The sequence below is a fragment of the Phocoena phocoena genome, chromosome 14 (genome assembly GCF_963924675.1).
Source record: "Phocoena phocoena chromosome 14, mPhoPho1.1, whole genome shotgun sequence".
NCBI lineage: Eukaryota > Metazoa > Chordata > Mammalia > Artiodactyla > Phocoenidae > Phocoena > Phocoena phocoena.
The window spans coordinates 64978999-65123177 of record NC_089232.1 but is presented as its reverse complement, the minus strand read 5'-3'; the positions used below and the strand labels follow the sequence as shown (position 1 = coordinate 65123177).

At 40.0% G+C, this 144179-nt stretch overlaps 1 protein-coding gene across 1 annotated transcript; it reads right to left on the bottom strand.

Annotated features, from left to right (window-relative positions):
* Positions 1–72009: 72009 nt before the first annotated feature.
* SRD5A2 (steroid 5 alpha-reductase 2) lies at positions 72010–143288 on the bottom strand. The gene is made up of 5 exons (XM_065891486.1): positions 143008–143288; positions 81679–81842; positions 77355–77456; positions 74832–74982; positions 72010–72076 (listed from the first exon to the last, which is right to left on the bottom strand). Exons 1-5 carry the CDS (start codon positions 143286–143288, stop codon positions 72010–72012), a joined length of 765 nt encoding a protein of 254 aa, XP_065747558.1.
* Positions 143289–144179: the final 891 nt, after the last annotated feature.

Below are 144179 nucleotides of genomic sequence, written 5' to 3'. Positions count from 1 at the left end.
TTTTAAAGTCTATTTTATCTGATATGAGTATTGCCACTCCAGCTTTCTTTTGATTTCCATTTGCATGGAATATCTTTTTCCATTCCCTCACTTTCAGCCTGTATGTGTCCCTACGTCTGAAGTGGGTCTCTTGTAGGCAGCATATATATGGGTTTTGTTTTTGTATCCATACAGCAAGCCTGTGTCTTTTGGTTGGAGCATTATTCCACTCACCTTTAAGGTAGTTATCAATATGTATGTTCCTATGACCATTTTCTTAATTGTTTTGGGTTTGTTTTTGTAGGTCCTTTTCTTCTCTTGTGTTTACCACTTAGAGAAGTTCCTTTAGCATTTGTTGTAGAGCTGGTTTGGTGGTGCTGATTTCTCTTCACTTGTGCTTTTCTGTAAAGTTTTGATTTCTCCATCGAATCTGAATGAGATCTTTCCGGGTAGTGTAGTCATGTTTGTAGGTTCTTCCCTTTCATCACTTTACGTATATCATGTCACTGCCTTCTAGCTTGTAGAGTTTCTGCTGAGAAATCAGCTGTTAACCTTATGGGAGTTCCCTTTTATGTTATTTGTCATTTTTCCCTTGCTGCTTTCAATAATTTTTCTTTGTCTTTAATTTTTGCCAATTTGATTACTATGTGTCTCAGCGTGTTTCTCCTCGGGTTTATCCTGTATGTTACTTGCTGTTCTTCCTGTACTTGGGTGGTTAATTCCTCTCCCATGTTAGGGAAATTTTCGACTATAATCTCTTCAAATATTTTCTAGGGTCCTTTCTCTCTCTATTCTCCTCTGGGACCCCTATAATGTGAATGTTTTTGCGTTTAATGTTGTCCCAGAGGTCTCTTAGGCTGTCTTCATTTCTTTTCATTCTTTTTTCTTTATTCTGTTCCACAGCAGTGAATGCCACCATTCTGTCTTCCAGGTCACTTATCTGTTCTTCTGCCCCAGTTATTCTGCTATTGATTCCTTCTAGTGTAGTTTTCATTTCAGTTATTGTATTGTTCATCTCTGTTTGTTTGTTCTTTAATTCTTCTAGGTCTGTGTTAAACATTTCTTGCATCTTCTCGATCTTTGCCTCCATTCTTTTTCCAAGGTCCTGGATCATCTTCACTATCATTATTCTGAATTCTTTTTCTGGAAGGTTGCCTATCCCCATTTCATTTAGTTGTTTTCCTGTGGTTTTATCTTGTTCCTTCATCTGGTACATAGCCCTCTGTCTTTTCATCTTGTCTATCTTTCTGTGAATGTCTGTAGGTGTTTCTAAAACTTTGCTTTGTTTCACTTTAAATATTCTATTCTTTTCTAAAATAGCTGTAGTTTCATACCTTCCAACTTTTGTAAGAACAATTGGTCAAAAACATGGCAATAAATGTGTCAGAACAACAGAACTGTTAAGAAAAGTGTTTGGTAGGTATGAAATATAAAATATATTGTATGCAAATTGCAAATGTTTATAAAACAGGAAGTATCTAGACCTCAAATCTTCACAAGGTAAAGACAGAAATGTTGACTTGCAAGGAAAGGGAAAATGACTCCCTTTTACCTGGAAAAAAAAAGGCATTTTTTTAAACAGGAAGGAACTTTTGCAATCTAATCCAAGCTCTTTATTTTAGAGATGGGGAATATGAAATCCAGGATGTGGAAATAATCTGCCCAAAATGCTGATTTGTGGGCATGAGATACACTGTGAAATAATGTTCCTGGACGGAGACGTAGGTCAAAATCCAAGCATAAAATAGTAACTGCAAAAGCAAGATCATGTCTTTCATTAGGTTCTCCATCCATACAGGCTTAATGACCACTTACATCAATCAGGGAAAAGGGAAACCCTTGGCAGATTAAAAAAAAAATGTTGGTTGTGGGACACTTACGGTCAACTGACTGATTTTTATTATATTTGCAAATCACATGCCTGCAATCCAGGTAGCTACCATCACAGTGACAGAGGTTGCCTCCATTATTGGCAAAATCCAAAAATCCTACTAGTTTTAAAGTAGGTGGGTCAGAAGACATATCCACTGAGAGCTTTTGATTTATGGTCTCTTTACTGAACTAACAAAACATAACAAATTAATCTCTAACTGCTAATCACAAAGTCCACCAGATATATTTATAAAGAACTCAGTTTCCAAAGAAAACAATCCATTACTTTCCAGACACATCCCCTCTACAGGTTGGAGCAAGATTTAAATTGTGCTTTCCAAAAATCAACTTATTTTGGGATTGGTTCAAGATGGCAGAGTAGAAGGACGTGCTCTCACTCCCTCTTGTCAGAGCACCAGAATCACAACTAACTGCTGAACAATCATCGACAGGAAGACACTGGAACTCACCAAAAAAGATACCCCACATCCAAAGACAAAGAAGCCACAATGAGAGGGTAGGAGGGGTGCAAACAAAATAAAATCAGGGGCTTCCCTGGTGGCGTAGTGGTTGAGAGTCCGCATGCCGATGCAGAGGACACAGGTTTGTGCCCCGGTCCAGGAAGATCCCACATGCCGTGGAGCAGCTGGGCCTGTGGGCCATGGCCGCTGAGCCTGCGCGTCCGGAGCCTGTGCTCTGCAACAGGAGAGGCCCGCGTAACGCAAAATACATAAATAAATAAATAAAAATAAAATAAAATAAAATCCCATAATGGCTGGGTGGGTGACTCACAAACTGGAGAACACTTATACCACAGAAGTCCACTCACTAGAGTGCAGGTACTGAGCCCCACGTCTGGCTTCCCAACCTGGGGGTCCAGCAACAGGAGGAGGAAATCCTAGAGAATCAGACTTTGAAGGCTAGAGTGGTTTGATTGCAGGACTTCAACAGGACTGGGGGAAACAGAGACTCCATTCCTGGAGGGCACACACAAAGTAGTGTGTATATCGGGACCCAGGGAAAGGAGCAGTGACCCCATAGGAGACTGAACCAGACCTACATGCTAGTGTTGGTGGGTCTCCTGCAGAGATTTGGGGTGGCTGTGGCTCACAGTAAGGACAAGGACACTGGCAACAGAAGTTCTGGGAAGTACTCCTTGGTGTGAGCGCTCCCAGACTTGCCATTAGCCCCAACAAAGAGCCCAGGTAGGCTCCAGAGTTGGGTCGCTCAGGCCAAACAACCAGCAGGGAGGGAACCCAGCCCCACCCATGAGCAGACAAGCGGATTAAAGTGTTACTGACCTCGGCTCACCAGAGCAACACCCAGCTCTACCCACCACCAGTCCCTCCCATCAGGAAGCATACACAAGCCTCTTTCATAGCCTCATCCACCAGAGGGTAGAGAGCAGAAGCAAGAACTACAATCCTGCAGCCTGTGGAACAAAAACAACATTCACAGAAATATAGACAAGATGAAAAGGCAGAGCGCTATGTACCAGATGAAGGAACAAGATAAAACCACAGGAAAACAACTAAATGAAGTGGGGATAGGCAATGTTCCAGAAAAAGAATTCAGAATAATGATAGTGAAGATGACCCAGGACCTCAGAGAAAGAATGGAAGCAAAGATCACGAAGATGCAAGAAATGTTTAACACAGACCTAGAAGAATTAAAGAACAAACAATCAGAGATGAACAATACAATAACTGAAATGAAAACTACACTAGAAGGAATCAATAGCAGAATAACTGAGGCAGAAGAACGGGTAAGAGTCCTGGAAGACAGAATGGTGGCATTCACTGCTGTGGAACAGAATAAAGAAAAAAGAATGAAAAGAAATGAAGACAGCCTAAGAGACCTCTGGGACAACATTAAACGCAAAAACATTCACATTATAGGGGTCCCAGAGGAGAATAGAGAGTGAAAGGACCTGAGAAAATATTTGAGGAGATTATATTGGAAAACTTCCCTAACATGGGAAAGGAAATAGCCACCCAAGCCCAGGAAGCGCAGAGAGTCCCATACTGGATAAACACAAGGAGAAACACGCAGAGATACATACTACACAATACATACACAATTTGAGACACGTACTTCTCAAATTGGCAAAAATTAAAGACAAAGAAAAATTATTGAAAGCAGCAAGGGAAAAACGACAAATAACATACAAGAAAACTCCCATAAGGTTAACAGCTGATTTCTCAGCAGAAACTCTACAAGCCAGATGGGAGTGGCATGATATATTTAAAGTGATGAAAGGTAAGAACCTACAACCAAGATTACTTTAGCCAGCAAGAATCTCATTCAGACTTGATGGAGAAATCAAAAGCTTTATAGACAAGCAAAAGCAAAGAGAAATCAGCACCACCAAACCAGCTCTACAACAAATACTAAAGGAACATCTCTAAGTGGGAAACACAAGAGAAGAAAAGGATGTACAAAAACAAACCCAAAGCAATTATGAAAATGGTAATAGGAACATACATATCGATAATTACCTTAAACGTGAATGGATTAAATGCTACGACCAAAAAGCACAGGCTCACTGAATGGATACAAAAACAAGACCCATATATATGCTGTCAACAAGAGACCCACTTCAGACCTAGGGACACATACAGATTGAAAGTGAGGGCATGGAAAAAGATATTCCATGCAAATGCAAATCAAAAGAAAGCTAGAGTAGCAATACTCATATCAGATAAAATAGACTTTAAAATAAAAAATGTTCCACGAGACAAGGAAGGACACTACATAATGATCAAGGGATCAATCCAAGGAGAAGATATAACAATTATAAATACATATGAACCCAACATAGGAGCACCTCAATACATAAGGCAACTGCTAACAGTTATAAAAGAGGAAATCAACAGTAACACAATAATAGTGGAGGACATTAACAACTCACTACACCAATGGACAGATCATCCAAACAAAAAATTACTAAGGAAACACAAGCTTTAAATGACAAAATAGACCAGACAGATTTAATTGATATTTATAGGACATTTCATCCCAAAACAGCAGATTACACTTTCTTCTCAAGTGCGTATGGAACATTCTCCAGGACAGATCACATCTTGGGTCACAAATCAAGCCTCAGTAAATTTAAGAAAAGTGAAATCATATCAAGTATCATTTCTGACCACAATGCTATGAGATTAGAAATGAATTACAGGGGGAAAAATGTAAAAAACACAAAAACATGGAGGCTAAACAATACGTTCTAAATAACCAAGAGATCACTGAAGAAGTCATAGAGGAAATAAAAACATACCTAGAGACAAATGACAATTAAAACATGATGATCCAAACCTATAGGATGCAGCAAAAGCACTTCTAATAGGGAAGTTTATAGCAATGCAAGCCTACCTCAAGAAACAAAAAAATCTCAAATAAACAATCTAAACTTACACCTAAAGGAACTAGAGAATGAAGAACAAATGAAATCCAAAGTTAGCAGAAGAAATCATAAGATCAGAGCAGAAATAAATGAAATAGAAACAATGAAAACAATAGCAAAGATGAATAAAACTAAAAGCTGGTTCTTTGAGAAGATAAACAAAATTGATAAACCATTAGCCAGACTCATCAAAAAAAAGAGAGAGAGGACTCAAATCAATAAAATTAGAAATGAAAAAGGAGAAGTTACGACACCGCAGAAATACAAAGCATCCTAAGTAACTACTACAAGCAACTCTATGCCAATAAAATGGACAACCTGAAAGATATGGAAAATTCTTAGAAAGGTATAACCTTCAACACTGAACCAGGAAGAAATAGAAAATATGAACAGACCAATCACAAATAATGAAATTGGAACTGTGATTAAAAATCTTCCAACAGGGCTTCCCTGGTGGTGCAGTGGTTGAGAGCCCACCTGCCGATTCAGGGGACACGGGTTCGTGCCCTGGTCTGGGAGGATCCCACATGCTGTGGAGCGGCTGGGCATGTGAGCCATGGCCGCTGAGCCTGCGCATCCGGAGCCTGTGCTCCGCAACGGGAGAGGCCACAACAGTGAGAGGCCCACGTACCGGAAAAAAAAAAAAAATCTTCCAACAAACAAAAGTCAAGGATCAGATGGCTTCACAGGTGAATTCTATCGAACGTTTAGAGAAGAGTTAACACCCATCCTTCTCAAACTCTTCCAAAAGATTGCAGAGGAAGGAACACTCTCAAACTAATTCTATGAGGTCTCCATCACCCTGATACCAAAACCAGACAAAGATGTCACAAAATAAGAAAACTACAGACCAATACCACTGATAAACATAGATGCAAAAATCCTCAACAAAATACTAGCAAACAGAATCCAACAGCACATTAAAAGGATCATACACCATGATCAAGTGAGGTTTATCCCAGGAATGTAAGGATTCTTCATTATACACAAATCAATCAGTGTGATAAACCATATTAACAACCTGAAGGATAAAAACCGTATGATAATCTCAATAGATGCAGAAAAAGCTTTTCACAAAATTTAACACCCATTTATGATTAAACTCTCCAGTAAGTGGGTATAGAGGGAACCTACCTCAACATAATAAAGACCATATACGACAAACCCACAGGCAACATTTTTCTCAATGGTGAAAAATTGAATGCATTTCCTCCAAGTTCAGGAATAAGACTACGATGCCCACTCTCACCACTATTATTCAACATAGTTTTGGAAGTTTTAGCCACAGCAATCAAAGAAGAAAAAGAAATGAAAGGAATCCAATTTGGAAAAAGAAGAAGTAAAGTTGTCACTGTTTGAGTAAGACATGATATTATACATAGAGAATCCTAAAGACGCTACCAGAAAAATACTAAAGCTAATCAATGAATTTGGTAGAGTAGCAGGATACAGAATTAATGTACAGAAATCTCTTGCATTCCTATACACTAATGATGAAAAATCTGAAAGAGAAATTAAGGAAACACTCCCATTTACCATTGCAACAAAAGGAATAAAATACCTGTGAATAAAGCTACCTAGGGAGACAAAAGACCTATATGCAGAAAAGTATAAGACACTGATGAAAGAAATTAAAGATGATACAAACAGATGGAAAGATATACCATGTTCTTGGATTGGAAGAATCAATATTTTGAAAATAACTAAACTACCCAAAGCAATCTACAGATTCAATGCAATCCCTATTAAATTGCCAATGGCATTTTTTCAGAACTAGAACAAAAATTCTTAAAATTTGCATGGAGACACAAAAGACCCCGAATAGCCAAAGCAGTCTTAAGGGAAAAAAAGGAGCTGGAGAAATCAGACTCCCTGACTTCAGACTACACGACGAAGCTACAGTAATCAAGGCAATATGGTACTAGAACAAAAACAGAAATAAAGATCAGTGGAACAGGATAAAAGCCCAGAGATAAACCCACACACCTATGGTCAACTAATCTATGGCAAAGGAGGCAAGGATATACAATGGAGAAAAGACAGTCTCTTCAACAAGTGGTGCTGGGAAAACCAGACAGCTACATCTAAAAGAATGAAATTAGAACACTCCCTAACACCATACACAAAAATAAACTCAAAATGGATTAGAGACCTAAATGTAAGACTGGACACTGTAAAACTCTTAGAGGAAAATATAGGAAGAACACCTTTTGACATAAATCACAGCAAGATCCTTTTTGTTCCACCTCCTAGAGTAATGGAAAAAAAAATTAAAAATGGGACCTAAGGAAACTTAAAATCTTTTGCAAAGCAAAGGAAACTACAAACAAGATGAAAAGACAACCCTCAGAATGGGAGAAAATATTTGCAAATGAATCCACAGACAAAGGATTAATCTCCAAAATACATAAACTGCTCATGCAGCTCAATATTAAAAAAACAAACAAGCCAATCCAAAAATGGGCAGAAGACCTAAATAGACGTTTCTCCAAAGAAGACATACAGAAGGCCAAGAAGCACATGAAAAGCTTTTCACCATCACTAATTATTAGAGAAATGCAAATCAAAACTACAATGAGGTATCACCTCTCACCAGTTAGAATTGGCATCATCAGAAAATTTACAAATAACAAATGCTAGAGAGGGTGTGGAGAAAAGGGAACCCTCTTGCACTGTCGGTGGGAATGTAAACTGATATAGCCACTATGGAGAACAGTATGGAAGTTCCTTAAAACACTAAAAATAGCATTACCATATGACCCCACAATCCTACTACTGGGCATATACCCAGAGAAAACCATAATTTAAAAAGACACCTGCACACCAATATTCACTGCAGCACCATTTACAATAGCCAGGTCATGGAAGCAACCTAAATGCACATCGACAGACAAATGGATAAAGAAGATGTGGTACATATATACAATGGAATATTACTCAGCCATAAAAAGGAACGAAATTGGCTCATTTGTAGAGATGTGGATGAATCTAGAGACTGTCATACAGAGTGAAGTAAGTCAGATAGAGAAAAACAAATATCGTACATTAACGCATATATGTGAAACCCAGAAAAATGGTACAGATGGACTGGTTTGCAGGGCAGAAATTGAGACACAGATGTAGTGGACAAACGTATGGACACCAAAGGGGGAAAGCGGTGGGGAGGTGGGGCATGGTGTGATCAATTGGGAGATTGGGATTGACATGTATACAATAATAAGTATAAAATGGATAACTAATAATAACCTGCTGTATGAAAAAATAAATAATATTTAAAAAATAAATAAATTGTACTTTCCAAGCTGATGTTTTATGGAATACCAGTTCTAACAGGTATTTAAGGGATCTCTGAGAAAAAGGTGTTCCGGGGTCAAATACACATGTGAAAAGCTGGCTTAAACAAAGCTTTAAAAATTTCAATGCTGGTCTTGTCAGCGACTTTTCTGTACTTAATGTGCTCTGTGTATGGAGAGTTCCCTAGCTGATTCAAACAACAGAATCTTTTTCTCATGAGTGCTTTCGTGGAACACACATGGAAAAATATGATTTAAAGAAATGCAAAATTTTGCAAACAGCACAATATCTTTCTCACTAAACTTTTTTTTATTGTGGTAGAATATACGTAACATAAATTTTATCATTTTTACCATTGTAACCATTTTTAAATATACAATTCAGTGGCATTAAGTATACTCACATAGTTGTGCAACCATCACCAACCTCCATCTCCAGATCTATTTTCATCTTTTCATACTGAAACTCTGCACCCATTAAATAATAGCTTCTCATTCTCCCCTCCCCCGAGATGCTGGCAGCCACCACTCTACTTTCTGTATCTGTGAATGTGACTACTCTAGGTGCCTCATGCATGTGGAATCATGCAGCATGCTTGTGACTGGTTATTTCACTTAGCATAATGTCTTCAAGTTTCATCCATGTTGTAGCCTGTATCAGAGTCTCCTTCCTTTGTAAGGCCAAATAATACTACGTTTGTTTATCCATGCATCTGTCGATGGACACTTAGGCTACTTCTGCCTTTTGGCTATTGTGAATAACACTGCTATAACTCATTAAGTTTTATTTACCTCAGATTTCACTCTGGTTCTATTTATGAAGTTGAAAAAACTTAGGCCAGAACATTCCTTTCACACACAAGATCCTTACTCATGAGTAAGGGTTTCTGGCCCTGACTAAGGCTCTTAAAAGCTTTGGGTAATCCGGTGTCAAAATGTCTCACAGACACTCTGTTCCACTCTTTCAGGGGAAGCATTTGGCAGCAGCATAGAACCTTCCAGAGAGCTCATGTTCCTACTCCTCCACTCAGCTTTGTCCCCTTCCATAACGAGAAGTCCCTTATACAAAGTGACTTCAAACCCAAATGCGAGTCCTTAGACGCCTCACGTGGGCGCCAGGCAGTGAGCTGTGTGACTTATCCTTGAGGATCAGTTGTTTCTAATTGGAAGAAGATATTTTCTTCTCAAGGGAAAGGGCCTTTCATCAAGTAGTTAAAACCCTGCAGTTAACATATTTAGTGGGACAGAATTTTACTGATCTCCATCAAAGGTCTTTTAAGACTTAGAGAACAAAGAGGAAGTACTATTTGGTGCTATGGGCTTTTTAAAGCCTGAGACGCATGAGTCAGTATGATCTCCTGTTGTGTATTAACACAGTGGGAAGAAAGTACAGGGATTATTTTAGGAATTAGCAGAAAACCGTGTTGGCCAGTCAGACAACATAGTGCAGGAGGAAACAAGTCTAGGAAGTACTAGAAGAAAAGCTTCCCTCTCTGGCTTCTGGAAAGTTAAGTTATTAACATCTTCCAAGAGGTCAAGGGGAACTGTAAGAAGTTGAAATATCTGTTCCAAAGGCAGGACACAAGGGTCTACTTATGCTGTCTTGTACTTGACACCCTCCTCTTCTTTAAGCCAAACCTTGTAGCTCCTGACTGCACTGACTCTGGGTGCCCTGTGCTCTCCATCCCACCCAGATTGCCAGTCCTTTGAGATTTAAATAAAAATGGGTTGAACTTGATCCTGCATAGTATGAACACACAGCACTCTCCTTCCACCATGATCACTGGAAATTCTTAGTGAGTTATATATTCCAGTCATTGTGATACTGAGCAGGACCCTGTGGGGCTCCTGGGTGCAAAAGCCTTTCTGTCTCTCCCATTTCTTGATTACAGGAAATAGGCTTCATTCAGCTTCCATGACCTTCCCTGAGTTCCAAGGGGCAGGTTCAAACAGTTGCTAATTTAGGAAGGGAGGGGATGTGGAGACAAGGGAGGAACAGTCAAAAGAAACAATAGTGCAGCCTTGGGGCAGGGTCCTGTTTCCCCCTCAAGGGACACACATAACAATATCTTTGAGATGTTTTGCAGATACTGAAACCCCCACCAGGTGGGAGAAATTAATGGTATGCTGCCCAGACCGGTTGGAACCTGAAGGTTAATGATGTTGACTCCCACTTACCTCACCACCAACCAATCAGAAGAATGTCCATGAGCTGATCACACCCTCTTTGAACCATTACTATAAAACTCCTCACTACCGCCTCCAGGTTGAGACACACAGTTTTGAGGGCATTTGCCCACTGTGTCCCGCCTTGGCCTGGCAAAGCAACAAGGCTATTCTTTTCTACTTTACCCAAAACTGTCTCTGAGATTTAGTTCGGTGTTGGGATACAGAGGCCAGATGTGGCTTCAACCGCTTAATCCACCGCCTCCTTTCACAGAATTCTCATACTCTCTGCCATCTTCCCTCATGGAGTGCTTTTTCTTCTCCATCTTGCAGCAACCCAAACCTAGAGCTCAGTCCCTTTCCCTTGTTTTTCCAAAGCAACACCACATAAGCAGTTATGAAGAGAAAGGTTTCATTAAGGATCTTGGGACACAGACGTGGAGGTCGCAGCCCCTACAAATTCCCCAAGGTTGGATACAGAACCTCTACATGCCTCTCCTCAGCTGTGTGCATATTGCTAAGTCCTCTCCCCAATACCCCATCTCCCTTTCCCTTTGATTATTCCTTGTGCCTTTGGTGGAAGGAGGAAAATGGGACGGGTCTGTCCTCACCTTTTTCCTTCTTAGGTTGCCCCTGGACACTCAAAATTCTGCTCTCATGATTTTTGCAGAAATGGATTTGTCTTCTTTGATTGATGCCAGCCAGTCCAGAAAATTCTTTGAGGGCTACTCTTTCATGTCAAAACATAGCTTACCAAGATGTTTTGCTAAATATAATCCTTTCTCTGAGAGTCTGAGTTTACTCTTCATTAATCAATATTAAGCCTACTCTTCCTGATGATAACTGACCTTTGCTCAGATCTTACATATTTTTCTAAAGATACTGGGAGTTAGACAGAAATTAGGGAAAAGTCCTGGTTGAGTCTTTTGCTGGCAGATTGCCTAGAGAGGTGCAATCTATGTTTACATTGCAATCTCCCCCTTGCCTACCTGCACCTCCAAGTCCAATTGTAAGGGAGCAGGACCCTATGGGGCCTTCCCAGGACAGGCTCTTCCCCCATATCCTCTGCCTTAGCTCCTCTCTGAAGTACCTAGATAACAGTATTTGATGCACATTTCCTGAGTTGTTTTACAGATGTGAACCCTCCTCCTAAGTGGAAGATGTTAACTACATAAGGACCCTGAGCACATAGCCCCCACACGTCCTGGAGCCTAAGGACTAATAATGCTAACCCCTGTGACACTACCCTGTTCCCTCACCATCAGCCAATCAGAGACTTGTGCACGAGCTGATCACGTACCCTGTGACCCCCATCCCTCACCTGGCTTTTAAAAATGCTTTGCCAAAATCGTTTGGGGAGCTCAAGGATTTTTAGGGCATGAGCCACCTGTCTCCTTGCGTGGTCCTGCAATAAAACTTTCTCTGCTCCAAAGTCCAACGTTTCGGTTTGTTTGGCCTCACTGTGCTTCAGGCACACGGACTTGCGCTAACATTGTCTCTGTGTCAACACTTCCTAGCCCCCTCTTGGAAGCCCAGTTACATTTTCTCATTGAGCATGGACTTCTAAGGGCTGCTGATTGAAGGCCTTCACCTCTGTACCCAAGGCAAAGTTAAGATGCCAGAAGAAGTGCCAATATTCATGTCTTCAAAATACATAAGGGTGACTTGAAGAAGAAGAGGTGCAGTTCCAAAAACCAAGTCTGGAAATTACAAAGAGACATTCTATTCTTTTGGTGGAGGCTGTAGGATTAAAATCCCACAGGGTAATTTCCAAAAGACTTTTCTTACTGACTCATCTGGGCTCCTCTCCCTGCTTTCTGCAGTTCTTTCATATTTATGATAAATTCCACCTGATTGGCAGGCAGTATGCAGCAGCAGAAAGAAAACAGCCTCTGCTCCAATAGGACTTCAGCTATACTTGTTAGCACTGACCTCTTGATTTCAGGATGCTTTTGGACTGACTTATGACACCTGCATGTACTTTTTGGTTGGCCTCCCTGTATTCATCCTGTCTAGAGCTCTCAAACTTACTGCTTCTTCTCCACCTAGAATTTCTCTCATCTGCCTAGAACCCATAGGCAATGCTTAGATGCTCACTCAGAGCTTTGACAGTTCTTATTTGATATGCAATTCTGACAAGGCTTAGTACCTGATGTGTAACCTACAGGTAGGTCATGGTTGATAAAGACAGGCAAATTGGCAGTACCTAGAAGTAACAAAGTACCAATTATCTCTAAAGGAGGCGACTATAAATCCTAAGTAGGAGACATGGAACAAGAAAAACAAAGGAAGGGAGAGCCATCTGACTTCAAAACAAGTTAACCTACATCCAAATGAACCCCAGAGAGTATCATTACATTAAAAGTAATGGCTGTTTATACTGATAACCAGAAGTCAATAAGAAAAAGCCAAGTTAAGTTTGGTATTCTTTCTTTAGGAAGGCAGATAAGTAAACAATGTACTCTCCAAAGATTTATATTAAGATGTTTAATATTATTAAAGTTATACTCAAATCTGGGAGAGGAAAAAAGGATCATAAAAAGAAAATTAATTTTATTAAATATGCAGCTATATGCCAGATATTACGGTAGGTATTTTGAATACATACACTGATTTTACTTAATTTAATCCTCACAACAACCTTGACAAGTATGTGCTTTGGGTAGTTTTTCTCTAAGACCTTGGAAATTGGAGAAGTAAGTTTATCTTATGAGATGTAAAACTGAGAATCCACTAATTATGAAACAGAATAGAGATATTCTTAGGCATTACCTAAGGAGCAGAATTCCTCCTAGGTCTTAGGATTTGTGATGTTTAGAATCAGAAGGAATTCTGGTCTGCCTTAAAAGCATGGAAAGGAGGACCTCAGGGGCACCATTTTGGAGAGTCCCCTCCAAGCACCGTCCAGGTGCCCGAGACCCATGGTTAGCCTGGCACAGGAGGCAACTCCATCTCCATGTGGCTCTTTCTTTGTTTCTATAGCCTGTTCACTGAGCAGCCGTTGATAATTTAAATTCCCATGTGGCTTGACCACAATTGACAGAGTTTCTAGTCAGGCTAAAACTTGCATCTGGTCTTCTTGGCAGTGCCTTTCTCATTATAAATGATTAAATCAGCGTTCTGATTTCATAAATTCTCATCTTGAGAGATTTGTTAGCATGAGTCAGTGTCCAAGCCCCATCAATTCTAATACATCATGTCCTAAGACGGTAAGCCAGAGGCCAGACCTGCACCTCAGTGTACTCTGCAAGGTAAATGCCATAGTATTTTGTGAGTCTTCTTCATGCTGAACTGGCCTTTCCCAGGCAACACCCCTCATGCCTTTCTAAGGGTCCCTTTCTCCAATTCAGGAAATAGAAACTACTTTGAGAATTTTAAGCAAGAAAGGATTTGGTTCCTAAGATTAGGCCTTTTTCAAAATCATCAGAAGGGCTTAAGGATCAGGTTCCAGACTGGTCCTCTTGAAATAATCCCCAGAAATGGAGAACTGATCCACCATGGGAGCTATTCCTCTGAGACTGTCACTGTAGCCATAGAAGCAAAAAGCCACTACCCTGCCAACTACTTCTTATGCTCAGAAAATTGGAGAATGGACAGGCCAATCTGTGATCAGGATTAGAAGTCATACCAAGAAGCTGTGGACACTACCGCTCTTTCTCTATCCCCAGGAAACTGGAGACTTGACCCTCGAACCATCTGTAGGGATGTCATGTGTTTCTACATATTTTTTTTCCCAGATAATGGCCTCCTTTTACCTCTAACTTTCTAAAAATCATATAAGTGTATCAAATTGGTAAAATCAAATTCATATTTTGAACTGAGAAATCTGAGAAATGTAGTTTTTAGTCTTCCAGCCTCTCCAGTGAGAAGAATGCTAAAATGGAGACTGGGTGACCCAATCCAGAGCATCCAGCACAGATGCTTTTATGCCCGTTTTACAGATGAATTTTCCAAAGAGGGAAAGTAACTTAAACAAGTCTAGTAAGTGGAAGAACTGGAACTTAAAAGCAGGTGTCTAATTCATATTCTTTTTACTCCACCGCTGTGATATTCACATATCTGGATAATTCACTTTTGCAAAGGCTTTATTCCCTGAATACAAGGTGACTGCTGCAGTTCAGTTACCACCCTCTAATGGAGTATTGCCCCTTGGTGGTACTACACTTGTGCAGGACCCAGGAATGCAGAGGAGGAATGAAGAGACTGACCTCAGTTGCTGTAACAATGCTGAGCCTCTTCATGGACTCACCCACCTAATGCTAAACCCCGTACGTGTGTCTCTGACTTCACCCTCTGATGTCTACTCTGCCCACCTCCTTCTGAGTCCCAACCCCTGGAAGTGTTCCCAGCCATCTCACTCCCTGCCTGTTCCCTCTCTCCTCCGTGAAATGTACATACTGATTTCAGCTATGTGTGTTATTTACATACCTCTCCTTAGAATGGCTGACCTCCCATGCTCATGAGAATCTGATTGGCCCCTGTTTTTCCCTGTCTGAGGGTCACATACTAGCCTGGATGATATCAGTAGTATCTGATAAATGAGGTCAGAGATTAGATTTACCTACTCTGTGGGCCACGGTAAGAAGTTACATTTTATTCTAAAATAAATTCTGTGTGTGTGTTTAGGGAAATACAAAAATTAAAACATGGAGACCAGTAAAAAAGCTATTGCACTGATCCTGGTAAGAAATAATTGTGTATATAGTGGTTTGAATGGCATCCTCCCACCCCCGCCAAAGATATGTCTACATTCTAACCCTTGGAACCTGTGAATGTGAACTTATTTGGGAAAAAAAAGATATTTGCACACATAATTAAGTGAAGAATCTCGAGATGAGATCATCTTGGATTATTCATATGGGCCTTAAATCTAATGACAAATGTTCTTATAAGAGACCGAAGAAAAGACATAGAGACAGAGAATACTGTCATGTGAAGATGGAGGCAGAGGTTGGAATGATGTAGCTACAAGCACCCTCCTTGAAACAGCCATGACTGAAGGAAAGAGAAAAGCTGCAAACACACAGGGACCACCTGAGACTAGGACTTTTCAAGACCCAGAGGGGGCTGATGAGAACTTAGGCTTGACTACTTCTCTAGGGAAATGTGGAATGTCTTATGGCAAAGGTATGTATATATGCAGGGTGTGTGCAAGTGTCATGTAAAAGGGATTAAGGGAAAGGGCAGCAAGAAATGGGAAGAGGAGAGTTAAGAACCCCCCCTCACATGGAACTCCACCACCCAATATATCATAGACCTGGCAAGTAAACTAACCTCTTGCTCAGGATAAAACAGGGAAGCATGAGAGCAGAACCCATGACACAGTGCCTGGTTTCCTGCCACCACCGCCAGCAGCCCCACCCTGTAAAACTTTACAGCACAGCCCTAAGCTTTTCTACAAAGATCTGCTCACTGCAGTATCAGGATCTACTGAAGAAAGATAGGTGAGAAAGACAGTGAAGTAGATCTTCTAAGTTTTCTGACCCCAGAGGGCTTGTGGAGGCTTGTTCTCTGTCAGAAAAATGAAGCCATTTACCCCATGAGTTACTCTGTTATTGCTTAATTATCTCTCCCCTCCCAGACTGTCAGCTCCAGGAGAGTAGGACTGCACCCGGTCAGCTCATCCCTGCCTCTCCAGCACCTCACAAGTGAATTGCAGAAAGGCAGCAGCCTCAGTCAGCCAGAGGCCTTTAACCTCACAGCAACGCTATGAGACAGGGACTGTAATTACTCCCATTTTACAGATGAATGAACTGAGGCACAGAGAGGTTAATTTTTCAATATTGGTTCAACTTCTTGAATGTTCCAGGAAAAAAAACATTAAAAGAGTGGTCAAAACCTATTTATAGGGGTGCACGTTCTTCCTGTGGGCCCGGGCACTGATGTGGCTCACCATGGTGCTGGCTTTGGCTAAGGAGGAAGAATGTGACTCTGCTCCAGGACCCCTGGAGCAGAGACAGAGGGAGACACTCAAGAGGTCCCCAAAGTCACAGTTACCTCTTCATACAGCACTGAGTAGAAGCAGAAGAGGAGAGGGAGAAAGAGATGAAAATTACAAGGTAACTGAATGGACTGGACACCAGAGGTGGAGAGGGTGTTTTTCAGGAGGCTGACAGTCCAGTGTTGGAAATGAGAGCAAGAGCCAGCAACGCCAGGTTTCACAGCGATGGGAGAATCAATTTTCCACATAGGACAGCAAGTAGGACAGGCCCACAACCACCTAGCCAGGGTCTGGTTTCCTGCCAAACGTAGGTGGTGTATTACCCTCAAAACAGATCATCTTCCTCTCAAATGTCCTGTTCTGCAGGTGGAAAAGGAACAGGAGGGTTTAGCCTCAGCAGCTTTTTCTCCCAACCCTTTCTTTGTCACTTTTTCTGCCTACAAATGTCCACCAGCCCCAGATTCCTTCTCCTCTTTCATCATAACTCTTCTCCAGCGTCCACATCCACATCTTTTATTCTATCCATGGGGAAAATGGCAATAGAGTGGGGTCCAGTGTATGCTCCCATTACTTAACCTTAATAAAAATGCCCTCCAACTGGATCCTTAAAATTAATTTCCTTCCCCATCCACCTCCCTGCGGCTGCCCTGCTAGCCGAAAAATTTCTCCAGGTGCGGAATTCCGGACTTGGCAACTACCAGCACAGACTGTGCTTGCCAGTCAGGAGCCAGCCTGCCTGATGGCTCGAAGCCTAGCACCTGGTAGGATCTCATTATTTGGTAGCTCTTACAGGACTTAGCATAGTTGCTTGCACACAGTGGATGCACATTCGAAGAGACAGTATGGCATAAGAGCAGCCTCTATGCAGACAGGGCAACTGATATGTCAGAAACTGAAGCAAGAAAGTACTCAGCAGAGGGTGGAGACAAGATGGCTGACTAGGAGGATGCAGAATTCCTGTCTCTGCACAACTACGGCACCTACCAGGCACCAGTGGGGGACGAGGGACCATGGACACCAAAAGGGACAGGAGGAACCCCAAGCCACCAATTTGTGGGATCTTGGTTCCCAGGCTGGAGTTCAGGCCTGAGTTCCTGTGGTGGGAGCTCTGAGTCCAAACCACTGGACTAACAGAGAACCTCAGACCCCAGGGGTCTGGAGGGAGGCCTCCTGGAGGTCCTAATCTCAGCACCAACACCAGGCTCTATCCAACTGGCTTCAAACTACAGTATTGCATGCCTCAAGCCAAACAACCAGTAAGACAGGAATACAGCCCCACCCAGCAAAAAAAAGAAACAACAAAAAAATATGTTACAGATGAAGGAGCAAGGTAAAAACCTACAAGACCAAATAAATGAAGATGAAATAGGCAACCTACCTCAAAAAGAATTCAGAGTAATGATAGTAAAGATGATCCAAAATCTTGGAAACAGAAAGGAGAAAATAAAAGAAACATTTAATAAGGATCTAGAAGGACTAAAGAGCAAACAAACAGTGATGAACAACACAACAACTGAAATTAAAAGTACTCTAGAAGGAATCAACAGCACAATAACTGAGGCAGAAGAACTGATAAGTGAGCTGGGAGATAAAATGGTGGAAATAACTGCTGGGGAGCAGAATAAAGAAAAAACAATGAAAAGAATTGAGGACAGTCTCAGAGACCTCGGGGACAACATCAAACGCACCAACATTCGAATTTTAGGGGTTCCAGAAGAAGAAGAAAAAAAGAAAGGGACTGAGAAAATATTTGAGGAGATTATAGTTGAAAACTTACCTAACATGGGAAAGGAAATAGTCAATCACGTCCAGGAACTGCAGAGGCTCCCATACAGGACAGACCCAAAGAAAAACATGCCAAGACACATATTAATCAAACTATCAAAAATTAAATACAAAGAAAAAATATTAAAAGTAGCAAGGGAAAAACAACAACTAATATACAAGGGAATTCCCATAAGGTTAAAAGCTGATCTTTCAGCAGAAACTCTGCAAGCCAGAAGGGAATGGCAGGACAAATTTAAAGTGATGAAAAGGAAAAACCTACAACCAAGATTACTCTACCAGGCTTCCCTGGTGGCACAGTGGTTGAGAGTCCGCCTGCCGATGCAGGGGACAGGGGTTCATGCCCCGGTCCAGGAAGATCCCACATGACGCGGAGCGGCTGGGCCCATGAGCCATGGCCACTGAACCTGCACGTCCAGAGCCTGTGCTCTGCAACAGGAGAGGCCACAGCAATGAGAGGACCACATACCGAAAAAAAAAAAAAAAATTCAACACCGATTTATGATAAAAAAACCTCTCTAGAAAGTAGGCACAGAGGGAACCTACTTCAACATAATAAAGGCCATATATGACAAACCCACAGCAAACACTGTTCTCAATGGTGAAAAATTGAAAGCATTTCCTCTAAGATCAAGAACAAAACAAGGATGCCCACTCTCATCATTATTATTCAACATACATTGGGAAGTTTTAGCCACAGCAATCAGAGAAGAAAAAGAAATAAAAGGAATTCAAATCAGAAAAGAAGAAGTAAAACTGTCATTGTTTACAGATGACATGATACTGTACATAGAGAATCCTAAAGATGCTACCAGAAAAATACTAGAGCTAATCAATGAATTTGGTAGCGTAGCAGGATACAAAATTAATGCACAGAAATCTCTTCCATTCCTATACACTAATGATGAAAAATCTGAAAGAGAAATTAAGGAAACACTCCCATTTACCGTTGCAACAAAAAGAATAAAATACCTAGGAATAAACCTACCTAAGGAGGCAAAAGACCTGCATGCAGAAAACTATAAGACACTGATGAAATAAATTAAAGATGATACAAATAGATGGAGAGATATACCAAGTTCTTAGATGAGAAGAATCAACATTGTGAAAATGACTCTACTACCCAAAGCAATCTACAGATTCAGTGCAATCCCTATCAAACTACCAATGGCATTTTTCACAGAACTAGAAAAAAATTTCACAATTGGTATGGAAACATAAAAGAACCCAAATAGACAAAGCAATATTGAGAAAGAAAAACGGAGCTGGAGGAATCAGACTCCCTGACTTCAGACTACACTACAAAGCTACAGTAATCAAGACAGTATGGTACTGGCACAAAAACAGAAATGTAGATCAATGGAACAGGATAGAAAGCCCAGAGATAAACCCATGCACATATGGTCACCTTGTGTTTGATAAAGGAGGCAAGAATACACAATGCAGAAAAAGACAGCCTCTTCAATAAGTGGGACTTAATAAACTGGACAGCTACATGTAAAAGAATGAAATTAGAACACTTCCTAACACCATACACAAAAATAAACTCAAAATGGATTAAAGACCTAAATGTAAGGCTAGACACTATAAAACCCTTAGAGGAAAACATAGACAAAACACTCTAGGACATTAATCACAGCAAGATCCATTTTGACCCACCTCCTAAAGAAATGGAAATAAAAATAAAAATAAATAAATGGGACCCAATGAAACAAATGTTTTTGCACAGCAAAGGAAACCATAAATAAGACAAAAAGACAACCCTCAGAATGGGAGAAAATATTTGCAAATGACACAACTGACAAAGGATTAATCGCCAAATATACAAGCTGCTTGTGCAGCTCGATATCAAAAAAACAAACAACCCCATCCCCAAATGGGCAGAAGACGTAAATAGACATTCCTCCAAAGAAGACACACAGATGGCCAAGAAGCACATGAACAGCTGTTCAACATCACTAATTATTAGAGAAATGCAAATCAAAACTACAATGAGGTATCACCTCACACCAGTTAGAATGGGCTTCATCAGAAAATTTACAAACAACAAATGCTGGAGAAGGTGTGGAGAAAAGGGAACCCTCTTGCACTGGTGGTGGGAATGTAAATTGATACGGCCACTATGGAGAACAGTACAGAGGTTCCTTAAAACACTAAAAATAGTACTACCATAGGACCCATCAATCCCACTGCTGGGCATATACCCTGGGAAAACCATAATTCAAAAAGAGTCATGTACCACAATGTTCATTGCAGCACTACTTACAATAGCCAAGACATGGAAACAACCTAAGTATCCATCGACAGATGAATGGATAAAGAAGATGTGGCACATATATACAATGGAATATTACTCAGCCATAAAAAGAAATAAAATTGAGTTATTTGTAGTGAGGTGGGTGGACCTAGAGTATGTCATACAGAGTGAAGTAAGTCAGAAAGAGGAAAACAAATAACGTATGCTAACATATATATACGGAAACTAAAAAAAGAAAAATGGTTCTGATGAACCTATGGGCAGGACAGGAATACAGATGCAGATGTAGAGAGTGGACTTGAGGACGTGGAGAGAGGGAAGGGTAAGCTGTGATGAAGTGAGAGAGTAGCAGTGACATACACACTACCAAATATGAAATAGATAGGTAGTGGGAAGCAGCCACATAGCACAGGGAGAATAGCTCAGTGCTTTGTGACCACCTAGAAGGGTGGGATAGGGAGGGTGGGAGGGAGACGCAAGAGGGAAGGGATATGGGGATATATGTTTGCATATGTCTGATTCACTTTGTTGATCAGCAGAAACTAGCACAACATTGTGAAGCAATTATACTCCAATAAAGATGTTAAAAAATAAATATATAAATAAAAGAATGACACTATTTTAAAAAAAAGAAAGTACTCCTCAGTCTATGTCAGTGTCAGTGATACTGTGACAATATGACTTACTGGGAAATTGAGGGGAAAACTAAAGGAAATGCTTTCTGAACAGAGCTACAAAAAAGATAACTGTTTTTCGATCCACAAAATAATCTGTCTTAAAAATGGGAAATGTAATATTTAAAGATTCTCTTGAAAGTTTGTGGATAAATATATATATATAGTAAAATTTGAAGGATATGGTAAGCATGCTTTTAGGAGTACTGTTTGTAATGAAGGAACTCAGCTACACTTTAAATAAACCTTTACATTATGAACACTTCTTTTCATTTTTTTATTAAAAGTACTATAAACCAGCATTCTTAATGCACATATAAAATGATGCCTTACACATCTGACATGGGACTTTTCTACACCTGCAGAGAGAAAGCACTATTTTTCCTAAACAGAAAGGCTGTTATTTACAGATCTACTCTACTGTTCTGAGTCATTGATGGTTACAGGCTTTTATATTTAACCTGAAATGAAAAGCATTTTTTCCCAAGGCCTAAAGTACAATCGTTTGGCAAAGTGCAAAAAAAAAAAAAAATTAATTTCCTAACCAAGACTTTCCATGTAGGCTTAGAAAAGCATTTGCATGGGAATGGCAAGTAGCAACTGTTACAGGTAATCTTCAGACTTCAAATTTAAAAATCAGACTCGTATACACTACCAAACGTAAAATAGATAGCTAGTGGGAAGCAGCCGCATAGCACAGGGAGATCAGCTCGGTGCTCTGTGACCACCTGGATGGGTGGGATAGGGAGGGTGGGAGGGAGGGAGACACAAGACGGAGGAGATATGGGAACATATGTATGTGTATAACTGATTCACTTTGTTATAAAGCAGAAACTAACACACCATTGTAAAGCAATTATACTCCAATAAAGATGTTAAAAAATAAGACTCATATTTGTAAAAACTGTCTGCAGGAAAAAAGGTGGTGAGTTTTTACCAGCTTGGGGCATTAACTACCACACCCTTAACACATTCATGTTTCCTTCCTACATAAATATAATCCAAGAATCCTCTGAGAATTTCCTTGAGGTCAACAGAGGAGGAGGCCCCAGAAAGGGGAGATAAGACCTCAGCAGGAGGGTGGGATTAGATTTTGCCATCATAAATTAGATAATTTCCAAATAAGCTATTTGAAATGGGTGCTGATAGCAAACATTCAAAAGAAGACATGTATTTGCCCAATAAATAATACACATCTATAAAGGTCTATGACATTTGTCCAAGGGAGTAAAGTATTGAAGCTCTATAAAAGAGTCAAAGTATTTTACCAGAAGAGTAAAATGGTGAAGATCTATATAAAAGTAAAAGCAACCAAGAGAATAAAACATTAAAGACGCTGTGGTGGTTGAGATTTTATCTTTTAGAATCAACTGGGACTGGCCTGGGCAGATTGGAATGGAAGGTCATGCTACACATATGCCACATTTAATTGCATTAGTTACTCTGACTCATTGAGAAACCCACAAGGTTGCCTCATTCAAATTCAGCCAAGAGCAAGAGAAGCCTCTGCAATTAGTCCGATTAATGAAAGCTGCTTGGCCACTTGGGCCTGGTAACCCAGAAGATCCTGCAATGATCACAGTGTCTGCAGCAGGTAAGGATACTGAATGGAATTTCTGTCCAGCCCCAGTAGAGGTACAGAACCCTAAGGTTTTGAAGCAAAGCCATGTCCTCCTCTTCAAATGTCTATTCGCCTTTGAGAAACAGCTTCTGGCTTACTACTGAGCCCTAGTTGAGACTGAATGCCTGACCATGGAGCTCAAGGTACAATTCCATCATGGCTATTCATTATGAGCTGGGTATTATCTTTTTATTTTTTTTAACATCTTTATTGGAGTATAATTGCTTTACAATGGTGTGTTTGTTTCTGCTTTATAACAAAGTGAATCAGCTATACATATACATACATCCCCATAGCTCCTCCCTCTTTCCTCTCCCTCCCACCTTCCCTATCCAACCCCTCTGGGTGGACACAAAGCAACAAGCTGATCGCCCTGTGCTATGTGGCTGCTTTCCACTAGCTATTTTACATTTAGTAGTGTATATATGTCCATGCCACGCTCTCACTACGTCCCAGCTTACCCTTCCCCCTCCCTGTGTCCTCAAGTCCATTTTCTATGTCTGCATCTTTATTCCTGTCCTGCCCCTAGGTTCTTCAAACCATTTTTTTTTTAGATTCCATATGTGCGTGTGTGTGTGTGTGTGTGTGTGTGTGTGTGTGTGTTAATATACAGTATTGGTTTTTCTCTTTCTGACATACTTCACTCTGTATGACGGTCTCTAGGTCCATCCACCCTCACTACAAATAACTCAATTTTGTTTCTTTTTATGGCTGAGTAATATTCAATTGTATATATGTGCCACATCTTCCTTATCCATCCATCTGTTAATGAACACTTAGGTTGCTTCCATGTCCTGGCTATTGTAAATAGAGCTGCAGTGAACATTGTGGTACATGATTCTTTTTGAATTATGGTTTTCTCAGGGTATATGTCCAGAAGTGGGATTGCTGGGTCGTATGGTAGTTCTATTTTTACTGTTTTTAGGAACCTCCATACTGTTCTCCATAGTGCCTGTATCAGTTTACATTCCCACCACCAGTGCAAGAGGATTCCCTTTTCTCCACACCTGCTCCAGCATTTGTTGTTTGTAGATTTTCTGATGAAGCCAATTCTGACTGGTGTGCGGTGATACCTCATTGTAGTTTTCATTTGCATTTCTCGACTGATTAGTGATGTTGAGCAGCTTTTCACACGCTTCTTGGCAATCTGTATGTCTTCTTTGGAGAAATGTCTATTTAGGTCTTCTGCCCATTTTTTGATTGGGTTGTTTGTTTTCTTAATATTGAGCTGCATGAGCTGTTTATATATTTTGGAGATTAATCCTTTGCCCGTTGATTCATTTGTAAATATTTTCTCCCATTCTGCGGGTTGTCTTTTCATCTTCTTTATGGCTTCCTTTGCTGTGCAAAAGCTTTTAAGTTTCATTAGGTCGCATTTGTTTATTTTTGTTTTTATTTCCATTACCCTAGGAGGTGGGCCAAAAAAGATCTTGCTGTGATTTATGTCAAAGAGTGCTCTTCCTATGTTTTCCTCTAAGAGTTTTATAGTGTCCAGTCTTACATTTAGGTCTCTAATCCATTTGAGTTTATTTTTGTGTAGGTGTTAGGGAGTGTTCTAATTTCACTCTTTTACATGTAGCTGTCCAGTTTTCCCAGCACCACTTATTGAAGAGACTGTCTTTTCTCCATTGTAAATTCTTGCCTCCTTTGTCATAGATTAGTTGACCATAGGTGTGTGGGTTTATCTCTGGGCTTTCTGTCTTGTTCCATTGATCTATGTTTCTGTTTTTGTGCCAGTACCATATTGTCTTGATTACTGTGGCTTCGTAGTATAGTCTGAAGTCAGGGAGTCTGATTCCTCCAGCTTCGTTTTTTTCCCTCAAGACTATCTTGGCTATTCGGGGTCTTTTGTGTCTCCATACAAATTTTAAGATTTTTTGTTCTAGCTCTGTAAAAAATGCCATTGGTATTTTGATAGGGAGTGCATTGAATCTGTAGATTGCTTTGGGTACTATAGTCATTTTCACAATATTGATTCTTCCAATCCAAGAACATGGTATATCTCTCCATCTGTTGGTATTATATTTAATTACTTTCTTCAGTATTTTATGGTTTTCTGCATACAGGTCTTTTATCTCCCTAGGTAGGTTTATTCCTAGGTATTCTATTCTTTTTGTTGCAGTGGTAAATGGGAGTGTTTCCTTAATTTCTCTTTCAGATATTTCATCATTAGTGTATAGGAATGCAAGAGATTTCTGTGCATTAACTTTGTATCCTGCAACTTTACCAAATTCATTGATTAGCTCTAGTAGTTTTCTGGTGGCATCTTTAGGATTCTCTAGGTATAGTATTATGTCATCTGCAAACAATGACAGTTTTACTTCTTCTTTTCCAATTTGTATTCCTTTCATATCTTTTTCTTCTCTTATTGCCGTGGCTACGACTTCCAAAACTATGTTGAATAATAGCGGTGAGAGTGGACATCCTTGTCTTGTTCCTGATCTTAGAGGAAATGCTTTCAGTTTTTCACCATTGAGAATGATGTTGCCTGTGGGTTTGTCGTATATGGTCTTTATTACGTTGAGGTAGGTTCCTCTCTGCCCACTTTCTGAAGAGTTTTTTTATCATAAATGGGTGTCGAATTTTGTCAAAAGCTTTTTCTGCATCTATTGAGATGATCATATGGTTCGCTTCTTCAATTTGTTAATATGGTATATCACATTGATTGATTTGTATATATTGAAGAATCCTTGCATCCCTGGGATAATTCCCACTTGATCATGGTGTATGATCCTTTTTAATGTGTTGTTGGATTCTGTTTGCTAGTATTTTGTTGAGGATTTTTGCATCCATATTCATCAGTGATATTGGCCTGTAATTTTCTTTTTTTATAGTATCTTTGTCTGGTTTTGGTGTCAGGGTGATGGTGGCCTCATAGAATGAGTTTGGGAGTATTCCTTTCTCCCCAATTTTTTGTAAAAGTTTGAGAAGGATGGGTGTTAGCTCTTCTCTAAATGTATGATAGAATTTACCTGTGAAGCCATCTAGCCCTGGACTTTTGTTTGTTGGAAGATTTTTAATCACAGTTTCAATTTCATTACTTGTGATTGGTGTGTTCATATTTTCTATTTCTTCTTGATTCAGTCTTGGAAGGTTATACCTTTCTAAGAATTTCTCCTTTTTTTTTTTTTTTTTTTTTTTGCGTCACACGGGCCTCTCACTGTTGTGGCCTCTCCTGTTGCGGAGCACAGGCTCCAGATGCACAGGCTCAGCGGCCATGGCTCACAGGCCCAGCTACTCTGTGGCATGTGGGATCTTCCCGGACCGGGGCACGAACCCGTGTCCCCTGCATCAGCAGGTGGACTCTCAAGCACTGCACCACCAGGGAGGCCCAGAATTTCTCCATTCCTTTCAAGTTTTCCATTTTATTGGCATAGAATTGCTTGTAGTTGTCTCTTAGGATGCTTTGTATTTCTGTGGTGTCTGTTGTAACTTCTTTTTCATTTCTAATTTTATTGATTTGAGTCCTCTCCCTCTTTTTCTTGATGAGCCTGGCTAATTGTTTATCAATTTTGTTTATCTTCTCAAAGAGCCAGCTTTTAGTTTTATTGATGTTTGCTATTGTTTTCTTTGTTTTTATATCATTTATTTCTGCTCTGATCTTTATGATTTCTTTCCTTCTGCTAACTTTGGTTTCTGTTTGTTCTTCTTTCTCTAGTTCCTTTAGATGTAAGGTTAGATTATTTATTTGAGATGTTTCTTGTTTCTTGAGATAGGCTTGTACAGCTATAAACTTCCCTTTAGAAGTGCTTTTGCTGCATCCCATAGGTTTTGGATTGTCATGATTTCATTGTCATTTGTCTCTAGGCATTTTTTGATTTCCTCTTTGATTTCTGTAGTGATCTCTTGGTTATTTAGTAACGTATTGCTTAGTCTCCATGTGTTTGTGTTTTTTTACATTTTTTCCCCTGTAATTCATTTCTAATCTTATAGCATTGTGGTCAGAAAAGATGCTTGATATGATTTCACTTTTCTTAAATTTACTGAGGCTATTTCGTGCCCGAAGATGTGATCAATCCTGGAGAATGTTCTGTGCGCAGTTAGAAGAAGGTGTAATCTGCTGTTTTTGGATAGAATGTCCTATAAATATCAATTAAATCTAACTGGTCTATTGTGTCATTTAAAGCTTCTGTTTCCTTATTTATTTTCATTTTGGATGATCTGTCCATTGGTGTAAGTGCGGTGTTAAAGTCCCCCACTATTATTGTGTTACTGTTGATTTCCTCTTTTACAGCTGTTAGCAGTTGCCTTATGTATTGAGGTGCTCCTATGCTGGATGCATCTATATTTATAATTGTTATATCTTCTCCTTGGATTGATCCCTTGATCATTATGTAGTGTCCTTCCCTGTCTCTTGTAATATTCTTTATTTTAAAGTCTATTTTATCTGATATGAGTATTGCTACTCCAGCTTTCTTTTGATTTGCATTTGCATGGAATATCTTTTTCCATCCCCTCACTTTCAGTCTATATGTGTTCCTAAGTCTGAAGTGGGTCTTTTGTAGACAGATTATATATGGGTCTTGTTTTTGTATCCATTCAGCAAGCCTGTGTCTTTTGGTTGGAGCACTATTCCATTGACGTTTAAGGTAATTATCGATATGTATGTTCCTATCACCATTTTCTTAATTGTTTTGGGTTTGTTTTTGTAGGTCCATTTCTTCTCTTGTGTTTCCCACTTAGAGAAGTTCCTTTAGCATTTGTTGTAGAGCTGGTTTGGTGGTGGTGAATTCTTTTAGTTTTTGCTTGCCTGTAAAGCTTTTGATTTCTCCATCAAATCTGAATGAGATGCTTGCCTGTTGAGTAATCTTGGTTGTAGGTTCTTCTCTTTCATAACTTTAAGTGCATCATGCCACTCCCTCTTGCTTGTAGAGTTTCTGCTGAGAAATCAGCTGTTAACCTTATGGGAGTTCCCTTGTATGTTGTCATTTTTCCCTTGCTTTCAATAATTTTTCTTTAATTTTTGCCAATTTGATTACTATGTGTCTCAGCGTGTTTCTCCTCGGGTTTATCATGTATGGTACTCGCTGTGCTTCCTGTACTTGGGTGCCTATTTCCTTTCCCATGTTAGGGAAGTTTTCCACTATAATCTCTTCAAATATTTTCTCAGGTCCTTTCACTCTCTCTTCTCCTTCTGGCTCCCCTATAATGCTAATGTTTTTGCATTTAATGTTGTCCCAGAAGTCTCTTAGGCGGTCTTCATTTCTTTTCATTCTTTTTTCTTTATTCTGTTCTGCAGCAGTGAATGCCACCATTCTGTCTTCCAGGTCACTTATCCGTTCTTCTACCTCAGTTATTCTGCTATTGATCCCTTCTAGTGTAGTTTTCATTTCAGGTATTTTATTGTTCATCTCTGTTTGTTTGTTTTTTAATTCTTCTAGGTCTTTGTTAAACATTTCTTGCATCTTCTCCATCTTTGCTTCTACTGTTTTTCCGAGGTCTTGGATCATCTTCACTATCATTATTCTGAATTCCTTTCTGGAAGGTTGCCTATCTCTACTTCATTTAGTTGTTTTTCTGGGGTTTTAGCTTGTTTCTTCATCTGGTATATAGCCCTCTGCATTTTCATCTTGTCTATATTTCTATGAATGTTGTTTTTGTTCCACAGGCTGCAGGATTGTAGTTCTTCTTGCTTCTTATGTCCGTCCTCTGGTGGATGAGGCTATCTAAGAGGCTTGTACAGGCTTCCTGATGGGTGGGACTGGTGGTGGGTACAGCTGACTGTTGCTCTGGTGGGCAGAGCTCAGGAAAACTTTAATCCGCTTGACTGCTGATGGGTTGGGCTGGGTTTCCTCCCTGTTGGTTGTTTGGCCTGAGGCAACCCAACACTGGAGCCTACCTGGGCTCTTTGGTGGGGCTAATGGCAGACTCTGGGAGTGCTCATGCCAAGGAGTACTTCCCAGAACTTCTGCTGCCAGTGCCCTTGTCCCCACGGTGAGCCACAGCCACCCCCTGCCTCTGCAAGAGACCCTCCAACACTAGCAGGTAGGTCTGGTTCAGTCTCCCCTGGGTTCACTGCTCTTTCCCCTGGGTCCCGATGCGCACATTACTTTGTGTGTGCCGTCCAGGAGCGGAGTCTCCATTTCTCCCAGTCCTGTAAAAATCCTGCAGTCAAATCTCACTAGCCTTCAAAGTCTGATTCTCTAGGAATTCCTTCTCCTGTTGCCAGACCCCCAGGTTGGGAAGCCTGACGTGGGGCTCAGAACCTTCACTCTAATGAGTGGACTTCTGTGGTATAAGTGTTCTCCAGTCTGTGAGTCACCCACCCAGCAATTATGGGATTTGTTTTTGCTGTGTTGCACCCCTCCTACCATCTCATTGTGGCTTCTCCTTTGTCTTTGGATGTGGGGTATCTTTTTTGGGGAGTTCCAGTGTCTTCCTGTTGATGATTGTCCAGCAGCTAGTTGTGATTCTGGTGTTCTCACAAGAGGGAGTGAAATCACATCCTTCTACCTCACCATCTTGGTTCAACCTCTCAAGAAGAACTGTCTTTTCATCTTGTTTATGGTTTCCTTTGATGTGCAAAAGCTTTTAAGTCTCATTAGGTCCCATTTGTTTATTTTTTTGCTCTTATTTCCATTTCTCTAGGAGGCGGGTCAAAAAGGATCTTGCTGTTATTTATGTCAAAGAGTGTTCTGCCTATGTTTTCCTCTAAGGGTTTTATAGTTTCTGGCCTTACATTTAGGTCTTTAATCCATTTTGAGTTTATTTTTGTGTATGGTTTTAGGGAGTGTTCTAATTTCATTTTTTTACATGTGAGCTGGGTATTATCTGAATCCCAGTTTATAGCATTGGGCATGCATGACACCAAGCTGTAACTGAGTAGAAATGGTTCTAAAACATAAGCAAGTTTGATGATGGGTGGCTCAGTCTTCCATGGCACCTACTCCAGCTGTATTGCTGCTACAATTGGAATTATATCTGATTAACTTTCCAAAAATGTACAGCCATTCTCCAAGATGCATCTGCCTTATGGCCAGACCAACAGGAAATTTAAGTAAGGATATGGATGGTATCATCATTTCTGCATCTTTCCAGCCTTTAATGGTAGTACCAACAACTGCAGTTCACCCAGGGATTAGTAGGGAGAGAAAGCCCTATCATCTTCTGCTTGGATCTCCCTACTTTAATAACCCTCAGCCCATAAGTGAAGGAACAAACTTGGTGATTCTGCCACTTACCAGTGTGTCTATTCCAATCATGCATTTGGGAACTTAGGAAATAATCTGAGGTAAATTCAGACTTTCTAGACCCACTGTGAGGTCAATTTAGACTAAAACTCCGCTTATCACCCAACCTCCACAGGCCCCCACTCTGGCAGACTACGGATGCATTTCAGTTCCCCAGGGATTAACATTCATTCCAAATTATTGTCTACAATTCCTAAAGATACTGTTATTTTTCTTTCCTCAATTCACTATCATCATGCTATATGGATGCAGGTCCTTTGGGGGAAATCTTGGAGGAATATTTACACTCTATAACTCTGGTCCTGTCACGGGCTCCTTCCTCAAGGAGACTCAGTCCCTTCTTCATTCAAGAGGCTACAAGTCACTGAACTGGCTCGAGTCTGGGATCAGGGTGAGAGCACACAGTTCTACAAGATCTGTGTCCAGGTCTCAAATGTTTCTGATTATATTTATTACTTTCGTTGAATGCCCATCTATCAGTCCTAAGGACACAGATCAAATTGTCACAATGGGTCACAATATTCACATTGCTGTCCCATCCCTACTGACAATTTCAGGACCCGGGCCCATGTTGTCTCAGGCAGTTAAGTGCTGGCACTTGGTCTCAGCCACTCTGGGGGTGTATTGTAAAGTGGCATCTATCACTTTCATGCCCAGGTAGCAAGAGACAGACAGTACAGAGCTTTACAAAATTATGGTGTTTCCCTCATCAATGCGTTTCTAAATGCTTTGGGTCTTCCTCGAGACACAGTAGAATATACGAGGTTCACACCTGAAAAATGTATTCCAACTTTCTTCTCCCTAAGCTTTAGGATTTCTTCCTTTCTGTTTCACCAAAGAAATTATAGCACCTCAGATTCATTGAATTAGGCCACTGTTGAGTCCAGGTTTCAGTCAACTAAACAAGCAAGCTGATAGCAATCACTCCAGCTGCTCACGGTAACACAGAGTTTTCAAAATCTCTGGCAATTGTATCTATATCAATAGATGCAGTTTGATCCAATATGAATGCCATCATCCTTGGTAGCAAATACTATGTCCATCAGGATTTATTCAGAAAAAAATGGAAATCACCTTAGGTGTTTTCAGCTCAATGGTATTTAATGCAGGAGATATTGCTTAAAAGTGTTAAAAAGGACGTAGAGAACCAAAGTGGGGAGAGTTGGGAAGAGGTTCTGTCACCCAGAGATCAGGCACTGCAAAAGTCACTACCATCTGTATTAGTCTGCTCCGGCTGCCATAATAAAGCTAGAAAGCTACTGTAATCATCAAGGGGAGTGATCTCGGCAGCTGTGATTGGGGTGATAGCTGTGGCAGTGGTTAGAACATGGATTTGTTGATGAATTGGATGTGGAGTTTATAAGAGAGAAAAGTTCTGGATAGCTCCAAGATGGCTCAGTGGCAATTTTTACAACAAAAGCCAGAGTGCCCTTGATCCACAGACCTCTTCTCTGACCCCTCTACACTCACGCCCATAGTGAGCACACCCAATCTCATGGATTTAAATGCCATATATTTCTGTATATACCTCCAGCTCTGATATCCAACTCATATACAGTATCTTCAGACGTGTGCATCCAACTGTCTTCCCAATAATTTCACTTGAATAACTACTAGATATATCAAAGTTATTCTACCCTAAACTGGACTCAATTCCTCTTCTACCTTTTTAAAAATGTTTCTCCTCAGATAGTCCCCCATCACAGTTTCAATCAGTTGCTCAGGTCAAAAAAACCCATAAACCTTAGCATTATCCTTAACTTCTCTATTTGTCTCACACATTATATCCAATCCATCAGCCATGATATTGGCTCTACCTTTAAAATATAATGTAAATCCAAGCACTCCTCACTCTCTCCGTCACTACCACTCTGGTTCTTGCCACCACCCTATCTCCCCTAGACAACTGCCCTAACGCCTGGCTGGTTTGCTTTGTTTTATATTTGAGTCCTTATTGTCTATTCTCCGAAAAGCAATCAGAGTCATTCTTTTAACACTTAAGTTTGCTCATGTCTGGCACCTGTCCACTTGAGCGCCTAAATGGATAGAACATACTGCATTCTCCATTGCTCACCATTCACCTGAGGCTAAGTCAAGGAACCACAAAATTCTTCCAAACACTTCCAAACCATCAAAAAGTAAGCCTAGGCATCAGGAGGTTTGCCAAATCTCCCTGTATTTGATTCTCAGCCTTTAAAATAAAATGATACTTCTTAGTCGTTCATCCTCACATTAGCCTTTTGAGCTCCACACCTCTCTTGCACCATCTTCTCAACAAATCCCTTAAGTGAATGGGTCATAATCCTTCTCACCTTTTATTATCCTCCAGGTAGTAACAGAAAGAATACAGGTTTGGTAGTTAGCCAGTCTTTCAAATCTCACATCTTTCATCAATATTATGGACATAATACCTACTTATCAGGGTTTTATGACATTAAATAGGATAAAATATACAAAATGCCTGGCTATAGTCAGTTCTCAATAAAGGTTTCCTTTCCCACTCCCTTCCCCCAATATCTACTTACTCTCCCTTTCTTCTTTTTTTATCCTGCTTTCTTCTTGAATTGAGTCAACTTTGTATACACTCAGCCAGAGGAGATCTGCCAAGATAAAAAGGAAACTGAAGCAGATGGCCAAGTTGCTTTATTCTCAAACCCTACTTTTAATGATGGGAAGTAAGACTCCCAGGTTAAAGCAGCAAATGGTGCCATTTGAGACTCACTTAATTCTTTGGCTTCACTTGATTTGAGGAGACCAGGTTTTACTCCCCAACCTGTTCAACCTGAATTACTGTAAAAATGACCAGTTTCTTCTGTTGCCAAAAGTAGTAAGATCTCAGAAATATGGTGGCTCAGAGAGGGGAAGTCAATGTGGAGTTGATTTCATTTGATAGGATACTTAAATCTCAATGCCTGCCAAGAAACTCTATTTTGTTGAAATATGAATGTATTTGGCTCACGCCATATTTTTATTTATATAATATAGCTTAGTATAGTGAAAAAGAGAAAAAGCTATTATAGGCACACCCTCTCATATAAACCTATTCTTAAAATGTCTCCCCCGTTTTATGACAGGAAATGGGGGAGCAGTATATATACTGCTGGAGGACCCTGAAAAAATTAGGTTCCTGAAGGTCTTTGTATGTGGAAAAAATACAATTGTAAATACAAACAGCAAACTGCAGGCAGATAAGGTGATTTGTGGCTCAGTTTAGCAGAGCAGAACCCTGATTACACCTGCAAAATGTTATCAGGGGACTGAAACAGATTAAACAGACCATCTACCACTTAGCAGCAGTTTTCTTTGTTTATAATCTATTCCTACATGTTACTTATCCCTGATTTAATAATATAATAAATTATTGTTTGGAGTTTTCAAAAGCATCATTTTCTGTTCCATTTATAAAGAAACAGTTGTTCAGGCTCAGGTGTGGGCCCTGGAAAACCCTGTTACATGGAGCTGAGGCTACTAACCCATAACCCAGTGTTTCCAAAGCCTGGCACAATCTCTTACCTGAAAGCACAGCTCAGGAAGGAGCTAAATCTCCAAAAAGTGTGAGCGACTGCCCCACTTCCTGGGCACTTGACTCCACACCCACTGGAATAAATCTGTGGTGTAAAAAAATGACACAGCTCTTATCAAAACAGATGACCTGGAGAGCTGTATTCAGCAACAACCCAAGCAACTCAAATAAGTGGGTCCAACTAAGAGAGCAGAAATCACTGAGCAAACTTGAGTGGCATTTTCATTGAGCTCAGGTGGGATCTTAACTACAGTCTTTGGACTAAGTATGCTCTAACACACAGCTTATTTGCCATGTTTAATGAACAACATAATTAAAAACAGCAGGGCAGAGAGCAGCTACCACAGATACTAAGAGGAACAAGTCTTCATTCATAGGAAACCTGGCTTCATTTTCCTTCATTTAGAGGTTGAGCTGGAGCAATGGTAAATCCCACATTTCCTATACTAGTGCAATAGTATCTATATTCTTTGCACATGCAGTGAAAAATTCTGCAAAAGCACCATCATGTTTCCACACAAATCTATGACACAACTTACTACAAGGTCTGTGCAAGTAATAATAATTTTAAAAAAGCAAAACATGTCAGGTATCTTGCTGGAGATCAATAGGCAGTACTGGGGACTATGACAAACTGCACAGCATATTGGACAGTGTGTACTTAGAATAAAGGGGATAGCTGCCAATCAGCTCCCACTTATTGTTGTCATGTGGAAATTCAGGTTTAAAGGGTAAATGAAAGTCTGGATTTTTGTGATTTTTCATTTATTGTAAACACTATTTAGTTTAAACAAACAAAATATTCCTGAGGCTCCATAATTTGCAACCTCTGATTCAGCCAATCACTCTGACTTTGCAGAGACCCCTGATGTTGGGGAGCAGTTGAGGTCCCAGACCAGTCACTGATGGTGACCACAGGAAGACAAGGTATGAAAGGAAGATTATGAGTTCAGTTTGGGGCCACCGAGTTTGGGAGAGGAAATTAGGGACCTGAGGGCATTTTCCTGGGAGGCCACCAAGACTTAGGAAGCAGGAGGAGGAGGAGGAATGTAGACTGAGAATTAACCACCCAAGAAGTGGAAAGAAAACCAAGGCAGGGGACAAACATCAAGAGAGAAGAGGAGGTTAAGGAGGGAATGGTCAGATGAGAGAAATCATATATGGGGTAGAATCCCTTATTTGGTATCTTACTCAGTTTGAGCTTCTGTAACAAAAATGTCATAGTCTTGGTGGCTTAAACAACAGAAATGTATTTCTCACAGTTCTGGAGACTAGGAAGTCCAAGATTAAAGTGCCAACCAATTCAGTTCCTGGTGAGAACACTCTTCCTGATTATGTCTTCATACGGCAGAGAGAGAGAGAGGAAGCAAGCTCTCTCACGTCTCTTCTTATAAGGGCACTAATTCCATCATGAGGGCTCCATCCTCACGATATATTTACCTCCCAAAGGTCCCACCTCCTAATATTATCACAATGGGGATTAGGGCTTCAACATATGAATTTTGGAAGGACACAAACATGCAGTCCATAGTACTTGAAAAGGATAGTTAAATGTCTGCTGTTTTGGGCCACTAAAAGGTCCTTAGTGGTGACCTTAGTGAATGTGGTGAACAGACTGAAAGATGGACCCACTGACCCCACCTGCTGGTATTCACACCCTGTGTGGTCCCTCTCACATTGTGCCAGGTTGGTCTGTGCGTCAGATGGAAGGATGAATTTCTGAGTGGATAAATGTATGTGTGGACTGACTGACAGAAAGGAACTCTGGAAATTTTGTCTATCCTTGGAGCACACCCATAAGTAGAATGTATCCCTTAGGATTATCTTACTTCATTTTTGCATATCTGTGGGGAACACATGAGACAATGGCATTAAAGATAATTTTCAGTCCTGACAGCTAGTTGTCACTCATTGGGAATTAGGTGAAGGTCATCCTGATAATAAGCATCTAATATCTCTGCAGTTCCAGCTCTTGGTTTCAGAGGCCCCCATGGCTGTGTGTTTTCCACTTCAAACCTGCCAAAATGAGAACAAGTCCCACAAATCGACTGCTGCAGAAGACGCAAGAATCTGTCAGCATTCAGAGAAGGCTTTCCTAGTCATCACAATTCGTTTTCATAGCTACTGTGTGAGATCAGTTAGGCAAGTGTTAATCCCATTACACAACAAAGCTTTGACTAAATTCCATTCTGCCAAAATTACAGTAAGTCCTCTACATATGAACCTTCAAGTTGCCAGCTTTCAAAGATGCGAACATGCCCTTGTATGCTAGCTGTTGTACTGTACCACTGTACTTTTCAAGGTACTGTACTGTAAGATTAAAAATGTTTTATTTTTTGTTTGTTTGTTTTTTATGTATTATTTGTGTGAAAAGTATTATAAATATATTACAGTACAGTACTATATAGCCGATTGTGTTAGTTGCATACCTAGGCTAACTTTGTTGGACTTAAGAACAAATTGGACTTAGAACGTGCTCTCCAAATGGAACTCGTCCGTATGCATGGGACTTACTGTAGGTATATTCATTATGTTAGTAGCCTTTCACTTTTTTCAGGGACACAGTCACATGTGCTTATGGTGTTATTCTTATTTGAGCAGAGTTCCGCTTCTCCCTGCTTTAAAGTTGGGGGAAAAGCAGGAGGTACATGGAAGGTCTCAGACAAAAAGGAAGGGAATGAAAATCTGCACTAATGTACATGAGCCTACAGTTTATAGAATGTCTACCGTGCCAGACACTTGATGTGTATGTCACTTTGACCCTCATAACAACCCTGAAGGGCAAATATTGTGATCCTTGCTTTACAAACATGAAAATTTAACCACATTGCTCAAGGTTACATAGTTTAAAAACAGCCCAGTTAGGATCTGAACCTGGGTGGTCTTTCTCCAAAGGTTTACCATTTGCCACTACATCAAGCTACTGTATTTCCAGTTCATGGGTGTAAATAGAACCCCCTTCCCTGTACTTTTATTACTTTGCAATATCTTCACCAAGTCTTTGAAATTTAGTCTTTTCAAAAACTGTCTCACACAATATAGTTTTCTCATTTACTTTTTATGATTCACGATGTTTAACATAGAGAAAACCATAGAGAATAACGCACAAGATTAACCTATGTACCCAATGACAACTTTTAACAAATTCTAACAATTTGCCATTTTTCCTCCCAATCTGTTTAAGAAAATAAAACATTAATAATACAGTTGAAGTCTCTAATATAACTCTTCCTAATCTCATTTTCCTCCTTCCAGTCCCAGAGGCAATAATTATTCTTAAATTGGTTTGTATAATTCCTGTGTTTTTATACTTTCACTGTATATGCATATTCATAAACAACATTTGTTATTTTTCTGTGGAGTTCTTAAAACATTAAATGAATGGTATAACACCTTATATAATATTCTATAACCTGTATTTTTTGCTTAAGGTACTCTGCATAATATTCCATAACACATGTTTCTGAGTTTTCTCCTTGCTTACATATGTAACTCTAATTTATTTATTTTAATTCTGTATAGAATTTCATTTCATGGGGACAAACTATTCATAGCCCTATTGATTAACATAGAGGTTGTTTCTAAATTTGTGACTGCAAACGATGCTGCTATAAGCGTTCTTATACCTGTCTTCTTGAGTAGATGTGTGAGAGTTTCCCTAGACCAGTGCTGTCTAGTAGAAATATAATGCAACACACACATGTAATTTAAAATATTCCAGTAGCCACATTTTAAAAATTAAAACTAATAGGTTGAATTTTAATTCTAATACTATATTTTATTTAACCAATATATCCAAAGTATTATCATTCCAATAAATAATCAATATAAAATTATGAATCAGATACTACACATTCTTTTTCTTATACTAAGGCTTTTCAGTCTGATGCTTATTTTACACTTATATTACATCTTAATTTTTCAAGTGCTCAAATAGCTACATGTGGCTAGAGATTACCGTAACAAAGAGTGCAGCTATAGGGCACATGCCTAAAAGTAGAATTGTCGAATTGTAATGTAAGCAAAGTGACCTTACCAAGTATTGCAAATTGCTCTTCAAAGCAACTGTCCCAGTTTCACTCTCAACAGGAATGTACGGAAGTTTCCGTTTCTCCACATCCCTGCCAACAATTTAGTATTGAAAGATTTTTTAATTTTGGGAAATTTGATAGGTGCAAAATATCTCATTTCTGTTTGTTTTTCCCTGATCAGTCATGAAGTTGAACTTCTAATCATATGTTAATTGTCAGTTCAGATCTCTTCCTCCATGAATTGCCTATTCAAGTTCTTTGCCACTGGAGGATTATTAATTTGTGAAAATTTTGTATACATTCTTGATTACTTTTCCTTATTGGATTTATTTATTGCTAATATGTTTTTTCAGGCTATGGTTTATCTTTTTACGTTCTCTATGGTATCTTTATTCCACAGAAGTTGTGGGGTTTTTTAAAAAGTTAAGATGTTATCAATTGTTTTCTTTCTTGCACTTTTTTTTGGTGATTTTTTTAAATAATTTCTTTTCTATTTCAAATTCATAAATATATCCTTTTATATTTTTTTAAAAAGTACTTTTCACACATTTAGACCTTTAATCTATCTGTAATTTTTTTTGTATGAAGTGAGTTAGGAAGCTAATTATTTTCCCAAATGAACAATTAGTCAATTATCCCAGAAAAGTATATAAAGAGCTCATCTTTCCCCCATTTATAGGAACTGCCATTTCTGATTTTATTTATATATATAAATATAAGTAAATAAATAAATATATAAAAAACACTCATCATCACCACCACCATCATCATCATCACCATCATCATCATCATCATTGTGAATTTATTTGTTTCAAGGTCCACATTCTATTCCAGTAGCCTAGTTGTTTCTCCCCAACTCTATTGAATGCTTACCTTAATATCTGTACCTTCAAAATAAGATAGTATCAGCTTTATCTGTAGTAGCCAAAATCCGGAAACAATCCAAATGTCCATCAACAAGTGAATGCACTATGGTGCATTCATTCAATAAAATGTTACTCAGTTAAGAAAAAACTATTGATATACACAACAGTATGGCTATAACTCAAGAACATCATGCTGATTGAAAAAGAGTAAATACTTTATGATTCTATTCATACGAAATTTTAGAAAAAACAAACTAATCAACAGTGACAAAAACACTTCTGCGGTTGTCTGAAGTTGAGGTAAGAGTGGGATCATTACTGACTAGAAAGGGGTACGAGAATGATGGAAACATACATATACATGAATATGTATATCAGTATATACACACACACACATATATATATCTTGGTTGTGGTGATAGTTATATAGGTGCATAAATTTTCAAAACTCATTGGCTATATACTTAAAACTATATTTTATTGTGTGTAAATATACTGTCATAAGCTTTTATTTTTTAAATACGATGAGATACCACTTCTAACCCACTGGAATGGCTACTATTAAAAAGATTTGAGAAAGTAGTGCTATGATGATGTGGAGCAATTAAAACTCCCATTAAATTAAATTTAAACAATTAAAACTCATTGTGTGAGTGTAAAATGGTCCAAACTCTTTGGTAGTTTCTAATAAAGATAAACATACACCCATCTTATCCAAACATTCCACGTCCATGTATATAGCTAGGAGAAATGCAAATATATGTCCACAAAAGGTCTTTTCCTAATAGCAGCTTTTTTCACAATAGCCAAAAATGGAAACAATCCCCATGTCCATCAATAAGTGAAATAAGAAAAATAAACTGCAGTATATTCATACCATAAAATAGTCATTAAAAATAATAAATTAATGATACACACGAAACTATAGGTGAATCTGCATATATAGCTGTATCCTATGCAAATCTGTGTCAGCAGGGTGTAAATGGTTGGCCACATGTTCACCAGCCTTGGATACCAACCTTCTATTTCTACGCATCTCTCTTGGGTTTTAGTATTCATTGTCTTGTGAGTGGTTTGGGCTGGTAAGATCACTCTGTTGTTTCCTCTTGTTTGGAAACCCCTTACTCTGTCCTCTGACCTGCTGGGAAATTTGGACACGAAGTAAGAAGGCACAAATAAACTGACTTAGGTGACCTCTGAACCAGACCTTAGCAGGAAAACCTCTTCCTCCTTTAGCCTTTAATGGGCTTTTCCTAGATTTTACATGTCTTAAACTTTCCTCACTGGGAAGACTGAGAATAGGGAATGTCCCAGGATAAGGGATCAAAAGACCCCCTTACCTGCTTTTGATGTCAGTGTTAACCCATTCTGAAGCTGAGTAGTCAGCCAGCTCACCACGTATTTGAGGGAAAAACTGCAATAAGACAGTGTTATTGCCTGGAGCTTTTCCTCTGTGTAGCTCCCTGGAGAACCTGTGCTGGCCACTGTGGCTAATCTTGGGGGATCCTGGGAGTTGGCAAACGGTCAGCTCAGTTAAACGAACAGCTACATAAGAATTAATTCTCATTCCCCAAACTCATGCTCATTTTTACAACAAAGTCACCATGTGGACAAAAACAGCATGGCAGAGGTTCCGGGAAGATGGTGGAAGAGTAAGACACGGAGATCAACTTCCTCCCCACAAACACACCAGAAATACATCTACACATGGAGCAACTCCTACAGAACACCTACTGAACGCCGGCAGAAGACCTTAGACCTCCCAAAAGGCAATAAACCCCCCACATACCTGGGTAGGGCAAAAGAAAAAACAGAAACAAAAGAATAGGGACGGGACCTGCACCAGTGGGAGGGAGCTGTGAAGGAGGAAATGTTTCCACACACTAGGAAACCCCTTCGCTGCGGGTGGTGGAGGGGGGAAGTTTCGGAGCCGCGGAGGAGAGCACAGCAGCAGGGGTGCAGAGGGCAAAGCGGAGAGATCCCCGCACAGAGGATCAGGGCAGACCAGCACTCACCAGCCCGAAAGTCTTGTCTGCTCACCCGCCAGGGCGGGCGGAGGATGGGAACTGCGGCCCGGTCTTCGGCCGGAGCGCCAGGAGAGGACTGGGGTTGGCGGCGTGAACACAGTCTGCAGGGGGTTAGTGCACCATGGCTGGCCAGGAGGGAGTCCAGGGAAAAGTCTGGACCTGCCGAAGAGGCAAGAGACTTTTTCTTGCCTCTTTGTTTCCTGGTGCGCGAGGGGAGGGGATTAAGAGCGCTGCTTAACGGAGCGCCACAGACGGGCACGAGCCGCGGCTAAAAGCGCGGACCCCAGAGACGGGCATGAGACGCTAAAGCTGCTGCTGCCGCCACCAAGAAGCCTGTGTGCGAGCACAGGTTACTATCCACACCCCGCTTCCGGGGAGCCTGTGCAGCCCGCCACTGCCAGGGTCCCAGGAATCAGGGACAACTCACACGGGAGAACGCACGGCGCGCCACAGGCTGGTGCAACGTCACGCCGTCCTCTGCCACCGCAGGCTCGCCCCGCACTCCGTGCCCCTCCCTCCCCGCAACCAGCGGCTCCTTTAACCCCATCCTGTCTGAGCGAAGAACAGACGCCCTCCGGCGACCTACATGCAGAGGCAGGGCCAAATCCAAAGCTGAGCCCCTGGGAGCTGTGAGAACAAAGAAGAGAAAGGGAAATCTCTCCCAGCAGCCTCAGAAGCAGCGGATTAAAGCTCCACATTCAACTTGATGTACCCTGCATCTGTGGAATACATGAATAGACAACGAATCATCCCAAATTAAGGAGGTAGACTTTGAGAGCAAGATTTATGATTTTTTCCCCTTTTCCTCTTTTTGTGAGTGTGTATGTGTATGCTTCTGTGTGAGATTTTGTCTGTATAGCTTTGCTTCCACCATTTGTCCTAGGGTTCTATCTGTACATTTTTCTTGTTGTTGTTTTTAATTGTTTTTCTTTTTTTCTCTTAATAATTATTTTTTATTTTAATAACTTTATATTTTACTTTATCTTCTTTCTCTCTTTTTTTCCTTCCTCCCCTCCTTCCTTCCTTCCTCCCTCCCTCCCTCCTTTCTTTCTTTTTTTCTTTCTTTCCACTTCTACTAATTTTTTCTTTCTACTTTTTCTCCCTTTTATTCTGAGCCGTGTGGATTAAAGGCTCTTGGTGCTGCAGCCAGGAGTCAGTGCTGTGCCTCTGAGGTGGGACAGCCAACTTCAGGACACTGGTCCACAACAGACCACCCACCTCCACATAATGTCAAATGGCGAAAATCTCCCAGAGATCTCCATCACACCACCAGCACCCAGCTTCACTCAACGGCCAGCAAGCTACAGTGCTGGACATCCTATGCCAAACAACTAGCAAGACAGGAACACAACCTCACCCATTAGCAGAGAGGCTGCCTAAAATCATAATAAGTCCACAGACACCCCAAAACACACCACTAGACGTGGACCTGCCCACCAGAAAGACAAGATCCAGCCTCATCCCCCAGAACACAGGCACTAGTCCCCTCCACCAGGAAGCCTACACAACCCACTAAACCAACCTTAGCCACTGGGGACAGACACCAAAAACAACAGGAACTACGAACCTGCAGCCTGCAAAAAGGAGACCCCAAACACAGTAAGATAAGCAAAATGAGAAGACAGAAAAACACACAGCAGAAGAAGGAGCAAGATAAAAACCCACCAGACCTAACAAATGAAGAGGAAATAGGCAGTCTACCTGAAAAAGAATTCAGAATAATGATAGTAAAGATGATCCAACATCTTGGAAATAGAATAGACAAAATGCAAGAAACATTTAACAAGGACCTAGAAGAACTAAAGATGAAACAAACAATGATGAACAACACAATAAATGAAACTAAAAATACTCTATGGGATCAATAACAGAATAACTGAGGCAGAAGAATGGATAAGTGACCTGGAAGATAAAATAGTGGAAATAACTACTGCAGAGCAGAATAAAGAAAAAAGAATGAAAAGAACTGAGGGCAGTCTCAGAGACCTCTAGGACAACATTAAATGCACCAACATTCGAATTATAGGGGTTCCAGAAGAAGAAGAGAAAAAGAAAGGGACTGAGAAAATATTTGAGGAGATTATAGTTGAAAAATTCCCTAATATGGGAGAGGAAATATTTAATCAAGTCCAGGAAGCACAGAGAGGCCCATACAGGATAAATCCAAGGAGAAATACGCCAAGACACATATTAATCAAACTGTCAAAAATTAAATACAAAGAAAACATATTAAAAGCAGCAAGGGAAAAACAACAAATAACACACAAGAGAATCCCCATAAGGTTAACAGCTGATCTCTCCACAGAAACTCTGCAAGCCAGAAGGGACTGGCAGGACATATTTAAAGTGATGAAGGAGAAAAACCTGCAACCAAGATTACTCTACCTAGCAAGGATCTCATTCAGATTTGATGGAGACATTAAAACCTTTACAGACAAGCAAAAGCTGAGAGAGTTCAGCACCACCAAACCAGCTCTACAACAACTGCTAAAGGAACTTCTGTAGGCAAGAACCACAAGAGAAGGAAAAGGCCTACAATAAGGAACCCAAAACAATTAAGAAAATGGGAATAGGAACATACATATCGATAATTACCTTAAATGTAAATGGACTAAATGCTCCCACCAAAAGACACAGATTGGCTGAATGGATACAAAAACAAGACCCTTATATATGCTGTCTACAAGAGACCCACTTCAGACCTAGAGACACATACAGACTGAAAGTAACGGGATGGAAAAAGATATTCCATGCAAATGGAAATCAAAAAAAAGCTGGACTAGCAATTCTCATATCAGACAAAATAGACTTTAAAATAAAGACTATTAGAAGAGACAAAGAAGGACACTACATAATGATCAAGGGATCAATCCAAGAAGAAGATATAACAATTGTGAATATTTATGCACCCAACATAGGAGCACCTCTATACATAAGACAAATACTAACAGCCATAAAAGGGGAAATATACAGCAACACATTCATAGTAGGGAACTTTAACATCCCACTTTCACCAATGGACGGATCATCCAAAATGAAAATAAATAAGGAAACACAAGCTTTAAATGATACATTAAACAAGATGGGCTTAATTGATATTTATAGGACATTCCATCCAAAAACAACAGAATACACATTTTTCTCAAGTGCTCATGGAACATTCTCCAGGATAGATCATATCTTGGGTCACAAATCATCCTTGGTAAATATAAGAAAATTGAAATTGTATCAAGTATCTTTTCCAACCACAACGCCATGAGACTACATATCAATTACAAGAAAAGATCTGTAAAAAATACAAACACATGGAGGCTAAACAATACACTACTTAATAACGAAGTGATCACTGAAGAAATCAAAGAGGAAATTAAAAAATACCTAGAAACAAATGACAATGGAGACACAACGACCCAAAACCTATGGGATGCAGCAAAAGCAGTTCTAAGGGGGAAGTTTATAGCAATACAAGCCCACCTTAAGAAGCAGGAAACATCTCGAATAAACAACCTAACCTTGCAACTCAAGCAATTAGAGAAAGAAGAACAAAAAAACCCCAAAGTTAGCAGAAGGAAAGAAATCATAAAAAATCAGATCAGAAATAAATGAAAAAGAAATGAAGGAAACAATAGCAAAGATCAATAAAACTAAAAGCTGGTTCTTTGAGAAGATAAACAAAATTGATAAACCATTAGCCAGACTCATCAAGAAAAAAAGGGAGAAGACTCAAATCAATAGAATTAGAAATGAAAAAGGAGAAGAAACAACTGACACTGCAGAAATACAAAAGATCATGAGAGATTACTACAAGCAACTCTACGCCAATAAAATGGACAATCTGGAAGAAATGGACAAATCCTTAGAAATGCACAACCTGCCAAGACTGAATCAGGAAGAAATAGAAAATATGAACAGACCAATCACAAGCACTGAAATTGAAACTGTGACTAAACATCTTCCAACAAACAAAAGCCCAGGACCAGATGGCTTCACAGGACAATTCTATCAAACATTTAGAGAAGAGCTAACACCTATCCTTCTCAAACTCTTCCAAAATATAGCAGAGGGAGGAACACTCCCAAATTCCTTCTACGAGGCCACCATCACCCTGATACCAAAACCAGACAAGGATGTCACAAAGAAAGAAAACTACAGGCCAACATCACTGATGAACATAGATGCAAAAATCCTGAACAAAATACTAGCAAACAGAATCCAACAGCACATTAAAAGGATCATACACCATGATCAAGTGGGGTTTATTCCAGGAATGCAACGATTCTTCAATATACGCAAATCTATCAATGTGATAAACCATATTAACAAATTGAAGGAGAAAAACCATATGATCATCTCAATAGATGCAGAGAAAGCTTTCGACCAAATTCAACACCCATTTATGATAAAAAACCCTGCAGAAAGTAGGCATAGAGGGAACTTTCCTCAACATAATAAAGCCCATATATGACAAGCTCACAGCCAACATCATCCTCAATAGAGAAAAACTGAAAGCATTTCCACTAAGATCAGGAACAAGACAAGGTTGCCCACTCTCACCACTCTTATTCAACATAGTTTTGGAAGTCTTAGCCACAGCAATCAGAGAAGAAAAGGAAATAAAAGGAATCCGAATTGGAAAAGAAGAAGTAAAGCTGTCACTGTTTGCAGATGACATGATACTATACATAGAGAATCCTAAAGAGGCTACCAGAAAACTACTAGACCTAATCAATGAATTTGGTAAAGTACCAGGATACAAAATTAATGCACAGAAATCTCTGGCATTCCTATATACTAATGATGAAAAATCTGAAAGTGAAATCAAGAAAACACTCCCATTTACCACTGCAACAAAAAGAATAAAATATCTAGGAATAAACCTACCTATGGAGACAAAAGACCTGCATGCAGAAAATTATAAGACACTGATGAAAGAAATTAAAGATGATACAAATAGATGGAGAGTTATACCATGTTCTTGAATTGGAAGAATCAACATTGTGAAAATGACTCTACTACCCAAAGCAATCCATAGATTCAATGCAATCCCTATCAAACTACCAGTGGCATTTTTCACAGAACTAGAACAAAATAATTCACAATTTGTATGGAAACACAAAAGACCCTGAATAGCCAAAGCAATCTTGAGAACGAAAAACAGAGCTGGAGGAATCAGGCTCCCTGACTTCAGACTATACTACAGAGCTACAGTAATCAAGACAGTATGGTACTGGCACAAAAACAGAAAGATATGTCAATGGAACAGGATAGAAAGCCCAGAGATAAACCCACGCACATATGGACACCTTTTCTTTGATAAAGTAGGCAAGAATATACAGTGGCGAAAAGACAGCCTCTTCAATAAGTGGTGCTGGGAAAACTGGACAGGTACATGTAAAAGTATGAGATTAGATCACTCCCTAACACCATATACAAAAATAAGCTCAAAATGGATTAAAGACCTAAATGTTAGGCCAGAAACTATCAAACTGTTAGAGGGAAACATAGGCAGAACACTCTATAACATAAATCACAGCAAGATCCTTTGTGACCCACCTCCTAGAGAAATGGAAATAAAAACAAAAATAAACAAATGGGACCTAATGAAACCTTAAAGCTTTTGCACAGCAAAGGAAACCATAAACAAGACCAGAAGACAACCCTCAGAATGGGAGAAAACATTTGCAAATGAAGCAACTGACAAAAGATTAATTTCCAAAATTTACAAGCAGCTCATGCAGATCAATAACAAAAAAACAAACAATCCAATCCAAAAATGGGCAGAAGACCTAAATAGACATTTCTCCAAAGAAGATATACAGACTGCCAACAAACACATGAAAGAATGCTCAACATCACTAATCATTAGAGAAATGCAAATCAAAACTACAATGAGATATCATCTCACAGCAGTCAGAATGGCCATCATCAAAAAATCTAGAAACAATAAATGCTGGAGAGGGTGTGGAGAAAAGGGAACACTCTTGCACTGCTGGTGGGAATATGAATTGCTTCAGCCACTATGGAGAACAGTATGGAGGTTCCTTAAAAAACTACAAATAGAACTACCATATGACCCAGCAATCCCACTACTGGGCATATACCCTGAGAAAACCAAAATTCAAAAAGAGTCATGTACCAAAATGTTCATTGCAGCTCTATTTACAATAGCCCGGAGATGGAAACAACCTAAGTACCCATCATCGGATGAATGGATAAAGAAGATGTGGCACATATATACAATGGAATATTACTCAGCCATAAAACGAAACGAAATTGAGCTATTTGTAATGAGATGGATAGACCCAGAGTCTGTCATACAGAGTGAAGTAAGTCAGAAAGAAAAAGACAAATACCGTATGCTAACACATATATATGGAATTTAAGAAAAAAAAATGTCATGAAGAACCTAGGGGTAAGACAGGAATAAAGACACAGACCTACTGGAGAACGGACTTGAGGATATGGGGAGGGGGAATGGTGAGCTGTGACAGGGCGAGAGAGAGGCATGGACGTATATACACTAACCAACGTAAGGTAGATAGCTAGTGGGAAGCAGCCGCATGGCACAGGGATATCGGCTTGGTGCTTTGTGACCGCCTGGAGGGTTGGGATAGGGAGGGTGGGAGGGAGGGAGACGCAAGAGGGGAGAGATATGGGAACATATGTATATATGTATAACTGATTCACTTTGTTATAAAGCAGAAACTAACACACCATTGTAAAGCAATTACACTCCAATAAAGATGTTTAAAAAAACAAATTGAAATATTAAATTTGATTTCATTAAAAATATTAGCCATTCCTTAAAAAAAAAAAAAGAAACAAGAAAAATCCCCAATAACCGATCTAACTTTACATCTAAAGGAACTAGAAAAAGAAGAACAAATGAAGCCTAAATTAGTAGAAGGAAGGAAATAATAAAGATCAGAGCAAGAATAAATGAGAGACAGAAAAAACTTTTTAAATCAATGAAACTAAGAGCTGGTTCTTTAAAAAGATAAACATAATCAACAAACCTTTGATTAACCAAGAAAAGAAAGAAAGGACTCAAATAAATAAAATCAGGGATGAAAGAGGAGAAGCAGCAACTGACAACACAGAAATACAAAGGATCATAAGAGATTATTATGAACAATTATATGCCAAAAAAATGGACTACCTGGAAGAAATGCATAAATTCCTAGAAACACAATCTTCCACGACTGAATCATGAAGAAACTGAAAATCTGAACAGACCAATTACTAGTAAGGACATTGAAACCATTACCAAAATCTGCCAATATACAAAAGCCCAGGACCAAATGGCTTCACTGGCAAATTCCACAAAACATTCAAAGAAGATTTAATACTTATCCTTCTCAAACTTTCCAAAAAAAGTGAAAGGAGGGAATCCTTCCAAACAGATTTTACAAAGCCAACATTACCCTGGAACCAAAACCAGACAAGTCAACACCACAAAAAAAGAAAGTTACAAGCCAATATCCTTGATGAACATAGGTACAAAATCTTTAACAAAATATTAGGAAACTAATAAAACAATGCATTAAAAGGATTATACATCACAATCACACTGGATTTATTTCAGGGATGTAAGGACTGTTCAACCCCCACAAATAAATCAACACGATACCTCACATTAACAACATGAAGGATAAATATCATATGATCATCTCAATAGATGCAGAAAAGCCTTTTGACAAAATTCAACATCTATGTATGATAAAACTTCTCAAAAAAGTGGGTCTAGAGGTACCTCAACATAATAAAGGCTATATATGACAAATCCACAGCTAACATTATACTCAAAGGTGAAAAGCTGAAAGTTTTTCCTTAAGATCAGGAACAAGGCAAGAAAGACCTCTCTCACCACTTTCATGCAACATAGTATTGGAAGTCCTAGCTAGACCAATTAGGCAGGAAAAATAATAAAAGGAATCCAAACTGGAAATGAAGAGGTAAAACTGTCACTATTTGCAGATGAGATGAAACTATATATAGAAAACTCTAAAGATTCCACCAGGGGCTTCCCTGGTGGTGCAGTGGTTGAGAGTCTGCCTACTAATGCAGGGGACACGGGTTCGTGCCCCGGTCTGGGAAGATCCCACATGCCGCGGAGCGGCTGGGCCTGTGAGCCATGGCCGCTGGGCCTGCGCATCCAGAGCCTGTGCTCCACAACGGGAGAGGCCACAACAGTGAGAGGCCCGTATAACACACACACACAAAAAAAGATTCCACCAAAAAACTCTTAGAACTAATAAATGAGTTCATTAAATTCCAGGATAAAAAATCAATATACAGAAATCTATGGTGTTTTTATACACTAATAATGAAGTATCAGAAAGAGAAAACAATCCCGTTTAAAATCACATCAAAAAGAATGAAATACCTATGGATAAAGTTAACCAAGGTGGTGAAAGACCTGTGTACTGAAAACTATAAGACACTGATGAAAAAAATAGAAGACACAAATAAATGGAAAGATATTCTGTGTTCATCAACTGGAATAATTAATATTATTAAAATATCCATATTACCCACAGCAACCTACAGATTCAGTGGAGTCCCTATCAAAATTACAATGGCATATTTCACAGAACTAGAACAAATAATTCTAAAATTTTATGGAATCACAAAAGATCACAAATAGCTGAAACAACCTTGAGAAAGAAGAAAAAATCTGGAGGTATCATTCCCTGATTTCAAACTATACTACAAACCTATAGTAATCAAAACAGTATTGTACTGGCACAAAAACAGATACACAGATCAGTGGAACAGAATTGAGAGCCCATAAATAAACCCATACATACATACAATTCATGTATGACAAAGGAGCAAAGAACATACAATGGAAAAAGGATAAACTCTTCAATAAATGGTGTTGAGAAAACTGGACAGCAACATGCAAAAGAATGAAAGAAGACAACTACATTACACTATACACAAAAATTAATCCAAAATGGATAATGAATCTAAGACCTGAAACTACAAATTCTCAAAAGAAAACATAAGCAGTGACATTGGTCCCAGTGATGCTTTTGTGGATCTGTCTTTAAAGGCAAGGAAAACAAAGCACAAATAAACAAATGGGACTACATCCAACTAAAAATTTCTGCACAGAGAAGGAAACCATTGTCAAAAAAAGAAAAGGTAACTTACTGAGTGGGAGAAGATACTTGCAAATCATATATCCAATAGGGGTTAATATTCAAAATATATAAAGAACTCAACAAGATAAAAACAAACAACCAGATTAAAAAATGAGCAGAGGATCTGAAGAGACACTTTTGCAAAGAAGACATACAGATGGCCAACAGGCACATGTTCAACATCACTAATTATTAGGGAAATACAAATCAAAACCACAATGATATGTGACCTCTCACTTGTCAGAGTAGCTATTATCAAAAACACAAGAAATAACATTGTTGGATAGGATACGGAGAAAAGAGACCCCTCATAAACTGTTGGTTGTACTGTAAATTGGTATACCCACTATGGAAAACAGTATGGAGGTTCCTCAAAAAATTAAGAATAGAGTTACCAGCTATTCCACTTCCAGGTATTTGTCTGAAGAACCAGTAATTTAAAGAGATATATGAACCTCTATGTTCACTGCAGCATTATTTACAGTAGCCAAGATATGGAAACAACCTTAAGTGTCCACCAACGAATGAACGGATAAAGAAAATGTGGTATAAATATACAATGGACTACCACTCAGCCATAAAAATGAAATTCTGCCATTTGCAACATGAATGGACCTTGAAAGTACAGTGCTCAGCAAAGTAAATCAGAGAAAGACAATACTGTGTGACTTCGCTCATATGTGGAATCTAAAACAAATAAGTGAACAAACAAAATAAAATGAAAACAAAGATATAGAGAACAGGTTAGTGGTTAGCAGGGGGTGCGGGGATTAGAGGGTGGGCAAAATGAATGAAGGGGGTCAACTGTATGGTGATAGATGGCAGCTAGGCTTGTGGTGGTGACCACTTTGTAGTATACACAGATGTCAAATTATAATGCTGTAACACCTGAAACTTAAAAAGAAAAAGAGAAGAGCAGAGAGGCAAGGGAAGAAGAGTGAGTTGAGGGAATTCTGAAGCAACCTATCAAATCAGCAGCAGTTACTGAGCCCTGTATGCCTTCACACAATGCTTTGTGCTAAAAGTACATTGAAGTGTGAGACATGTGCTCTAGAACTCAGAGGGGACTAGACATGGATCCATAAAACGATCGAGAAACCATCCTAGGCAGGATGTAAATCATGACCAAGTTGTGTGGGACCACTGGGAAATTCATGAACTACAAATCAGCAGAGGGAGGGCGTCTGGGGAACTTGAAAGAAGGGAGTGACACTTGAGCAGGATTCTGAAGAAGAATTTGAATTAGCTGAGGAGAAGAAATGCAGTGGGGGAGACATTACTAGTTTGGGTAGAAAAGGAACAAAAACTTGAAGGGGTAATTGAGTGCAGAATGTTCATGTGACAAGAAGGAAGTAAAGTATAGAAAGAGTGGATAAGGGATTCATAAGAGTCAAGCCATAGAAGATTTTGTAAGCTGATAGGTTCGTTTGATTTCATGTTTGGGGAAATACAAAGCCTTATTAGTAAATCTATCAATTTAGCTGCTATAAGGGCCAGGACTAGAATGAGGCAAGTGAGGTGAAAGGGGCACTTGCCTCTATTGCAAAATTTAAGAAGGCACAAAAAACTCAGTAATCAATATTCTAATGCAACATTTAAAAGACAAATCAATGTACAAAAAGTCCATGATAAGCAAAATATCTAGGGTTTTTTTGTTTTGTTTATTTACTTATTTATGGCTGTATTGGGTCTTCATTTCTGTGTGAGGGCTTTCTCTAGTTGTGGCGAGTGAGGGCCACTCTTCATTGCGGTGCGTGGGCCTCTCACTATTGCAGCCTCTCTTGTTGCGGAGCACAGGCTCCAGACGCGCAGGCTCACTAATTGTGGCTCACGGGCCCAGTTGTTCCGCGGCACGTGGGATCCTCCCAGACCAGGGCTCGAACCCGTGTCCCCTGCATTGGCAGGCAGATTCTCAACCACTGTGCCACCAGGGAAGCCCTCAAGGTTTTAAATAAAGGCAAAATCAGTAACAGTGGCACACTGAGCCACATTAAAGCCTGAGACAAAAGCAAAAATAAGTAATATCTTGTCCTCTTTTTGGAAACTCAGAACATGTATTAGCATATTAAAGGCTTTGAAAAATACTGCAGAAAAGAACCCTATTAAACTTTGCTTAATCCTACAGATTCCGAACATATTTAACCACCCAACAATTTTGCAAGCAACATCTCTTATCACTGTAGAATATTTTTCAGGGAAGGTCAGTATAGTCTAACTTTTTTTTAAACTGGTAATGAAACCGAGGCATTGAGAGTCGGCAAGATCTCTCTAGTTAACTAGGAGTAAATCAATGAAAAATGTTATAGATGTATGAGTTCTTTTCTTCATTAATAAGTGTGTTAATAATGAACAGTTTTAAATTTTTCTTTAATTATTTTTTACATACTTTAAGTCATTATACCTCTTGATTCATTGAGAACCATCTGTGAAATATGGCTGTATAAATCGTGAGTGGTTGGGTTAAACCCACGCTGACTCCAAGGTAAAATATTACCTTTAGTTTCTGCTTACTGTATTGGGAAATGAACACCTAAAAACCTGATCTTGCTGCAAGTAAGAGTTATAAAGTCTGGACAAAATATAAAAACAACTACCTGAGACTCTAGAGATGGAACAGAAGCAGGCAGTTTTTGGAGGAGAGTTGAAATCTGCTGCATGGAAAACAATAACATCCCCTTCTTGTGACTTTCTTCTGAAAGCAGTAACTTGAAGATGGATCAATAGGAAGTATACAGTCCAAACAACAGGAAAAAAAGTCAACACAACCTCTTAGATATATGGAACAATTTCCAAAGGTCTAACATATGTGTAAATGTAATTAAAGACAAAGAAGAGAGAGAAAAGGGAGCAGAAAAAACATTTGAAGAAATAATGTCCAAAAACTTCCAAAATTTGGTAAAGGATTTAAATTTACAAATTCTGTAGTTTCATGAACCCCAAACAGGATAAATTTGAAGAGGCACATGAGGTTCAAACAGTTGAAAAACAAAGATAAAGAGAAAATCATGAAGTATGATTTCCGAAAAAAAATGACACATAACGTTCAACAATTATTTGAATGATCACAACTTCTCATCGGAAACCAAGGAGGCCAGCATACAGTGAAACATCTTTACAGCACTGACAGGTTAAAAAAAAACTGTTGACTATGAATTTTGTATCCTACAAAAAATGCTTTTCAATAATGAAGGTGAAATAAAGATACTTTCAAATAGTGGAAAACTAAGGGTACTACCACACTTGCACTATAAGAAATGTTGCAGTGAGTTCTTTAGGCTGAAGGAAAATAATACCACAAGAAAAATCAGGAAAGAGTAAATATAGAGATGTAGGTACAAGACTATTTCTTCTCTTAAGTCCTTTATAATACAGATGGCTATTTAAAGAAAAAATTTTAACATTGCCTTACAGACTTTACTATGAATGTAGATGTAATACATATGACAACTACAACATAAAGCATGGTGGGGGCATAAATGAATGGACCTTTACAATTGCAAGGAATATAGATAGCTAGACGAAGTGATATAAGGTTAACTCTAAGTTACTAAGTCTAAGATTAATTCTAGGACCATAAAAAGCTAAGGAGGGATATGTAATCCCTAAAACATTAACTAAAAATATAACACAAAGAAATATAGCTAAAAATCCAATATATAACATTAAAATGGATTTCTAAAATGTATATAAACAAGGCAAAAATAGAATAATAGAGGAACAGTGAACAGAGGGAACAAATCAAATAAATTGGTAGACCTAAATCCAATCATCATAATAATTTCATTAAATGCTAATGGACTAAACATACCAAAAATTACCAGACTAGATTTTTTTAAAGGCAAGATTAAACCTATACTGCCTACAAGAGGCTTTTTTTTTTTTTTTTTGTGGTACGTGGTCCTCTCACTGTTGTGGCCTCTCCCGTTGCGGAGCACAGGCTCCGGACGCGCAGGCTCAGCGGCCATGGCTCACACGGGCCCAGCCGCTCCGCGGCACGTGGTATCTTCCCGGACCGGGGCACAAACCCGCGTCCCCTGCATCAGCAGGCGGACTCTCAACCACTGTGCAAGAGGCATATTTTAAATATAAAGACATAGAAAGACTGAAAGCAATACATGGGAAAAGATATAGCATGTAAAAGCCAGCTTAAGAAAGCTGGAATGGATATATTTAAATCAGATAAAACAGACTCTCAGATAAAGAGTAGAGTATTGTCAAATATAAAGAGATGCATTTCATCATGTTAATGTTATCTATTAGCTTTTTAGCTTAATTAATTGAGAAGATATAACAATAAAACATACATATGTATACACACACACACACACACACACACACACACACACACACACACAAAGTGCCTCAAAATACAAGAAGCAGAAACTGATGGACTTAGAAATAAACAACCTCATAATTATAAGAGGAGAATTTAACATTCTCTCAGTAATTTATGGAATCACTAGTCCAAAAAATCACTTTAAAAAGTAGAACCTGTTTCTGATCATTTTCGTTTAATTTGTACTTGTAAAACACTATAGCTGACAATGGCAGAATACACATTCTTTTCAAGTGCACATGATCGTTTACAAGCATAGAACATGTTAGGTCATAACAACAGTTTTAATAAATTTAAAAGGATTCAATCCATACAAAGTATGTTCTTACCACAATGGAAGCAAATTAGAAATCAATAACTAAATAAAACATTTCTAAGCAGTCCAAGGCCAAAGAAGAAAACATAAAGGAAATAAAATATTTGAACTGAATGACAATGGATATACAAGATACCAAAATTTGTGGGGATACAGTAAAGCAGTGCTTACAGGGAAATTTATAGCATCAAATACTTAGAAAATAAGAAATCTAAAATTCTACTTTTTAAAATTAGGAAAAGTAAATTAGAGTTCAAAACAGAATCCAGAATTTATAAAACTGCCATTTACAATAGCATCCAAAAATGGACTACTTTGATATAAATTCTACAAAATATGTACAGGATTTGTATGCAGGAAACTACAAAACACTGATAAAAGAAATCAAGTAAGATCTAAATCAATATTTATGGATTGGAAGACTCAATCTTATTAAGATATCAATTCTCTCCAGATTGAGCTCTAGTTACAGTGAAATACAAATAAAAATATAAAAAAGGGGTTTTTTGTAGAGAATAATCAGCTGATGCTAAAATTTATATGGAAAGGCAAGTGATTTACAATAGCCAGAATAATTTTGAAAAAGAAAACAAAGTTGGAGTATCCCACTGCTTGATATTGAAACTTATAAATCTGAAGTTATCAAGACATTGTGGTATTGGTAAAAAGATAGACACACAGAACAGTGAAACAGAATAGAAAGTGCAGAAATAGAACCCACAAATACAGTCAACAGGTTCTTGGCAAATATACAAAACAAATCAATGGAGAAGAGAGCCTTTTCAACAAATGGGGTCTGAGCAATTTGATATTCATATGTGAAAGAGTTCATCTCGACTCATATCTCACATCTTACAAAAAATTAACTCAGAATGGATTATAGACCTACATGAAAAACATAAAACTACAAAACGTCTAGAAAAAAAGTAATGATGCAGCCACTTTGGAAAAACAGTTTGACAGTTTCTTCTTTTTCTAAAAAATAAAACCGTTTAAACTAAAAAAAGAAAAACAAAAACCATTCACCCATTTCAGTTTCAGAAACAGTTTCCTGTAAACATATGCATATCATAATCCAACAATCCCTCTCCTATGAAGTTACCCAAGAGAAATTAAATTTTTGTTTGTACAAAAATCTATACATAAATGTTTATAACAGCTTTATTTATAATCGCCAAAAACTAGCAACCGTTCAAATATCCATCAACATATGAAAGGATAACTAAAATGTATATATTTTGGCAAATTTAATGCAATATTACTTCGCAGTAATAGGGAATGAACTACTGATCCACACAGTAACACAGATGAGTCTCATGACTGCTGTGTTATGCCCAGTGAAGGAACCAACACATACTAGAGTATACACTGTATGATTCCATTTAGGTAAAACACAAACTAACCTGTAATGAGGAAAATCACAACAGTGGTTGTCTGTGACTAGCGGTGAAGGGAAGAATGGACTGCAAAGAAGCATAAGGAATCTTTTATGAGGATGAGGAAATATTCTGTATCTTGATTACAGTTGTAGTTTCACTGATGTATATGACTGTCAAACTCATCATATATACACTTGAAACAGATGCAATCTGTTGTAAATCAATTATTTCTTATCAAGTTGATAAGGAAAAGATATCTCTACTATCATTTTGCTTTCTTATGTTCTTCTTTCTCCTAAAAATGAATGAAAAATGTTTGTCTAATAAAGTGATTTACATAATCAAGTCACTGATATATCATCTTTCTAGAGCCTCTTCTCCTCTGTCACAGTTTCTCCATCTTTTTTCCTTCACTAGTTCCCTTGAATGCAAGTAGTACAAGTGTTTTGGAGCATTAACCCCACTTCTGTAGACAGAAGTTCCATAGCTGTTGTCCAGAATCTGGTGCTCCAGGAGGTACAGCTTTCCCTGGAACTGAGCTAAGCCTCTTGAGTCCTGCATTTTTCCATCCACACACATCCAGGTGTTACTGGCTCAGACCCACAACCCGATGCAACTGAATTACTGATGCCTTGAGAGATCCTAGGTAGGGCTGGATTGATTTCCATAAAACAATTGGAACTGTAGGCCAGGTTGGCCCAGGAAAACTTGTCAACCAGGAATTTTGTCAATGCCTAGCGCTTAGAGTCAGAAACTTTGAAGGGCTTAGAGACCACTAGTCTAAACCCTGGCTTCCATTCAACCTGACCTTCCCCAAGTCGTCTTCCAGCCTCTTGTTTTTCTTTTTTTAATTTTTATTTATTTAACATCTTTATTGGAGTATAATTGCTTTACAATGGTGTGTTAGTTTCTGCTTTATAACAAAGTGAATCAGCTATACATATACATATACCCCCATATCTCCTCTCTCTTGCGTCTCCCTCCCACCTTCCCTATCCTATCCCTCTAGGTGGTCACAAAGCACCGAGCTGATCTCCCTGTGCTATGTGGCTGCTTCCCACTAGTTATCTATTTACATTTGGTAGTATATATAAGTACATGCCACTCTCTCACTTCGTCCCAGCTTACCCTTCCCCCTCCCCGTGCCCTCAAGTCCATTCTCCACATCAGCATCTTTATTCCTGTCCTGCCCCTAGGTTCTTCAGAACCATTTTTTTTTAGATTCCATGTATATGTGTTAGCATACGGTATTTATTTTTCTTTTTCTGACTTACTTCACTCTGTATGGCAGTCTCAGGTCCATCCACCTCACTACAAATAACTCAATTTCGTTTCTTTTTATGGCTGAGTAATATTCCATTGTATATATGTGCCACATCTTCTTTATCCATTCATCTGTCGATGGACACTTAGGTTGCTTCCATGTCCTGGCAATTGTAAATAGTGCTGCAATGAACACTGTGGTACATGAATCTTTTTGAATTATGGATTTCTCAGGGAATATGCCTAGTAGTGGGATTGCTGGGTCGTATGGTAGTTCTATTTGTAGTTTTCTAAGGAATTTCCATACTGTTCTCCATAGTCCATCCTCATCTTGAATGCTCCAGTGATGGGGAATTCACAGCCAGGTTCTTTGTCTTCCTTATAGCTAATCAAATCTCTCTCCCTTGAGGTTTACCCTTTGGTTCATTTCTGGCCTGTCTCCCCCAGTCCACGGGGTGCCCATAATCCTCATCCCAACCCCCAGTTGCCCACAACCCCTGCTGCACGTCTAAACAATCCCCACCAGAGGGCACTCCAAGCACTGCCCGGTCTCTCCCCTCTGTCGGCTCCTCCTCTGCTTCCATTTCTTTGACCTGCTGCAGGCTGACCATGTGACAAAAGGTCAACCAAAGTAACCCCTGCCAAGAGATATTTAACTGAGTGTCATTTCAGGTCACTTGGTGCTTTAACCCAACTAGAAGAAGGTAAATACCTAGACTTGCTGGGTTATAGGGTAACCTAAGTTTAACATTTTCAGGAACATTTCAGGAACTGCCAAACTGTTTTCCAAAGATGCTGCACCATTTTGTATCCCTACCAGCAATGTATAAGGGCTCTGATTTCTTCACATCCTCATCAACCCTCATTATTATCTGTCTTTTTGATTATAGCTGTTCTAGTGTGTGCGAAATGGCATCTAATTGTGGTTTTGATCTGCATTTCCCTAATGACTAATAATGTTCAGCACCTTTTTATGTCCTTATTGGACATTTGTATATCTTTTTTAAAGAAATGTTTATTCAAATCCTTTGTCCATTTTTAATTGGGTTATCTGTCTTTTTATTATTGAGTTGTAAGAGTTCTTTATATATTCTGGATATGTCTATTATCAGGTATGATTGGCAAATATTTTATCCCAGTCTGTGGGTTGCCTTTTTACTTCCTTGGTGGTGCCCTTTGAGGTACAAAAGGTTTTAATTTTGGGGCTTCCCTGGTGGCGCAGTGGTTGAGAGTCCTGCCGATGCAGGGGACGCAGGTTCGTGCCCCCGTCCGGGAGGATCCCACATGCCGCGGAGCGGCTGGGCCCGTGAGCCATGGCCGCTGAGCCTGCGCGTCCGGAGCCTGTGCTCCGCAACGGGAGAGGCCACAACAGTGAGAGGCCCTCGTACCGCAAAAAAAAAAAAAAAAAGGTTTTAATTTTGATAAAGTTCAACTTACCAATTTTCTCTTTTATTGCTTGTGCTTTTGGCATCATGTCTAAGAAATCATTGCCTAATCCAACATCATAAAGATTTATTCCTATGTTTGCTCCATTGGGTTTTATAATTTAAGCTCTTACATTTAGCTTTATGACTCACTGTGAGTTAATTTTTGTTCATTGTGTAAGATAGGGACTCAAATCCATTCTCCTGCATGTGGATATCCAATTATCTCAATATAACTTAGCTTAATGAATGAAAAATATGATATGACGTGTCTTCAGCAATCACCAGGCATCTGGGTTTTTCTTACAGTTCTTATAGGCTAAAGGAAAATGATGAATCTATCAAACTAGTACAGGGCAGAACAAATCTGCTTTTACCTAACATATTTCTATGCCTTTTAGGGTGGAGAGTGCATTAGAACTGTTGATAAAGTGTGGTGGTGTTTCAGCTACATGAGGCTCTGCTAATAATTCTGCTAGTTGCCAAGTGGGGGATGGAGAGGGTTAGAGCATTCCTAGCACCTATAAATTTGGGAAGAGTAATGCCTCATATGTCAGGGAAGAGTAGACTTCAGTTGCATTGAGAAGACCAGATAAGGATTAGATAGAGCCCCCAGAGTCCAAATGACTACTGTATAGAAGGCTACAAGGCTCATTTTCATCCCTTAAATTTTTCTATCTCAAATTTTCAATAAAATATATTGAGAGTTTTGTCCATATTTAAAATTCATCTCTAGTTTCATAATGGACATAATGAGGGCCCAGTATATGTGACTGACCCTGTGAACCCTTCCCAGACTCCTCACAAATACCATCTCACTATTTTCTATTCTCCCCTTCTGGGTTTTGTTTTGTTTTGTTTTTTAATTTCTTCTGCTTTTACTGCACTATTTTGGGATTGAGTAGTTTTTTGTGATTGTTTTTCTTTTCCACTATTAGTTTATTATTTATATCTCTTTTTTAAATTGTTGCCCTAGAGTTTGTACAACATATATATCTTTAACTTAACACAGTTTACATTTATATTTATACCTCTCTCTGGATAGTTAAAGAATCTTACATTATTGAAAATGAATTAATGCATTAATGAATTAACAAAATTTAATGGATTTTTATGGTATTTGCTTTCTAGTCAGTGCTGAAAAATGCACCCCAAAAGGATTCTCTTCTCTAAGGCCTCTGGAGTAACGGAAAACAAAGACCATTACAAGGGAAAACCCTGATGGATGCTGACTCCTCCGGCTGCTCTCCCTCCCCACTGGCCTCACGGAACTTGGATGCTGCCATACGCTTCTCAGAACAACTCCTTCACCTCTTTTTCACAAGTGTCACTTCTGCACAGACTTAAAACCATCTTTATGAGGTGAGCGGACAGAAATACAATAAAATTATTTATCGTGAGGCACAGCCATATGGCTTGTGTTTAAAGAAACTCAGCTTCTTCCCTTATAAAAAAGGAGCTCCAAGAAGAGCTTATTTTCTCTCTCAGAGGGATTTTTTTTCCCTGCGAGGATAAGGAAAGGATCTGGCTTATGCAGACCTGGACACAATGGAAAGAGAAGAAACCACTCTGTCACGAGAGGCCACCCTCTCCCAAGGCCCCTTGCCTCACTTCACTGCAGACCTTCTGCCACCGCAGCCCATTCCTCCCACATAAGTCCCCACCTTCCTCCACTTTCTCTGTTTCCCTCCTCCTCCCAGCCAGGCTGCCACGTGGGAGAGGATACCGGCATATCCTTCACTTAGACTCTGACTACAGTGAGCAAAGCCAAGCCCTGCACCCACAAAGGTTAGAACAAAAGGAACTAACACAGCTTAGTACATACTTTAACCTTCCCCCAAAACATATTTCACTCATCCAAATCCCAAGCTATGGTTAGTGGGAAGAAATAAGACACAGGTAACACAGAACCTTTTAAGATCAAGGCTCAGTGGACTTACAGAGAGAAAAAGCAAATCTCTTATTTAGAAATTAAATCCATTCAATGGCTATTAAATCATCCAAGCACCCACATTACCAAGTGGCACCATGCCTCTTTCTTTTATCATGAGACAGTATAGATGCTTTAAAACAATCAGCAGCCCTCTCTAGAAGGTTTTGCCTTACATTTATTGTTACCCTGCTTATTTGCCATGCCCGGACCTCAGCCCACAGCCTATTAAAGAATCAAAAAGGCAGGCAAAAATGGAAACGACTCTTCACAAGTCCATTCTTTCACATGCCAAGAGCTTTCTCTTGGTGAGACTAACATGAGGTTACCACAAAAAGTCAAGATGGCTATTGCGAGGGCTTCCGGGAAGATGGCGGAAGAGTAAGACGCGGAGATCACCTTCCTCCCCACAGATACACCAGAAATACTTCTACACGTGGAACAACTCCTACAGAACACTTACTGAACGCTGGCAGAAGACCTCAGACCTCCCAAAAGGCAAGAAACCCCCCACGTATCTGGGTAGGGCAAAAGAAAAAAGAAGAAACGGAGACAGAAGGATAGGGGCGTACCAGCACCAGTGGGAGGGAGCTGTGAAGGAGGAAAGGTTTCCAAATACTAGGAAGCCCCTTTGCGGGCAGAGACTTTGGGAGGCGGAGGGGGGAGCTTTGGAGCCGCGGAGGAGAGCACAGCAACAGGGGTGCGGAGGCCAAAGCGGAGAGATTCCCGCACAGAGGATCGGTGCCGACCAGTACTCACCAGCCCGAGAGGCTTGTCTGCTCACCCACCGCGGCGGGCAGGGCTGGGAGCTGAGGCTCGGGCTTCGGTCGGAGGCAGGGAGAGGGCTGGGGTTGGCGGCGTGAGCACAGCCTGCAGGGGGTTAGTGCGCCACGGCTAGCCGGGAGGGAGTCCGGGGAAAAGTCTGGACCTGCCGAAGAGGCAAGAGACTTTTTCTTGCCTCTTTGTTTCCTGGTGCGTGAGGAGAGGGGATTAAGAGCGCTGCTTAAAGGAGCTCCAGAGATGGGCGCGAGCCGCGGCTAACAGCGTGGACCTCACAGACTGGCATGAGACGCTAAGGCTGCTGCTGCCACCACCAAAAAGCCTGTGTGTGAGCACAGGTCACTATCCACACCCCCCTTCCAGGGAGCCTGTGCAGCCCACCACTGCCAGGGTCCCAGGATCCAGGGACAACTTCCCCGGGAGAACACACGACGCGCCTCAGGCTCGTGCAACGTCACGCCGTCCTCTGCCGCCGCACGCTCGCCCCGCCCTCCGTGCCCCTCCCTCCGCCCGGCCTGAGTGAGCCAGAGCCCCTGAATCAGCGGCTCCTTTAACCCCGTCCTGTCTGAGCAAAAAACAGACGCCCTCCAGCGACCTACACGCAGAGGCAGGGCCAAAACCAAAGCTGAGCCCCTGGGAGCTGTGAGAACAAAGAAGAGAAAGGGAAATCTCTCCCAGCAGCCTCAGAAGCAGCGGATTAAAGCTCCACAATCAAGTTGATGTACCCTGCATCTGTGGAATACATGAATAGACAAAGAATCATCCCAAATTAAGGAGGTGGACTTTGAGAGCAAGATTTATGATTTTTTTCCCCTTTTCCTTTTTTTGTGAGTGTGTATGTGTATGCTTCTGTGTGAGATTTTGTCTGTAGAGCTTTGCTTCCATTTGTCCTAGGGCTCTATCCGTCCGTTTTTTTTTTTTCTTTTCTCTTAATAATTATTTTTCTATTTTAATAACTTTATTATATTTTATCTTACTTCATTTTATTTTACTCTATTTCCTTTCTTTCTTTTTTCCTTCCTTTGCTCCACCCTCCCTTCCTTCCTCCCTCCCTCCCTCCTTTCTTTCTTTCTTTCTACTTCTACTAATTCTTTCTTTCTACATTTTCTCCCTTTTACTCTGAGCCGTGTGGATGAAAGGCTCTTGGTGCTGCAGCCAGGAGTCAGTGCTATACCTCTGAGGTGGGAGAGCCAACTTCAAGACACTGGTCCAGAAGAGACCTCCCAGCTCCACATAGTATCAAACGGCGATAATCTCCCAGAGATCTGCATCTCAACACCAGCACCCAGCTTCACTCAACGACCAGCAAGCTACAATGCTGAACATCCTATGCCAAACAACTAGCAAGACAAGAACACAATCCCACCCATTAGCAGAGAGGCTGCCTAAAATCATAAGTCCACAGACACCCCAAAACACAGCACCAGACGTGGACCTTCCCACCAGAAAGACAAGATCCAACTTCATCCACCAGAACACAGGCACTAGTCCCCTCCACCAGGAAGCCTACACAACCCACTGAACCAACCTTAGCCACTGGGGACAGACACCAAAAACAACGGGAACTACGAACCTGCAGCCTGCAAAGAGGAGACCCCAAACACAGTAAGATAAGCAAAATGAGAAGACAGAAAAACACACAGCAGATGAAGGAGCAAGATAAAAACCCACCAGACCTAACAAATGAAGAGGAAAGACAGTCTACTAGAAAAAGAATTCAGAATAATGATAGTAAAGATGATCCAAAATCTTGGAAGTAGAACAGACAAAATGCAAGAAACATTTAACAAGGACCTAGAAGAACTAAAGATGAAACAAACAATGATGAACAACACAATAAATGCAATGAAAAATACTCAGATGGGATCAATAGCAGAATAACTGAGGCAGAAGAACGGATAAGTGAACTGGAAGCTAAAATAGTGGAAATAACTACTGCAGAAGAGAATAAAGAAAAAAGAATGAAAAGAACTGAGGACAGTCTCAGAGACCTCTGGGACAACGTTAAACACACCAACATTCGAATTATAGGGGTTCCAGAAGAAGAAGAGAAAAAGAAAGGGACTGAGAAAATATTTGAAGAGATTATAGTTGAAAACTTCCCTAATATGGGAAAGGAAATATTTAATCAAGTCCAGGAAGCACAGAGAGGCCCATACAGGATAAATTCAAGGAGAAATACGCCAAGACACATATTAATCAAACTGTCAAAAATTAAATACAATGAAAACATACTAAAAGCAGCAAGGGAAAAACAGCAAATAACACACAAGGGAATCCCCTTAAGGTTAACACCTGATCTTGCAGCAGAAAGTCTGCAAGCTAGAAGGAACTTGCAGGACATATTTAAACTGATGAAGGAGAAAAACCGGCAACCAAGATTACTCTACCCAGCAAGGATCTCATTCAGATTTGATGGAGAAATTAAAACCTTTACAGAGAAGCAAAAGCTGAGAGAGTTCAGCACCACCAAACCAGCTCTACAACAACTGCTAAGGGAACTTCGCTAGGCAAGAAACACAAGAGGAGGAAAAGACCTACAATAACAAACCCCAAACAATTAAGAAAATGGGAATAGGAACATACATATTGATAATTACCTTAAATGTAAATGGACTAAATGCTCCCATCAAAAAATATAGACTGGCTGAATGGATACAAAAATAAGCCCCATATATTTGCTGTCTACAAGAGACCCACTTCAGACCTAGAGACACATACAGACTGAAAGTAAGGGGATGGAAAAAGATATTTCATGCAAATGGAAACCAAAAGAAAGCTGGAGTAGCAATTCTCATATCAGAAAAAATAGACTTTAAAATAAAGACTATTAGAAGCGACAAAGAAGGATACTACATAATGATCAAGGGATCGATCCAAGAAGAAGATATAACAATTGTGAATATTTATGCACCCAACATAGGAGCACCTCAATACATAAGACAAATACTAACAGCCATAAAAGGGGAAATCGACAGTAGCACATTCATAGTAGGGGACTTTAACACCCCACTTTCACCAATGTACAGATCATCCAAAATGAAAATAAATAAGGAAACACAAGCTTTAAATGATATATTAAACAAGATGGACTTAATTGATATTTATAGGACACTCCATCCAAAACCAACAGAATACACATTTTTCTCAAGTGCTCATGGAACATCCTCCAGGATAGATCATATCTTGGGTCACAAATCAAGCCTTGGTAAATTTAAGAAAATTGAAATTGTATCAAGTATCTTTTCCGACCACAACGCTATGAGACTATATATCAATTACAAGAAAAGATCTGGAAAAAATACAAACACATGGAGGCTAAACAATACACTACTTAATAACGAAGTAATCACTGAAGAAATCAGAGGAAATTTTAAAAATACCTAGAAACAAATGGCAATGGAGACACGACGACCCAAAATCTATGAGATGAAGCAAAAGCAGTTCTAAGAGGGAAGTTTATAGCAATACAATCCTACCTTAAGAAACAGGAAACATCTCGAATAAACAACCTAACTTTGCACCTAAAGCAATTAGAGAAAGAAGAACAAAAAAACCCCAAAGTTAGCAGAAGGAAAGAAATCATAATAATCAGATCAGAAATAAATGAAAAGGCAATGAAGGAAACAATAGCAAAGATCAATAAAACTAAAAGCTGGTTCTTTGAGATGATAAAGTTGATAAACCATTAACCAGACTTATCAAGAAAAAAAGGGAGAAGACTCAACTCAATAGAATTAGAAATGAAAAAGGAAAAGTAACAACTGACACTGCAGAACTACGAAAGATCATGAGAGATTACTACAAGCAACTCTATGACAATAGAATGGACAACCTGGAAGAAATGGACAAATTCTTAGAAATGCACAACTGCCAAGACTGAATCAGGAATAGAAAATATGAACAGACCAATCACAAGCACTGAAATTGAAAATGTGATTAAAAACCTTCCAACAAAGAAAAGCCCAGGATCAGATGGCTTCACAGGAGACTTCTATCAAACATTTAGAGAAGAGCTAACACCTATCCTTCTCAAACTCTTCCAAAATATAGCAGAGGGAGGAACACTCCCAAATTCCTTCTACGAGGCCACCATCACCCTGATACCAAAACCAGACAAGGATGTCACAAAGAAAGAAAACTACAGGCCAATATCACTGATGAACATAGATGCAAAAATCCTCAACAAAATACTAGCAAACAGAATCCAACAGCACATTAAACAGATCATACACCATGATCAAGTGGGATTTATTCCAGGAATGCAAGGATTCTTCAATATACGCAAATCAATCAACGTGATACACCATATTAACAAATTGAAGGAGAAAAACCATATAATCATCTCAATAGATGCAGAGAAAGCTTTCGACCAAATTCAACACCCATTTATGATAAAAACCCTGCAGAAAGTAGGCATACAGGGAACTTTCCTCAACATAATAAAGGCCATATAGGACAAACCCACAGCCAACATCGTCCTCAATGGTGAAAAACTGAAAGCATTTCCACTAAGATCAGGAACAAGACAAGGTTGCCCACTCTCACCACTCTTATTCAACATAGTTTTGGAAGTTTTAGCCACAGCAATCAGAGCAGAAAAGGAAATAAAAGGAATCCAAATCGGAAAAGAAGAAGTAAAGCTGTCACTATTTGCAGATGACATGATACTATACATAGAGAATCCTAAAGAGGCTACCAGAAATCTACTAGAGCTAATCAATGAATTTGGTAAAGTAGCAGGATACAAAATTAATGCACAGAAATCTCTTGCATTCCTATACACTAATGATGAAAAATCTGAAAGTGAAATCAAGAAAACACTCCCATTTATCATTGCAACAAAAAGAATAAAATATCTTGGAATAAACCTACCTAAGGAGACAAAAGACCTGTATGCAGAATATTATAAGACACTGATGAAAGAAATTAAAGATGATACAAATAGATGGAGAGATATACCATGTTCTTGGATTGGAAGAATCAACATTGTGAAAATGACTCTACTACCCAAAGCAATCTACAGATTCAATGCAATCCCTATCGAACTACCACTGGCATTTTTCACAGAACTAGAACAAAAAAATTCACAATTTGTATGGAAACACAAAAGACCCTGAATAGCCAAAGCAATCTTGAGAACGAAAAACGGAGCTGGAGGAATCAGGCTCCCTGACTTCAGACTATACTACAAAGCTGCAGTAATCAAGACAGTATGGTACTGGCACAAAAACAGAAATATAGATCAATGGAACAGGATAGAAAGCCCAGAGATAAACCTACGCACATATGGTCACCTTATCTTTGATAAAGGAGGCAGGAATGTACAGTGGAGAAAGGACAGCCTCTTCAATAAGTGGTGCTGGGAAAACTGGACAGGTACATGTAAAAGTATGAAATTAGATCACTCCCTAACACCATACACAAAAATAAGCTCAAAATGGATTAAAGACCTAAATGTAAGGCCAGAAACTATCAAACTCTTAGAGGGAAACATAGGCAGAACACTCTATGACATAAATCACAGCAAGATCATTTTGACCCACCTCCTAGAGAAATGGAAATAAAAACAAAAATAAACAAATGGGACCTAATGAAACTTCAAAGCTTTTGCACAGCAAAGGAAACCATAATCAAGACCAAAAGACAGCCCTCAGAATGGGAGAAAATATTTGCAAATGAAGCAACTGACAAAGGATTAATCTCCAATGTTTACAAGCAGCTCAATATCAAAAACACAACCCAATCCAAAAATGGGCAGAAGACCTAAACAGACATTTCTCCAAAGAAGATATACCAATTGCCAACAAACACATGAAAGGATGCTCAACATCACTAATCATTAGAGAAATGCAAATCAAAACTACAATGAGGTATCACCTCACACCAGTTAGAATGGGCATCATCAGAAAATCTATAAACAACAAATGCTGGAGCAGGTATGGAGAAAAGGGAACCCTCTTGCACTGTTGGTGGGAATGTAAATTGATACAGCTACTGTGGAGAACAGTATGGAGGTTCCTTAAAAAACTACAAATAGAACTACCATATGACCCAGCAATCCCACTACTGAGCATATACCCTGAGAAAACCATAATTCAAAAAGAGTCATGTACCAAAATGTTCATTGCAGCTCTATTTACACTAGGCCAGAGATGGAAACAACCTAAGTGTCCAACATTGGATGAATGGATAAAGAAGATGTGGCACATATATACAATGGAATATTACTCAGCCATAAAAAGAAACAAAATTGAGCTATTTGTAATGAGGTGGATAGACCTAGAGTCTGTCATACAGAGTGAAGTAAGTCAGAAAGAGAAAGACAAATACCGTATGCTAACACATATGTATGGAATTTAAGGGAAAAAATGTCATGAAGAACCTAGGGGTAAGACAGGAATAAAGACACAGACCTACTAGAGAATGCACTTGAGGAAATGGGGAGGGGGAAGGGTAAGCTGTGACAAAGCCTCAGAGAGAGGCATGGACATATATACACTACCAAACGTAAAATAGATAGCTAGTGGGAAGCAGTCGCATAGCACAGGGAGATCAGCTCGGTGCTTTGTGATCGCCTGGAGGGGTGGGATAGGGAGGGTGGGAGGGAGGGAGACGCAAGAGGGAAGAGATATGGGAACATATGTATACATATAACTGATTCATTTTGTTGTAAAGCAGAAACTAACACACCATTGTAAAGCAATTATACTCCAATAAAGATGTTTTTAAAAAAAGATGGATATTGCAAAACTACAGGACAGTAAAATCATAGGTTTATTTATTGGCTTTTGAAAGAGTTTAAACCACCTAAGTCACTATTTAATTGCAAATTTCTCATTAGCAGTCTTTTCTCCTTCTGAACATGACAGAACCAATGCTGCTCTGTATGAAGATACGTGTTTGGGATGAGGGGAAGTTGTGACTTAACATCTTTTCCATGTTGAACACAAATGTCATCTCTACCACACCTTCATTTTATCAAATAGGTTCAAGATAAGGGCATCAGCCAGATCCTCCCCCACAGAGTGAAAAAAACAGTTTCCACCCAATGCCCAGGACAGTCAGTGTGTATCTGAATTGTGACACAGCACATAAGCTCTGGCTATTTTTCTCCTGCAGGAGTTCTTCAGAAATCCAAATGGCAGCCCCTAAATGGCAAGAATCATGTCTAATTCAACAATATCCTCCTACCCCTTACCATTTTTCACATCATAAATACTCAAAAATGACTGCTGAGTGCATGATTATGTTCAGGCCTTAAATTCACACCTATCTGGGTAGGCTCTGCTGGGTCTCTCTTGTAGAAGTCTGCTGTGCTTTACAAAGAAAAAAAGACTTCTGATCCTTAAAGGGACAAGACCAGCTATGCAACACCTTGGGAGGCATTTAACACTGGGTCTTAGTGTCTGCATCTGTGATACAAAGGGGTGGACCTAGCTGATGTCTTTTTTTTTTAACTATTTTGTTTTGTTTTGATTGTTTTATTTTACTTTTTTTTTTTTGCCTGTTTTTGTCTTTTACTTTTTATAATTTTATTAATTTTTAAAAAATTTTTATTGGAGTATAGTTGATTTACAATGTTGTGTTAGTTTCAGGCCTACAGCAAAGTGAGTCAGTTATACACGTACATATATCCACTCTTTTTTAGATTCTTTTCCCATATAGGCCATTACAGAGTATTGAGTAGAGTTCCCTGTGCTATTCAGTAGGTCCTTATTCGTTATCTATTTTATATGTAGTAGTGTGTATATGTCAATCCCAATCTTAGCTGATGTCTTAAATGTGCTTTGGCTCTTTAATTCTGAAAACAAAACATTACAGCACCTCCTACAGGCCAGTAGGAAAACATTCCCACCAGGAAAAGCCACTGTCATATTTTAGCCCCTAATTTCAAAAACCAGTCCACAGAAGCCTAAATTAACCAAATTTTTGCTGCACTCCAGTTTTAGGAGAAAGGGGAAATACGTTTAGGGATGAGCAAGGCTCCAGACCTTTATTGTATTCCTTCTGCATACATATTCTAGACCTAAACAGAGAAATCGAGTTGAATAGCCCTACAGCAGAGAATACCTCAGTTATCAAGAAAATATTTAAAATTACATAAAAGTTATTCCACCCTATTTTTAAATTAAGGAGGTCCACGATCATGTTAACTTGAAATGACAGAATTTCTTAAATTTCCAGACTTGCGTTTCCTAAGTAAATCAGGGTTGGCCTAAATAAAATTCTAGACAGCACCCTCTAGTGGCAAAAGAATGCAATTGCTGAATAGCAGTTTCGTCCTGAGATTGCACACACCGGGCAAATAGTAGCTACCATTTGTTGAGCACTCATTACATTTCAAGGACTGGCCTGGATGTTTTACATGGTAATAAGAGAAAGGATTTAATAAAGGCACTTTTCAATGTCACGGAGAGAACAGGGAGTCTTATTTCACAGAGGCCAAGCTACACTTTAAGATTTATTTCACTGAGTGTGTTTCTCCCACTCCCCCGTGTATGCCTGAACACGAGGAGGGGCATCCAGCCTTAGCACATTCTCCTGTGCCTTTATTGCACCTGCTTGGAGTTCTTAGCTGTGTGACAAGCTCTATAAGTCGTATTTCTCTTTTATTTTCAGCTCAGAGCCCTGAATTTCAAGTTGGCAAAATGAAGAGAGAAGAGAAAAAAAGGAAGTAACACTTGGAGAAAAAAAAAAATAAAGGGGAAACAAACACAGCTCAACACTTTATGAAAATCGTCGTGAGTCTGGGGATCTTTTAATTCAAAAAAATTACTTAACATCCATGATTTGAGAGGCATTTAAACAGCAAAACATGTATATATATGATTATAATTTATATTTTTCAGTAATGTACATCATCTTCAGATCTTTTGAGTGTCCTGTGTGTTTTATCCTAGTGAATTTCTGCACTTAGCACTACATATGATAAAACTGGTGCCCATTCTCAAAGGGGTTTGCTAAATATTACCAATGCTGAGTACAAACCTAGACCTACATAGACAAGTATCATCATACATTCTAATTATGAATGTTCAGCCCCTTCCTTAAAGAGCCCAAAGTCTCAGCACCCATGCAAGGGTGACCCCTCCACGAGGTTGCAAATTCTGATGTCTCCCAGCTGATCAGTCCCAGCTCTTAGCTGGCTCCATGGGTCCAGATCCTCCAACTTTTTAAAGGACACTAGAGAATGCAGAAACCTCCTAATTTTTAAATTTTGGAAATTTTGTAAACAAAAAAAGAAAACCAGACTGGGGCTTCCCTGGTGGCGCAGTGGTTGAGAGTCCGCCTGCTGATGCAGGAGACACGGGTTCGTGCCCCGATCACGTGCAGCTGGGCCCGTGAGCCATGGCCGCTGAGCCTGCGCGTCCGGAGCCTGTGCTCCGCAACGGGAGAGGCCACAACAGTGAGGCCCGCATACCACAAAAAAAAGAAAAGAAAAGAAAACCAGACTATGTGAGAAACACTGTCAGAGCCAAACAAAGCAGGTTTTCTGCCTAAAGGCGTCCCTCCGGTTGCAATTTTCAGCCTCTGCTCCCAGGACTTTTGAGAACTGATGTTCAAGGCACCCCTAGGGAACGCCTTCTTGATCAGATCCTGAGGACTGTGATGCAGAAACTCCAGAAAGGAAGAGTTGTTGGGTGCTTCTGAGATGCTTTACCATCATTGTACATGTCTTGTCCAGGCAAACAACATGTGCTCTTATTCGGCGATTCCTTATCTGACACTCATTATTTGGATATTCCCACCAGTTTCTAAGAATATAAGAATTTGCGGTCTATTGTAAAACACTTTTCTGCTCTTTGTAGTCAACCAGAGTCATCTCTTCTTCTCTGTAGTCATTAAAATCTGACCTTCAATAAAGCCCACACCAGTTTTCTGGATTAGCCTATAATATCTCTAACAGGGATTGTGTACTCTTCAGGAAGACAGAGGCACTAAGACAATGCACAAATTTGAAATGGGGTCAATGCGTTGTTGCATTTTCAGCAATAGGAAGACAGAGCTCCCCTATTAAAAGTCTACGTAATCATTTCACATTTTTCACAGTTAACTAAGGAAAACCCACGTGAGTGGGTTTTCATTTGGAAGAAAAATTGCTCTGGGTCCGTGCAGCTTCAGAATTTAAATCGCTGCGGATATGTATGTGTCAAATGTGCACCTTTAATAAATTCTATAAGCACTGCCCTCAACTCAAAACTTTCTCAACTACCGAGCTGTCTTACACGGATACAGAGCAGGTATAAAGCCACCTGTACTTGGGTCTTTCAAAGAAAAAAATACATAGGGAACTTTGCACTTTCTAGGAGGAATAGCTAAGTAGATGTCTTTACGTAAAAACAAGGGCCTTGTTGAAGCTTCAGTAGGAGATCTGGACAGGGAGGATGGGAGGAAACACTAAGGGGGCCCATGCAGAATCCTCAGGCCAGCTGCCAGAACACCAGAGGCCTCCTATTACATATACACGATGAGACTAAAAAGTTATAGGTTCAGGGCTTCCCTGGTGGTGCAGTGGTTGAGAGTCCACCTGCCGATGCAGGGGACGCGGGTTCGTGCCCTGGTCTGAGAGGATCCCACACGCCGTGGAGCGGCTGGGCCCGTGAGCCATGGCTGCTGAGCCCACGCGTCTGGAGCCTGTGCTCCGCAACCGGAGAGGCCACAGCGGTGAGACGCCTGCGTACCGCAAAAAAAAACACAAAAAACACAAAAAAAAACCAACAAAAAAACTTATAGGTTCAGCAGCTTGATGGTTTTCAAAAGGATTGTGGGAGCTTTGTTCCCTTTTTATTTGGTTTCTTTAAAAGATGACTGGAATGAGGGCTTTCCGAGACTTGGGGTAGTCCTCAAACATCTTGAGGTAGAATCTAAAAGACAAGAGAGGAATAATTATAAATACAACCAAGCAGTGGTCAACGACTGAGGTTTGATCTGTTTGGAATCCCTGTTACAAACCAGCCTGCAGTTGTTCAGGGTCTGACTCTTCCAGATGGCCATCTATCTATCTTCTTCCTCCCTCCCGCATCCTATCTCTTGTAGATGTTGAAGCTTCTCAGGTTGAGAAATAAAAAGTAATAGCCAGAGGACAGCAGTGGTGGCTGCACGATACGATGGGTGTACCCGATGCCACTGGATTATACACTTAAAATCGTTAAAATGGTAGATTTTATGTTATGTATATTTTACCCAATAAAAAATACATCATAGCCAGAAAGAAGTACTCAGTGGATTCAACTGAGAAATACAGGGAACCAGAGACCCCAAAGAGCATAGGCAACATTAACCCTAGGGAACTGGTCATGTTCCCAGGAAAAATATCCCTTCGTGAGGCCTGGGAAACGCCAAGAAAATGTTACCTTGTATTATGGGTTGAATTGTGTTCCCCCCAAATATATACTGAAGTTCTAACCCCCAGTTCCTGAGAATGTGACCTTATTTTGGAAATAGGTTCACTGCAAATATAATTTATTAAGATGAGGTCATACTGGAGCAGGGTGGGCCCTTAATCCAGTATGACTGGTGTCCTCATGAGAAGGGGAAGAAGAGACACACACGCGGGAGAAGGCCACGTGAAGACAGAGGCAGGGATTAGAGTGAGGCCGCTATAAGCCATGAACACCAAAGACTGCCGGCCACTACCAGAAGCTAGGAAAAGACAAGGAAGGAGTCTTCCCTCGAGCCTCCAGAGAGAGCGTGGCCCTGCCCACACCTTGATTTCAGACTTCTGCCTTCAGAACTGTGAGAGAATAAATTTCTGTTCTTTAAGCCACTCGGTTTGTGGTCATCTGTTTCGGCAGCCCAGGGAGACTAATACATCTTGTAAAAAGGCTTTCCCTTTAAGTGACCAGGCTGTTCTCTTACCTAGTTGAAGCTGGCAGCTCTCAAGTTATAATTAAGATGATACACTCTGTTCAAGTACCATAGCTTGAACTGAGGGACAAATAGTATTAATATGACACAGGAGGTGGCTGGTTTTCCGTGCTGTGATTTGAGGTCTGCTGAGCTGCCTCTCACAAACCCCAGTAAGCCCTGTGAAAAGATGCCCTCCGCCCTTCCCTATTATGGGAAGGCTGACATAATAGGACAGGGCCTCAGTTTGGATTCTGCTGTTGTACTAGCTAGAACCCTCTGGTGGGATTGCTATCCCTCCCCTGACCAAGCCCAGCGCAGGCCACCCTTCTCAGGGCCCCTCCAACTGCTGGCTGATGCCCTGTCCTCTCCCCCGCCCCTCTGACTCTGGTGGGCAACAGGCCTACCTGAATGGGGAAGAACTATTACACTGACCCCCTTCCAGGCTGGGGACCCTCCGGCGCCCTTCCCCACCAAGCAAAGGAGGGGGTAAGAATAGATCATGAGGAGTTGCTGTTTCATTCATTTCTCGCAGGTCTCTGCATAAATTCCACTCCAAGGAAAAGAACACATTCTTATTTAAACTTTCAAAACTTTGAAATTAATCATTAGCGGGACTAAAACACCTATGCAGGAGTATAAAGGGTTCCTTCAGGGTCCTGGTTCCAAGGCCGTTCTCTCTTTGGGCTTCCATCCCCTCTGTCACCAGTAACCACAGGCTTTCTCTTTCCTCCAGCCCCATTTCAGTGAAGGGATCTGACATTTGCCTTTACAGCCTGATAGCAACTTAGTATGTAACCCTTTCCCTTCCACTGATACTTTTCCTTAACTCTTTTGTCCCCACCCCATCCCAGGCTCAGGGATTGGGAGGGAGGGAGGCGTTAGTAAAGCTTTAGGCTAGACCTACAGGGGAATGGGTCTAAACCCCTGCAATTCCCAGCATTCCCCAACAGATGGCACAGTCCTGAAACTGCACCACACAAGTACATAATTGTTGACCCTATCTTCCCAGGAAGCCAGCAATGACCTTGGTAATGATTTATGGAGGGTGGAGGTAGAGGAAGGAGGAGTACCAAAATAAGCCCTGGTGTTACACAGATTCCAAGAAAATAATCCTAGAGTTTCCAGGGCTCTGTGATTACCTGAACAGTTAGCACCAAACCTAGAATTAAAAATAGTAGGCACACTAGGTACAGGGCTAGTACTTTTCCCCAGTGGTTATCCATCCTGGCTGTACCTCAGAATTACCTGTGAAGCTTTGGAAAGTGCAACCTGGGCTCCCACCTATGGAACACACTTGGAGAGATGTGGCGGAAGTGAATTGAAGCACGGAAATGGAATCTACGTCTTGTACCTCCTCTTACCTGTAGCCCGCTGCCAAACAGCAGCCATTGCCAGATAAGCCTGATAGGAGGGCACAGAGCTGGGGTCAACTAACTCATGTGGACACTGAGTGCTTCTCTCTGGGAAGCCTTCTTCAACAAGGGGGCGTGTGGCTTCCCAAGTCACTTTGGTGCTCCTGTCTACCTGGGTTTGGTTTTGCTCATAGGAAGAAAAAAAAATGTTACTGTTACTGTCATCCAGCTAAATTTCAACTTCAGTGAAAATCCAAAAAGTCAGAATTCATCCGTCTGGATAATTGTATCAACCTTACCTTGTAAAAAAAAAAAAAAAAAATTCTCTTCCGTGTCTATATCTGACTCCATGTGTTAATAAAAGCCTATTGGGAGAAGAAAGCTCCATGGATGCTGCCACCTTGATTGAAAAGTTTACCTATGGTGGTGAAAAGCTCGCAGCCCAAGGAAACAAAGTGAGAAAAATGCAAATGCAAGTGCTGGGAGGGACCAAGTGGCCAGGGCATAGCCGATCCATTCAATGATCTCGCCAAGGAAATTGGCTCCAGAAACGTACGTGAACAAGCCACCTGCGTGCAGAAGAATCAACAAGTCAATCATCAGTCCTAGATCAGTGCCGCATTAAAACCCCTGTGCTTTGTTCCAAAATACATAAGGGAACCTAGGATGAATGTGGGGCTGGAGACTGCCTTCAGAGTCATGGGAGTTTGGTGGAATCCTCTTGGGGAGAAGGGAAAACAGCATCAGCATCCTGTAGCCCTCAGAACATCCTGGAATCGTGAGGAGTGGCCCCAACTGCTGGATGGGCTCCATCTAAATCTCCAACAACTGCTGGGCTACTGGCTCTGGACAGGACAAGGATGAGGTACAGGAGGTTGGGGATGGTTTCGTTCTATTAAGCAACATTTCCAGCTACCACTCACCTTCTCACTCCTTCCCTGGACACCCACACAGCACGTCCACCACACAAAAGTTAAAAGAACACACCACGTGAAAACAATAACAACCTGAACTGAGAATTAGTCAGATTCTCCTTTGGCATTTGCCCTCCCACTTCTGCAAAGCAGTACACTCGTTCGAGTTTAAAGTACAGAGTGGGAGCTGCAAGGGTTTTGCCCTACTGGAGGCTGGTGAAGTCTGTTTCTATTGATTTTAAAGATCTCCTTTTCTATCCAACCTCTATTTCTGACCTCAAAACTGTATCTAGAAATCAACACATTTATAATGTTAGGAAATATATCTACACTCAATATTTCTGCCCTACACTAAACTGGGAAAGTTTCACCCCAAACAATTTTTTCTTTCCATACTTATACAAAGAATATTTTGTTTTTAAGTCATTATCTAACTTAACAGTTGGAGACTAACCTTGGCAATTTCACTTTTAAGAGCTTTCTCTGCTCTTCTCTATTTGTCTAGTTACTGAATGAAGACTTAAAAAATCAAAGCCCCTTAAAGCTATCTTCCTGAAGGATGCTATTGCATCAGCAGCTCCTGACCTGTAACCCCCCAGGAGTTAACACGGGCCTACTGCAAAGGGTCAATAAATAGTCTGTGAATATAGCAAATGGTGTATCTCAACCTACAGTATTATTTTTGTTTGATGTAGGTACTGAAAGGATGTTAGCAACATTCAAATTCATTTAAGTGTTACCTAATTCAAAGTAGCTTTGTCATTATTTTTTTAATCAGTGGATATTAGTCTGTGCCAACATCATGTCATAATTCAGTAATTTTTAAATGTAAATAAAGAGTTGTATTTACATCAAAAAGGGTGAGAGCCATTGACCTACACAAATACCCACCTAAAAATGTTGAAGGATGACTTGGACGAATTCACTCCCACCTGCTTATACTTGTCAACCTCACACCTTTGTTACTTGGGAACAGTTAGGACTTCAAATATTCTGCACCTTTATCTCTGAAAATGCACTTGTACTTGTTAAACTTCCCATCCTAATTTTTGATTAAGTAAATATGGTTCCCTACACCTTTTAGAACATACAAGTGGCAGGAAATAAACAAATACTACCCCCTGACTACTCACTAGGTAAGTCTAGTGAGACTTATTGAAGGGGATCAATTTGTTGGTCATGCATGATTAGGCTTCATTTGCTAACCTAGGAAGCATCGACACTCCGTACATATGATTGTTAATTTTTTGTGTCAAGTTGACTGGCCATGGGGTGCCCAGATACTTGGTTGACCATTATTTCTGGGTGTGCCTGTGAGGGTGTTTCTGGATAAGATTAACAGCTGAATCAACAGAATGAGTAAAGCAGATTGTCCTCCCCAGGGTTGATGGGCATCCAATCCACTGGAGGCCTGAATAGAACAAAAAACAGGGTAAGGGAGAATTCACGCTCTATTTTTGAGCTGGGACATTGGTCTTCTCCTGCATTAGGACTGAAACTACACGGAAGCTCTCCCAGTTCTCAGGCCTTGGGACTCAGACTGGAAATTACACTGCCTACTCTCTGTGGGCTCCACCTTGTACATGGAAGATCATGGGATTTCTCAGCCTCCATAGTCATGTGAGCCAATTCCTCATAACAAATCTCTTTATTTATCAATGTCTAAATCTATATTCTATTGGTTCTGTTTCTCTGGAGAACCCCAGTACAGCACATAATAATCTTACCTACCGCAACTAAGAGGCAGCCTACTTTCACCCTACCCCAAACCCCTCCCTCCCCCCACCTGCAGGGTATTGTGATCATGAACCTTCCTGGGGGCTCTTCTCTTGAACTTCCAGGTTCCGATGAGGACTGCAAATGTGCTGTGGGGTAGGATGGGATGTGGAGGAGAAGTCAGGGACATATTGGGATATATTGTGTCATCTGGGCCCTCTCTGCCCCCTGTCCCTTTGTTACTCATAGTGTAATTCCTGAGACAGGCTCTCAAGGAGGAGTGGGAATCTGGAGGGCAGGGGAGACATTACCTTGTGGAATCCTATAGATGATTTCTCCAGGCTTCCTGAGCTGGCGCAATATATAGTCACTATGAATGTTGATTCCCATTCCCAAAATAAATAAGACGACACCTTGGCAAAGAAGAGAGGGAGAAGTTAAGAATATATCCTGTTTTTGGTGTTTTTCTCACAATCTAAAGTTTTTGTTGTTGCTATTGTTTTTCTAAAAATGAAGGGAAGGGCATTTGACTTCGAATTTTAAGAATGAAACTAAGGCAAAAAAGGGGGGGAGGGGGCAACTAACCCTGGTTCTAAACTTGAATAAAGGGGCTGTGCTGTTTCATAAACCAAAGGGCTGAAAATGCAGAGTGTCACGTGATAGAGGCAAGCGGGGGTGGGGGGGGGGAAGGAGAGAGGGAGGCCCTACCTTCGTGCAATACTTAAATAAGTAAATAAACAAATAAATGAATGAATAAATAGCAAGCTTTCAGCCCATTCACAGATAATCAAAACATGGTCGGCAAACTCAACAGCCAACTCTAATCCCTTCACCTTTGCCACCCCCACTACAGAGGCTGAGAGACAGTCTTGTGACCTAGTTCTGCCAAGAGGATGTAAAGGGAAGTCTTCTGGAGGTTTCCTTGGAAATCTTTTGCTTTTCTGAAAAAGGGGGCTAAATGGGACCAGTGTCTCTATGGCCTCCCTCTTCCTTTGTTGCCAGATGCGATACCTTGAGCTACAGGAAATGTCTTGCAACCATGATGTGACTGTGATGAGGACTAGAAGTAAATATTCTCACAACAGTGGAGCAGAAAGTGCCTGAGATCTTAATGACACCAGCAAGCAGCTGAAGGAATGCAGAAGCCACCTACCTTAGGACAATCTTGTTATGTAGGAAATATAAATTCTGAATTATTTCACTAAGAGTTGGGTTTCTGTGACTTATTGCTGAGAGCACTACTGATTGATATACCCACGCTCATGGAAGTAATTGGAGAGTTTGGCACCTAGCAAACTGGTTTCCACCACGGCCAGTTCACACGCACACTCCCCTTCCCCATTCACAGGTACAGAAAGGGCTCTGGTCTGAGATGAGGAGAGCTGGGGTCAGGGATGCTATGTATTATGTCCCAATGGGCCCAGAATCACACTGTTCCACACAGACGCCGAACCCCAGCTCTCAGCCAAGTGTATTTGTGCTGATCAAAATACATCAGGCAGGGGACTTCCCTGGTGGTGCAGTGGTTAAGAATCTGCCTGCTAGTGCAGGCGACATGGGTTTGATCCCTGGTCCGGGAAGATCCAACATGCTGCAGAGCAACTAAGCCCGCAAGCCACAACTACTGAGCCCGCTCACCACAACTACTGAAGCCTGTGTGCCCCAGAGCCCATGTGCCACAACTACTGAGCCCACATGCTGCAACTACTGAAGCCTGCGCACCTAGAGCCCGTGCTCTGCAACAAGATAAGCCAGCACAATGAGAAGCCCATGCACCGCAACAAAGAGTAGCCCCCGTTTGCCACAACTAGAAAAAGCACACACACAGCAACAAAGACCCAACGCAGCCAAAAATAAAAATATAATAAATTAAAAAAAAAACAAAATACATCAGGCAAAAAGCAAGAACAGTTGAATTAAAAACAGTCACATCTACTCTCACCTCATTTGCTATGATATGAAATAATGATTGTTGTCTTGTCAAAAGATTATTAGCCTGGAAGAAAGGAAACCTGGAAAGGGACACCAGTGGAGGGAGGACGAGGGTGTGAGAGAGGGAGGGGAGATAGCATGCACAGCAGTGGAAAAGCAGGCACCTTAGATTCGATGTCTGTGTGTCCTTGGACAAGTCACTTATCCTCTCTCAGCCTCACTTTTCTTATCTGTAACATGTAGATTCCAACAGTACCTATCTTAAAAGGATGGTATGAGACTCATTCATGTGTTGATTCTTTCATTCATTTATTCAGATAACAGGTGTTGAGGTCTTACTATGTACCAAGCACTGTCCTAAACACCAGGGATACAGTAGTGAAAAAAACAGTCAAGGTGTCTGTTCTCATAGAGCTTACATTTCAGTGGAGAAACACAGAAATGAATTAAAATAATGAAACATTTTAAATCACATAATATCACTACAAAGCAGAAAATCAAAGTAGGATAAGGAGATAAAAAAGAATGAATTGGGGTGGGGAGGAAGTGTCTCTACTTTAGATGAGGTCAATAGGGAAAGCTTTTCTGAAGATCTGGCATCTGTCCTATGATTTGAATAATGAGAATACAAAGATCTGAGGAAGAGCATTCTGGTAGAGGGACTAACAGATGCAAAGGTCCTGAGGCTAGTATAGGTTTAGCATGTCTAAGAAACAGAAGGAAGGTGCTACAGCTAATGCTTTAAGATAGATGGTGGGGGGCGGGGGTGGTGGTGGTAATGAGGAGATGAGAAGAGAATGGAACTTTCAAAATCCCATCAAGCTCTACAGGATATGGTGAGGAGTGTGGATTTGTAATTGCAACAGGAAGCCAATGGCAGGTTTTAAGCAGGGGAGAATAGGATCTGATGTTAGTTTATTATCATTACAAAAGAAGTATATATGTTTTGTGGAAGATGAAATGCTAATTAGCAGAAATAAGAAAACCAAGACACTTTGTTCCTACTACCCAAGAACTACCACCATTAAACACTTTGGTGCACGTCCTTCCAGATCTTCATCTTATGTAACATGTAGGCATATTCCAATTTCCTCAAATGTCCCCAGAATACCACTTCTAGCTGGTTCGTGTAAACCAAAGTCCAATATAGGACCACACCCGACATCTGGTCATTACATCCTTTAAGGCCATTTTCATCTAGCCCAGACCCCTGTCTTTTTTTTTTTTTTAGGACACTGACTTCTTAAAAAGACCAGACAGGTGTCCCTCAGAAAGCCCCCCTTTCTAGATAAGACTGGCTTACTTCCTCACGGTGGCATCTAACTGATTTGATTCTCTGTATTTCCTGTAAACTGGCATAAATCATTTTCTTGTGTGGTTATGGGATCAGTTTAATAACTATACAGTTAGGTACATTTATTTATCTGTTCTCAGTGTTGAGCAACTTTCATTTGGATTTTTAATTAAGTTATGAAGTTTCACGATTCAAAGGACAAAACTGTATTAAAAGAAAATTTCTGCCCACCATCCCATTCTCTTTACCCCAAACCCTACAGATACGCTTTTTAAAACGTTTCTCTTTTATCAATCCAAGAGGTCCTCCTCCAATTTTTTACACAAACAGCAGCACACTGTACACACTGTGCACACTTTATGTTTATTTAACCTCATGCTCTAGGGATGTCTCCAGACGAGCACAGAGACAGTCCTTGCTTTTGTTCTGCTTTGTTTTTGTGGCTCCAGAATACTCCACTGGGTGCGTGTACCAGCATTCGTACAACTAATCCTCCGGTCATTCGTGTGTTCAAATGTTCCCTCTGACCGCTGTGTGGAGAAGGAGCTACTGAGGGTCAGGACTGGAAGTAGGACGTTTTGCTTGAAGGTCACCATGGCAGTCCAGGCAAGAGGTCATCCTGGCTCAGACCAGGATGAAGTTAGCCAGTCATGGAGAGCTGAGCTCAGTCGGCACATGTTTTAGAACTAGAGGCAGCTGTACTAAGCTGATGGAGGGAACGTGATATGTGATGTAAGGAGAAGGATTAAGGATAATCTCTGCCTTTTTCCTTTGAGCCAAAAGAATGTACAAACAGTTGAACCTTTACTTTAGTAAAGAACTTTAGCTCCTCTTGCAGATAATGAAAAACATTCAATGATCAGTGTTTTCTACTATTTTGGATAGGTGGTCAGGAAAAGTCTCTCTGAGGAGGTGTGAATTAATAGAGACCTAAATAAAGGGAGGGAGCAAGCTCCCCAAGTATACAGGGACTGAGCATTCTACACAGAGGATGTAGTCTGTACGACAGCTCTGGAGCAGGACAAACTTGAGTATTCCAGGCCCAGCAGGAAAGCCACTGAGGCTACAGCACAGTGAGATGGATGGAGATAGGAAATGAAGTCAGGAAATGGGGCAGGACCAAGAACATCTGGGTTTCATAGGCAGTGGTAAGAAATTTGTATTTTATCCTGAGAGTAACAGAAATGCACTGGAGGGTTTTGAGATGGGTAATGACATGATGTTTTTCAAAGATCTCTCAGGCTGCTATACAGAGAAAAGACCAGGGTGGAGGCAGTCGTGGGGTGGGGGTGGGGGGAATGGAATCCTTGGAAGGTTATTGCAGTAGGATAGCGAAAGGTAATGGTGATTTAGCCTGTGGGAAGGGGTGCTAACTGGGGTATGGGTGAGAAGTAGTCAGATTCACTTACCCAAGCCAAACCGTATGTCTGTGTACCACTCAGCAGGGTATTCAGCACAGTAAACCAGATAGTAGCCTTGGAGGAGTCCATTTCCCATGCAGAAAACAAAGCCTCTGAAAAGGAATACAACTGGAAACGGCCTCCCTCTAGTGAGCAGTGAGTAAACAAATGTCCTAGGGTATATGGGGGAGAAAGGTCAGGATCCATTGTTAAAATCAATCACTGAGATGAAGTAACAGGCAATCACATCAAACCCATTTTGAAAAACCATTTCCCTTAACTGTATGCAATGAAAGGACATTATCTGGTTCTAGAGCAATCATTTAGGCTATTATTTGTCTTGTTTCATTAAAATACACAGTAGCCACCATGCCTTTCAAGCCACAACAGCCTTGAAAGGTAAATTTCATCCTTATAAATTAAGTTAATAAATTCAATCCTATAAACACAGGACTGGAGATCAGCTTTACATGGATCTAGAAGTGAAATCCAGATTATGCTGGAAGAAAGATAAAGCCAGGCTTATCCCATGTAGCAGTGGAATGGAATTGTGATAGGAGTCGTTCAGACATATGTGGCTTTCCATATGTCTCTCTAATATGATTTAATTACTGATATTGTAGCATTCCCTAGAAAGTGGGCTGCAGAACCCCTTGAGAAAAGTGAGAGATTCCTTTAAATGCTAGGAACTATGAATCTAGAGGAATCTAGGAAGACGTTAAAAAATATAAATAACGTCAAAATTAAAATTTGCCCAAGATATAATGCTAAATACTAGACAGCAAACTATGTCCTGTTTTTGATTTTTCTTCTTTTATGGTGCAATATAACCATCATACAGGAAAGCTCATAAACCTATGTGAATAGTTTAATGAATTACTATCAAATAAACACGCATAATGTCACTAACCCAAGTCAAGAAACGGAATATTGCCATCACCTGGAAGCCTCCTATGGGTCCCTCCTGTTCACAGTGCCACCATTACCCCAGAGGTCACCACCATCCTGATTCCTGTAATAATCATTTCCTTTTGCTTCTTTACAATTTTACCTCACTTGTATGCATCCCTAAAAACATAGTTTATTTTGCTCATATTTAATTCCATATGAAAGGAAACTCATCATGTTTCTAAGACTCAAGCATGTTGTTGTGGATAGCTATAGTTCATTTATTTTCATTGTTGTATATTATTTTCATGTATGAATATACCACATGTGCTTATCTATTTTACTTTGTTGAGTATTTGAGTTCCTTCCATAGTGTTTTACTTACTCAAAGATAATTTTCCCAACTCACACACAAATGGCCACCTTATTTTTGATAAAGGAGGCAAGAATATACAATGGAGAAAAGACACCCTTGCTGGGAAAACTGGACAGCTACATGTAAAAGAATGAAATTAGAACACTCTCTAACACCATACACAAAAATAAACTCAAAATGGATTAAAGACCTAAATGTAAGGCCAGAAACTATCAAATTCTTAGAGGAAAACATAGGCAGAACATTCTATGACAAAAATCACAGCAAGATCCTTTTTGACCCACCTCCTAGAGAAATGGAAATAAAAACAAAAATAAACAAATGGGACCTAATGAAACTTCAAAGCTTTTGCACAGCAAAGGAAACCATAAACAAGACCAAAAGACAACCCTCAGAATGGGAGAAAACATTTGCAAATGAAGCAACTGACAAAGGATTAATCTCCAAAATTTACAAGTAGCTCATGCAGCTCAGTATCAAAAAAACAAACAACCCAATCCAAAAATGGGCAGAAGACCTAAACAGACATTTCTCCAAAGAAGATATACAGACTGCCAACAAACACATGAAAGGATGCTCAACATCACTAATCATTAGAGAAATGCAAATCAAAACTACAGTGAGGTATCACCTCACACCAGTTAGAATGGGCATCATCAGAGAATCTACAAACAACAAATGCTGGAGAGGGTGTGGAGAAAAGGGAACCCTCTTGCACTGTTGGTGCGAATGTAAATTGGTACAGCCACTATGGAGAACAGTATGGAGGTTCCTTAAAAAACTAAAAATAAAACTACCATACGACCCAGCAATCCCACTACTGAGCATATACCCTGAGAAAACCATCATTCAAAAAGAGTCATGTACCACAATGTTCATTGCAGCTCTATTTACAACAGCCAGGACATGGAATCAACCTAAGTGTCCATCGACAGATGAGTGGATAAAGAAGATGTGGCACATATATACAATGGAATATTACTCAGCCATAAAAAGAAACAAAATTGAGTTATTTGTAGTGAGGTGGATGGACCTGAGGCTGTCATACAGCGTGAAGTAAGTCAGAAAGAGAAAAACAAATACCATATGCTAACACATATATATGGAATATAAAATATATATATATATATATATATATATATATATATATATATGGTTTTGATGAACCTAGGGGCAGGACAGGAATAAAGATGCAGTCTTAGAGAATGGGCTTGAGGACACGGGGAAGGGGAAGGGTAAGCTGGGACGAAGTGAGAGAGTGGCATGGACATATATACACTACCAAATGTAAAATAGATAGCTAGTGGGAAGCAGCCGCATAGCACAGGGAGATCAGCTCAGTGCTCTGTGACCACCTAGCGGGGTGGGATAGGGAGGCTGGGAGGGAGATGCAAGAGGGAGGAGATATGGGGATATATGTATATGTATAGCTGATTCACTTTGTTATAAAGCAGAAGCTAACACACTATCGTAAAGCAATTATACTCCAATAAAGATGTTAAAATAGGAAAGATTATTTTCCCATTATTTTAATGATTTTTCATTTTATGTTTTAACATTTATGTTTTAACATTTCATCTTATGTTTAACATTCCAAATGTTTATACATTTGGAATTCATTTTGTTGCAAGAAATTAGATAAGAATCCAACATAATTTTTTTCCTAATGTTAGTAAATTTACTAAATATCTCTTCCTCACTGACACGCATTGCCATTGATATTATACACTAAATTATCATACATATTGGTTTCTCTTCTAGACACTTGTTTCTGTTCCATTGATCTATTTATTCCCAGTACTATGTTATTTTGATAATTGTACTTTTAAAATATGTCTTAATACTAGGAGGGGCTGTTCTTATATCATTACTTTTTTTATGGATTTTCAAGTTACTCTTCACTGTTTTTCATGTGAACTTTAAAACTAACTTGTGAAACACCCACTCCCAAATCTCACTAATGTTAGAAATACCATTGACCCTTGAACAATGGGGGTTTGAACTGCCCAGGTAAACTTATCCATGAATTTTTTTCAATAGTAAATACTACAGTACTACACTATACAGGGTTGGTTGAATGCAGGGATACAGAACCTCAGATAAGGAGGAATGGCGTTTACTGAGGAACCACAGATATGGAGGACTGACTATGAGGTACACATGGATTTTTCAATTGCTTGGAGGGTCAGTTCCCCTAACACCCATATTGTTCAAGGGTCAACTGTACTCTTAAATTTAAAAATTAATTAGAAGAGTGAAACTGCAGAAGGAGAACCTCCAAGAGCACTCCTCCATAAAAAAAAAAACTGACAAAAAAAAATGTCAGACCTCTGGGAACCAACCAAGGCTTGCAGCAACCCAGGGAGCATTTAGGCAAGAAAAAGGCTAAATCTCAGGAAGGACAACAAGCTCTGTGGCATTTTCAACTAACCTTAATCCCATCTCCCACTTTCCAGTTCTGCACAGCGTTGAAAAGTAACAGCTTCCACTCCCAGGATTGGAGGGAGCAAAACAGGGCTTGAGCTCTTTCAAAGCCCCATTTCCAAAGAGAAGTCATTATTTTACCTGTCTGGTAGTTCCCTGAAAGACTCCACTCAAAAGGCTTGTCTTTAGTCCACCTCACTCAAACCTACCTAGTGCTAAAACTTTCTGGGGATGGGGGGATGTTTTTGAATGTTTTAGCAGCACAGTGCCCTGAGGTAATGGATAACAGGTGGGGCAAATGTTAGACTAATCAAAAAGCTTAAAAGGAAAGACTGAGGAATGAGATGCCCATAGGGGCTTTGAAAATCTCATACATATTTCTGGGAATCTAGACAGTCATGCACATGCATAGGGCCATGCACATACTCAAAAGAAGACCTGAAAATGTCCTAAGCTCTCACGTCTGATTGACCTTGAGGTCTGTGAAAGTAGCAAGTGAGGCCAAAGCAGAGTTGTAATCTACATGAGTGGTTGTTGAAGGACTTCTCTAAGATGCACACAGAGGCCCTTGGCAAAGACTGGGAGACTTATTGGTCCCAGGTGTTTAAGGAAATCTCTGTCTGATCATTAACTGGTCATTAAGAAAACCAAGTAGTGACTTCAGTGGCCACACAACCAAGAGGAAGGCTTCATAGAATGAGCTCAGAAAAGCTACTAGGCAAACAGCAACAACAAACCCTGGGAGGCAGAGAGAATCTGATTTCCAGAGTTGCTACACAGTATTATTTGAAATGCTTAGTTTTCAACAATAAAATATGGAACATGCAAAGAAACAAGAAACTATGACCCAAACATAGGGAAAAATGCAACCAATTGACACTGTCTCTGAGAAACCCAGACATTGGACTTCCTGGGCAAAAATTTTAAATTGACTATTTTAAATATGTTCAAAGGGCTAAGGAAACCATGTCTAAAGAACTAAATGAATGTATAAGAATGAGAGACTATCAAATAGAGAATATCAATAGAGATAAAAATTATAAAAAGGAACCAAATAAAAATCTGGAGTTGAAAAGTATAACAACTGAAATGAAATTTACACTAGAGGAACTTAGCAGTAGACCTGAGTAGGCAGAAGAAACAATCAATGAAATTGAAGATAGGTTAATTGAATTATTCTAGTCAGGAATAGAGAGAAAAAAGAATGGAGAAAAATAAACAGAGGTTCAGAAGTCTGTAGGACACAGAGATAATGACAAAGGGACAGAAGAATATGTGCAGAAATAATGTCCAAAAACTTCAGAACTTGATGACAAACATTAATCAACACATCCAAGAAGCTCAGTGAACTCCACATAGATAGACTCACAGATATCCAAATGTAGGTATATCATGATCAAACTGATGAAAGACAAAGAGTCTTGAAAACAGCAAAAGAGAAGCAACTCACCACATGCAATACAATACTAGCTGATTTCTCATCAGAAACCATGGAGGCAAGCAGGCAGTGGAATGACGTATTCAGTATGCTGACAAAAAAAAAAAGAAAAAACCTGCCAAACAATAATTTTTTATCTGGGAAAACGACCCTTCAAAAGCTAAGGAGGTGGGGAGTTTCAAGACGGTGAAAGAGTAGACGTGGAGATCACCTTCCTCCCCACAAATACATCAAAAATACATCTACATGTGGAACAACTCCTACAGAACACCCACTGAACGCTGTCAGAAGACCTCAGACCTCCCCAAAGGCAAGAAACTCCTCACGTCCCTGGGTAGGGCAAAAGAAAAAAGAAAAAACAGAGACAAAATAAAAGGGACGGGACCTGAACCAGTGGGAGGGAGATGTGAGGAGGAAAGATTTCCACACACTAGGAAGGCCCTTTGTGGGCGGAGACTGCGGGTGGCAGAGGCGGGAGCTTCGGAGCCACGGAGGAGAGCGCAGCAACAGGGGTGCGGAGGGCAAAGCGGAGCGATTCCCGCACAGAGGATCAGTGCTGGCCTGCACTCAGGAGCCCGGGAGGCTTGTCTGCTCACCAGCTGGGGCGGGTGGGGGCTGGGAGCTGGGGCTCGGGCTTCGTAGGTCGGATCCCAGGGAGAGGACTGGGGTTGGCTGCGTGAACACAGCCTGAAGGGGGCTGGTGCACCACAGCTAGCCGGGAGGGAGTCCGGGGAAAACTCTGAACCTGCTGATGAGGCAAGACACTTTCTTGCCTCTTTGTTTCCTGGTGCGCGAGGAGAGGGAATTCAGAGCACCGCTCAAAGGAGCTCCAGAGACGGGCGCAAGCGATGGCTATCAGCGGAGACCCCAGAGATGGGCATGAGACGCTAAGGCTGCTGCTGCCGACACCAAGAAGCCTGTGTGCAAGCAGAGGTCACTATCCACACCCCCCTTCCAGGGAGCCTGTGCAGCCCGCCGCAGCCAGGGTCCCAGGATCCACGAACAACCTCCCAGGGAGAACACACGATGTGTCTCAGGCTGCTACAACGTCATGCAGGCCTCTGCCGCCGCAGGCTCCGCACTCCGTACCCCTCCCTCCCCGCTGCCTCAGTGAGCCACAGCCCCTGAATCAGCTGCTCCTTTAACCCCGTCCTGTCTGAGCGAAGAGCAGACGCCCTCAGGCGACCTACACACAGAGGCGGGGCAAAATCCAAAGCTGAATCCCAGGAGCTGTGCGAACAAAGAAGAGAAACGGAAATTTCTCCCAGCAGCTTCAGGAGCAGTGGATTAAATCTCCACAATCAACTTGATGTACCCTGCATCTGTGGAATACCTGAATAGACAACGAATCATCCCAAATTGAGGAGGTGGACTTTGGGAGCAATGATATAAATATTTTTTCCCTTTTTTTCTTTTTGTGAGTGTGCATGTTTATGCTTCTGCGTGTGATTTTGTATTAATGGCTTTGCTTTTAAAATTTGTCCTAGGGGTCTGTCTGTCCGTTTTTTGGGTTTTTTTGTTTCTTTTGTTTTGTTTGTATACTTTTTAGCATTTGTTATCATTGGTGGATTTGTTTTTTGGTTTGGTTGCTCTCTTCTTTCATTTAAAAAATTTTTTTAATAATTATTTTTTATTTTAATAAGTTTTATTTTATTTTATCTTCTTCTTTCTTTCTTTTTCTCCCTTTTATTCTGAGCCATATGGATGACAGGCTCTTGGTGCTCCAGCCAGGTGTCAGGGCTGTGACTCTGAAGTGTGAGAGCCAAGTTCAGGACACTGATCCACAAGATACCCCGCAGCTCCACGTAATATCAAACAGTGAAAATCTCCCAGAGATCTCCATCTCAATGCCAAGACCCAGCTCCACTCAACGACCAGCAGGCTACAGTGCTAGACACGCTATGCCAAACAACTAACAAGACAGGAACACAACCCCACCCATTAGTAGAGAGGCTGCCTAAAATCATAATAAGACCACAGACACCCCAAAACACACCACCAGACATGGACCTGCAAAACAGACAAGATCCAGCCTCATCCACCAGAACACAGGCACTAGTCCCCTCCACCAGGAAGCCTACACAACCCACTAAACCAACCTTAGCCACTGGGGACAGACACCAAAAACAATGGGAACTACGAACTTGCAGGCTGTGAAAAGGAGACCCCAACCACAGTAAGATAAGCAAAATGAGAAGACAGAGAACCACACAGCAGATGAAGGAGCAAGGCTAAAACCCACCAGACCTAACAAATAAAGAGGAAATAGGCAGTCTACCTGAAAAATAATTCAGAATAATGACAGTAAACATAATCAAAATCATGGAAATAGAATGGAGAGAATACAAGAACCGTATAACAAGGACCTAGAAGAACTAAAGAGCAAACAGTGATGAACAACAGAATCAATGAAATTAAAAATTTTCTAAAAGGGATCAATAGCAGAGTAACTGAGGCAGAAACAGATAAGTAACGTGGAAGATAAAATAGTGGAAATAACTACTGCAGAGCAGAATAAAGAAAAAAGAATGAAAAGAATTGAGGACAGTCTCAGAGACCTCTGGGACAACATTAAACGCACCAACATTCGAATTATAGCAGTTGCAGAAGAAGAAGAGAAAAAGAAAGGAAATGAAAAAATATTTGAATAGATTACAATTGAAAACTTCCCTAATATGGGAAAGGAAATAGTTAATCAAGTCCAGGAAGCACTGAGAGTACCATACAGGATAAATCCAAGGAGAAACATGTCAAGACACATATTAATCAAACTATCAAAAATTAAATACAAACAAAAAATATTAAAAGCAGCAAGGGAAAAACAACAAATAACACACAAGGGAATACCCGTAACTTTAACAGCTGATCTTGCAGCAGAAATTCTGCAAGCCAGAAGTAAGTGGCAGGACATATTTAAAGTGATGAAGGAGAAAAACCAGCAACCAAGATTACTCTACCCAGCAAGGATCTCACTCAGATTTGATGGAGAAATTAAAATCTTCTCCAAGCAAAAGCTAAGAGAATTCAGCACCACCAAACCAGCTTTACAACAACTGCTAAAGGAACTTCTCTAGGCAGGAAACACAAGAGAAGGAAAAGACCTACGATAATAAACCCAAAACAATTAAGAAAATGGTAATAGGAACATACATATCGATAATTACCTTAATTGTAAATAGATTAAAGGCTCCAACCAAAAAATATAGACTGGCTGAATGGATACAAAAACAATACCCATATATATGCTGTCTACAAGAGACCCACTTCAGACCTAGGGATACATACAGACCGACAGTGAGGGAATGGAAAAAGATATTCCATGCAAATGGAAATCAAAAGAAAGTTGGAGTAGAAATTCTCATAAAAGACAAAATAGACTTTAAAACAAAGACTATTACAAGGGACAAAGAAGGACACTACATAATGATCAAGGGATCAAACCAAGAAGAAGATATAACAATTCTAAATATTTATGCACCCAAAATAGGAGCACCTCAATACATAAGGCAAATGCTAACAGCCATAAAATGAGAAATCAACAGTAACACAATCATAGTAGGGGACTTTAACACCCCACTTTCGCCAATGGACAGATCATCCAAAATGCAAATAAATAAGAAAACACAAGCTTTAAATGGTACATTAAACAAGATGGACTTAATTGATATTTATAGGACATTCCATCCAAAAACAACAAAATGCACATTCTTCTCAAGTGCTCATGGGACATTCTCCAGGATAGATCATATCTTGGGTCACAAATCAAGCTTTGGTAAATGTAAGAAAATTGAAATCATATCAAGTATCTTTTCCGACCACAATGATAAGAGCCTACATATCAATTACAGGAAAAAAATCTGTAAAAAAATACAAACACATGGAGGCTAAACAATACACCACTTAATAACCAAGAGATCACTGAAGAAATCAAAGAGGAAATCAAAAAATACCTAGAAACAAGTGACAATGAAAACATGATGACACAAAACCTATGGCATGCAGCAAAAGCAGTTCTAAGAGGGAAGTTTATAGCAATAAAATCCTACCTTATGAAACAAGAAACATCTCAAATAAACAACCTAACCTTAAACCTAAAGCAATTAGAGAAAGAAAACAAACTTAGCAAATGGAAAGAAATCATAAAGATCAGATCAGAAATAAATGAAAAACAAATGAAGGAAACGACGGCAAAGATCAACAAAACTAAAAGCTGGCTCTTTGAGAAGATAAACAAAATAGATAAACCATTAGCCAGATTCATCAAGAAAAAAACGGAGAAGACTCAAATCAATAGAATTAGAAATGAAAAAGGAGAAGTAACAACTGGCACTGCAGAAATACAAAGGATCATGAAAGATTACTACAAGCAATGCTATGCCAATAAAATGGACAACCTGGAAGAAATGGACAAATTCTTAGAAATGCACAACCTTCCAAGACTGAAGCAGGAAGAAATAGAAAATATGAACAGACTAATCACAAGCACTGAAATTGAAACTGTGATTTAAAATCTTCCAAAAAACAAAAGCCCAGGACCAGATGGCTTCACAGGCAAATTCTATCAAACATCTAGAGAAGAGCTAACACCTATCCTTCTCAAACTCTTCCAAAATATAGCTGAGGGAGGAACACTCCCAAACTCATTCTACGAGGCCACCATCACCCTGATACCAAAATCAGGCAAAGATATCACAAAGAAAGAAAACTACAGGCCAATATCACTGATGAACATAGATGCAAAAATCCTCAACAAAATACTAGCAAACAGAATCCAACAGCACATTAAAAGGATCATACACCATGATCAACTGGGGTTTATCCCAAGAATGCAAGGATTCTTCAATATGGGCAAATCAATCAATGTGATACACCATAGTAACAAACTGAAGGAGAAAAACCATATGATCATCTCAACAGATGCAGAGAAAGCATTTGAAAAAATTCAACACCCATTTATGATAAAAACCCTCCAGAAAGTTGGGATAGAGGGAACTTTCCTCAACATAATAAAGACCATATATGAAAAACCCACAGCCAACATCGTACTCAATGGTGAAAAACTGAAACCATTTCCACTACGATCAGGAACAAGACAAGGTTGCCCACTCTCACCACTCTTATTCAACATAGTTTTGGAAGTTTTAGCCACAGCAATTAGACAAGAAAAAAATAAAAGGGATCCAAATTGGAAAAGAAGAAGTAAAGCTGTCACTGCAGATGACATGATACTATACATAGAGAATTCTAAAGATGCTAGCAGAAAACTACTAGAGTTAATCAATGAATTTGGTGATGTAGCAGGATACAAAATTAATGCACAGAAATCTCTTGCATTCCTATACAGTTGTTATGAAAAATCTGAAAGTGAAATTAAGAAAACACTCCCATTTACCACTGCAACAAAAAGAATAAAATATCTAGGAATAAACCTACCTAAGGAGACAAAAGACCTGTATGCAGAAAACTATAAGACACTGATGAAAGAAATTAAAGATGATACAAATAGATGGAGAGATATACCATGTTCTTGGATTGGAAGAATCAACATTGTGAAAATGACTCTACTACCCAAAGCAATCTACAGATTCAATGCAATCCCTATCGAACTACCACTGGCATTTTTCACAGAACTAGAACAAAAAAATTCACAATTTGTATGGAAACACAAAAGACCCTGAATAGCCAAAGCAATCTTGAGAACGAAAAACGGAGCTGGAGGAATCAGGCTCCCTGACTTCAGACTATACTACAAAGCTACAGTAATCAAGACAGTATGGTACTGGCACAAAAACAGAAAGATAGATCAATGGAACAGGATAGAAAGCCCAGAGATAAACCCACGAACATATGGTCACCTTATCTTTGATAAAGTAGGCAAGAATATACAGTGGAGAAAAGACAGCCTCTTCAGTAAGTGGTGCTGAGAAAACTTGACAGCTACATGTAAAAGAATGCAATTAGCACACTCCCTAACACCATACACAAAAATAAACTCAAAGTGGATTAAAGATCTAAATGTAAGGCCAGACACTATCAGATTCTTAGATGAAAACATAGGCAGAACACTCTATGACATAAATCACAGCAAAATCCTTTTTGACCCAGCTCCTAGAGAAATGGAAATAAAAACAAAAATAAACAAATGGGACCTAATGAAACGTCAAAGCTTTTGCACAGCAAAGGAAACCATAAACAAGACCAAAAGGCAACCCTCAGAATGGGAGAAAATATTTGCAAATGAAACAACTGACAAAGGATTAATTTCCAAAATTTACAAGCAGCTCATGCAGCTCAATAACAAAAAAACAAACGACCCAATCCAAAAATGGGCAGAAGACCTAAATAGACATTTCTCCAAAGGAGATATACAGATTGCCAACAAACACATGAAAGGATGCACAACATCATTAATCATTAGAGAAATGCAAATCAAAACTACAATGAGATATCATCTCACACCAGTCAGAATGGCCATCATCAAAAAATCTAGAAACAATAAATGCTGGAGAGGGTGTGGAGAAAAGGGAACACTCTTGCACTGCTGGTGGGAATGTGAATTGGTACAGCCACTATGGAGAACAGTATGGAGGTTCCTTAAAAAACTACAAATAGAACTACCATATGACCCAGCAATCCCATTATTGGGCATATACCCTGAGAAAACCATAATTCAAAAAGAGTCATGTACCAAAATGTTCATTGCAGCTCTATTAACAACAGCCCGGAGATGGAAAAAACCTAAGTGTCCATCATCGGATGAACGAAGAAAGAAGATGTGGCACATATATACAATGGAATATTACTCAGCCATCAAAAGAATTGAAATTGAGCTATTTGTATTGAGGTGGATAGACCTAGAGTCTGTCATACAGAGTGAAGTAAGTCAGAAAGAGAAAGACAAATACCGTATGCTAACACATATATATGGAATTTAAGGGAAAAAAATGTCATGAAGAACCTAGGGGTAAGACAGGAATAAAGACACAGATCTACTAGAGAACGGACTTGAGGATACGGGCAGGGAGAAAGGTGAGCTCTGACAAAACAAGAGAGAGGCATGGACATATATACACTACCAAACGTAGGTAGATAGCTAGTGGGAAGCAGCCGCATAGCACAGGGAGATCAGCTTGGTGCTTTTTGACCACCTGGAGAGGTGGGATGGGGAGGGTGGGAGGGAGGGAGATGCAAGAGGGAAGAGATATGGGAACATATGTATATGTATAACTGATTCACTTCGTTATAAAGCAGAAACTAACACACCACTCTAAAGCAATTATACCCCAATAAAGATGTTAAAAAAAACAAAAAAAGGAAAAAAAAAAGAATGCTCAACATCATTAATCATTAGATAAACAGAAATCCAAGCTACAATGAGATATCATCTCACACCAGTTAGAATGGCCATTATCAAAAAATCTACAAACAATAAATGCTGCAGAAGGTGTGGAGAAAAGGGAACCCTCTTGCACTGTTGGTGTGTGGTGCACTATTGCACTGTAAATTGATACAGCCACTATGGAGTTTCTTTAAAGAGCAAAAAATAGAACTACCATACGACCCAGCAATCCCACTACTGGGCATATACCCCGAGAAAACCATAATTCGAAAAGAGTCATGTACCAAAATGTTCACTGCAGCTCTATTTACAATTCCAGGACATGGAAGCAACCTAAGTGCCCACCAGGAGATGAATGGATGAAGAAGATGTGGCACATATATACAATGGAATACTACTCAGCCATAAAAAGAAACAAAATTGAGTTATTTGTAGTAAGGTGGGTGGACCTAGAGTCTGTCATACATAGTGAAGTAAGTCAGAAAGAGAAAAATAAATACCATATGCTAACACACATATATGGAATCTAAGAAAAAAAATGGTCATGGAGAACCTAGTGACATGATGGGAATAAAGACATAGACGTACTAGAGAATGGACTTGAGGATACGGGGAGTGGGAAGGGTAAGCTGGGACAAATTGAGAGAATGGCATGGACATATATACACTGATAGCTAGTGGGAAGCAGCCACATAGCACAGGGAGATCAGCTCGGTACTCTGTGACTACCTAGAGGGGTGGTATAGGAAGTGCGGGTGGAGACACAGGAGGGAAGAGATACGGGGACATATGTATATGTATAACTGCTTTACTTTGTTATAAAGCAGAAACTAACACACCATTGTAAAGCAATTATACTACAATAAAGATGTTAAAAAACAAAAGCTAAGGAAGAATATAAACAGCTCATGCAGCTCAGTATTACAAAAACAAACAACCCAATCCAAAAATGGTCAGAAGACCTAAATAGACATTTCTCCAAAGAAGACATACAGATGGCCAGGAGGCATATGAAAAGCTTCTCAACGTCACTAATTATTAGAGAAATTCAAATGAAAACGACTATGAGGTATCACCCCACACCAGTTAGAATGGGCATCATCAGAAAATCTACAAACAACAAATGCTAGAGAGGGTGTGGAGAAAAGGGAACCCTCTTGCACTGTTGGTGGGAATGTAAATTGATACAGCCACTATGGAGAACAGTATAGAGGTTCCTTAGAAAACTAAAAATAGAACTAACATACGACCCAGCAATCCCACTACTTGGCATATACCCAGAGAAAACCATAATTCAAAAAGATACATGCACCCCAATGTTCATTGCAGCACTCTTTACAATAGCCAGGTCATGGAAACAACCTAAATGCCCATCGACCGACAAATACATAAAGAAGACGTGGTAAATATAAACAATGGAATATTACTCAGCCATAAAAAGGAATGAAATTGGGTCATTTGTAGAGATGTGGATGGACCTGAGACTGTCATACAGAGTGAAGTAAGTCAGAAAGAGAAAAACAAATACCGTATGCTAACTCATATATGTGGAATCCAGAAAAGTGGAACAGTTGAACTCGTTTGCAAGGCAGAAATAAAGACACAGATGTAGAGAACAAATGTATGGACACCAATGGGGAAAACGGGTGTGGGGGGGGTTTGTGTGGGATGAATTGGAAGTTTGGGATTGATATATATATACTAATATGGATAAAATAGATAACTAATAAGAACATGCTGTGTAAATTAAATAATAAATAAAATAAAATTCAAAAAAAGCTAAGGAGAAAAAATAGATATATTGGACTTCATCAAAATTAAGAACTTTTGTACAGCAAAGAACATTATTAAGAAAGTAAATTGACAATCTACAGAATGGGAGAAAATGTTTTCAAAGCTGTATCTGATTATGGTTTTATATCCAGATATATAAAGAACTACAACACAACAACAAAGACAAACAACTCAATTAAAAGGGCAACGGATATGAATAGACATTACTCCAAAAAAGATAAACAAATGTTCAATAAGCAAATGAAAGGATGCTCAACATCTTTAGAGATTAGGAAAATGTCAAACAAAACCATAATGATATACCACTTTAAGGCAACTAGGCAGGCTATAATTTAAAAAAAGAAAAGAACAAGTGTTGGTGAGGAGAAATTAGAACTACTATACATTGTTGGTGGGAATGTAAAATGGTGTAGCCACTTCAACAGAAACAGCCTGACAGTTCCTCATAAAGTTAAACAGAGTTACCATATGACCCAGAAATTCCACTCCTAGGTATCTACCCTAGATAAATGAAAATGTATGTTGATACAAAACTTGTACACAAATGTTCATAGCAGCATTATTCATAGTAGCCAAAAAAATAGAAACAATGTCCATCAACTGATGAATAGATAAACAAAAATGTTATAAAGCCATACTGATGGCATATTATTCAACTATAAACCACATGGATGAACCTTGAAAACAGTATCTTAGGTGAAAGAAGCTACATATTTTATGATTCCATTTACATGAAATATGCAGAATAGGCAAGTCCTTAGAGACAGAAAGTAGATTGAAGGTTGGCAGGGGATGGGGAATTAAGGAATGGGGAGTGACTGTTACCAGGTACAGGACTTCTTTTTGGGGTGATGAAAATATTCCGGAATTAGATAGTGGTAATGATTGCACAATTTTTTGGATATACTAAAAACCAGTGAATTGTACATTTAACATGGTGCATTTTATGATATGTGAGTTACATCTCCATTTTTTAGGTTAAGTAAGAGAAAATTCTGGCAGTGGAGCCCAGAGGTTAAATTGTAGGGCCTCTTCCACTTACCAGATGGATGACTCTGTCACTTAACTTCAGTACGTCTGTTTCTTCCTCTGCTCATTTCATAGCATTGTAAGGATTAAGTGAATTAACATACTCAAAGTGCTTAGAACAGGACAAATAATAAAAGCTGATTAAATATGTTATTCTTGTAAACATTATCTTTATTAGTTGTTGTTGACATTACTCTTCTATTCAGGTACAGGATGTTCCTTTCCACATATTTGGGTCTTTTTTTGTGCGTCCCTCAGTAGGTTTTAAAGTTTTTTCATATATATTTTGCACATTTTTAATGTTTAAACCCAAGGGTTTTTTAAAAGGGTTTTTAAAAGGTTTTTTTCTTTTTAAAATTGTGTTACTGTAAATAGGATTTTCCATTTACATCTATAACTGTTTTACATATACAAGAAGGCCTTTAACATTAATTTTGTTCCCAGCCACATCCTGAACTCCCTTATTATTTATAATACTTTTTCAGTATATTTTCCAGGTCTATCAGCATCTGCAAATAATGTTATGTTCTGCTCTTTAAAAAGAATCTGGAAGCGTTTGTTCTTTGACCATGCTCTGGAATGACATAAATAGCACCAGAATTACCCATATTTAAATATCTGGTAAAAGCCCTTTGTGAAATCTACCTTGGACTGTATTATTGGGAGGAGGAGTTGTTAATATTATTGATCATATTTCTATTTCTCTCATGGTAATCGGTTTGTTTAGATTAGCTATGCCTTCTGGGGCATCCTAATAAATTTTGGAAAATTTATATTTTCATAGAAAATCATGCATGTTATTCAAGTTTTTGAATGCATCTGTAAAAAACTAAGATAGTATTTTATGACACTTTTAAACTTCAGTATATTTGCTTATTACTCCATCACCACAAGGATTCTACATGCTGTCTTTTCATAGCCACAGATGTATGCCTACCCTATTCTGACCCCTGGTAACCACTAATCTGTTATCGCTTTCCATAGTTTTATCATTTCAAGAATATTACGTAAATGGACTCATACATATGTAACCTTTGAAATCAGCTTTCTTCACTCAGCATATCTCCCTCGAGATTCATCCAAGCACTAAGACACATTTTTTAGTGAAAAAAGAAAGCTATAAAATAGTATCTAAAATTTGGCCCCTTTTCATAATCAAGAAAGGGAAATAAGAATATATATACAGATTTGCTTATTTTTATAAAAGCTTTATTGAGATAAAATTAACATACCTAAAATTCACCCTTTTAAAGTACACAATTCAGTGTTTTTTAGTATATTCACAAAGCTGTGCAGCCATCACCACTAATTCCAGAACATCTTCATTACCACAAAAAGAGGCTCCATACCTAGTGGCAGTCAATCCCAATTTCCCCCACTCCCTAGCCCCTGGAAACCAGCAATCTATTGCTAATATCTGTCTGAAAGGATTAGCCTGTTCTGAATATTTCATATAAATGGAATTACATAATATGTGGTCTTTTGTGACTGACTTCTTTCATTTAGCATAATGTTTTCAAGGGTCATCCATGTTGTATCACTACTTAATTCCATTTTTATAGCCAAATAATAGTTAATTGTATGGATATATGACATTTTGTTTACCCATTTGTCAGCTGATAGAAATTTGGGTTGTTTCCACTTTTTTTAACATCTTTATTGGAGTATTATTGCTTTACAATGTTGTGTTACTTTCTGCTGTATAACAAAGTGAATCAGCTATATGTATACATATATCCCCATATCCCCTCCCTCTTGCATCTCCCTCCTACCCTCCCTATCCCACCCCTCTAGGTGGTCACAAAGCACAGAGCTGATCTCCCTGTGCTGTGCAGCTGCTTCCCACTAGCTATCTATTTTACATTTGGTAGTGTATATATGTCTATGCTACTCTCTCACTTTGTCCCAGGTTACCCTGCCCCCTCCCCGTGTCCTCAAGTGCATTCTCTACATTTGTGTCTTTATTCCTGTCCTGCCCCTAAGTTCATCAGAACCTTTTTCTTTTTCTTTTGGATTCCATATATATATATATGTTAGCATACGGTATTTGTTTTCTCTTTCTTATTTCACTTTGTATGACAGACTCTAGGTCCATCCACCTCACTACAAATAACTCAATTTCGTTTCTTTTTATGGTTTAGTAATATTCCATTGTGTATATATGTCACATCTCCTTTATCCATTCACCTGTCAATGGACACTTAGATTGATTCCATGTCCTGGCTACTGTAAATAGTGCTGCAGTGAACATTGTGGTACGTGTCTCTTTCTGAATTATGGTTTTCTCAGGGTATATGCCCAGAAGTGGAAATTTTTGATGATGGCCATTCGAACTGGTGTGAGGTGATACCTCATGGTAGTTTTGTTTTCTGTTTTTTTTTGCGATACGTGGGCCTCTCACTGTTGTGGCCTCTCCCGTTGCGGAGCACAGGCTCCGGACGCGCAGGCTCAGCGGCCATGGCTCCCGGGCCCAGCCGCTCTGCGGCATGTGGGATCTTCCCGGACTGGGGCACGAACCCATGTCCCCTGCATCAGCAGGCGGACTCTCAACCACTGCGCCACCAGGAAGCCCCTCATTGTAGTTTTGATTTGCATTTCTCTAATGATTACTGATGTTAAGCATCCTTTCATGTGTTTCCTGGCAATCTGTATATCTTCTTTGGAGAAATGACTTTTTAAGTCTTCTGCCCGTTTTCGGATTGGGTTGTTTGTTCTTTTGATATTGAGCTGCATGAGCTGCTTGTATATTTTGGAGATTAATCCTCTGTCAGGGCAAGAGAGAGTCATGGACATATACACACTAACAAACGTAGTAAAGTAGATAGCTAGTGGGAAGCAGCCACATGGCACAGGGATATTAGCTCGGTGCTTTGTGAAAGCCTGGAGAGGTGGGATAGGGAGAGTGGGAGGGAGGGAGACGCAAGAGGGAAGACATATAGGAACATATGTATATGTATAACTGATTCACTTTGTTATAAAGCAGAAACTATCACACAATTGTAAAGCAATTATACCCCAATAAAGATGTTAAAAAAATAAAAAATCTTCTGTCAGTTGCTCCGTTTGGAAATATTTTCTCCCATTCTGAGGGTTGTCTTTTCATCTTGTTTATGGTTTTCTTTGCTGTGCAAAAGCTTTTAAGTATCATTAGGTCCCATTTGTTTATTTTTGTTTTTATTTCCATTCCTCTAGGAGGTGGGTCAAAAAGTATCTTGCTGTCATTTATGTCATAGAGTGTTATACCTATGTATACCTCTAAGAGTTTTACAGTGTCTGGCCTTACATTAAAGTCTTTAATCCAATTTGAGTTTATTTTTGTCTATGGTGTTAGGAAGAGTTCTAATTTCATTCTTTTACATGTAGCTGTCCACTTTTCCCAGCACCACTTATTGAAGAGGCTGTCTTTTCTCCATTGTATATTCTTGCCTCCTTTATCAAAGATAAGGTAACCATATGTGCATGGGTTTATCTCTGGGATTTCTATCCTGTTCCATTGATCTATGTTTCTGTTTTTGTGCCAGTACCAAACTGTCTTGATTACTGTAGCTTTGTAGTATATTCTGAAGTCAGGGAGCCTGATTCCTCCAGCTCCGTTTTTCTTTCTCAAGATTGCTTTGGCTATTCGGGGTCTTTTGTGTTTCCATACAAATTGTGAAATTTTTGTTCTAGTTCTGTGAAAAATGCCAGTGGTAGTTCGATAGGGATTGCATTGAATCTGTAGATTGCTTTGGGTAGTAGAGTCATTTTCACAATGTTGATTCTTCCAAGCCAAGAACATGGTATATATCTCCATCAGTTTGTATCATCTTTAATTTCTTTCATCAGTGTCTTATAGTTTTCTGCATACAGGTCTTTTGTCTCCTTAGGCAGGTTTATTCCTAGGTATTTTATTCTTTTTGTTGCAATGATAAATGGGAATCTTTCCTTAATTTCTCTTTCAGATTTTTCATCATTAGTGTATAGGAATGCAAGGGATTTCTGTGCATTAATTTTGTATCCTGCTACTTTACCAAATTCATTTATTAGCTCAAGTAGTTATCTGGTAGCATTTTTAGGATTCTCTATGTATAGTATCATGTCATCTGCAAACAGGGACAGTTTTACTTCTTTTCTGATTTGGATTCCTTTTATTTCTTTTTCTTCTCTGATTGCTGTGGCTAAAACTTCCAAAATTATGCTGAATAATAGTAGTGAGAGTGTGCAACCTTGTCTTGTTCCTGTTCTTAGAGGAAATGGTTTCAATTTCTCACCACTGAGAACGACGTTGGCTGTGGGTTTGTCATATATGGCCTTTATGATGTTGAGGTACGTTCCCCCTATGCCTACTTTCTAGAGAGTTTTTATCATAAATGGGTGTTGAATTTTGTGGAAAACTTTTTCTGCATCTATTATATGGTTTTTATCCTTCAATATGTCAATATGTTGTATCACATTGATGATTTGTGTATACTGAAGAATCCTTGCATTCCTGGGATAAACCCCACTTGATCATGGTGTATGATCCTTTTAATGTGCTGTTGGATTCTGTTTGCTAAGATTTTGTTTAAGATTGTTGCATCTATGTTCATCAGTGATATTAGCCTGTACTTTTCTTTTTTGGGACATCTTTGTCTGGTTTTGGTATCAGGGTGATGGTGGCCTCGTAGAATGAGTTTGGGAGTGTTCCTCCCTCTGCTAATTTTGGAAGAGTTTGAGAAGAATAGGTGTTAGCTCTTCTCTAAATGTTTGATAGAATTCGCCCATGAAGTCATCTCGCCCTGGGCTTTTGCTTTTTGGAAGATTTTTTATTACAGTTTTAATTTTAGTGCTTCTGATTGGTCTGCTTATACTTTGTATTTCTTCCTGGTTCAGTCTGGGAAGGTTGTGCTTTTCTAAGAATTTGTCCATTTCTTCCAGGTTGTCCATTTTATTGGCATATAGTTGCTTATAGTAATCTCTCATGATCCTTTTATTTCTGCAGTGTCAGTTGCTACTTCTCCTTTTTCATTTCTAATTCTATTAAGTCTTCTCCTTTTTTTTCTTGATGAGTCTGGCCAATGGTTTATCAATTTTGTTTATCTTCTCAAATAACCAGCTTTTAGTTTTATTGATCTTTGTTATTGTTTCCTTCATTTCTTTTTCATTTATTTCTGATCTGATGTTTATGATTTCTTTCTTTCTGCTTATTTTGGGGGGTTTTTGTTCTTCTTCTCTAATTGCTTTAGGTCTAAGGTTGGGTTGTTTATTTGAGATGTTTCCTGTTCCTTGAGGTAGGATTGTATTGCTATAAAGTTCCCACTTAGAACTCCTTTTGCTACATCCCATTGGTTTTGGGTCATTGTGCTTTCATTGTCATTTGTTTCTAGGTATATTTTGATTTCCTCTTTGATTTTTTCAGTTATTTCTTAGTTATTTAGTAGCGTATTGTTTAGCCTTTCATGTGTGTGTGGTTCTTTTTTTACAGTTTTTTTCCTGTAATTGATATCTAGTGTCAAAGGGTTGTGGTCGGCAAAGATATCTGATACTATTTCAATTTTCTTAAATTTATCAAGGCTTGATTTGTGACCCAAGACATGACCTATCCTGGAGGATGTTCCATGAGCATTTGAGAAGAAAGTGTATTCTGTTGTTTTTGGATGGAATGTCCTACAAATATCAATTAAGTCCATCTTGTCTAATGTGTCATTTAAAGTTTGTGTTTCCTTATATATTTTCATTGTGGACAATCTTTTCATTGGTAAAAGTGGGGTATTAAAGTCCCCTACTATTATTGTGTTACTGTCGATTTCCCTTTTATGGCTGTTAGCATTTGCCTTATGTATTGACATGCCCTATGTTGGGTGCATAAATATTTACAATTGTTATATCTTCTTCTTGGATTGATCCCTTTATCATTATGTAGTGTCCTTCCTTGTCTCTTGTAACATCCTTTATTTTAAAGTCTATTTTATCTGATATGAGAATTACTACTCCAGCTTTCTTTTGATTTCCATTTGCATGGGATATCCTTTTTCAGTCCCCTCACTTTCAGTCTGTATGTGTCCCTAGGTGTGAAGTGGGTCTCTTTTAAACAGAGACAGCATACATACGGTCTTCTTTTTGTGTCCATTCAGCCAGTCTATGTCTCTTGGCAGGAGCATTTAATCCACTTACATTTAAGGTAACTATCGATATATATGTTCTTATTATCATTTTCTTAATTGTTTTGGGTTTGTTTCTGTATGTCTTTTCCTTCTCTTGTGTTTCCTGCCTAGAGAAGTTCCTTTAGCATTTGTTGTAAAACATGTTTGGTGGTGCTGATTTCTCTTAACGTTTGCTTGTCTGTAAAGTTTTTAATTTCTGCATTGAATCTGAATGAGATCCATGCTGGATAGAGTAATCTTGGTTGTAGGTTTTTCTCCTTCATCTCTTTAAATATGTCCTGCCACTCCCTTCTGGCTTGCAGAGTTTCTACTGAAAGATCAGCTGTTAACCTTATGGGGATCCTTTTGTATGTTATTTGTTGCTTTTCCCTTGCTTTTAATATTTTTTCTTTGTGTTTAATTTTTGATAGTTTGATTAATATGTGTCTTGGCATGTTTCTCCTTGAATTTATCCTGTATGGGAGTCTCTGCACTTCCTGGACTTGATTGACTATTTTCATTCCCATGTTAGGGAAGTTTTCAAGTATAATCTCTTCAAATATTTTCTCAGACTCTTTCTTTTCCTCTTCTTCTGGGACCCCTATAATTTGAATGTTGCTGCATTTAATGTTGTCCCAGAATTCTCTGAGACCGTCCTAAATTCTTTTGATTCTTTTTTCTTTATTCTTCTCTATGGTAGTTTATCCACTCTTTTATCTTCAAGGTCACTTACCCATTCTTCTGCCTCAGTTATTCTGTTATTGATTCCTTTCAGAGAATTTTTAATTTCATTTATTGTGTTGTTCATTATTGTTTGTTTGCTCTTTAATCCTTCTGGGTCCTTGTTAAATGTTTCTTGTATTTTCTCCATTCTGTTTCCGAGATTTTGGATCATCTTTACTATCATTACTCTGAATTGTTTTTCAGGTAGACTGCCTATTTCCTCTTAATTTGTTTGGTCTGGTGGGTGTTTATTTTGCTCCTTCATCTGCTGCATATTTCTCTGTCTTCTCATTTTCCTTAACTTACTGTGTTTGGCTGCAGGTTCATAGTTCCTGTTGTTTTTTGTGCCTACCCCCAGTGGGTAAGGTTGGTTCAGTGGCTTGTGTAGGCTTCCTGGTGGAAGGGATTGGTGCCTGTGGTCTGGTGGGTGGGGCTGGATCTTGTCTTTCTGTTGGACAGGGCCACATCCGGTGGTACGTTTTGGGATGTCTGTGAACTTAGTATCATTTTAGGAAGCCTCTCTGCTAATGGGTGAGGTTGTGTTTCTGTCTTGTTAGTTGTTTGGCATGCGGCATCCAGCACTGGAGCTTGCTGGCTGTTGGGCGAAGCTGGGTCTTAGCGTTTAGGTGGAGATCTCTGGGAGAGCACTTGCCAATTGATATTACATGGGGCTGGGAGGTCTCTGGTCGTCCAATGTCCTGAACTCAGCTCTCCCACCTCGGAGGCTCAGGCCTGACACCAGGCCAGAGCACCAAGACTCTGTCAGCCACATGGCTCAGAGGAAAGGGAGAAAAAAAAAAAAGGAAAAAAATAAAGTTACAAAAAATTTAAAATTATTAAAATAAAAAAAATAAATTAAAAAAACGGCAACCAAATGAAAAAACAAATCCACCAATGATAAAAAGCGCTAAAAAGTAAACTAAGATAAGCATAAAAATCAGAAACAAATCAGTAGCAGACAGCAAACCCTAAGTCTACAGTTGCTCCCAAAGTCCACCACATCAATTTTGGGACAATTCTTTGTCTATTCAGGTATTCCACAGATGCAGGGTTCATCAAGTTGATTGTGGGGATTTAATCCCTGTTCCTGAGGCTACACTGGGAACTTTCCCTTTCTCTTCTTTGTTCGCACAGCTCCTGGTGTTCAGTTTTGGTTTTGGTCCCACCTCTGCATGTAGGTTGCCCTCAGGCGTCTGTTCCCGCCCAGACAGGAGGGGGTTAAAGCAGCAGCTGATTGTGGCGCTCTTGCTCACTCAGGCCATGGAGAGGGAGGGGTATGGTAGTCTCAATTGGAATGTGGGGCAAGCCTGCAGCATCAGAGGCTGGCATGACGTTGCAACCGCCTGAGGCTTGCTGTGTGTTCTCCTGGGGTAGTTGTCTCTAGATCATGGGACCCTGGCAGTGGCGGGCTGCACAGGCTCCAAGGGGGTTTGGATAGTGACCTGTGCTTGCACACAGGATTCGTGGTGGCAGCGGCAGCAGCGTTAGTGTTTTGTGCCCGTCTCTGGGGTCCAAGCTGATAGCCACGGCTCACGCCCATCTCTGGAGCTCACTTAGGCAGTGCTCTGCCTTCTGTGGGCACATGGAGGAGGAATCCTCTCTCCTCATGCACCCCAAAAACATGGTCTCTTGCCTCTTTGGCAGGTCCAGACTTTTCCCCAGACTCCCTCCTGGCTAGCTGTGGTGCACTAGCCCCCTCAGGCTGTCTTCACACAGCCAACCCCAGTCCTCTCCCTGGAGTCTGATCTGCGAAGCCCAAGCCTCAGCTCCCAGCCTACACCCACCCCGAAGGGTAAGCAGACAAGCCTCTCGGGCTGGTGAGTGCTGGTTGGCACTGATCCTCTGTGCAGGAATCTCTCCGCTTTGCCCTCTGCACCCCTGTTGTTGCACTCTCCTCTGTGGCCCCAAAGCTTCCCCCTCCCACCCACCCCTCATCTCCGCCAGTGAAGGGGCTTCCTAGTGTGTGGAAACTTTTCCTCCTTCACAGCTCCCTCCCCAAGGTGCAGGTCCCTTCCCTATTCTTTTGTCTCTGTTTTTTCTTTTTTCTTTTGCCCTACCCAGGTACATGGGACATTTCTTGCCTTTTGGGAAGTCTGAGGTCTTCTGCCATTGTTCAGTAGGTGTTCTGTAGGAGTTGTTCCACATGTAAATGTATTTTTGATGTATTTGTGGGGAGGAAGGTGATCTCCACATCTTACTCCTCCAGTATCTTGAAGGTCCCTCCTTGTTTCCACTTCTTAACTACTATGAATAATGCTGCTATGAATATTCACATCTAAGTTTTATGTGTATGTATGTTTTCATTTTTCTCAGATAGATACCTAGGAGTGGAATTTTGGGGTCTTATGGTTAACATTTTGAGGAATTGACCGAATGTTTACCAAAGTGACCATATTTGCTTACTTCCCCCCCCCAAAAAAATAACCTTAAAAGGATAAATGGGAAAGTAATTTTAAAAGATACTTACCTATAAAGGGCAGAAGGATGGGAGGGGATAAAGAGTGGAAGGGATTGACATGAAGTGAAACATTGCTGAATTTACCTTCTTCATATAGTTTTGAACTTTTGACCATGTAAATGCCTTTAAATACAAAAAAAGACATCAAATATCAAAAAGTGAAGAAAGCAAATTGTAAAACTGAAAACAAACCAAAAAATCGATATGAACCCAATTGTATATAAAACCAGTAACACACACAAAAAAGAATAATTTCAAGTGACATTTGAACATAGTGCTCTGACCATATAGCCTTAGTGGGCTATATTCATTCTAAGCATGGAAAGAATGGTAAATATATAATAAATTTTAATTTATTCTATTTTTACCAATAATAATGGTATTGTAGCTTATAAATTATTTTATGAATATTGTCAGATAGAGAAATCAAGGAAATATGCTATGTAACTAAGAACTAAGATTTTCAGTGTAGAAGACACAAATATAAAATTAAATGAAAAGTTGTAATGTTAAATTTGAATTGAAAATATCAGTATGGATCCATGACTTTTAAAACTGGCCCACTCGAAGATCTAGGAGAAATGGCACACCAGCAACAAAAACACACTAAGCAACTGGGTCTTCATTTGTATATACCATTACCTAAAGGAAGCAGGGCACCACAGAGATGTAGCTCATTCTAGATCAAAGTCAGGAAAAGTACAAGGTTGAGTCAGAAATTTTTTGTGTGTTGGAAAATAAGGAAACAATTGAAGATTAAACAGGAGACAGGAGTTGTCAAAATTACATAGATGCCAACTGGAAAGGAATTCCATTGGCCAAATTTGTGACCAACTGGGTATTGAAAAGAATAATGACCATAGTTGATTATAAACATCTGTAAATGGAGGTTAATCATTACTACCTCACTGGATTCTTATAAAACTTAAATAAGATGGTGTAAGAAAAATTGCCTGACACAGGATAATTGCTAAACAATTTGTTTCTCCTCCTATTTATATAGGTTATGAAGCTTTGAGGGTGTGAAGGTGGCTTAAGTTCTTAGAGGGAAAGGGTTTTAGAAGGCTAAAGAAAGCCTATTAAAAGATAGCTGTTGGCCTCCCAATGTGGCCCTGTCAGTGCCAACAATGCCCTCAAAACAAGCCCAAAGGCAAAGTCCTTGCCTTTTGAAAATCCAGGACATAGTGCATGTAGCCATTTTCCAAATTAAATCATGTATCCATCCAACCTCTATCTTCTGGATGTTATATGTTTTTTTTTTGGTAATTCTTTTTTTTAATTAATTAATTAACTTTTTAAATAGAACTTTAGTTGCAGCATGTGGGATCTAGTTCCCTGACCAGGGATCAAACCCTGGCCCCCTGCATTTGGAGCACAGAGCCTTAGCCACTGGATGACGAGGAAAGTCCCCAGACTGTCTAAGTCTGAATGCAAAGTCAGTACTCAGTCACTTCTCATCCAAAGAGTATATTCATCAAGACAGGCTCGCTACTATAATAAACAACTCCAGAGAGTTTCCATGTAATAAAAGCTCATTTCTTGCTTGTGTCAAGAACAGCACAATGCTGTTCAGGGGTGATGCTCTGCTCTATAATCATTGAGGATCCAGGCTCTTTCCGTGCATCTTCCTCCTCTGGCCAACAGACAAAGACAGCATGGAGGATTGTGTAAAGGTTTTCTTAAGGGCCAGGCTGCGGACTAGAAGTAGCACATATAACTCCCACTTTCATTCCTTTGGTGCCACCCAACTGCAACAGCGACTGGGAAATGCAGCCTAGCTGAACAGGCAAAAGACTCTGGAAAGCCAGGAGTCCTGGAGAACAAATAAGATTCTTCTGATTGGAAAAACTTTGATATTGGAAAACTGAGAGCTGTTTAAAATAAGTGTTTCCGTGTAGAAAGTGATAAAAACAATGGAGAGGAAGGGGAGGAGAGTCCACCCAAGAGGCTAATAACCATTAGTGCTCGGGGCGTTGCAGGTGAGTTTCACCTTCAGATCCCAATATGGCCTGAGACTCAGTTTCCCTGGGGTTTGGAACAACTTCCCTTTAATTCCCTCCTACACGTCTAATGTACATTTTCATTCTTCTGTGTTTGTTCTGATACAGAGCCTGATAAGCACTATGTAACTATAAAGTTTTCTATCACAGCTAAGTAAATATTCATTTGGGGGGATGCTTATTGGAAAGGGTTAACTGAAATTGCAAATCCAAATTAAACTAAAGGAAAAACCTTTAAAATTACACATCTTGCAATAGACTATCTCATATTTAACTAAGTCTTCTTCAAATATAAATGCTACTGCTGAGATTATCAAGCCTATTGAAGACTTCTCACTATATTAAATTTTAGACTTCATTGTCAATCAAAATAAATTCAAGTTCTATATATAAATACAAGGCTTCCATGTATACATTTACTTGTTATGTATAGTAATAACTCCTTCCTCAACCCCATCTCCCCCTTCATCCACTACCTCATTTTTCTGCTTTCCTTTACAGCAGAACTCCTCCAAAGAGTTCTCTATAGTTTCCATCTGTGTCTTTTCCTCCTTATTTCCTCCCTCCCCCCCAATAGAAACTGATCTTGGCGAGACCACCACAGACCTCCACATTTCCAAATCCAAGAGCCAATTTTCAGCCCTCTTATTTGACAAGTTAATCACTCCATCCTTCTGGAAACACTGTCTTCACTCAGCTTCCAGCACACCATTTTCTCTTGATTCTTCTCCTTCCTCACTGATTTCTCTTCATTTTCGATTGCTGGTTTCTCGTCATCTCCTTGACCTCTAAATATGGGAGTACCCCAGGGCTCAGGACTCTTTCTTTCTTTATTTACAGCCATTGTAGATGTGATCACATCTAGTCTCATACCTTTTAATATCATCTGTAGAATGACAACTCCCAAATTTATGCCTCCAGGCAGGATGTCTGCTGTCCTTGAACTCAGACTCATGTAGCCAACTTCCTACTAGACATCTAATTTAAAGGACATCTCAGACTTAATACATCCAAACCCAAACCCCTGATTCCCTACTCTTCCCCAAACCTGCACCTCCCTGAGTCTGCCCCATCTCAGTTCATTCTTCTGCTTGCTCCGACTGAGGACTTGAACCCTCACTGACTTCTCCCTCTTCTCTCTTCTTCTTCTTCTCCTTTTCTCTCTCTCTCTCTCTCTCTCTCTCTCTCTCTCTCATAATCCACATAGAATCTGTTAGCAAATCCTGTCAGCTCTACCTTCAAAATATTTCCAGGATCTGGCCACCTCTCACCACATCAATCAAACAGAAAGATGATAAGAAAATCTCCAAAACTTGGAAACTTAACATCACACTTCCAAATAATTTACGTTTCAAAGAGGAAGCCTCAAGGGAAAATTTAAAACTATATTGAACGCAATGAAAATGAAAAATACAATATATCAAAATTCACGTGACACAGCTAAATCAGTGCTCATAGAAAATTTTGTAGCACTCAATACATACAATAGAAAATAGGAAGGGTCTCAAAACCTCTACCTTAAGAACCTAGAAAAAAAAAAAAGAATAATAAATCCAAAGGAGGCAATAAAAAAGATAAGAGCAAAAAATCAATAAAATTCCAAATAGTAAAACAGTAATAAAATTAATTCTTTGAAAAGATTAATAGAATTTACCTTTAATGAGACTAATAAAGAAAAAAGAGAAAACATAATCAGGAAAGAAACAGGGGATAACATTAGAGAACCAGCAAATAACAAAAGGATATTAATGAAATACTATGAACAACTATACATGCATAAATTTGACAGTTTAGATGAAATGGACTAATTCCTTGAAAAACACAAGCAATCATAACTCATCCTAATGAAACAGATTATTTGACTGGCCTTATAACTATTAAGGAAATTTAATTCATAATTTTAAAACTCCTCAAAAATGAAATCTCCAGGTCCGGATGGTTTCACTGGAGAATTCTACCTAACATTTAAAGAAGAAATAACACTAATTCTGCACAATCTCTTCACTTTATAAAGCTAATATTACTCTGACACAAAAACCAAACACAGTACAAAGAAAAAAAACTACAAGCCACTAATGCCAATGATTATAGACACAAAAATTTTTTTAACAAACTGTTAACAAATAGAATTTAGCAATATATAAAAAGAATTATACAGCATGACCAAGTGAGGTTTATTCCAGGGCTGCAAGACTGGTTCAATATTGAAAAATCAATCAATGCAACCCAACATTTTAACAGAATAAAAAAAGAAATATTATGATCATATCAATCATTGTAAAAAATATGATGAAATTCAACTCCTTTAATGATAAAAGTTCTGAGAAAACAGGAATAAAGGAAAACTTTCTGAACTTGATAAAGCACATCTACAGCTAACATTATACTTAATGGTCAATGACTGAATGTTTTCCCTCTAAGTTCATGAGCAAGACAAGATGTCTTTTCTCACCACTCTCACTTAACAAAGTGCTGGAAATTCTAGTCAGTGCAACAAGGCAAGAAAAAAATTAAAAGCATACAGATAAGAAATAAAACTGTTCCTGTTTGAAAATGACATGATTGTCTCTATAGAAAATCCCAAAGAACCATCCATAAAAGGAAAAATGCATAAATTGGACTTAACCAAAATTTTTTAAACTTTTGCTTTTTGTAAGACCCTGTTAAGAGAATGAAAAGACAAGCTACACATTGAGAAAAATATCTGCAAACCACATATCTTACAAAGAACTAGAAGTTTAGAATGCATAAAGAGCTCTCTTAACTCTCTCTTAGGCAGCATCTTTTCAAGGAAATCATATCAAAAAATATGTATTTTTTGGGCTTCCCTGGTGGCGCAGTGGTTGAGAGTCCGCCTGCCGATGCAGGGGACGCAGGTTCGTGCCCTGGTCTGGGAAGATCCCACATGCCGCGGAGCGGCTGGGCCCGTGAGCCATGGCCACTGAGCCTGCGCGTCCGGAGCCTGTGCTCCACAACGGGAGAGGCCACAACAGTGAGAGGCCCGCGTACCGCAAAAAAAAAAAAAAATATATATATATATATATATATATTTAACTATCACAATGACCTTGGCAACTTAACTCCTCTGAACCTCAGTTTTCCATTGGTAAAAGGAGGAGAATAATAACCAACCTCAGAGGTTGTTGAAAGAATTAAATGGCATTATTAATGTAACTGGCACATATTAAAACTTAATGACTAAGTGTTTCTTTCCCCAACCAAGGAAATATATCATTAGAGTTTCTCTGTATAAAGCCGAGGGTCAGCCTAAGACCAATGGTGAAAATGGTCTTTGTGCCCTAGTCTTTGGGTCTGCTCAGATCATATCCCCTGTGGGGCTCTCTCCCACTGCTTCCCTCTTTGCCCTAGGTTCTCAGGATTCCAGACATGCCTGACACAGACAAGCATGACTGTTCCCCAAAATGTTTATTTTTCCTGGAAATTTCCCAGTCTTCAAATCTTTTCTTTCCAGTTCCTTTATTGAAACCTACCATTCCTTTGTCCTAATCCCTCAGGATGCTCTACTTCCTATTATCTTCTAAGCAACACCTAAAACCTATGGGCAATAATCTCTCAGAAGTGGAGTTAGCACCTGCTATAAGCACATTTGTAACTGATCTTTGGCGACTAGGAAAGAGACCTAAGTATCCTTCTCAAAAACTCTTACACCAGGGCTTCCCTGGTGGCGCGGTGGTTAAGAATCTGCCTGCCAATGCAGGGGACATGGGTTCGAGCCCTGGTCCGGGAAGATCCCACATGCCGCGGAGCAACTAAGCCCGCGCACCACAACTACTGAGCCTGCACTCTAGAGCCTGTGAGCCACAACTACTGAAGCCCGCGCACCTGGAGCCCATGCTCTGCAACAAGAGAAGCCAGCACAATGAGAAGCTTGCTCGCCACAACAAAGAGTAGCCCCCACTCACTGCAACCAGAAAAAGCCCGCGCACAACAACGAAGACCCACGCAGCCAAAAATAAATAAATAAAATAAATTAATTTTTAAAAAAACCTCTTACGCCAAAATAGAAGATTGAAGATAAATATTGTTTATCCCCTGAAAGAAAGTTGAGCCTATCCCTCATTCATGCTTTGCATAAATACTTTAATCAAATAGTAATCAGATGGCACTCACCCTACCTAACATCAGTTCCAGTGTGAAAATGAGAATTGTGATTATGGAGAAGAGAGTCATCTCACAACTAGAGACACTTGGGGAAAGGAGAACACTACACAGAGTTTTTCCTTGTGGAGGTTCCCTATGGCTTTGGGTATCACTAGGGAACATGAAGGCCCTGCCTGAGTGAAAGGAGAAACAGTGAGAGAAGAATCCTAAAATAGATGAGGAAGGAATAGAAAGCATTTTTCTCCAGGTCTTAACTGTTGCCTTGCATGTGGCAATAAAAATCATCTCACAAGGTGACTTTCTCTGGTTCATCCCCTCCAAGACGGCAGATAAAGAGTAGTCAGTGATGCAAGATTTCCTGTTACCTCTCCTTGGGGGTTTTTTGCAGTTTTTACCTTGCTCCCTGGAGACACATTGCTTTAAACCAAAGAAAACACTTGAATGGTAGGAATTTCAGACATGTTTCAGGGCCACAGAAAAGAGTTGTAGGGGCAGATGGTTTTTTGGTACCGATCAGATTGTGTTCAGGTAGGCTTATTCTGTTTATGCACCCTGCTGTCCTGATAAGAAGGCATCTATCCTGAGTGTGTGTGTGTGTGCGCGCGTGTGTGTGTGTGTTACTACTACTGGGCCAGTGAAGAATATGAACTCACAGAGGTGTGGTAATTTTCCTAGGGCCACACAGCTACAAAGGGGCAGCAGAGATGAGATTTAAATGAGAGTCTTCTGCTTCAAAACAACTCACTCATTTCCAGTTGGAAAGGAAAATTCACATCAAAACATACAATTGGAAAAAAGAAAATCTCACATGCCCTTCAAAAGAATCCATGTTTGGTTTTCAGTCATTTTAGTCTAAGGATCTTGTTGTATCTCTGGTAGTCATTTGTTGTATTTGCTACCCAGCATTCATTCTTCCTTTTTATGCTAACTACCCTGGTTCTCCACTCCCTTTCCATCTTAGCCCATGAGAGGGTTCATCCTCAGTCAATCAGAACAGTGACAGCCCTATTACACTGGTTGTTCAGAGATGGGCATATGACCCAACAAACCCCTTATGTTTTTTTCTAGAACTGTTTTTTCCCACATGCCTTGGATCTGAGAGTACATATACTCTTAGATGTTACAGTTGTCTTGCCACCACCAAAGGACAGCCTTTCTGAAAACAGAGCCAGTAAAAGAAGTAGAGCCGGGCTTCCCTGGTGGCGCAGTGGTTGAGAGTCCGCCTGCCGATGCAGGGGACACGGGTTCTTGCCCCGGTCCGGGAAGATCCCACATGCCGTGGAGCGGCTGGGCCCGTGAGCCATGGCCGCTGAGCCTGCGCGTCCGGAGCCTGTGCTCCGCAATGGGAGAGGCCACAGCAGTGAGAGGCCCGCGTACCGCAAAACAAAACAAAACAAAACAAAACAAAACAAAACATTATTCTGTATGTATCTGTGAAGGTGCTTCTGGATGAGATTAACATTTGAATTGGTAGAATGAATAAAGCAGATTGCCCTCCCCAATGTAGGCGGATCCCATAAAATCAACTGAAGGCCTGAATAGAATGAAAAGGCTGACCCTCCCCTGAATAAGAGGGAACTTCTCTTTTAAAAAAAAAAAAAAAAAAAAAAAAAAGAAGTAGAGCCAAGAGCTGGAGAGAGAAACCAGGTCTTGATGGTATCTTTGGAACCACTACATCAATCTGGACCTTAAGTTAGAATTTTCCAGTCATGAGAGTTAACAAATTCAGGTTTTACTTAAACCTACTTGAATTTTCTGTCATTTGGAACTGAAAGAGTCCTGATTAATGAACCACCACACTGTTCTCTTTTGAAATAAGCATCAAACTTTTCCAAGTTTGAAACCAGACTTGGTGAAGGTTTTGAGTTGCATTTAATCATAAAACAGAGTTTCCCCAAAATTATTTTCTTGGAGCAGAACTCACCAAGAGGTCTTTCCTTGTTGGAGCCTCTATGTATGCCAAAGGGCATTAGGCCAACCCGTCCTCTGAGCCCTTGGCCCACTTCCCCAAGTCCTTCCCAAGAAATAACAAACAGTGACAATGAACAGTCATTTGTCTATATACTCAGATGATACCCGTCATTGTAAGTAATGGTTTTGGACATATTAGAAAGCGGGAAGTGCAGGCCAAATGCAAAGGTGACTAAATACAGAATGAGTCAGTGGTGCATCCCATCCAAGTTTATGTTTTACTATGGACCTTGTGTTGTGGTTTGAATGGTGGCCCCCAAAATATGTTTATGCCCTAATCCCCAGAACTTGTGAATACTACTTCATTATAACAAAAGAGCGAATATTCTTACATGGCAAAAGATGAGTTTAAATGAAGGATCTTCAGAAGATGGTGTTATCCTGGATAATCTGGATAGACCCTAAATGCAATCACATGTATCCTTATACAAGAAAGGAGCAGAAGAAAAGAAAGATACACAGAGAAAAAGGCAATGTGAAGACAGAGCATAGAGATGTAACCACAAGCCAAGGAATGCAAACAGCTACCAGAAGCTGGATGAGGCAAGGAACAGATCTTCCTTTAGAGCTTCCACAGGGAGCCCTGCTGGCACCTTCTGGCCTCCAGAATGACAAGAGAAAAAATTTCAGACTTCTGGTCTCCAGCATGATGAGAGAAAAAATTTCTGTAGTTTTAAGCCACCCCATTTGTGGTAATTTATTATAGCAGCTACAGGGAACAAATACACCTTGTTAGAGTAATATTAGGTCACTGAAATTAATTTCAGTTCAGACATCCGGTAAGGGAACTGCCAGCAAAGGACCACATACAGCTAATATTTATACGTTGCTTACTATGCTCCAGGTAATGTTCTAAGTGCTTTGCACATATTAACTCATTTAATCTTTATAGTAACCCTAGGAGATAGGTAATATTGTTATTATCCCCATTATACAGATAAGGAAACTGAGGCACAGTGAGATTAAATTAGCCCAAGTTGACACAGCTATGAAATGTCACAGCTGGGATCCAAGTCCAGGTGGAGCTGTTTCCAGAGTTTATGCTCTTGAGCACTTTGCTCTATTGCAGTCACTGTGTGAAAAACATCAGTTTCATGAGCATTTGTTTACATCAGAGGTTCTCACCTCTGGTTCTATATTCAAATCACCTAAGGGGCTTTAGGAACGCTAAAGGGGAAGAGGCACACTGAGGACAAATTAATCAGCATCTTAGGCAGAGGATCCTGAGCATCAGTAGCACTTATGAGTCCCCCCAGATGACTCTGATGTGCAGACAGGGTTAAAAACCACTAACAGCATAAACTTCAATGGCAAATTTAACTTTTTCAAATTGGAAGTGACCACATGGTTTGGTTTCTCCAAAGACTATGTACACAAAGAGAAATTAGACTGCCAAATCTAGTTTTTTTTTAAGGGACTCAATTCAATAAAACTACATTTCTTTTTCCTGCAATACAGTGGTTGATCATTTTCTACTAAGTGTGATACCATGGGAAAAATTCAGTACAAAGTTTTTCCCAAAGCTCCTGAGACTTCTTCTTATCTTGCTCTGATGCCCTGGAAGTGAGGACAGACAGGCCCCATTGTCAGCCCCTTGCAGATGTCATCCGGTGTGAACCACCTGGCGGTCATGATCCAGTAGATATATTAAAATTATGAAAAGCATTGAGATGATTAGCTCATGAAGACCTAAAATACAGTATACCATTTTTAAGTTTCCTGTTTATATTATTTCTTAATCTTTGTGTCCTGGTAGTATTGGGAGACCCTGGGACTGCTCACTCACTCAATTTTCCTCTTTCTTCCCACCTCTGCATCAAAGCAGAAGTTCAGTCTGAACATCCAATGAATTACTAAGGTTTTAAGAAACTTTGAGGATCTTCTGAATGATGGAAAGAGTAATCATCAAGGCTACAACCTCCTACAAGAGACAAGCTACAGACCACTGACCCTATTTATTTGTTTGTTTGCTTGCTTCCTTATTTATTTATACCCTAGAAGATCAAAATCTTAGTGTACAAATAGAACCAGATCAATCTCTCGGCCTGAGTAACTAATCAATTAATTTGAATAACTAGTTTACCTTTTCTTTTTCTTTAAGTTGATTGCTTTGGTGTGGGTTTTGACATGGTGTAGACACATCTCCTCAGCCACTCATGCTAACTGGTCATGACCAAGTTAATAAATTATAAATTGTGACATGGGGTGGTCTTCAGCTTGAAGTACAAAGTTCAGCAAGGCTACTAAGGTAAGATAAGGACAAGACACATTCACTGTTGGACACAAATACATAATTTCTCTAAGCTGTAATTTTGTCTCCTTTATTTTTCATTATTTGCAAAAACAATGCTGTGGTTTTCTAATTCTAGTTGTTTGACTTTATACTGCAGCCTAGCTTTAGAGGGATCCTGATGTCATTTGGAATGGGCCAGGAATAGAACCCATTCCCACCAGCCAGACTGAAAAACTCACAATACATGGGACATTGGGTAGAGTACTCAGAAAGGCCTTAGCTCAGAGGAGGGGATTAATTAGCCCTTGCACTAGCACTCTTCTAGAACCACCTAATAAACCACATTAAGACCTGAAAGGGCCAAATTACTTCCAAGTAATTTAACTGCACCCCAGAACAAAGCTCAAGAATATTTATAGGAATACAAAAATATCCAACAGCCAGCAAGGTACAATGTCTGACCAACCAATCAAAGATTACCAGGCAGGGCTTCCCTGGCGGCGCAGTGGTTGAGAGTCCGCCTGCCGATGCAGGGGACATGGGCTCGTGCCCCAGTCCGGGAAGGTCCCACGTGCTGCGGAGCGGCTGGGCCCGTGAGCCATGGTCACTAAGCCTGCGCGTCTGGAGCCTGTGCTCCGCAATGGGAGAGGCCACAACGGTGAGAGGTCCGCATACCGCAAAAAAAAATAAAAAATAAAAGCAGCCAGAGATCAAAGACATATGTACAGAGGAACAAAGATAAGGAGAACGACAGGTTTCTTTTTGGAAACAATGCAAGCTAGATAACAGTGGAGCAACACCTTTAAAGTACTGAAAGAAAATAACTGTCAATCTGAATGCTATAGCTAGAAATATATACCTTCAGAAACAAAGGAGACATAAAGACATTTTCAGATATTCAAAATACGAAAAAACTGTTCTAACAAAATTAATTTCTTCAGACAAAAGAAAGAATAATATCAGATAGAAGTATAGATCAACCTCCAAAAGTAAAGAGCATCAGAAATGGCAAATACATGTTTTTTATTATTTGAATCTCTATAAAAGATAATTATTTAAACAAAAATAACAGCAATAGGTTGAAGCTTCTTATGGCATGTGTATAAGTAAAACAAATAACAACAATAGCATAAAGGTCAAGAGGGAAGAAAGGGAAGTATATTATTTCACATTCCTACAGTACACATGAAGTGGTATGATATCACTTGAAAATAAATAGTGATAAATTTAAGATACATGCTTTAAAGCTTTAATCAAACTAAAAAAAGAAAGAGTTATAGCTAATAATCCAACAAAAGCTATAAAATGGAATAAAATAACACTCAATTCAAAAGATGGACGATAAAGGGAAAATGAACGCAAATAACTGAGAGACAAAAAGACACAAATAGCAATGTGATAGATTTAAACCAAACTACATAAATAATCCCATTAGCTATAAACATTCTAAAAGTCCCAATTAAAAAGCAGAGATTGTCAGTACTGAGCAAAAAGCAAGACTTGACCATATACTGCCTTCAAGATTAACATACAGTGAATTTAAACACAGAGACAGATTCAAAGTAAAATGTTGAAAAAATATGCCATGCCAACCCTCAGAAAAAGAAAACCATAGTGACTACATTAATATTAGATAAAAGTAGATTTCAGAGCAAAGAATATTATCAGGAATAAGGGTAATGATAATGAAGTAGTGATAATAAAGGAATAATGATAAAAAGGATCAATTCATCAAGGACATAGCAATCCTAAATGCTCATGCATCTAATAACAGAGCTTCAAAATACATGAAAAACACCTGACAGAACTTTGAGGAGAAATAGGGAAGTCCTATTTTAATCAGACATAAATCAATACTCCTCTCTCAGTACTCAGAGAAAAAGTAGACAGAAAATCAGCAGGATATAGAAGATCTGAAAAGCACTTTCAATCAAATTAACCTATGGACATTTTTAGAACACTCCTCCTTACAGCAGAATACCTATTCTTTTCAAGTTTAAAGAGCACATTTACCAAGACAGACCAAATTCTGGGCCATAAAACAAGTTTTAATTCAACAAGTAAAAGGCTTTAAGTCATATAAAGTATGTTCTGTGTCCATGATGAAATTATATTAGAAATTGATAACAGAATATATCTGGAAAATCCCTAACATTTGGAAACTAAATAGTACCGTTCCAAATAACCCATGGATCAGAGAAGAAATCAAAAGAGAAATATCAGTATTTTGAAATGAATTAGAAAAACAACATATTAGAATTTGTGAGGTGCCATAAGCAGTATTTTGTGATTTTCATAGCAATATATGCCAAATCAGAAAAAGGAGGTCTTAATGCATAACCTCAGCTTCTGCCTTAAAAAACTAGAAAAAGGAGAGCAAATTAAACCCAAAGTAGGAAATAATAAAGATCAAATCAGAAAACAAATAGGAAACATAAAAATCAATAGAGAAACTCAACGAAACCAAAATCTGGTTCCTTGAAAATATCAATAAAGTTGATAAAACTCTAGCTAGACAGAGTAGGGGAAAAAGTGAGAAGACATACATTACCATTATCAAGAATCAGACAGGTGACATCCCCATGTATTCTATACATATTAAAAGAATATTTGTGTATTGATACTTTACCAGGTAACATCTGCCTTTTAAGGGATCTTCAACATCCTAACTCAAAGGATCAATATGAAAGATGACAATTTCAGAAGTTAGTGATGTCACAGTGGCTTAGTGGGAGAGATCTTACACATTAATGGTGACTTTTCCCTCAAGGCAGTGCTTATTTGTAGAAATGTCTTGATCTCTATTGGCATTTAACTGCATGCTCAGTTTGCGAGGTAATTCTTAAAATCTTGTAATGTCAGTATTATTTCTTCTATTAGGTATAGTGGGAGTTATGCCATTAAACACTTTGAAAATATTACATAAAAATCTAGAAACCAGGGATTTCCCTGGTGGCACAGTGGTTAAGAATCCGCCTGCCAATGCAGGGGACATGGGTTCGAGCCCAGGTCCGGGAAGATCCTACATGCTGCAGAGCAACTAAGCCCGTGCACCACAACTACTGAGCCTGCGCTCTAGAGCCCATGAGCCACACTACTGAGCCCATGAGCCGCAACAACTGAAGCCCACATGCCTAGAGCCCGTGCTCTGCAACAAGAGAAGCCACTGCAATGAGAAGCAAGTGTACCACAGCGAAGAGTAGCCCCTGCTTGCTGCAGTAAGAAAAAGCTCGCTCACAGCAATGAAGACCCAACACAGACAAAAATTAATTTTAAAATTTATTTTTAAAAATCTATAAACCCAAAGTATCAGCTATTCACATCACTTTATATTCTAATCATTATCTATATTAATTCATATGTGTTGATGTGGACTTATTTAAAGCATACTCATTGTGTGCTATTTTTTCACTAAATGACTTTATATTCTTATTTCCATCACAGATATAGATACAAGAAGGTAATATTTTTGAATTATATGTAATATTCAATCATACTAATTACAATCAGCCCTTAATAGTAGAGCATTTAAGTAAGTTCCAGTGTTCTACAGTTGTGAATAGTAACACTATAACTTTGTGTAAATTGATTTCTTTCTTTTGGACTATTGCCCTTGAGTATTCTCCCTAAGTGAAATTCCTGGGGGAAAAAAGTGAACTGCTTTTCAGCTATTGTTAAACATTGCCAGATTAGCTTCACAGAAAGTTTGAACAATTCTCAGTGACACAGGGCCACACATACAACAATTTTTTCAAAGGCCTACCTATAGTTTTTTTTTTAATCTTTACTGAGGTATAATTAACAATCAACTGCATGTATTTAAAGTATGCAATTTGATAAATTTTAAAACCATCATGGTATCAAAATAATGAACATCTCCATCTCTACCAAAATTTTGCTCATACTCTTCATGATCTCATCCTTCTCTCTCTCCCTTTGTCCCCAGGAAACCCCTGATGTACTTCATGTACCATAGGTTAGTTTAAATTCCATAGAATTTTATACAAATGGAGTCATAAAGCATGTACTGGGCTTCCCTGGCGGCGCAGTGGTTAAGAATCTGCCTGTTAACACAGGGGACACCGGTTCGAGCCCTGGTCCGGGAAGATCCCAAGTGCTCCAGAGCAACTAAGCCCATGTGCCGCAACTACTGAGCCTGTGCTCTAGAGCCCACAAGCCACAACAACTGAAGCTGCCTGCCACAACTACTGAAGCCCACACGCCTAGAGCCCGTGCTCTGCAACGAGAAGCCACCACAATGGGAAGCCCACACACTGCAACGAAGAGTAGCCCCTGCTTGCCGCAACTAGAGAAAGCCCGTGCGCAGCAATGAAGACACAATGCAGCCAAAAATAAATAAATAAATTTATTAAAAAACAAAAACGCATGGACTATTTTTTTGGCTTGGCTTCTTTACCCAGAATAATTATTTTGACTTTCATCTTAGTGTAGTTCACATCAATAGTTCACTCATTTTTATTGCTGAGTAGTATTCTATTATATGGTTATACCACAATTTGTTTACTCATTCACTTTTTGATGGACATTTAGGTTGTTTCTGGTTTTTGGCGGCTACAAATAAACCTGCTAAAAACATCTGTATAGAAGTCTTTGCGTCGACGTGTGCTTTTTTTCTTTTTTTTTTTTTTTTTTGCGGTACGCGGGCCTCTCACTGTTGTGGCCTCTCCCATTGCGGAGCACGGGCTCCAGACGCACAGGTTCAGCGGCCATGGCTCACAGGCCTAGCCGCTCCGCGGCATGTGGGGTCTTCCCCGACCGGGGCATGAACCCATGTCCCCTGCATCGGCAGCCGGGCTCTCAACCACTGCGCCACCAGGGAAGCCCCAGACATGTGCTTTTATTTTGCTTGGAAAAGAGCTAGCAGTGGAATGGGTAGGTCACATGGTATGTTTTTTTTTTTTTTTTTTTAAACATCTTTATTGGGGTATAATTGCTTTACAATGGTGTGTTAGTTTCTGCTTTATAACAAAGTGAATCAGCTATACATATACATATGTTCCCATATGTCTTCCCTCTTGCGTCTCCCTCCCTCCCACTCTCCCCATCCCACCCTTCCAGGCTGTCACAAAGCACCGAGCTAATATCCCTGTGCCTTGCGGCTGCTTCCCCCCAGCTATCTACCTTACTACGTTTGTTAGTGTGTATATGTCCATGACTCTCTCTCGCCCTGTCAAAACTCACCCCTCCCCCTCCCCATACCCTCAAGTCCGTTCTCCAGTAGGTCTGCGTCTTTATTCCTATCTTACCCCTAGGTTCTTCATGACATTTTTTTCCCTTAAATTCCATATATATGTGTTAGCATACGGTATTTGTCTTTTTCTTTCTGACTTACTTCACTCTGTATGACAGACTCTAGGTCTATCCATCTCATTACAAATAGCTCAATTTCATTTCTTTTTAAGGCTGAGTAATATTCCATTGTGTATATGTGCCACATCTTCTTTATCCATTCATCCAATGATGGGCGCTTAGGTTGTTTCCATGTCCTGGCTATTGTAAATAGAGCTGCAATGAACATTTTGGTACATGACTCTTTTTGAATTTTGGTTTTCTCAGGGTATATGCCAAGTAGTGGGATTGCTGGGTCATATGGTAATTCTATTTGTAGTTTTTTAAGGAACCTCCATACTGTTCTCCACAGTGGCTGAACCAATTCACATTCCCACCAGCAGTACAAGAGTGTCCCCTTTTCTCCACACCCTCTCCAGCATTTATTGTTTCTAGATTTTTTGATGATGGCCATTCTGACTGGTGTGAGATGATATCTCATTGTAGTTTTGATTTGCATTTCTCTAATGATTAATGATGTTGAGCATTCTTTCATGTGTTTGTTGGCATTCTGTATATCTTCTTTGGAGAAATGTCTATTTAGGTCTGCCCATTTTTGGATGGGGTTGTTTGTTTTTTTGTTATTGAGCTGCATGAGCTGCTTGTAAATTTTGGAGATTAATCCTTTGTCAGTTGCTTCATTTACAAATGTTTTCTCCCATTCTGAGGGTTGTCTTTTGGTCTTGGTTATGGTTTCCTTTGCTGTGCAAAAGCTTTGAAGTTTCATTAGGTCCCATTTGTTTATTTTTGTTTTTATTTCCATTACTCTAGGAGGTGGGTCAGAAAGGATCTTGCTGTGATTTATGTCATAGAGTGTTCTTCCTATGTTTTCTTCTAAGAGTTTGATAGTTTCTGGCCTTACATTTAGGTCTTTAATCCATTTTGAGCTTATTTTTGTGTATGGTGTTAGGGAGTGATCTAATCTCATACTTTTACATGTACCTGTCCAGTTTTCCCAGCACCATTTATTGAAGAGGCTGTCCTTTCTCCACTGTACATTCCTGCCTCCTTTATCAAAGATAAGGTGTCCATATGTGTGTGGGTTTATCTCTGGGCTTTCTATCCTGTTCCACTGATCTTTCTGTTTTTGTGCCAGTACCATACTGTCTTGATTACTGTTGCTTTGTAATATAGTCTGAAGTCAGGGAGCCTTATTCCTCCAGCTCCTTTTTTCGTTCTCAAGATTGCTTTGGCTATTCGGGGTCTTTTGTGTTTCCATACAAATTGCGAAATTTTTTGTTCTAGTTCTGTGAAAAATGCCAGTGGTAGTTTGATAGGGATTGCATTGAATCTGTAGATTGCTTTGGGTAGTAGAGTCATTTTCACAATGTTGATTCTTCCCATCCAAGAACATGGTATATCTCTCCATCTATTTGTATCATCTTTAATTTCTTTCATCAGTGTCTTATAATTTTCTGCATACAGGTCTTTCGTATCCTTAGGTAGGTTTATTCCTAGATATTTTATTCTTTTTGTTGCAATGGTAAATGGGAGTGTTTTCTTGATTTCACTTTCAGATTTTTCATCATTAGTATATAGGAATGCCAGAGATTTCTGTGCATTAATTTTGTATCCTGCTACTTTACCAAATTCATTGATTAGCTCTAGTAGTTTTCTGGTAGCATCTTTAGGATTCTCTATGTATAGTATCATGTCATCTGCAAACAGTGACAGCTTTACTTCTTCTTTTCCAATTCGGATTCCTTTTATTTCCTTTTCTTCTCTGATTGCTGTGGCTAAGACTTCCAAAACTATGTTGAATAAGAGTGGTGAGAGTGGGCAACCTTGTCTTGTTCCTGATCTTAGTGGAAATGCTTTCAGTTTTTCACCATTGAGGATGATGTTTGCTGTGGGCTTGTCATATATGGCTTTTATTATGTTTAGGAAAGTTCCCTCTATGCCTACTTTCTGGAGGGTTTTTATCATAAATGGGTGTTGAATTTTGTCGAAAGCTTTCTCTGCATCTATTGAGATGATCATATGGTTTTTCTCCTTCAATTTGTTAATATGGTGTATCACATTGATAGATTTGCGTATATTGAAGAATCCTTGCATTCCTGGAATAAACCCCACTTGATCATGGTGTATGATCCTTTTAATGTGCTGTTGGATTCTGTTTGCTAGTATTTTGTTGAGGATTTTTGCATCTATGTTCATCAGTGATATTGGCCTGTAGTTTTCTTTCTTTGTGACATCCTTGTCTGGTTTTGGTATCAAGGTGATGGTGGCTTCGTAGAAGGAATTTGGGAGTGTTCCTCCCTCTGCTATATTTTGGAAGAGTTTGAGAAGGATAGGTGTTAGCTCTTCTCTAAACGTTTGATAGAATTCACCTGTGAAGCCATCTGGTCCTGGGCTTTTGTTTGTTGGAAGGTTTTTAATCACAGTTTCAATTTCAGTGCTTGTGATTGGTCTGTTCATATTTTCTATTTCTTCCTGATTCAGTCTTGGCAGGTTGTGCATTTCTAAGAATTTGTCCATTTCTTCCAGATTGTCCATTTTATTGGCATAGAGTTGCTTGTAGTAATCTCTCATGATTTTTTTTATTTCTGCAGTGTCAGTTGTTACTTCTCCTTTTTCATTTCTAATTCTATTGATTTGAGTCTTCTCCCTTTTTTTCTTGATGAGTCTGGCTAGTGGTTTATCTATTTTGTTTATCTTCTCAAAGAACCAGCTTTTAGTTTTATTGATCTTTGCTATTGTTTCCTTCATTTCTTTTTCATTTATTTCTGATCTGATTTTTATGATTTCTTTCCTTCTGCTAGCTTTGGGGTTTTTTTGTTCTTCTTTCTCTAATTGCTTGAGGTGCAAGGTTAGGTTGTTTATTCGAGATGTTTCCTGCTTCTTAAGGTGGGCTTGTATTGCTATAAACTTCCCCCTTAGAACTGCTTTTGCTGCATCCCATAGGTTTTGGGTCGTTGTGTCTCCATTGTCATTTGTTTCTAGGTATTTTTTTATTTCCTCTTTGATTTCTTCAGTGATCACTTCATTATTAAGTAGTGTATTGTTTAGCCTCCATGTGTTTGTATTTTTTACAGATCTTTTCCTGTAATTGATATCTAGTCTCATGGCGTTGTGGTCGGAAAAGATACTTGATACAATTTCAGTTTTCTTAAATTTACCAAGGCTTGATTTGTGACCCAAGATATGATCTATCCTGGAGAATGTTCCATGAGCACTTGAGAAAAATGTGTATTCTGTTGTTTTTGGATGGAGTGTCCTATAAATATCAATTAAGTCCATCTTGTTTAATGTATCATTTAAAGCTTGTGTTTCCTTATTTATTTTCATTTTGGATGATCTGTCCATGGGTGAAAGTGGGGTGTTAAAGTCCCCTACTATGAATGTGTTACTGTTGATCTCCCCTTTTATGGCTGTTAGTATTTGCCTTATGTATTGAGGTGCTCCTATGTTGGGTGCATAAATATTTACAATTGTTATATCTTCTTCTTGGATCGATCCCTTGATCATTATGTAGTGTCCTTCTTTGTCCCTTTTAATAGTCCTTATTTTAAAGTCTATTTTGTCTGATATGAGAATTGCTACTCCAGCTTTCTTTTGGTTTCCATTTGCATGGAATATCTTTTTCCATCCCCTTACTTTCAGTCTGTATGTGTCTCTAGTTCTGAAGTGGGTCTCTTGTAGACAGCATATATAAGGGTCTTGTTTTTGTATCCATTCAGCCAATCTGTGTCTCTTGGTGGGAGCATTTAGTCCATTTACATTTAAGGTAATTATCGATATGTATGTTCCTATTTCCATTTTATATATTGTTTTGGGTTCGCTACTATAGGTCATTTCCTTCTCTTGTGTTTCGTGTCTAGAGAAGTTCCTTTAGCATTTGTTGTAAAGCTGGTTTGGTGGTGCTGAACTCTCTCAGCTTTTGCTTGTCTGTAAAGGTTTTAATTTCTCCATCACATGTGAATGAGATCCTTGCTGGGTAGAGTAGTCTTGGTTGCAGGCTATTCTCCTTCATCACTTTCAGTATGTCCTGCCACTCCCTTCTGGCTTGTAGGGTTTCTGCTGAGAGATCAGCTGTTAACCTTATGGGGATTCCCTTGTGTGTTATTTGTTGTTTTTCCCTTGCTGCTTTTAATATGCTTTCTTTGTATTTAATTTTTGACAGTTTGATTAATATGTGTCTTGGCGTGTTTCTCCTTGTATTTATCCTGTATGGGACCCTCTGTGCTTCCTGGACTTGATTAACTATTTCCTTTCCCATATTAGGGAAGTTTTCAACTATAATCTCTTCAAATATTTTCTCAGTCCCTTTCTTTCTTTTTTCTTCTTCTGGAACCCCTATAATTCGAATGTTGGTGCGTTTCATGTTGTCCCAGAGGTCTCTGAGACTGTCCTCAGTTCTTTTCATTCTTTTTTCTTTATTATGCTCTGCAGTAGTTATTTCCACTACTTTATCTTCCAGGTCACTTATCCATTCTTCTGCCTCAGTTATTCTGCTATTGATCCTATCTAGAGTGATTTTAATTTCATTTATTGCATTGTTCATCGTTGCTTGTTTCATCTTTAGTTCTTGTAGGTCCTTGTTAACTGTTTCTTGCATTTTGTCCATTCTACTTCCAAGATTTCGGATCATCCTTACTATCATTATTCTGAATTCTTTTTCAGGTAGATTGCCTATTTCCTCTTCATTTGTTAGGTCTGGTGGGTTTTCATCTTGCTCCTTCATCTGCTGTGTGTTTTTCTGTCTTCTCATTTTGCTTATCTTACTGTGTTTGGGGTCTCCTTTTTGCAGGCTGCACTTTCGTAGTTCCCGTTGTTTTTGATGTCTGTCTCCAGTGGCTAAGGTTGTTTCAGTGGGTTGTGTAGGCTTCCTGGTGGAGGGGACTAGTGCCTGTGTTGTGCTGGATGAGGCTGGGTCTTGTCTCTCTAGTGGGCAGGTTCACGTCTGGTGGTGTGTTTTGGGGTGTCTGTGGCCTTATTATGATTTTAGGCAGCCTCTCTGCTAATGGGTGGGGTTGTGTTCCTGTTTTGCTAGTTGTTTGGCATAGGTTGTCCAGCACTGTGGCTTGCTGGTCGTTGAGTGAAGCTGGGTGCTGGTGTTAAGATGGAGGTCTCTGGGATATTTCCACCGTTTAATATTATGTGGAGCTGGGAGGTCTCTTGTTGACCAGTGTCCTGAAGTTGGCTCTCCTACCTCAGAGGCAGAGCCCTGACTCCTGGCTGGAGCACCAAGAGCCTTTCATCCACACAGCTCAGAATAAAAGGGAGAAAAAGTAGGGAGAATTAGTAGAAGTATGAGTAAAGAAAGAAGGAAAGGAGGAAAGGAAGGAAGGAAGAAGCAAAGAAGGAAAGAAAGGAGGGAGGGAGGGAGGGAGGGAGGAAGGAAGGAAGGAGGGAAAGAAGGAAAAAAGACAGAAAGAAAGATGATACAGTTAAAATAAAATAAAGTATAATATAGTTATTGAATTAAAAAATATTTAGAAAAAAAAAAAAGGGGACGGATAGAACCTTAGGACAAATGTTGGAAGCAAAGCTATACAGAGAAAATCTTACACAGAAGCATACACATACACCTTCACAAAAAGAGGTAAAGGGGGAAAAATCATAAATCCTGCTCCCTGAGACCACCTCCTCAATTTGGGGTGATTCGTTGTCTAAAGGAGGGAAGGAAGGAAGGAAAGAAAGAAAGAACGAAGGTAAAGTATAATAAAGTTATTACAATTAAACTTAATTATTAAGAAAAAGAATTTTTTAAAAAAAGTCATGGACGGATAGAGCCCTAGGACAAATGGTGGAAGCAAGAGTATACAGACCAGATCTCACACAGAAGCATACACGTACACATTCACAAAAAGAGGAAAAGGGAAAAAAATCATAGATCTCGCTCCTAAATTCCACCTCTTCAATTTGGGATCATTCCTTGTCTATTCAGGTATTCCACAGATGCAGGGTATATCAAGTTGATTGTGGAGCTTTAATCCGCTGCTTCTGTGGCTGCTGGGAGAGATTTCCCTTTCTCTTCTCTGTTCTCACAGCTCACAGGAGCTCAGCTTTGGATTTGGCCCTGCCTCTGCGTGTAGGTCGCTGGAGGGCGTCTGTTTTTTCGCTCAGACAGGACGGGGTTAAAGGAGCCGCTGATTCGGGGCCTCCGGCTCACTCAGGCCGGGGGTTGGGGGATGGGGGAAGGAGGGGCACTGCGTGCGGGGCGGGCCTGCGGCGGCAGAGGCAGCGTGACGTTGCGGCAGAGGCCGGCGTGACGTTGCACCAGCCTGAGGCCCGCCGTGCGTTGTCCCGGGGAAGTTGTCCCTGGATCCCGAGAACCTGGCAGTGGCGGGCTGCACAGGCTCCGCGGAAGAGGGGTGTGGAGAGTGACCTGTGCTCGCACACAGGCCCCTTGGTGGCGGCAGCAGCAGCCTTAGCGTCTCCCGCCCGTCTCTGGGGTCCGCGGTTTTAGCCGCGGCTCGCGCCCGTCTCTGGGGTTTGCGCCTTCAGCCGCGGCTCGCGCCCGTCTCGGGGGCTCACGCTTTTAGCCGCGGCTCGCGCCCGTCTCTGGAGTTCCTTTAAGCAGTGCTCTTAAACCCCTCTCCTCGCGCACCAGGAAACAAAGAGGGAAGAAAAAGTCTCTTGCCTCTTCGGCCGGTGCAGGCTTTTCCCCGAACTCCCTCCCGGCTAGTCGTGGTGCACTAACCCCTTCAGGCTATGTTCAAGCCGCCAACCCCAGTCCTCTCCCTGAGCTCCGTCCAAAACCGAAACCCGAGCCTCAGCTCGCAGCCCCGCCCGCCCCGGCGGGTGAGCAGACAAGCCACTCGGGCTGGTGAGTGCCGGTCAGCACCGATCGTCTGTGCAGGAATCTCCCCGCTTTGCCCTCCGCACCCGTCGCTGTGCACTACTCCGCGGTCCCGAAACTCCCCCCTCTGCCTCCCGCAGTCTCCGCCCGCGGAGGGGCTTCCTAGTGTGTGGAAACTTTTCCTCCTTCACAGCTCCCTCCCACTGGTGCAGGTGCCGTCCTTATTCTTTTGTCTCTGTTTTTTCTTTTGCCCTACCCAGTTACGTGGGGAGTTTCTTGCCTTTTGGGAGGTCTGAGGTCTTCTGCCAGCCTTCAGTAGGAGTTCTGTAGGAGTTGTTCCACGTGTGGATGTATTTCTGGTGTATCCGTGGGGAGGAAGGCGATCTCCGCGTCTTACTCTTCCGCCATCTTCAAGGTCCCCCCACATGGTATGTTTATGTTTAACTTTTTAAGAGACTTCAAAATGTTTTCCAAAGTGGTCGTCATTTTACATTCCTATCAACAATGTATAAGAATTCTAGTCTTCCATATCCTCAGTAGCACTTGGTATGTTCAGTCTTTTTATTCTAGCCATTCTAATGGAGGCATAGTAGTATCCCACTGTGGTTTAATTAGCATTTCCCTAATGACTAATGATGTTGAGCATCTTTCTCCGTTTTTATTTGCCATTCATATGTTTTCTTTAGCAAACTATCTGTTCATATCATGAGGTGCAGGAGCAATTTCATTAGAGAAAGAAAAGTATTTTCAACAAATGGTACTGGAATAATTGGCTATCTATAGGCAAAAGAAAGAACTTTGATTCATATTTCTAACTCCATATAAGAATTAACTCAAAATAGATCATAGACATAAATGTAAAACCTAAAATAATAAACCTTTTATAAGAAAACATAAGAAAAAAACCCATGTGACTTTAGACTAGGCAAAGATTTCTTAGATTTAACTGCATGAAAACAAACAGAAAAATTGGACTTCATCACAATTAAAAACCTCTGCTTTTCAAAAGATATGGTTAAAAGAATGAAAAAGACAAGCCACACATAGTAGGAGAAATTATTTGCAAAGTATATATCTGGTAAAGAATTTGTATCTAGAATATATAAAGAACTTTCAAAACTCAATAATAAGAAAACAAAGGACCCCAAACACTAGTGTTTAGATTTGTTTATCTGATAGGCAACTTTGGGTAAGTAAAGAACATTCACTGGGAGACTGAAGTGAGACCAAGTACTGCTGTTGAAAGAGTACAGATAGAGGCAGAAGAGAGAAACAGAGACTGTACACAGAAAGGGAGTTGGGGGTTTTTCATGGTCAAATAGGAAAAATGTCAAAAGCAAACTGCCTTATTTTCTTCACAGTAACTTTTAGGATCAGCCTTGACAACACAAAGCAAGTAAATGGAAGAATTTTGAAAATGGCCCAGACCTGATTTAAGGCTTGGATAGTAGGATCAGATATTATGGCATAGATACAAAAGATATTTGGTATTGTGGGAAGCAGCCGCATAGCACAGGGAGATCAGCTCCGTGCTTTGTGACCATTTAGAAGCATGGGATAGGGAGGGTGAGAGGGAGATGCAAGAGGGAGGAGATATGGGGATATATGTATATGTATAGCTGATTCACTTTGTTATAAAGCAGAAACTAACACACCATTGTAAAGCAATTATACTCCAATAAAAATGTTAAAAGAAACAAAAGATATTTGGTATTAAAAAGGTATTCTAAGACGGAGTACATATGGCACACAGGGCAATTTTAAGTCATAGGTCACCAAACAGACCCCTTTTCCTGACTGAACATCTCATTCCCACCCACATAGACCATCTTTACAGGACCAGCTAAGTGCTTAGTCATCACTCCCCCTCACTCCCACCAATCACTGCAATCAGACAGAGTGCAGTTATTTGTGAAATTGCATTAATAACAGAGATTGTCTCAAGGATAAAATGAGATAACTGATATAAAACACGTAACATAATTCCTGGAACACCTGGAGCTCAATAAATATTGGTTTCTCCTTCCCATATCCCCCCTTCCATAACCAAATGGAAGGCAAATTGCACTGTTGGCCCTGGTTCAGAGGGTTTTAAAATTTAGAGCTCCTACGATGAGTCTCCTTAAAGGCTGCTGGGTTGAGCCCAGCAACTTTTTAAACATCTTGAGTCCAGCCTTTAATGTCTCCATTGCCATATGTGGCAAGGAGTCAAAAAGCAGAAAGGGAAGTGCCCCAGATTCCAGAACCAAGTTGCCAGGCTCTGGCAAAAATCAACACGTAGACAACTTTCATATTCTATCTTGTAACAGAAAACATTAATGTTCTCCCTCCTGCTGGCCGAGGACCTTTCATTTGAGTATACCTCCTTGCCTTTCCACTCTCCCTCACTCATTGCTCCTCAGGAAAGGAGGAGTAAATTACCCAATTGGTAAATTTGAAAGCAGGACCTCTCTAGGGGTGTGTGCAGTGCAGCCCTTCTTCCGTTCTGCTATCTTTCCAGAACAGGCACCACTGGGTAAGGCCCATAGTATTCAGCCATCTGTTGTCGCTGAGTTTTTCTGAGGGACAGTGTTAGGATCCAAAATGGAAGCCATGTTGCCCCAAACCAGCTTTACCACTAATAAGGGTAGTAATTTGTCTCTAGTTGCCTAATTCCTGGATCTGTCTCTTAGTTGATTATGAACTTGGGTGGGGGAAGAAGGGTGCCATTTATTGGGTTCCCTCAAAACCCACCCACCCATCTGCCCACTCTTCCATGCACACTCAAACACAGAGGCACCAGAGACCTCAGCATGTTCAGTGGCATGACCACGGTCCCCCTTGTGGACCATGGCCCACATGTCCCTCAATTTGCATTTTCCCACCTGTCCTGAGCTTCTCACACTGACATTACCACCACCAAACTTTCACACCAGAAAGAGTGTCAGACACACTATGATGCGTTTTCCTGCCTTTCTCCTGGAGGGCAAGCACCAGCTTTGTGTTTCTTTTGTGTGCTCCCCTAGGACCCAGCACAGTTCTGAGCATGTGGAACTCTGATAAAGAATTAGGACACCTAAGTTCAAGCCCCACTCTACCCCTTCCTCACCATGTAACTTCATACACATCACTTAACCAGCTTGGATCACTGTTTCCTTATCTTGTTTGTTAAGTGACATTAAATTAGACTTAACATGAGCAATAAGTTGGACCTTTCTTCAATGTGGTAAAAGTGGTCAAGATCTCTAAATCTTGTTTACATTTTTGGCAAACATAGCTGTATATGTTTCAGATGTGCTTATGATGTCATCCCATTTAGAATGTAAACTCCAAGAGTCCTACTATTTCCCACAAAGGATCAAATAAAGGACTTGCAACCCAGGAATTCACAGAAAATCAGATTTACTACCAAATTCCTATTTAAATGTAGCAGAAATTTTCTAGACTATGCCCAGTACTTTACTATAGGATTTAACAAAATTTTATAATAGAACTACCAGAGCACTGAATGTAAAGCTATGCCACACATGGTTTTCTTAAGCAGAGGCTAGCAAACTATGACCCACAGGCCAAATACAGCCCAATACCTGTTTTTGTAAATAAAGTTTTACTGGAACATTACCTCACTCATTTGTCTAGATAATTGTCTGTGCTGTTTTCATGCTACAAGAGCAGAGTTGAGTGGTTGTGACAGAGACTGCATTACGACAAAGCCTGAAACAGCTACTATCTGGCTTTTCTACAGAAAAAGTTTGCTGACCCCCAGTTTAATTGATCCAAATTATGCCTCATGAATGTCCTTAACACATGAATAAGTGACCACAAGAATTCAGTTTATTCTGCCTGGGACTTCCTTCTCAGTGTGTAAGAGGAGAGATTTTTCTAGGTGGTTTCCAATGTCCGTATTAATCATCCTCCTGATTCTCAGCCAATGAATAATTTCCTTCATGAGGTTTGATTACTTCTGAATATTTGACACATCTGCAGGTCTTATGAGATTGGAGAAGCATTGACACGGCACATGATGAGACTCAAGTTCCAGTGCCCTCTTTGCCCCTAATTGTCTTAACTTTGTGGTGCTCTGCTTCTATAAAATGAGGAGGCTAGACAGATGTGACGTTTCCTTAAAACAGAGAATTATGATCCTGTGTGTGAAGTGCCTCATGGAAGGCCACACTGGCTACTATGAAAACCACACCTTGACTTACAAAAGGAGAAAGGACACAGAGAAGCCTTCTTGGAGGAAGTGATGCCCGATCTGAGTCTTGAAGGATGGGGAAGAATTCATGGTGCTGGAGAATGAACTGAGCATTCGAGCAAAAAGGCCTCTTATTGAGAGATTGGTTCAAGATGGCAGAGTAGAAGGACGTAGGTGCACTCCCTCTTGGGAGAGCACTGGATTCACAACTAACTTCTGAGCAATCATCAACACGAAGACACTGGAACTCACCAAAAAAGATACCCCACATCCAAAGACCAAGGAGAAGCCACAATGAGACGGTAGGAGGGGCGCAATCACAACAAAATCAAATCCCATAACGGCTGGGTGGGTGACTCACAAACTGGAGAACACTTATACCACAGAAGTCCACCCACTGAAGTGAAGGTTCTGAGCCCCACGTCAGGCGTCCCAACCCGGGGGTCCAGCAACAGGAGGAGGAATTCCTAGAGAATCAGACTTTGAAGGCTAGTGGGATTTGATTGCAGGACTTTGACAGGACTAGGGGAAACAGACTGCACTCTTGGAAGGCATACACAAAGTAGTGTGCACATCGGGACCCAGGGGAAGGAGCAGTGATCCCATAGGAGACTGAACCAGACCTACCTGCAAGTGTTGCAGGGTCTCCTGCAGAGGCGGGGGGTGGCTGTGGCTCACCCTGGGGACAAGGACACTAGCAGCAGAAGTTCTGGGAAGTACTCCTTGCTGTGAGCCCTCCCAGTCTGCCATTAGCCCCACCAAAGAGCCCAGGTAGGCTCCAGTGTTGGGTTGCCTCAGGCCAAACAACCAACAGGGAGGGAACCCAGCCCCACCCAACAGCAGTCAAGCAGATTAAAGTTTTCCTGAGCTCTGCCCACCAGAGCAACACCCAGCTCTACCTGCCACCAGTCCCTCCCATCAGGAAACCTGCACAAGCCTCTTAGATAGCCTCATCCACCAGAGGACAGACAGCAGAAGCAAGAAGAACTACAATCCTACAGCCTGTGGAACAAAAACCACATTCACAGAAAGATAGATGAAAAGGCAGAGGGCTACATACCACATGAAGGAACAAGATAAAACCCCAGAAAAACAACTAAATGAAGTAGAGATAGGCAACCTTACAGAAAAAGAATTCAGAATAATGATAGTGAAGATGACCCAGGACCTCAGAAAAACAATAGAGGCAAAGATGGAGAAGATGCAAGAAATGTTTAACAAAGACCTAGAAGAATTAAAGAACAAACAAACAGAGATGAACAATACAATAACTGAAATGAAAACTACACTAGAAGGAATCAATAGCAGAATAACTGAGGCAAAAGAAAGGATAAGTGACCTGGAAGACAGAATGGTGGAATTCACTGCTGCAGAACAGAATAATGAAAAAAGAATGAAAAGAGGTGAAGACATCCTAAGAGACTTCTGGGACAACATTAAATGCAAAAACATTCACATTATAGTGGTCCCAGAAGGAGAAGAAAGAGACAAAGGACCCGAGAAAAAATTGGAAGAGATTATAGTTGAAAACTTCCCTAACATGGGAAAGGAAATAGCCACCCAAGTCCAGGAAGCACAGAGAGTCCCATACAGGATAAACCCAAGGAGAAACACTCCAAGACACATAGTAATCAATTTGGCAAAAATTAAAGACCAAGAAAAATTATTGAAAGCAGCAAGGGAAAAACGACAAATAACATACAAGGGAACTCCCAAAAGGTTAACAGCTGATTTCTCAGCAGAAACTCTACAAGCCAGAAGGGAGTGGCATGATACACTTAAAGTGATGAAAGGGAAGAACCTATAACCAAGATTACTCTACCCAGCAAGGATCTCATTCAGATTCGATGGAGAAATCAAAAGCTTTACAGACAAGCAAAAGCTAAGAGAAATCAGCACCACCAAACCAGCTCTACAACAAATGCTAAAGGAACTTCTCTAAGTGGGAAACACAAGGGAAGAAAAGGACCTACAAAAACAAACCCAAAACAATTAAGAAAATGGTCATAGGAACATACATATTGATAAATACCTTAAACGTGAATGGAAAAATGCTCCAACCAAATGACACAGGCTGGCTGAATGGATACAAAAACAAGACCCATATATATGCTGTCTACAAGAGACCCACTTCAGACCTAGGGACACATACAGACTGAAAGTGAGGGGATGGAAAAAGATATTCCATGCAAATGCAAATCAAAAGAAAGCTGGAGTAGCAATACTCGTATCAGATAAAATAGACTTTAAAATAAAGAATGTTACAAGAGACAAGGAAGGACACAACATAATGATCAAGCGATCAACCCAAGAAGGAGGTTTAACAATTATAAACATGTGCACCCAACATAGGAGCACATCAATACATAAGGCAACTGCTAACAGCTGTAAAAGAAGAAATCGACAGTAACACAATAATAGTGGGGGACTTTAACACCTCACTTACACCAATGGACAGATGATCCAAAATGAAAATAAATAAGGAAACAGAAGCTTTAAATGACACAATAGACCAGATAGACTTAATATTTATAGGACATTCCATCCAAAAACAGCAGATTACACTTTCTTCTCAAGTGTGCACGGAACATTCTCCAGGACTGATCACATTTTGGTTCACAAATCAAGCCTCAGTAACTTGAAGAAAACTGAAATCATATCAAGCATCTTTTCTGACCACAACACTATGAGATTAGAAATGAATTACAGGGGAAAAAAACGTAAAAAACAAAAACACATGGAGGCTAAACACTACGTTACTAAATAACCAAGAGATCACTACAGAAATCAAAGAGGAAATCAAAAAATACCTAGAGACAAATGACAATGAAAGCATGACAATCCAAAACCTATGGGATGCAGAAAAAGCAGTTCTAAGAGGGAAGTTTATAGCTGTACAAGCCTACCTCAAGAAACAAGATAAATCTCAAATAAACAATCTAACCTTACACCTAAAGGAATTAGAGAAAGAAGAACAAAGAAAACCCAAAGTTAGCAGAAGGAAAGAAATCATAAAGATCAGAGCAGAAATAAATGAAATAGAAACAAAGAGAACAATAGCAAAGATCAATAAAACTAAAAGCTGGTACATTGAGAAGATAAACAAAATTGATAAACCATTAGCCAGATTCATCAAGAAAAAGAGGGAGAGGACGCAAATCAATAAAATTAGAAATGAAAAAGGAGAACTTACAACAGACACCACAGAAATACAAAGCAACCTAAGAGACTACTACAAGCAACTCTATGCCAATAAAATGGACAACCTGGAAGAAACGTACAAATTGTTAGAAAGGTATAGCCTTCCAAGACTGAACCAGGAAGAAACACAAATTATGAACAGACCAATCACGAGTAATGGAATTCAAACTGTGATTTTAAATCTTCCAAAAAACAAAAGTCCATGACCAGATGGCTTCACAGGTGAATTCTATCTAACATTTAGAGAAGAGCTAACACCCATCCCTCTCTAACTCTTCCAAAAAACTGCAGAGGAAGGAACACTCCCAAACTCATTGTACAAGGCCACCATCCCCCTGATACCAAAACCAGACAAAGATACTACAAAAAAAGAAAATTACAAACCAGTATCACTGAGTTATGAATATAGATGCAGAAATCATCAACGAAATACTAGCAAACAGAATCCAACAACACATTCAAAGGATCATACACCACGATTAAGTGGGTTTTATCCCAGGGATGCAAGGATTCTTCAATATACTCAAATCAATCAATGTGATACACCATATTAAAAAATTGAAGAATAGAAACCATATGATCAACTCAATAAATGCAGAAAAAGCTTTTGACAAAATTCAACACCCATTTATGATAAAAACTCTCCAGAGAGTGGGCACAGAAGGAACCTACCTCAACATATTAAAGGCCATATACGACAAACCCACAACAAATATCATTCTCAATGGTGAAAAACTGAAAGCATTTCCTCTAAGATCTGGAACAAGATAAGGATGTGCACTCTTGCCACTATTATTCAACATAGTTTTGGAAGTCCTAGCCATGGCAATCAGAGAAGAAAAAGAAATAAATTAATACAAACTGGAAAAGAAGTAAAACTGTTACTGTTTGCAGATGACATGATACTATACATAGAGAATCCTAACGATGCTACCAGAAAACTACTAGAGCTAATCAATGAATTTGGTAAAGTTGCAGGATACAAAATTAATGCACAGAAATCCCTTGCATTCCTATATACTAATAATGAAAAATCTGAAAGAGATACTAAGGAAACACTCCCATTTACCATTGCAACAAACAGAGTAAAATACCTAGGAACAAACCTACCTAGGGAGACAGAATACCTGTATACAAAAAACTATAAGACACTGTTGAAAGAAATTAAAAATGATAGAAACAGATGGAGAGACATACCATGTTCTTGGATTGGAAGAATCAATATTGTGAAATTGACTATACTATCCAAAGGAATCTACAGATTCAATGCAATCCCTATCAAATTACCAAAGGCATATTTTACAGAACTAGAACAAAAAAACCTTAAAATTTGTATGTAGACACAAAAGACCCCAAATAGCCAATGCAATCTTGAGGGAAAAAAAACGGAGCTGGAGGAATCAGACTCCCTGACTTCAGACTATACTACAAAGCTACAGTAATCAAGACAATATAGTACACAACACAAAAAACAGAAATATAGATCAATGGAACAGGATAGAAAGCCCAGAGATAAACCCACACACCTATGGTCAACGAATCTATGACAAAGGAGGCAAGGATATACAATGGACAAAAGACAGTCTCTTCAATAAGTGGTGCAGGGAAAACTGGACAGCTACATATAAAAGAATGAAATTAGAACATTCCCTAACACCATACACAAAAATAAACTCAAAATGGATTAGAGACCTAATTGTAAGACCAGACACTATAAAACTCTTAGAGGAAAATATAGGAAGAACACTCTTTGACATAAATTACAGCAAGATCTTTTTTGATCCGCCTCCTAGAGTAATGGAAATAAAAACAAAAATAAACAAGTGGGACCTAATGAAACTTAAAAGCTTTTATAAAGCAAAGGAAACTACAAACAAGACGAAAAGACAACCCTCAGAATGGGAGAAAATATTTGCAAATGAATCATCGGACAAAGGATTAATCTCCAAAATATATAAACAGCTCATGCAGCTCAATATTAAGAAAACAAACAACCCAATCCAAAAATGGGCAGAAGACCTAAATAGACATTTCTCCAAAGAAGACATACAGATGGGCAAGAAGCACATGAAAAGCTGCTCAACATCACTAATTATTAGAGAAATGTAAATCAAAACTACGAGTTTTCACCTCACACCAGTTAGAATGGGCGTCATCAGAAAATTTACAGACAACAAATGCTGGAGAGGGTGTGGAGAAAAGGGAACCCTCTTGTACTGTTGGCAGGCATGTAAATTGATACAGCCAGTATGTAGAACAGTATGGATGTTCCTTAAATAACTAAAAATAGAAGTACCACATCACCCAGCAAACCCACTACTGGGCATATACTCAGAGAAAACCATAATTCAAAAAGACACATGCACACCAATATTCACTGCAGCACCATGTACAATAGCCAGGTCATGGAAGCACCCTAAATGCCCGTCAACGGACAAATGGATAAAGAAGATGTGGGGCCTTCCCTGGTGGCGCAGTGGTTGAGAGTCTGCCTGCCGATGCAGGGGACACGGGTTCGTGCCCCGGTCTGGGAAGATCCCACATACCGCAGAGCGGCTAGGCCCGTGAGCCATGGCCGCTGAGCCTGTGTGTCCAGAGCCTGTGCTCCACAACGGGAGAGGCCACAACAGTGAGAGGTCCACGTACCGCAAAAAAAAAAAAAGATGTGGTACATATATACAATGGAATATTACTCAGCCATAAAAAGGAACGAAATTGGCTCATTTTGTAGAGATGTGGATGGATCTAGAGACTGTCATACAGAGTGAAGTACATCAGAAAGAGAAAAACAAATATCGTATATTAACGCATATATGTGAAACCTAGAAAAATGGTACAGACGAACCTGTTTCCAGGGCAGAAATAGAGACACAGATGTAGAGAACAAACGTATGGACACAAAGGGAGAAAAGTGGTGGCGGGGCGGGGTGTGGTGTGATGAACTGGGAGATTGCGATTGACATATATACACTGATATGTATAAAATGGATAACTAATAATAACCTGTTGTATAAAAAAATAAATAAAATAAAATTCAAAGAAAGAAAAAAAAGGCCTCCCATTTAATCCATCATTTTATTAGGCTGAATAGAAAATGTCATTATTTTCAGCATCTAAACCCCAGGAAAGTTCTTTCCAAATTCAAACAGACTCCAATGTGTGCATTGCCCTCTGCTTCTGCATGTGCATCAAGGAAGGTCACACTGCCAGCAACTTTTTACAGAATAGTCACCTTTATTTGAAAACAGTTTTCTTTTTCATCTAAATACCAAGGTCACACCCAAGTCTTGAAAAAACATAAGCTCCCACAGGCATAGGTGTTGTGATGACCATTGCGTGAGACACCAAGGCATCTTGAGAAAATGATGAATCAGAGAGTGGGGGGAAAGGATCATTCCAGGCCGTAGTCAAGGTCAAGAGGTGAGATAACTCTGACTTCAAACAACTCTAGATGTGGGATTAGACAACATGCTTACACAGCAGTCATTTTCATGTAGCTAAACCAACCAAATATCCACAACAATAGATTCTGAAGGGAAGAGAATGATCTGAGTTGACCTAGCCATGCAATCTCAGCAATGATTCCTAAGTAATTGCTAGCCCTCCCACAATTCTGACTGCCTGTACTGATGTCAGAAGTAGAGTTCATTCATGCATTCAACAAATTTTAGTGAGTACCAAATATGTACTGGCACTTTTCTATACACTGAGGACACAGTCATGAACAAATGAGATAAAATTCCTTGCCCTTGTGGGACTCACATTCTAGCATGTCACCCTTGTATGGAGAAAAGTGCAGAGTTTCACCTTCTATCCAATGGGACATATTGCTTTTCTGAATAGCCCCCAAGGGACATTTTGCAAAAGAGTCTAAGCCACAGCTGAGCCAGCTTTCTCCTGAACCCCTGTTCCTCCATCGTATTCTCTGTGTCATAGCTACACACAGCACAGGGTAAAGCCAAGGCAGCCTGGAGCTTTTTCCTTAATGTGCCCTCACTATCAAGCCTAATGACTCCTAAAACCTCAAGGCAAAAATGCTCATAACTTTGAACCACTTCTGGGAATCCTGGCTAAGAGAATAGTGATGACTTCTGAAAAAAATTTAGGTGCAAAAATGTACATCATAACCTTATTTAGCCAAAATAAAAAGACAAATTAAATGCCCAATTTAATATAAATTATATTTTTAAAATATTAAAATTATCAAAAAACTATAGATTAATGGATAAATTATTGTTTTTAGATGAAATAACAAGCAGCCACTAAGATGATATTTACTAAGATTCTATGATAATGTGGAAAAATATTTATTATAGACAGTAATCAAGCAGAACTAAAACCTACATATATTCAATATAGCAAGCATGTATAAAAATTGACCAAGAAAAATTAGAACCTTGATGGAGGGAGACGCAAGAGGGAAGAGATATGGGAACATATGTATATGTATAACTGATTCACTTTGTTATAAAGCAGAAACTAACACACCATTGTAAAGCAATTATACCCCAATAAAGATAAAAAAAAAAAGAACCTTGATGGAAATGTTCCAAAACATTAACAATTAATGTACTTAAGTGTTGAAATTATGGGAATTTTTCTACTTTTGTACTTTTCATTTTTTCTTTAGTAAACATTCATTATTTTTATCATTAAAAAATAATTTTAAGCCTAAATATAGTTTTTAAAAGGCAAGAACAAGGCAGCAAGAACAAATATAAAACAGTTTATCATGGTAGCTAAGAGCCTGAGATCTGGATTCAGATTCCCTGGATCTGAACCCTGGCTCCCTGGTTACTTTGTGACCTTGGGCAAGTTATTTAAGCTTTTCTCGCCCCAGTTTCCCACCTGCAAAATGGGGGTGATAATAGTGCTTCCTCAATGGGCTGGTATGAGGATTAGTAGATAAATCACATAGTGTTTAGCACAGAGCGTAACCCCTTGTAAGCACTCAAAATGATAATAGATTCAACAGTCCAGTGGCCACAAAGAAACAGTTCACACAAAGGGAATGGTGGACAAACATCACATCTTCATTCCTCAGGGACAACTCACTCACCCTGAGTGGTGTTTTCTGTGGGGAATTTTCCCTCAGGCAGAATCAATCCCCAAATCCTCTAAATTTTACATTTTAAATTTTCCCCTGAAGAAGGTGAACAGTATGTTGATATTCATTTTATGAGTAATTACTTCCTTGGTTTTTTAAATGTACTTGTCATAATTTATTAAGGCAAAGTACCTTTTGGCTTTAAAAACAAGTCTAAAACTTATGTTAATAGAGAGTGTCAGAATGCACTAATCTATACTGTAAGATGAAATGAACTCATAAAAATATTGTTTATGGTGCCAATAGACAGTAGTTTTAGAAGTTAAAAGTAATTGCCTGATAAAATCACATTTTTCTGTCAAATGTCTTTTCCAAAAACAGTGAAATCAAAAGCTGGTCTCTTATCTCCTACACCCAACATCCTTCTTTCTGTGCAAATTAAACCACCTAAATCTGGATAAAATAAAATGTTAGTAAATAGCTCCAGAAAGGACACCCATTTATGAAATGGTTGCTTGGCAATAATTATTAAAAGAGTGAGAATCCAGTTAAAATTGCATAAATATTAAATCTTGACCAATAAAAAAGATCCAGAAGATAAGAAGGGATTATATGGAAAAAGAGGTTAAAACTTGTTTCTCTACACTTCCTTTTCCCAAAATGAGGCATCACTTTTCCCTTATGATCCTTATGAGAGAGGATCATGCCTTTCAGCTTCCAGAGGAATTCTTTGCCCTAATTTCTAATCTAGATTTCCTTGATTTTTTTTTTACCCCATAAATTCTCTGCAAAATAAGGCTGTGCCTCTGTTCCAGTTCTTGATTTGGTTTGGCAACTTTTCTGTCCATGGATTCTGTTTTCTCCTTGCAGAGTATCCGCCTGCTTAACATGGTGGGAAAGTCTTAAACCATGGAGTTTCACAGGCTTAGATTTGAATTTGGCTGGGCACTAGCTGTATCATTCAGTCACTTAACTTTACACAGCCTCAGTTCCTTTGTCTATAAAGTGGGCACAGTATCTCACAAGGTTACTATGGGGCTACATGAGAAGACATGGTAAATGACTAGGCATGGTAGGCAACTGAATCTTAAGCTCTTCTCTTCCCCTAGGAGTCTCTTTTAAACATCTATTCTCCGAATCTTGAAAGCCCTTGGTTTCTTTCCTGTCTTTCCTTCTCAGAGCAGAAGGTAAAGTTCTCCTGAATTTGGGATTTTTAATTCAGAAGAACATTTGAGCTCTAAGTTAACTTCAACCCATCCACACTTTAGTGCCAGCGGAACTTGCTTGCAACGAGTTGGTGGTGAGCGCGGTCCCTTTTCGGTGGTTCCTGAGAAGTGGGACTCTGCTCAGGTCAGTGGGTTCCCATCACGTTCTCTTTCTCACCGTTAAGTCCAGGGTCTGGGTCTGCCCATCTCCCTGCGGAGATACGTTGATCCAGTCCCTCTGAGCCGAGTTTCCTTCGGGAGATGCCAATACTTAGACTCCCTCAAGATCTCAGAACAAGCCCACCCCCACCCTGCAAAGGAAAGGTGAAGGGAGAACGAGAAGGGGTGGTGGGCAAGACGCCACAGGTGACGCGGGACGGCGCGGAGTTGGAGAGGTAACTGTCTGAGCCAAGAGCTCTGCCCAGCTTGGGCTTTCCAGCTTGCCTCCCGCCCCGCTCCACCGCTTTCCCCGGAGCAGGCCAAGGATTCGAAGCGGACCCAAGACGCGCGCGGGGCCATGGAGAGTGAAGGCGGCGTCTGCCCGCGATCGCTCCTCCACTAGCCCGCGTCTGGCCCGTAGCCCCGGCCCGGCCAGGTGCTCCCCTCGCGCCGCGCTCCGCTTTCCTTGCAGCGGCTCGCGCCGCGCGCTGCGCTCCTGGACGCCGGGAGCCTGGCAGTGCGCTGCGCTCCGCACCCTCAAGGGAAAACGCTATGCTACCTGTGGAAGTAATGTGCGCAGAAGAGGCCCAGAAGCACAGTCGCAGGCTGGCCGAAGAGAGAGCGGGGCTGCCCGGCAAGGATCCCCGCGGGCACCGCGAAGGAGGGCAGCTCCTGCAGGAACCAGGCGGCGCGGGCGGACAGGCGGGTAGCCACGGGCATCCGGCTCTCCGTGTACTTCCCGTAGCCGGCGGGCTCCGCGAGGCACAGAACCAGTGCCCCCAGGACGGCCAAAGTGGCGCTGCCTGCCAGCACCGGACTCTCCTGGCAGCGAACGGACATTGCGCCCTGTTCCCCGCTGGTGGCCGCTGCCTGCGCAGAAGAGAGCGCGGCCCTCGCCGCCCCTTTATGGAGAGCTAGACGCCACCCCGTGTCCGCCCCTTCGGCCTTGGCTCCCGCCCGTCTATCCTACCTCCCATCTCAGAGTGGCCAGCCCTGGCTAGGCTCAGCAGCGATGCCCCTTTCGCAGGGCTGGCACTTCGGAAAGCAGCCAGGCGGAGAGTGGATGAAGGCTTTCGTGGAGCCAACTTAGTGTCCTGCGCCCTTCCTTTAGCGCATATTCGCGCCGTCGCCCGCGCGTCCGCCCCTCTCCACATCCTGCCACTGTTCTCTCCTTCTAACTACCCTTCGAAGATTTGTTCTTCACCCATCAACCTCTGATGCTGCAACTTCTGGGACTAGGAAATAGAAAACTACAGGTACGACTTAGCCAGGGTAGTTCTTCTGCTCTAACACACACCCTCTGTGTGGTCGCCACGCAGTCCCCACCCTCTGACCATCCACAGCCAGAATCTCCCCAACCCCTCCGGTTCCCTGTGCTCCTTCACTCTCCGCCAGCTTCCACTCAACCCTGAATCCTTCCTTCGACTCTGGGCCCAGCCTCCAGCCACTTACCGCGTCCCCCAGGCCTTCTGCGGTGGGGCGCCTCTCTCCTTGGCCACTTTCGGCATTAGTGGCCCCTCCACACCACCTCGCCCCCAGGCAGGTACCAGCCTCTCCCCACCCTTATTTCCTCTGCTTTCTCTCTGCTTTGAAGAGACGAGTCAACTGAGCGTGGGCGTGGAAGCACGGATTTCGACCCTGAGTAGTGATCCTGTCTGTCTGCCCTAGCCTCTCCTCTTCCTGGGAACTTCCCGAGCTGGTCCAGATTCAGGCTCATGTCTAGGGCTTCAG

Bases quoted from the DNA above. Each gene is read 5' to 3' on its own strand.
- SRD5A2 (XM_065891486.1), bottom strand. From the start codon at position 143,288: ATGTCCGTTCGCTGCCAGGAGAGTCCGGTGCTGGCAGGCAGCGCCACT. The intron at 81,843-143,007 runs GTAGCATAGCGT...CATATACCCTAG, and splicing joins TGCGCACATTACTTCCACAG to GACATTTGTTTACTCACTGC. The intron at 72,077-74,831 runs GTAAACTTTTCA...CTTGTCTTTTAG, and splicing joins CGAGCTTTTCACCACCATAG to ATTCTACCTCAAGATGTTTG.